The sequence below is a fragment of the Oncorhynchus tshawytscha genome, linkage group LG07 (assembly GCF_018296145.1).
Source record: "Oncorhynchus tshawytscha isolate Ot180627B linkage group LG07, Otsh_v2.0, whole genome shotgun sequence".
NCBI classification, from domain to species: Eukaryota; Metazoa; Chordata; class Actinopteri; order Salmoniformes; family Salmonidae; genus Oncorhynchus; species Oncorhynchus tshawytscha.
In genome coordinates, this window is record NC_056435.1 from 76,428,630 (window position 1) to 76,572,808 (window position 144,179).

The 144,179-nt window shown below is 45.1% G+C and overlaps 1 protein-coding gene across 1 annotated transcript; it reads right to left on the minus strand.

Moving 5' to 3' along the window:
- Positions 1-15,286: 15,286 nt before the first annotated feature.
- LOC112255109 (protein Wnt-7a) lies at positions 15,287-116,682 on the minus strand. The gene is made up of 4 exons (XM_024428169.2): positions 116,262-116,682; positions 115,498-115,724; positions 56,684-56,955; positions 15,287-16,728 (listed from the first exon to the last, which is right to left on the minus strand). Exons 1-4 carry the CDS (start codon positions 116,330-116,332, stop codon positions 16,249-16,251), a joined length of 1,050 nt encoding a protein of 349 aa, XP_024283937.1. The 5' UTR covers positions 116,333-116,682; the 3' UTR covers positions 15,287-16,248.
- Positions 116,683-144,179: the final 27,497 nt, after the last annotated feature.

Sequence of the window (144,179 nt, forward strand, 5' to 3'; positions counted from 1 at the left end):
TAAAAGAGGGAAACGAAGCGGTCTTCTGGTCAGACTCCGGAGACGGGCACATCGTGCACCACTCCCCAGTATACTTCTCGCCAATGTCCAGTCTCTTGACAACAAGGTTGATGAAGTCCGAGCAAGGGTAGCATTCCAGAGGGACATCAGAGACTGTAACGTTCTTTGCTTCACGGAAACATGGCTAACTGGAGAGACGCTATCGGAGTCGGTGCAGCCAGCTGGTTTCTCCACGCATCACGCCGAAAGAAACAAACATCTTTCTGGTAAGAAGAGGGGCGGGGGCGAATGCCTTATGGCTAACGAGACGTGGTGTGGCCACAACACTATACAGGAACTCAAGTCCTTCTGTTCACCTGATTTAGAATTCCTCACAATCAAATGTCGACCGCATTATCTACCAAGGGAATTCTCTTCGATTATAATCACAGCCGTATATATTCCCCCCCAAGCAGACACATTGATGGCTCTGAACGAACTTTATTTGACTCTTTGCAAACTGGAATCCACACATCCTGAGGCTGCATTCATTGTAGCTGGGGATTTCAACAAGGCTAATCTGAAAGCAAGACTCCCTAAATTGTATCAGCATATCGATTGCGCAACCAGGGCTGGCAAAACCTTGGATCATTGCTATACTTCCACTACGCATATAAGGCCCTGCCCCGCCCTCCTTTCGGAAAAGCTGACCACGACCATACGCTGATTCGGTGTGTGAGTTCATTAGAACGTGCGTTGAAGATGTCGTTCCCATAGCAACGATTAAAACATTCCCAAACCAGAAACCGTGGATTGATGGCAGCATTCGCGTGAAACTGAAAGCGCGAACCACTGCTTTTAATCAGGGCAAGGTGACCGGAAACATGACCGAATACAAACAGTGTAGCTATTCCCTCCGCAAGGCAATCAAACAAGCTAAGCATCAGTATAGAGACAAAGTAGAATCTCAATTCAATGGCTCAGACACAAGAGGTATGTGGCAGGGTCTACAGTCAATCACAGATTACAAAAAGAAAACCAGCCCCGTCACGGACCAGGATGTCTTGCTCCCAGGCAGACTAAATAACTTTTTTGCCCGCTTTGAGGACAATACAGTGCCACTGACACGGCCTGCAACCAAAACATGCGGCCTCTCCTTCACTGCACCTGAGGTGAGTAAAACATTTAAACGTGTTTACCCTCGCAAGGCTGCAGGCCCAGACGACATCCCCAGCCGCGCCCTCAGAGCATGCGCAGACCAGCTGGCTGGTGTGTTTACCGACATATTCAATCAATCCCTATCCCAGTCTGTTGTTCCCACATGCTTCAAGAGGGCCACCATTGTTCCTGTTCCCAAGAAAGCTAAGGTAACTGAGCTAAATGACTACCGCCCCGTAGCACTCACTTCCGTCATCATGAAGTGCTTTGAGAGACTAGTCAAGGACCATATCACCTCCACCCTACCTGACACCCTAGGCCCACTCCAATTTGCTTACCGCCCAAATAGGTCTACAGACGATGCAATCTCAACCACACTGCACACTGCCCTAACCCATCTGGACAAGAGGAATACCTATGTCAGAATACTGTTCATCGACTACAGCTCGGCATTTAACACCATAGTACCCTCCAAGCTCGTCATCAAGCTCGAGACCCTGGGTCTCGACCCCGCCCTGTGCAACTGGGTACTGGACTTCCTGACGGGCCGCCCCCAGGTGGTGAGGGTAGGCAACAACATCTCCACCCCGCTGATCCTCAACACTGGGGCCCCAGAAGGGTGCGTTCTGAGCCCTCTCCTGTACTCCCTGTTCACCCACGACTGCGTTGCCACGCACGCCTCCAACTCAATCATCAAGTTTGCAGACGACACAACAGTGGTAGGCTTGATTACCAACAACGACGAGACGGCCTACAGGGAGGATGTGAGGGCCCTCGGAGTGTGGTGTCAGGAAAATAACCTCACACTCAACGTCAACAAAACTAAGGAGATGATTGTGGACTTCAGGAAACAGCAGAGGGAACACCCCCCTATCCACATAGATGGAACAGTAGTGGAGAGGGTAGCAAGTTTTAAGTTCCTCGGCATACACATCACAGACAAACTGAATTGGTCCACCCACACAGACAGCATCGTGAAGAAGGCGCAGCAGTGCCTCTTCAACCTCAGGAGGCTGAAGAAATTCGGCTTGTCACCAAAAGCACTCACAAACTTCTACAGATGCACAATCGAGAGCATCCTGGCGGGCTGTATCACCGCCTGGTACGGCAACTGCTCCGCCCACAACCGTAAAGCTCTCCAGAGGGTAGTGAGGTCAGCACAACGCTTCACCGGGGGCAAACAGGACACCCTCCAGGACACCTACACCACCCGATGTTACAGGAAGGCCATAAAGATCATCAAGGACAACAACCACCCGAGCCACTGCCTGTTCACCCCGCTATCATCCAGAAGGCGAGGTCAGTACAGGTGCATCAAAGCTGCGACCGAGAGACTGAAAAACAGCTTCTATCTCAAGGCCATCAGACTGTTAAACAGCCACCACTAACATTGAGTGGCTGCTGCCAACACACTGACTCAACTCCAGCCACTTTAATAATGGGAATTGATGTAAAATGATGTAAAATATATCACTAGCCACTTTAAACAATGCTACCGAATATAATGTTTACATACCCCACATTATTCATCTCATATGCATACGTATATACTGTACTCTATATCATCTACTGCATCTTTATGTAATACATGTATCACTAGCCATTAACTATGCCACTTTGTTTACATACTCATCTCATATGTATATACTGTACTCGATACCATCTACTGTATCTTGCCTATGCCGCTCTGTACCGTCACTCATTCATATATCTTTATGTACATATTCTTTATCCCCCTACACTTGTGTGTATAAGACAGTAGTTTTGGAATCGTTAGTTAGATTACTTGTTGGTTATTACTGCATTGTCGGAACTAGAAGCACAAGCATTTCGCTACACTCGCATTAACATCTGCTAACCATGTGTATGTGACAAATAAAATTTGATTTGATAAAAAAAAAAAGTAAACCGTGACAGGACCAAAGAGTTAATCAGTGTGATAAGACCTTTAGTAAGTAAACTGTAATAGGACCAAAGAGTTAATCAATTTGATAAGACCATTAGTCAGTAACTGTGACAGGACCAAAGAGTTCATCAATGTGATAAGACCTTTAGTCAGTAAACTGTGATAGGACCAAAGAGTTAATCAATGTGATTTTTTCATAAATGGACAAGTAGTTCCATGGTTGCAGAATCGTATCTATTTTTTCAGATGTGAATACCAAGTATGTCTATTTCACCATCTGTACATTTTATTGGTAAACTACAAGGTAGTGTTAACACTATTTTTGTATGATCCAATACGTAATATGGTACACTTGTCATAATTATAACAGCCTAGAATGGTATGTTAGCAGAATGGAATGGTCTGTTTTGTGTGGTAGCAGAATGGAATGGTATGTCTTGTGTGGTAGCAGAATGGAATGGTATGTCTTGTGTGGTAGCAGCATAGAATGGTATGTCTTGTGTGGTAGCAGAATAGAATGGTCTGTTTTGTGTGGTAGCAGAATGGAATGGTATGTCTTGTGTGGTAGCAGAATAGAATGGTATGTCTTGTGTGGTAGCAGAATAGAATGGTATGTCTTGTGTGGTAGCAGAATAGAATGGTATGGGGCGGAGCTAGCATGTTGGAGTGAACGGCTGTGCGTGAGAGGCTCCTGCAACTTTTTTGCGAAATAATCTAATTTAACCTTTTTACTTTTTACAACAAACGTTTCTTTCTAATACAAGATTGTAACTTTTTATATGAAAATGCAGAGTAATAAGCGACCAAAGGACAATAAATCCACAGCGGAGGCCTACTCCCCACTAAACAACGAGACAGACATGGCGGGAGGCACATGCAACAACGTGACACTTACAGAACTTACCCGGGCTCTGGGGGAGCTACGTGTTGCTATAGCTGAGGATCTTAAGGCCACTATTGCTGAGCTGGACACCAAAATCGAGAGCGTCATTCGAACGGTCGCTTCGCATGGCCAGAGTATTGTGGACCTTGAGAAAGCTTCTGAATTCAACGCTGGTAGGATCGACGAGTTAGAGAAGCTATGCACGTCATTGCAGGATACTGTGCAGAGGCTTTCTGTGAAAGTGGTGGACCTGGAGGGCCGATCCAGACGTAATAACCTTCGCGTTGTTGGTCTGGCAGAGGGGATAGAGGCGGGCTCTCGCCCTACCGACTTCTTCGCCAAGCTATTGAAGGATGCAATGGGATCGGATGTTTTGGATTCGGATCCCCAGCTGGACCGCGCACATCGCTCCCTTGTCCCAGTGCCTGGACCGGGCCAACGTCCTCGCCCAGTAATAATCTGTTGTCACAGTTTCAAGACCAAGGATCTTATCCTGCGTGAAGCTCGAATGAGGGGCAACCTGTCACATAAAGGGCATCCATTCCGTGTCTATGAGGATTATGCGCCCGATGTGGCAAAGCATCGCGCCGACTACAGAGATGTCATGACCAAACTCTACAAACTCCATCTTCGCCCAGCCTTACTCTTCCCTGCAAGACTAAGAATTACCCCGCCTTCCGGTGAGACGCAGAGAAGTTTATCCGCGGATATACACCAATCCCCCGTACAGGTTAGAGTGCCTTGTTATTGCGTGTCAGGGTCTGCTCATGGACTCGAATCCATACTATATCATATTGGGTGAAAACGTATTAAACGGGCTCAACAAGGGCTACCGAGCATGTAAGACGCTGAGCAGACCAATGGATGGTGGTCAGAGCTCTCATTTAACGTTAAATTCACTTTCATCTCGGCTGTGCTCAGTGATGCATATTTTTTACTTCCAGGTTTGATCACTGACACCTTCGGACAGATATACTTATATTCCCCCACTTTTGTTTTGTTTCGTTATTTATTTTACAATCCTTACATCACTCTTACTACCATACCATTTATTTATTGCTTGCAGGGGACTGGGGGTGATGGTTGGGAGGGGGCAGACACCTGGTTAGCAAGTTGATGTTTTGTGCCGTTCTGCCTTTGTCTGGCCGTGGGCCTCCCTCCCGACTAGAGTCCCACCAGCCCTCTGTCGTGCTTATGTATGTGTAGGTGTGCGTAAATATAATTACTATTTGTACTTTATTACTATTTTCTCTTAGCATTTTAGTATTATGTATGTGTATATTTTAAATCAGTGTAGATTGTTATTCTGGGGTATGAATGTTTGTATGTGTATGTGTGCATATGGATGTATATACATATTCTTTAAATATATATTTTTATATATGATTTTTTTGTGTGGGTATGTATACATACATGTATATGTATGGATGTGTGTGTGTGTGTGTGTATGTATGTATATATATGTGTGTGTGTGTGTATATGTGTGTATGTATGTGTGTATGTATGTGTATATATATATATATATAAGGTATATATTTTTACTTATTTTTTATTAAACATATTTTTTTTATTTTTATGGGGGGAACGTTTAATTGAACAAATCCTTGTTCCGATCTCCTGACCCACAGTATGTAAAGGTACGGCTGACTAGGTCGGTTGCGGATGGTTTATTTTTTGACCGGCAGTGCTTAGCAGTATTATCTTGAGGCTATATCTTGCTTATCTCTGGGATTGACCCAGGATGACGCTTAAATGCGCAATATGTTTAAGTTGCAACTTATTCGGTTTAGGTTTATTAGATGCTAACTGAACACTTAACTCGCGGGAGCCTCCTCAGTTCATATGTTAGTAGAAGTTCTAGGATAGTGAGAGGTGAACGTATAGTTGGGATTTTATTTTTGTTTTACCTCTTGTTCGAGGTCGCGCCGTGCTTTTTTGGCATCGGCCAGACAATGTGTTTATTATTTTTATTTTTCCTTTTTTTTCTCTCCTGTTTGTACATGCCTGTTAAATGTGGGTTGATGGGGGGGGGGTAAGTGTTGGGGAAATTAGGGGAACAGGGTGGGAAGTAAAGGTGCTTGCAGGGGGAGGGGGGGGTTGGATACTGCTCGGGTGTAGGTGCTACATATGCTGATCGTGATGGTTTGGTGCGCTTTCTTACCTTTTTATCAAGTTACATGGTATGCAGGCCACCATAGGAACTACAAACGAGAGGAGGGCGGGGCTTACATTCACTTCCTGGAATGTCAAGGGTTTAAATGAACCAATTAAGAGGGGCAAGGTCCTAGCCCACTTGAAAGCACTCTCGTCTGATATTACATTTTTGCAAGAAACCCATCTGAAGAATAACTCTCATAGCAGACTTAAGTGTAGGTGGGTGGGGCAAGTGTATCACTCTAACTTCTCTGCCAAAACGAGAGGCACAGCGATTCTGGTACGGAAAGGAATTCCATTTCTACATAAAACCACTATTGCGGATAAAGAGGGTCGGTATGTGATCGCAATAGGAGAAATCCACTCTACCTCAGTAACTCTACTAAATATCTATGGGCCAAACATTGACAACCCCTCTTTTTTCAAAAGAGTCCTTGCCCTGATTCCAGATATCTCCCATACTAACCTGGTCATTGGAGGGGACCTTAACTGTGTGCTAGACCAATATTTGGATAGATCCTCTACCCGGCGAACCCCTACCTCCTATTCAAGCGAATTCTTGAATACCTACATAAAAAATTCTAACTTATTTGATATATGGAGGATCGCTAACCCTACGGGTAGGGAATACTCCTTTTACTCTCATGTTCACAAGGTTTACACTCGAATTAACTACTTTTTGTTGGATGCTAGACTACTCCCCTATACCTGTAATGTGAGGTATCATGATATTATAATCTCGGACCACAGTCCACTCACCTTCTCCCTGAGATTGGGTGACATTGTACCAAACGAGAAGGTCTGGAGGTTGAATCCTCAGCTCCTCACAGAACCAACATTCTGTGAATATCTTCAAGACCAAATTAAATTTTTCTTTGATACCAACGACAACACAGAGACCTCCCCAGCATTATTGTGGGAAACACTGAAGGCTTATCTGAGAGGCTGTATCATCTCCTTTCAGGCTGCCAGGAGTAGGCAAAACAGAGGAAAACTGGAAGAACTAGAGGGACAAATTCACTTACTGGATAGGGAGAATGCTAGCCACCCATCTATGGAGAAACATAAAAAAATTACCTCTTTAAAATGTGAATATAATCAGATTCTCTCAGCTAAAATTGCTAAATCTTTTCTCTATGCCAAGCAAAAATATTTTGAGTTTGGTGACAAACCACACAAATTACTCACCAGAAAACTTCGAAAAAATGTGAGTGACCGAATGATTCACAGGGTTAAATCTGCATCCGGGGAATTACTCTCTTCCCCCAAAGACATCAATGACAGATTCCGGCAGTTTTATGAGACTCTATATACATCTAAAGCGGATCCTAACCCCTTAATTATGCAAACATTTTTGGAGGACTGTAAATCTTCCTGCCCTGAACCAGGAAGATTCTAACTTCCTGAATAAGGAAATATCTCTTGATGAAATCCGAGAAACAATTAAATCTCTAAAGAGTGGCAAGACCCCGGGCCCAGATGGATACCCTGGTGAATTCTATAAAACATTCAGCAACATGCTCTCCACCTATCTGCACAAAATGTTGATTCAGGCCAATGAGGATGGAGCTCTCCCTTCTACTTTGGACGAAGCGTTCATTACAGTTATACATAAGAAGGGTAAAGATCCAGAAGAGGTAGGGTCATACAGACCAATATCTCTCCTTAATACAGACCAAAAGATTTTAGCAAAAACTCTGGCTAACAGGCTTAGCACTTTAATTGGCAAATTGGTCCATTCGGATCAGGCCGGCTTTATCCCTAACAGAAACTCATTCTTCAATCTCAGGCGCCTCTTCAATATTATGTATTCTCAGAGGTTACCCAACGTGGACCTTGCCGTCATATCTCTTGACGCCGAAAAGGCCTTTGACCAAGTTGAGTGGCCCTATCTATTCAAGGTCCTACAGAAATGTAATATTGGAGATAGGTTCATAAATTGGATCCAGCTTTTATATAGGAACCCCTGTGCCAGAATACTCACTAACCAATCATTGTCGCCCCGATTTAACCTCAACAGGGGGACAAGGCGGGGTTGTGCGCTATCGCCTATGCTCTTCGCCCTAATTATCGAACCGCTCGCTCAGACGATTAGATCTCATGCAGCAATACACGGCTATAATACTAAAGATACTGTAAATAAGATCTCCCTATACGCAGATGACATCCTCCTCTATGTAACAGAACCCCAGGCTAGTATCCCAGCTATTCTTGATGTGATCAATTTGTTTGGTACCTTCTCGGGATACAGAATAAATTGGAACAAGAGTGAATTAATGCCCATACGGTCGCAAAATACCTCCTGGCTAGAACTTCTCCCATTTAAGTTATCTTCAGAAAAGTTTACCTACCTAGGAATTGTAGTTACCAAACAATACTCCTTACTATTTAAAGAGAATTTCCCCTCTCTGATACAAAAACTCAAAGCAAACATACTATTTTGGAGAACTCTCCCAATTTCTCTGCTCGGAAGAATTAATGCCATTAAAATGGTCTTCCTCCCTCCCTCTACCTATATCAGAACATCCCAGTATTCATACCTAAATCCTTTCATAAACAACTGGACTCAATTATCAATCCTTTCATCTGGGATTATAAAACACACAGGATAGGTAAAAAACACCTCTGTAAATCCAAGATGGAAGGAGGATTGTCTCTCCCAAATTTTATATTTTATTACTGGGCCGCTAACCTCCGCATTGTTACGTTTCTGTTGGATGACGTACTCCCGGCATCCAGCTGGCTTAGTATGGAGCGTGAGGAGTGTCACCCCTTCTCTATTGGCGCTGTGATTTTGTCGCCTGTCAATCTGGAGATGTCACTTTATTGTAACAATCCTATAATACATAGCACAGTCCGAATCTGGAAGCAAATTAAAGTCCACTTTGAGCTCAGACCAATGTCATTCATGCTCCCTGTCGCCAGGAATCCCTCCTTTGCCCCTTCTAACCTTGATAACACCTTTGAGCGATGGGGAGAGTTGGGGATAAGTACCATAGGGTATTTATACATAGAAGGGACCTTTGCTTCCTTTGAGCTGCTGAGGGAAACATATAATCTTCTCAGAAGTAATTTTTTCAGATACCTACAAATTAGAGACTACGTTAGAAAACACCTCCCAACATTTGGGAATGCTAAACCTTCCATGTTTGACGGATGCATAAAGATATGCCCCACCTCAGATAAACTGATATCGCGTCTATATGATGTTTTCAATCTGTTAGCACACCTTCTACTGATGCCATCAAGGCAAAATGGGAGGAAGAACTAGGGACTGACATCTCAGTGGCAGACTGGGAAGAGAGCTTGGAGTATATCCACACATGCTCCATTAATTCCAGACATCGTCTCATACAATTCAAGGTATTACACAGATTACACTATTCCAAAACTAAACTGCATAGGATATTTCCTGACACATCCCCTACATGTGATAAATGTCAGGCTACGCAGGGTACACTACTCCACTGCTTTGCCCTATGCTCTAGCTTGCATGGTTATTGGTGTGGAATTTTTAGGATCCTCTCTGAAGTTTTGGAGACTTCAATAGATCCAGACCCGCTTCTGATAATCCTGGGAGTATCTGAGTCCCTAAACGGATTAACCAACCCCCCAAAACAACTAATCTCGTATGGTCTCATCTCGGCAAAAAAACGAATCTTGTTGTTTTGGAAAAGGAGGGAAGCGCCCTCTACCAAATTATGGCTCAGTGAATTGGCAAACACTGTACACTTAGATATATTCTGAACAATAAATTATCAACATTTGATAAAATCTGGCAGCCTTTCCTCTCCTACTTGGACGAGTCGGCGCTGTGAATTTGTACTTATTAACACACTCTCAATTGTAATATTTTAATCTACCTTTGGGCAGCGTGTGCTGGCCCTACCACCCGAGCAGTTGGGAGGGGGGGGGAATAGGGGATGGGGGGTAGGGGGACATCTTCCCTCTTTCTTTCTACATGTCCTTGTTTTGTATGTCGTGTTTTGTATTATTTGTTCTGCACCCAGAACTCTGGGTCTTGTTGTTCCTGTATGCTCTTTTATGTTTAGATAAGAATTGTATACCTGTCTTGTATACCTATACACCATTCTTGTGTGTGTTTAATAAAAATATTTGAAACAGAATAGAATGGTATGTCTTGTGTGGTAGCAGAATGGAATGGTATGTCTTGTGTGGTAGCAGAATGGAATGGTATGTCTTGTGTGGTAGCATAATGGAATGGTATGTCTTGTGTGGTAGCATAATGGAATGGTATGTCTTGTGTGGTAGCATAATGGAATGGTATGTCTTGTGTGTTAGCAGAATGGAATGGTATGTCTTGTGTGGTAGCAGAATGGAATGGTATGTCTTGTGTGGTAGCAGCATAGAATGGTATGTCTTGTGTGGTAGCTGGACGGAATACTTTAGTGTTTTTCTGAGGTCGTTGAGAATGTGAAGACATGAGAGGCTGAAGTAGGCTGAGACCTGTGACTGACTGCTGTTAGTTAGGAGTAGCCTAGTGAAAAACATCTGATTACACCCTTAGAAAAAAGGCTTCAAAAGGGTTCAGTGCGGCGTGATAGGGTTCTACCAACAACTGTTTTGATCAAAATAACTTTAGATGTCAAGGGTTTTTCGTAAGGCAAAGTGGTCGACCTAGAACTTTTAACATCCTAAGAACCAAAGGAAAGGTTATTTGATGATTCTTTGGAAGACAAGAAGGGTTCTTTGGAAGGCAGGAAGGGTTCTTTGGAAGGCAAGAAGGGTTCTACATAGGACCATATATAATATTTCCCAGCATGCTCTATTGCAGGGAGATTTTCATAATTGTTTGTTTTACTGTAATATCTATGTTTTTGCATTGGTTGATACATTTTATGCTACACAAAGATAAATAACAACGTTTTTTAAACTAATCCAATATGTTAATAGTTGGATGTATTGCACCTGTTACTGAGATGGTTGTTTCAGTTTAGATGATGGAGGTAGTCTCAGTATTCAATTTTCCCTTCCCTGACAGTTATCCTGAATGCAGGTTGCAGGTGATGAACAATTCCACTTGTTGGATGTCCAAACTCTGACTAGATTCCAATAGGAGATACACATCACTTTTCAAGCCAGCATAATGTGACTTGCAGGCCTGATGTGGCCTGTAAACCAGGAGATTCCTAACACCACTGTGTTGGGGAATAACTAAGCCCTCAAAGAAAGGCCTTATGACATATGTAATGTAAATAATTACATTGTAAAGGCTAATAAGGCTCGTGGGTTCTACCAGTTCTTAGAGGGTTCTAGGAAGAACCCTACAAAGATAAAGGGTTTGCATTAGAACCCTTCATAGGCGGTACTAGGAAGAAACATTAGATTATAAAATGATTCTTAGTAGAGTAGATAGAACCATAGTAGAGTAGGTAGAACCATACACAGGGGGTTCTATGAAGAACCCTGCATAGAGTGTTCTAGATCCCTCTGCAAAGGGTTCCACCCAGCACCAAGAATGGTTCCCCCATGTAGACAAACCGAAGAACCCTGTACGGTTCTACTAAACTCCTTTTTTTTCTAAGAGTGATGCAACATTCTGGTACTCCTGGTTGAACGCTTCCGGATTTCGTGCTAAATCTCTTCTGATTTCGGGGGGCTGATCCTATGTAGCAGTCCTACTCTGAGCCACATTATGAGTACAGGCCCAGATCTGTTAAATTACGTAGTATAGTGGTGACATCTCATTCACAGCTCCTCTTGGAAATATAATGTAATTCGTCTGAGAGACCAACAGAGACAGAGCCTGGGTGTTCCTGTGTTACTAGTCTAACCAGTCATGGTGTCTGTTAGTCTGTTTGGCCAGCTGTTTTCTCCAAGCGCTCATACCCTAACCCTAATGAAGAAGAGCTGATGATTATTCAGGAAGTTAAGATCCTCTCTTCTTCTACACATTATCTTTCACCATTGTAAAGATTTTTTTTCCTTTTTTTTTCTCCCCCTTTCTCTCTTCCTATCCTTCTTTCTCTCTCTCTACCCTCTTTCTCTCTTTCTACCCTCTTTCTCTTTCTTTCTCTTTCTTCCCCTCATTCCATCTCCCCCTCTCTTTGTCCCCCTCCCCCCTTTCTCCTTCTCCTCTTCTCTTTCTCCCCCCATGGTTTAACACAGTTAACATTTAGCATTTTTGTGGGTGATTAGCAGTTGTTGTGGCAACCAGGGTGAGCAGTGATGAAAGCAGATGTCAGAGTAATTCACACCGCAGCTTAGCAAAGCTCTTCTCCTCTCAGCTCTACACAATGCAGCTCAGCGCCCCAACCGCCTCAATCAACTACAGGAGTGAAACCCCACCGATCAGCTACTGCTTCTCCAGTCCTTCTGCCTCCCAGTGTTACAGCACCCAGCTCCATTAACCCAAAGCTCATGTCCCCACAAATCCCACCACTTACTGAATTAGTAACAGCCCCCACAGGATTGTCTCCTAATTCGTGAATATCACCCCACAGCACCATCTCCTAATGTGGGAATATCACCCGACATCATCCTCTCCTAAAGCGGGAATATCACCCCACAGCATCCTCTCCTAATAAGGTAATATCACCCCACGGCATCATATCCTAATGTGGGAATATCACCCCACAGCATCCTCTCCTAATGCGGGAATACCAACCATGACAACTCTCTCCTCCAGCCTGCCAGGTCAACTCTCTCCTCCAGCCAACCATGACAACTCTCTCCTCCAGCCAACCATGACAACTCTCTCCTCCAGCCTGCCATGACAACTCTCTCCTCAGGCCAACCATGACAACGCTCTCCTCCAGCCTGCCATGACAACTCTCCTCCAGCCTGCCATGACAGCTCTCCCTCCAGCCTGCCAGCCTCCAGCCAACCATTACAACACTCTCCTCAAGCCTGCCATGACAGCTCTCCCTCCAGCCTGCCATGACAACTCTCTCCAGCCTGCCATGACAGCCTCCAGCCTGCCATGACAACGCTCTCCTCCACCCAACCATGACAGTGCCCTCCTCCAGCCTGCCAGGACAACTCTCTCCTCCAGCCTGCCATGACAACTCTCTCCTCCAGCCTGCCATGACAGCTCTCTCCTCCAGCCTGCCATGACAGCTCTCTCCTCCAGCCTGCCATGACAGCTCTCTCCTCCAGCCTGCCATGACAACTCTCTCCTCTAGCCTGCCATGACAACTCTCTCCTCGAGCCTGCCATGACAGCGCTCTACTCCAGCCCGTCGTGGCAGGCTGGAGGAGAGAGTTGTCATGGCAGGCTGGAGTAGAGAGTTGTCATGGCAACTCTCTCCTCCAGCCTGCCATGTCAAGAACTCTTTTCCAGCCTATTTAAATATGTTTTCCAGCCTGCCATGGCACTTTCCTCCAGCCTACCATGACAACGCTCTCCTCCAGCCTGCCATGACAACTCTCTCCTCCAGCCTGCCATGGCAACTCTCTCCTCCAGCCTACCATGACAACTCTCTCCTCCAGCCTGCCATGACAACTCTCTCCTCCAGCCTGCCATGACAGCTCTCTCCTCCAGCCAACCATGACAACTCTCTCCTCCAGCCAGCCATGACAACTCTCTCCTCCAGCCTGCCATGACAACTCTACCACTTTCCTCATCTGCTTTCCGGCCCTCTAGTCATACATAGCTACTAAACTCTTGTTCTGAGATTATTCACATAGCCATTTAAACCTGTCGAACAAACAGACAACAATAACAAGGTATTTACAACTGTTTTGTTACAAATGACACCTTGCCTTCTAATTTAATAGTACATTGAGAATGATTATTTCCTAGATTTCTGTTGCTATCTACAGTCTAGATTCAATCCGTAGTGCTGAAGATCCACACTGTAGCATGATTGAAAGGCGAAGGCAATGTTCCTGCGTTTGGAGAGACTTGATTGAAGTAAGCGCTTCATTTGTCGGCTCAATAGGTCATCTCTAACAGTTTAACAACCTGGCTGTGAGAATGACAAACACAGGAAATAACCTTTATCTGTTGGTTTATTAACACTGAAACAGAACATCATGTCTGTTAGATCAGACATGACAATACAGACATCAACTATTATCAGTTTGGTAAAATATCAGTTCAGTATGAAGCTCCCTGTAATCAGGATGACGTCCTGGTTTCAGGTTCTTTAGAGTCAGACATGTTGTGTTTCATTTGGTCTTTGGTCAAACTTTGTCACCATCAGACATGATAAAACATTACCTAACCAAACTCTACCTACCTTATTGTCCTGTCTTTACTGAACTCCAACAGTTACAACAGGGGCTGAGAGGAGGGTATATTACACAAAGAAATAAATAAAATATTCATATAAAAATAGTCTCTTACAAAATATATTCTATTAAACAATGTCAACAACGGGAAAAACGTATTTTGGAATAAGAATGGTTTAGTCTTGGCAGGACAGGTAACAAACAGTAAGGCAACAGTCAGTAAAGCTGACCCTCAGTAAACAGTCAGTAAGATAAAAGTCAGTAAAGCTGACCCTCAGTAAACAGTCAGTAAGGCAACAGTCAGTAAAGCTGACCCTCAGTAAACAGTCAGTAAAGCTGTCCCTCAGTAAACAGTCAGTAAGGCAACAGTCAGTAAAGCTGTCCCTCAGTAAACAGTCAGTAATGCAACAGTCAGTAAAGCTGACCCTCAGTAAACAGTCAGTATGATCAGAGACACAGTCAGTAAGGCAACAGTCAGTAAAGCTGACCCTCAGTAAACAGTCAGTAAGATCAGAGACACAGTCAGTAAGGCAACAGTCAGTAAAGCTGACCCTCAGTAAACAGTCAGTAAGGTAAAAGTCAGTAAGGCAACAGTCAGTAAAGCTGACCCTCAGTAAACAGTCAGTAAGATAAAACTCAGTAAGATCAGAGACACAGCCAGTAAGGTTAGTCATCTAATCCCCAGGAAGAGTAGCTGCTGCCTTGGCAGGAACTAATGGGGATCCATAATAAACCCCAGGGAGAGTAGCTGCTGTCATGGCAGGAACTAATGGGGATCCATAATAAACCCCAGGAAGAGTAGGGCCATGGCCTAATGGGGATCCATAATAAACCCCAGGAAGAGTAGCTGCTGCCATGGAGGAACTAATGGGGATCCATAATAAACCCCAGGAAGAGTAGCTGCTGCCTTGGCAGGAACTAATGGGGATCCATAATAAACCCCAGGAAGAGTAGCTGCTGCCTTGGCAGGGGGATCCAGGAAGAGTAGCTGCTGCCTTGGCAGGAACTAATGGGGATCCATAATAAACCCCAGGAAGACTAGCTGCCGCCTTGGCAGGAACTAATGGGGATCCATAATAAATAGAAGTACACCCTGACCCTCCAGTTCAGCAGTTAACAATCTTGTAGCTCTTTTTGTCCCAAAACTACTTATTTTATGTGAATCGATCAGATTCACAGAACTCTCCTTCATCGAGAAGAAGCTGCATCTGATTGGCCGTGGTGTATTCTGTTAAATTAGTTTAAGAACGTTAGATTTTTCAAGTTTGAATGTGATGTAGCTAGTTGCATAAACGTTACAAATCATCTTCCACTCTTACAGTAAGTACAGGTCCAGTGTATAAACTTGAGTTCACATAGCTAGCTCCAGTAAATCACAGCGTGTATCATTTCGTTCTATTGTCCAGTTCCGGGCCATTAAAGCAGTGATGAGGGCAGTCTATCATCCGGCTCGAAGGAGCAGCTTGTGACTGAAGGAGCAGGGAGTTTGTACAATAGTAGTCCAGTGTTGTAGTAGTCCAGTAGCACATTTAGTACTGTCCTGCTCTGGGTCAAAAGAGTAAACAGTATGTCCATGAACAGACCAGAAGATACCATACATCTCTTACTCTCCACTCCTGTCATTGTAACATCCATGTCAGCCACAGACATCCCTATCACTGAAATATGCCTCTCTCTCTCTCTCAGACCTGGATTAGGTTGCTGGATTAGGTTCTGGGGAGAGATGTATGAGATAAAATACTAAGGAGAAGTCTCCATCCCCCTAAATGATAAGATACTAAAGAGACTAGTGAAGTCTCCACCCCCCTAAATGATAAGATACTAAAGAGAATAGTGAAGTCTCCACACCCCTAAATGATAAGATACTAAAGAGAATAGTGAAGTCTCCACACCCCTAAATGATAAGATACTAAAGAGAATAGTGAAGTCTCCACACCCCTAAATGATAAGACACTGTAACCCACATATAACTCTTATTTACAGGTGTATACCTCTGTCCTCTCTCTGCAGGTATTACACTTCACATAGCAGCACCAGAGAAAGTTGCAGTTGCACTGCCAGACTCTAGAGTACTGGTGAGTGTCGTAACCTCGTCCACAACACATCAGGTCACAGCCATTAGTCTGTTGGGCTGTCTTGTTACATGACCTCCCATGGGTACCCATGCTGCCCGTGACCAGGTCAGCCTCACAGTAGTTAGGGCTCCTCTCTACGTACACCAAGTCTGTGTCCATGGGCTTCCTGTAGGAGTGGGCCTTCTTGACCTTCAGGAAGGTGGGTCGTTTGTGTCGCGTGGCGCGTACTGGTTCTACGTGCACGGCCTGGTTGTACTTGTCCATCAGCATGTAGCCCAGCTGGCGGAGCATAGGCAGCGTGGTCCAACACGTCCTAGTGGTGCAGGATCCTGACACTCCGTGACAGTTACACTCCACACGCATACTCTTCTCCAGGATCTGGGACACACAGAGAGAGGAACACAGGGTCATATACATTCAATTCACTGTTACTGATACAAACACAAGCATTTCACTGCACCTCCGATGACATATGCAAATCTGTGTAAGAAACCAATAAGTTTTGATTTGATTTCAATTTAGACTATACTTTAGTAAGAGGGATATACAGGAAGAGAGAGAGAGAGAGAGAAACTACTAAACAAGACGGATGTGTTAGGACATCCTGATCGAGTGGGTCGACTTGTCAGGTTAGGAGGATCAAATTGAGATATACAGTAGGGTATTGCATTATTACTGTAATATTGAAATATAGGATACAGTATTAGTTGTAACTCTAATAATAACCTGAGGTTTGGAAACATTAAATAACTTATTTACTAAAAAGCAGGGTGCATGTTCCTGAGAAAGTATTCTAGCAGAATATTGTAAATAGTTAAGTATTAGTATACATTATTAGTATTAGCAGTATTGAGTGGCTTGGATGAAAAAAATCCAACCAGGACGTGGGAAATCTGAGGTTCGTAGTTTTTCAGGTCATTGCCTATCAAATATACAGTGTCTATGGGGTCATATTGTACTTCGTAAGGCTTACACTAGATGTCAACAGTCTTCAGAACCTTGTTTGATGCTTCTACTATGAAGGAGGGGGAAATGAGAGCTGAATGAGTCAGAGGTCTGGCAGAGTGCATGGCCTGATCACGCGCGTTCACGTGAGAGGTAGCTTGCGTTCCATTGCAATTCTACAGACAAAGGAATTCTCCGGTTGAAACATTATTGAAGATGTATGTTAAAAACATCCTAAAGATTGATTCTATACATCGTTTGACATGTTTCTACGGACTGTAACGTTACTTTTTGACTTTTCGTCTGCTCGCGCCTCATGAATTTGGATTGTGTACTAAATGCGCGAACAAAAAGGAGGTATTTGGACATAAATGATGGACTTTATCGAAGAAATCAAACATTTATTGTGGAACTGGGATTCCTGGGAGTGCATTCTGATGAAGATCATCAAAGGTAAGTCAATATTTATAATGCTATTTCTGACTTCTGTTGACTGCACAACATGGCGGATATCTGTTTGGCTTGTTTTGTTGTCTGAGCACTGTACTCAGATTATTGCATGTTGTACTTTTTCGGTAAAGTTTTTTTGAAATCTGACGCAGCGGTTGCATTAAGGAGAGGTATATCTATAATTCCATGTGCATGACTTGTATTTACATCTACATTTATGATGAGTATTTCTGTTGAATTGATGTGGCTATGCAAAATCACTGGATGTTTTTGGAACTAGTGAACGTAACGCGCCAATGTAAACTCAGATTTTTTTTATATAAATATGAACTTTATAAAACAAAACATACATGTATTGTGTAACATAAAGTCCTATGAGTGTAATCTGATGAAGATCATCAAAGGTTAGTGATTCATTTTCTCTCTATTTCTGCTTTTTGTGACTCCTCTCTTTGGCTGGACAAATGGCTGTGTTTTTCTGTGACTAGGTGCAGACCTAACATAATCGTTTGGTGTGCTTCGTCGTAAAGCCTTTTTGAAATCGGACTCTGTGGTGGGATTAACAACAAGTTTATCTTAAAATGGTGTAAAATACTTCTATGTTGAGGAATTTTAATCATGAGATTTCTGTTGTTTTGAATATGGCGCCCTACACTTTCACTGGCTGTTGTCATATCGATCCCGTTAGCGGGATTCAAGCCATAAGAAATAAAACATTCCAATTGATCTTAAACATTCCAAATGCCGTCAGCAGGATATGTAAGGAATTTCAGTGGCAGGCAATCACAACATGGTTCAGTCTATAGTATACAACAACATGGTTCAGTCTACAGTATACAACATGGTTCAGTCTACAGTATACAACATGGTTCAGTCTACAGTATAAAACTAGATGGTTCAGTCTACAGTATACAACATGGTCAGTCTACAGCATACAACAACATGGTTCAGTCTACAACATGGTTCAGTCTACAGTATACAACAACATGATTCAGTCTACAGTATACAACATGGTTCAGTCTACAGTATAAAACAACATGGTTCAGTCTACAGTATACAACATAGTTCAGTCTACAGTATACAACTAGATGGTTCAGTCTACAGTATACAACAACATGGTTCAGTCTACAGTATACAACAACATGGTTCAGCCTACAGTATTCAACATGGTTCAGTCTACAGTATACAACATAGTTCAGTCTACAGTATACAACTAGATGGTTCAGTCTACAGTATACAACAACATGGTACAACAACATGGTTCAGTCTACAGTATACAACAACATGGTTCAGTCTACAGTATACAACAACATGGTTCAGCCTACAGTATTCAACATGGTTCAGTCTACAGTATACAACATGGCTCAGTCTACAGTATACAACAACATGGTTCAGTCTACAGTATACGACATGGTTCAGTCTACAGTATACAACATGGTTCAGTCTACAGTATACAACATGGTTCAGTCTACAGTATACAACAACATGGTTCAGTCTACAGTATACAACATGGTTCAGTCTACAGTATACAACATGGTTCAGTCTACAGTATACAAAAACATGGTTCACTCTACAGTATACAACAACATGGTTCAGTCTACAGTATACGACATGGTTCAGTCTACAGTATACAACTTGGTTCAGTCTACAGTATACAACATGGTTCAGTCTACAGTATACAAAAACATGGTTCACTCTACAGTATACAACAACATGGTTCAGTCTACAGTATACAACATGGTTCAGTCTACAACAACATGGTTCAGTCTACAGTATACAACATGGTTCAGTCTACAGTATACAACATGGTTCAGTCTACAGTATACAACATGTTTCAGTCTACAATATACATCATGGTTCAGTCTACAGTATACAACAACATGGTTCAGTCTACAGTATACAACAACATGGTTCAGTCTACAGTATACGACATGGTTCAGTCTACAGTATACAACATGGTTCAGTCTACAGTATACCATGACATGGTTGAGTCTACAGTATACAACAACATGGTTCAGTCTACAGTATACAACATGGTTCAGTCTACAGTATACAACATGGTTCAGTCTACAGTATACAACAACATGTTTCAGTCTACACTATACAACATGGTTCAGTCTACAGTATACAACAACATGGTTCAGTCTACAACAACATGGTTCAGTCTACAGTATACAACAACATGGTTCAGTCTACAGTATACAACAACATGGTTCAGTCTACAGTATACAACATGGTTCAGTCTACAGTATACAACATGGTTCAGTCTACAGTATATAACAACATGGTTCAGTCTACAGTATATAACAACATGGTTCAGTCTACAGTATACAACATGGTTCAGTCTACAGTATACAACATAGTTCAGTCTACAGTATACAACTAGATGGTTCAGTCTACAGTATACAACAACATGGTTCAGTCTACAGTATACAACAACATGGTTCAGCCTACAGTATTCAACATGGTTCAGTCTACAGTATACAACATAGTTCAGTCTACAGTATACAACTAGATGGTTCAGTCTACAGTATACAACAACATGGTTCAGTCTACAGTATACAACAACATGGTTCAGTCTACAGTATACAACAAAATGGTTCAGCCTACAGTATTCAACATGGTTCAGTCTACAGTATACAACATGGTTCAGTCTACAGTATACAACATGGTTCAGTCTACAGTATACAACAACATGGTTCAGTCTACAGTATACAACATGGTTCAGTCTACAGTATACAACATGTTTCGGTCTACAGTATACAACATGGTTCAATCTACAGTATACAAAAACATGGTTCACTCTACAGTATACAACAACATGGTTCAGTCTACAGTATACAACATGGTTCAGTCTACAACAACATGGTTCAGTCTACAGTATACAACATGGTTCAGTCTACAGTATATAACATGTTTCAGTCTACAGTATACATCATGGTTCAGTCTACAGTATACAACAACATGGTTCGGTCTACAGTATACAACATGGTTCAGTCTACAGTATACAACAACATGGTTCAGTCTACAGTATACAACAACATGGTTCAGTCTACAGTATACAACAACATGGTTCAGTCTACAGTATACCACATGGTTCAGTCTACAGTATACAACATGGTTCAGTCTACAGTATACCATGACATGGTTGAGTCTACAGTATACAACAACATGGTTCAGTCTACAGTATACAACATGGTTCAGTCTACAGTATACAACATGGTTCAGTCTACAGTATACAACATGTTTCAGTCTACAGTATACATCATGGTTCAGTCTACAGTATAAAACAACATGGTTCGGTCTACAGTATACAACATGGTTCAGTCTACAGTATACAAAAACATGGTTCAGTCTACAGTATACAACAACATGGTTCCGTCTACAGTATACAACAACATGGTTCAGTCTACAGTATACAACAACATGGTTCAGTCTACAGTATACAACAACATGGTTCAGCCTACAGTATTCAACATGGTTCAGTCTACAGTATACAACATGGTTAAGTCTACAGTATACAACAACATGGTTCAGTCTACAGTATATGACATGGTTCAGTCTACAACATGGTTCAGTCTACAGTATACAACATGGTTCAGTCTACAGTATACAACAACATGGTTCAGTCTACAGTATACAACATGGTTCAGTCTACAGTATACAACATGGTTCGGTCTACAGTATACAACATGGTTCAGTCTACAGTATACAAAAACATGGTTCACTCTACAGTATACAACAACATGGTTCAGTCTACAGTATACAACATGGTTCAGTCTACAACAACATGGTTCAGTCTACAGTATACAACATGGTTCAGTCTACAGTATATAACATGTTTCAGTCTACAGTATACATCATGGTTCAGTCTACAGTATACAACAACATGGTTCGGTCCACAGTATACAACATGGTTCAGTCTACAGTATACAACAACATGGTTCAGTCTACAGTATACAACAACATGGTTCAGTCTACAGTATACAACATGGTTCAGTCTACAGTATACAACAACATGGTTCTGTCTACAGTATACAACATGGTTCAGTCTACAGTATACAACAACATGGTTCAGTCTACAGTATACAACATGGTTCAGTCTACAGTATACAACATGGTTCAGTCTACAGTATACAACAACATGGTTCAGTCTACAGTATACAACATGGTTCAGTCTACAGTATACAACAACATGGTTCAGTCTACAGTATACAACATGGTTCAGTCTACAGTATACAACATGGTTCAGTCTACAGTATACAACAACATGGTTCAGTCTACAGTAACATGGTTCAGTCTGCAGTATACAACAACATGGTTCAGCCTACAGTATTCAACATGGTTCAGTCTACAGTATACAACATAGTTTAGTCTACAGTATTCAACCAGATGGTTCAGTCTACAGCATACACCAACATGGTTCAGCCTACAGTATTCAACATGGTTCAGTCTACAGTATACAACATAGTTCAGTCTACAGTATACAACTAGATGGTTCAGTCTACAGTATACAACAACATGGTTCAGTCTACAGTATACAACATGGTTCAGTCTACAGTATACCATGACATGGTTCAGTCTACAGTATACAACAACATGGTTCGGTCTACAGTATACAACATGGTTCAGTCTACAGTATACAACAACATGGTTCAGTCTACAGTATACAACAACATGGTTCCGTCTACAGTATACAACAACATGGTTCAGTCTACAGTATACAACAACATGGTTCAGTCTACAGTATACAACAACATGGTTCAGTCTACAGTATACAACATGGTTCAGTCTACAGTATACAACAACATGGTTCTGTCTACAGTATACAACATGGTTCAGTCTACAGTATACAACAACATGGTTCAGTCTACAGTATACAACATGGTTCAGTCTACAGTAACATGGTTCAGTCTGCAGTATACAACAACATGGTTCAGTCTACAGTATACAACATAGTTCAGTCTACAGTATTCAACCAGATGGTTCAGTCTACAGTATACAACAACATGGTTCAGCCTACAGTATTCAACATGGTTCAGTCTACAGTATACAACATAGTTCAGTCTACAGTATACAACTAGATGGTTCAGTCTACAGTATACAACAACATGGTTCAGTCTACAGTATACAACAACATGGTTCAGTCCACAGTATACAACAACATGGTTCAGCCTACAGTATTCAACATGGTTCAGTCTACAGTATACAACATGGTTCAGTCTACAGTATACAACAACATGGTTCAGTCTACAGTATACAACATGGTTCAGTCTACAGTATACAACATGGTTCAGTCTACAGTATACAACAACATGGTTCAGTCTACAGTATACAACAACATGGTTCAGTCTACAGTATACAACATGGTTCAGTCTACAGTATACAACATGGTTCAGTCTACAGTATACAACATGGTTCGGTCTACAGTATACAACATGGTTCAGTCTACAGTATACAAAAACATGGTTCACTCTACAGTATACAACATGGTTCAGTCTACAACAATATGGTTCAGTCTACAGTATACAACATGGTTCAGTCTACAGTATACCATGACATGGTTCAGTCTACAGTATACAACATGGTTCAGTCTACAGTATACCATGACATGGTTGAGTCTACAGTATACAACATGGTTCAGTCTACAGTATACAACATGGTTCAGTCTACAGTATACAACATGGTTCAGTCTACAGTATACAACAACATGGTTCAGTCTACAGTATACAACATGGTTCAGTCTACAGTATACAACAACATGGTTCAGTCTACAGTATACAACATGGATCAGTCTACAGTATACAACAACATGGTTCAGTCTACAGTATACAACAACATGGTTCAGTCTACAGTATACAAAAACATGGTTCAGTCTACAGTATACAACATGGTTCAGTCTACAGTATACAACAACATGGTTCAGTCTACAGTATACAACATGGTTCAGTCTACAGTATACAACAACATGGTTCAGTCTACAGTATACAACAACATGGTTCAGTCTACAGTATACAACATGGTTCAGTCTACAGTATACCAACATGGTTCAGTCTACAGTATACAACAACATGGTTCAGTCTACAGTATACAACATGGTTCAGTCTACAGTATACAACATGGTTCAGTCTACAGTATACAACAACATGGTTCAGTCTACAGTATACAACATGGTTCAGTCTACAGTATACAACAACATGGTTCAGTCTACAGTATACACCAACATGGTTCAGTCTACAGTATAAAACATGGTTCAGTCTACAGTATACAACAACATGGTTCAGTCTACAGTATACACTACATGGTTCAGTCTACAGTATAAAACATGGTTCAGTCTACAGTATACAACATGGTTCAGTCTATAGTATACAACATGGTTCAGTCTACAGTATACAACAACATGGTTCAGTCTACAGTATACAACATGGTTCAGTCTACAGTATACAACATGGTTCAGTCTACAGTATACAACAACATGGTTCAGTCTACAGTAACATGGTTCAGTCTACAGTATACAACCAGATGGTTCAGTCTACAGTATACAACATGGTTCAGTCTACAGTATACAACATGGTTCAGTCTACAGTATACAACATAGTTCAGTCTACAGTATACAACTAGATGGTTCAGTCAACAGTATACAACAACATGGTTCAGTCTACAGTATACAACAACATGGTTCAGTCTACAGTATACAACAACATGGTTCAGTCTACAGTATACAACAACATGGTTCAGTCTACAGTATACAACATGGTTCAGTCTACAGTATACAACAACATGGTTCAGTCTACAGTATACAACAACATGGTTCAGTCTACAGTATACAACAACATGGTTCAGTCTACAGTATACAACAACATGGTTCAGTCTACAGTATACAACAACATGGTTCAGTCTACAGTATACAACAACATGGTTCAGTCTACAGTATACAACAACATGGTTCAGTCTACAGTATACAACATGGTTCAGTCTACAGTAACATGGTTCAGTCTGCAGTATACAACAACATGGTTCAGTCTACAGTATACAACATAGTTCAGTCTACTGTATACAACATAGTTCAGTCTACAGTATACAACTAGATGGTTCAGTCTACAGTATAAAACAACATGGTTCAGTCTACAGTATACAACAACATGGTTCAGTCCACAGTATACAACAACATGGTTCAGTCTACAGTATACAACAACATGGTTCAGTCTACAGTATACAACAACATGGTTCAGTCCACAGTATACAACAACATGGTTCAGCCTACAGTATTCAACATGGTTCAGTCTACAGTATACAACATGGTTCAGTCTACAGTATACAACAACATGGTTCAGTCTACAGTATACAACATGGTTCAGTCTACAGTATACAACATGGTTCAGTCTACAGTATACAACAACATGGTTCAGTCTACAGTATACAACAACATGGTTCAGTCTACAGTATACAACATGGTTCAGTCTACAGTATACAACATGGTTCAGTCTACAGTATACAACATGGTTCAGTCTACAGTATACAACATGGTTCAGTCTACAGTATACAACAACATGGTTCAGTCTACAGTATACAACAACATGGTTCAGTCTACAGTATACAACATGGTTCAGTCTACAGTATACCATGACATGGTTGAGTCTACAGTATACAACAACGTGGTTCAGTCTACAGTATACAACATGGTTCAGTCTACAGTATACAACATGGTTCAGTCTACAGTATACAACATGGTTCAGTCTACAGTATACAACATGGTTCAGTCTACAGTATACAACATGATTCAGTCTACAGTATACAACAACATGGTTCAGTCTACAGTATACAACAACATGGTTCAGTCTACAGTATACAACATGATTCAGTCTACAGTATACAACAACATGGTTCAGTCTACAGTATACAACATGGATCAGTCTACAGTATACAACAACATGGTTCAGTCTACAGTATACAACAACATGGCTCAGTCTACAGTATACAAAAACATGGTTCAGTCTACAGTATACAACATGTTTCAGTCTACAGTATACAACAACATGGTTCAGTCTACAGTATACAACATGGTTCAGTCTACAGTATACAACAACATGGTTCAGTCTACAACAACATGGTTCAGTCTACAGTATACAACATGGTTCAGTCTACAGTATACCATGACATGGTTGAGTCTACAGTATACAACAACATGGTTCAGTCTACAGTATACAACATGGTTCAGTCTACAGTATACAACATGGTTCAGTCTACAGTATACAACAACATGGTTCAGTCTACAGTATACAACATGGTTCAGTCTACAGTATACAACAACATGGTTCAGTCTACAGTATACACCAACATGGTTCAGTCTACAGTATAAAACATGGTTCAGTCTACAGTATACAACAACATGGTTCAGTCTACAGTATACACTACATGGTTCAGTCTACAGTATAAAACATGGTTCAGTCTACAGTATACAACATGGTTCAGTCTATAGTATACAACAACATGGTTCAGTCTACAGTATACAACATGGTTCAGTCTACAGTATACAACATGGTTCAGTCTACAGTATAAAACAACATGGTTCAGTCTACAGTATACAACATGGTTCAGTCTACAGCATACAACACTGTGGTTTAGTCTTCAGCATACAACAACATGGTTCAGTCTACAGTATACAACAACATGGTTCAGTCTACAGTATACAACAACATGGCTCAGTCTACAGTATACAACATGGTTCAGTCTACAGTATACAACAACATGGTTCAGTCTACAACATGGTTCAGTCTACAGTATACAACAACATGATTCAGTCTACAGTATACAACATGGTTCAGTCTACAGTATAAAACAACATGGTTCAGGCTACAGTATACAACATGGTTCAGTCTACAGTATACAACATAGTTCAGTCTACAGTATACAACTAGATGGTTCAGTCTACAGTATACAACAACATGATTCAGTCTACAGTATACAACAACATGGTTCAGTCTACAGTATACAACAACATGGTTCAGCCTACAGTATTCAACATGGTTCAGTCTACAGTATACAACATGGCTCAGTCTACAGTATACAACAACATGGTTCAGTCTACAGTATACGACATGGTTCAGTCTACAGTATACAACATGGTTCAGTCTACAGTATACAACATGGTTCAGTCTACAGTATACAACAACATGGTTCAGTCTACAGTATACAACATGGTTCAGTCTACAGTATACAACATGGTTCAGTCTACAGTATACAACATGGTTCAGTCTACAGTATACAAAAACATGGTTCACTCTACAGTATACAACAACATGGTTCAGTCTACAGTATACAACATGTTTCAGTCTACAACAACATGGTTCAGTCTACAGTATACAACATGGTTCAGTCTACAGTATACAACATGGTTCAGTCTACAGTATGGTTCAGTCTACAGTATACAACATGGTTCAGTCTACAGTATACAACATGGTTTGGTCTACAGTATACAACATGGTTCAGTCTACAGTATACAACATGGTTCAGTCTACAGTATACAACATGGTTCAGTCTACAGTATACAACATGTTTCAGTCTACAGTATACATCATGGTTCAGTCTACAGTATACAACAACATGGTTCAGTCTACAGTATACAACATGATTCAGTCTACAGTATACAACAACATGGTTCAGTCTACAGTATACAACATGGATCAGTCTACAGTATACAACAACATGGTTCAGTCTACAGTATACAACAACATGGCTCAGTCTACAGTATACAAAAACATGGTTCAGTCTACAGTATACAACATGTTTCAGTCTACAGTATACAACAACATGGTTCAGTCTACAGTATACAACATGGTTCAGTCTACAGTATACAACAACATGGTTCAGTCTACAGTATACAACATGGTTCAGTCTACAGTATACAACATGGTTCAGTCTACAGTATACAACAACATGGTTCAGTCTACAGTATACAACAACATGGTTCAGTCTACAGTATACAACATGGTTCAGTCTACAGTATACAACATGGTTCAGTCTACAGTATACAACAACATGGTTCAGTCTACAGTATACACCAACATGGTTCAGTCTACAGTATAAAACATGGTTCAGTCTACAGTATACAACAACATGGTTCAGTCTACAGTATACACTACATGGTTCAGTCTACAGTATAAAACATGGTTCAGTCTACAGTATACAACATGGTTCAGTCTATAGTATACAACAACATGGTTCAGTCTACAGTATACAACATGGTTCAGTCTACAGTATACAACATGGTTCAGTCTACAGTATAAAACTAGATGGTTCAGTCTACAGTATACAACATGGTTCAGTCTACAGCATACAACACTGTGGTTTAGTCTTCAGCATACAACAACATGGTTCAGTCTACAGTATACAACAACATGGTTCAGTCTACAGTATACAACATGGTTCAGTCTACAGTATACAACAACATGGTTCAGTCTACAACATGGTTCAGTCTACAGTATACAACAACATGGTTCAGTCTACAGTATACAACATGGTTCAGTCTACAGTATACAACAACATGGTTCAGTCTACAGTATACAACATGGTTCAGTCTACAGTATACAACATGGTTCAGTCTACAGTATACAACTAGATGGTTCAGTCTACAGTATACAACAACATGGTTCAGTCTACAGTATACAACAACATGGTTCAGTCTACAGTATACAACAACATGGTTCAGCCTACAGTATTCAACATGGTTCAGTCTACAGTATACAACATGGCTCAGTCTACAGTATACAACAACATGGTTCAGTCTACAGTATACGACATGGTTCAGTCTACAGTATACAACATGGTTCAGTCTACAGTATACAACATGGTTATGTCTACAGTATACAACAACATGGTTCAGTCTACAGTATACAACATGGTTCAGTCTACAGTATACAACATGGTTTGGTCTACAGTATACAACATGGTTCAGTCTACAGTATACAAAAACATGGTTCACTCTACAGTATACAACAACATGGTTCAGTCTACAGTATACAACATGTTTCAGTCTACAACAACATGGTTCAGTCTACAGTATACAACATGGTTCAGTCTACAGTATACAACATGGTTCAGTCAACAGTATACAACATGTTTCAGTCTACAGTATACATCATGGTTCAGTCTACAGTATACAACAACATGGTTCAGTCTACAGTATACAACAACATGGTTCAGTCTACAGTATACAACATGGTTCAGTCTACAGTATACAACATGGTTCAGTCTACAGTATATAACAACATGGTTCAGTCTACAGTATATAACAACATGGTTCAGTCTACAGTGTACACCAACATGGTTCAGTCTACAGTATACAACAACATGGTTCAGTCTACAGTATACAACAACATGGTTCAGTCTACAACAACATGGTTCAGTCTACAGTATACCATGACATGGTTCAGTCTACAGTATACAACAACATGGTTCAGTCTACAGTATATAACAACATGGTTCAGTCTACAGTATATAACAACATGGTTCAGTCTACAGTATACAACATGGTTCAGTCTACAGTATACAACATGGTTCAGTCTACAGTATATAACAACATGGTTCAGTCTACAGTATATAACAACATGGTTCAGTCTACAGTGTACACCAACATGGTTCAGTCTACAGTATACAACAACATGGTTCAGTCTACAGTATACAACAACATGGTTCAGTCTACAACAACATGGTTCAGTCTACAGTATATAACAACATGTTTCAGTCTACAGCAGTGGTCACCAACCAGTCGATCGTGATCAACTTGTCAATCTCCAAGGCATTTCTAGTTTATCACCAAGCCTTTCTGTAAAAAACCTAATGATAAAGCCTTGTGTTCCTTTTTCTTAGTCTTGGGCTGTTGGTTGTAGGTGCAGCCATTTCAGCTGCCCTTCACGCCAGGTGGGCAAACTGTTGCCATTTCATGTGTCTGAAGGTACAAACTCTGCCTTCCAGGTGGGCCTGGAGAGGAAATCAAGTGCACTATGCTTACCGCTGGCCAATCCGATTGCTCAGATGACCGAGTCTGCAGTAACGTAGCAGGCATTTGGAAAGCTACGGCAAAATTGATACTGTGAGATTTCAAAACGTTTTAAAACCAAATCAAATCAAATTTTATTTGTCACATACACATGGTTAGCAGATGTTAATGCGAGTGTAGCGAAATGCTTGTGCTTCTAGTTCCGACAATGCAGTAATAACGAACAAGTAATCTAACTAACAATTCCAAAAAACTACTGTCTTATACACAGTGTAAGGGGATAAAGAATATGTACATAAGGATATATGAATGAGTGATGGTACAGAGCAGCATAGGCAAGATACAGTAGATGATATCGAGTACAGTATATACATATGAGATGAGTATGTAAACCAAGTGGCATAGTTAAAGTGGCTAGTGATACATGTATTACATAAGGATGCAATCGATGATATAGAGTACAGTATCTACGTATACATATGAGATGAATAATGTAGGGTAAGTAACATTATATAAGGTAGCATTGTTTAAAGTGGCTAGTGATATATTTACATCATTTCCCATCAATTCCCATTATTAAAGTGGCTGGAGTAGAGTCAGTGTCATTGACAGTGTGTTGGCAGTAGCCACTCAATGTTAGTGGTGGCTGTTTAACAGTCTGATGGCCTTGAGATAGAAGCTGTTTTTCAGTCTCTCGGTCCCAGCTTTGATGCACCTGTACTGACCTCGCCTTCTGGATGACAGCGGGGTGAACAGGCAGTGGCTCGGGTGGTTGATGTCCTTGATGATCTTTATGGCCTTCCTGTAGCATCGGGTGGTGTAGGTGTCCTGGAGGGCAGGTAGTTTGCCCCCGGTGATGCGTTGTGCAGACCTCACTACCCTCTGGAGAGCCTTACGGTTGAGGGCGGTGCAGTTGCCATACCAGGCGGTGATACAGCCCGCCAGGATGCTCTCGATTGTGCATCTGTAGAAGTTTGTGAGTGCTTTTGGTGACAAGCCGAATTTCTTCAGCCTCCTGAGGTTGAAGAGACGCTGCTGCGCCTTCCTCACGATGCTGTCTGTGTGAGTGGACCAATTCAGTTTGTCTGTGATGTGTATGCCGAGGAACTTAAAACTTGCTACCCTCTCCACTACTGTTCCATCGATGTGGATGGGGGTGTTCCCTCTGCTGTTTCCTGAAGTCCACAATCATCTCCTTAGTTTTGTTGACGTTGAGTGTGAGGTTATTTTCCTGACACCACACTCCGAGGGCCCTCACCTCCTCCCTGTAGGCCGTCTCGTCGTTGTTGGTAATCAAGCCTACCACTGTTGTGTCGTCTGCAAACTTGATGATTGAGTTGGAGGCGTGCGTGGCCACGCAGTCGTGGGTGAACAGGGAGTACAGGAGAGGGCTCAGAACGCACCCTTGTGGGGCCCCAGTGTTGAGGATCAGCGGGGAGGAGATGTTGTTGCCTACCCTCACCACCTGGGGGCGGCCCGTCAGGAAGTCCAGTACCCAGTTGCACAGGGTGGGGTCGAGACCCAGGGTCTCGAGCTTGATGACGAGCTTGGAGGGTACTATGGTGTTGAATGCCGAGCTGTAGTCGATGAACAGCATTCTCACATAGGTATTCCTCTTGTCCAGATGGGTTAGGGCAGTGTGCAGTGTGGTTGAGATTGCATCGTCTGTGGACCTATTTGGGCGGTAAGCAAATTGGAGTGGGTCTAGGGTGTCAGGTAGGGTGGAGGTGATATGGTCCTTGACTAGTCTCTCAAAGCACTTCATGATGACGGATGTGAGTGCTACGGGGCGGTAGTCGTTTAGCTCAGTTACCTTAGCTTTCTTGGGAACAGGAACAATGGTGGCCCTCTTGAAGCATGTGGGAACAGCAGACTGGTATAGGGATTGATTGAATATGTCCGTAAACACACCGGCCAGCTGGTCTGCGCATGCTCTGAGGGCGCGGCTGGGGATACCGTCTGGGCCTGCATCCTTGCGAGGGTTAACACGTTTATATGTCTTACTCACTTCGGCTGCAGTGAAGGAGAGACTGCACGTTTTCGTTGCAGGCCGTGTCAGTGGCACTGTACTGTCCTCAAAGCGGGCAAAAAAGTTATTTAGTCTGCCTGGGAGCAAGACATCCTGGTCCGTGACTGGGCTGGGTTTCTTCCTGTAGTCCGTGATTGACTGTAGACCCTGCCACATGCCTCTTGTGTCTGAGCCGTTGAATTGAGATTCTACTTTGTCTCTGTACTGGCGCTTAGCTTGTTTGATAGCCTTGCGGAGGGAATAGCTGCACTGTTTGTATTCAGTCATGTTACCAGACACCTTGCCCTGATTAAAAGCAGTTGTTCGCTCCTTCAGTTTCACACGAATGCTGCCATCAATCCACGGTTTCTGGTTAGGGAATGTTTTAATCGTTGCTATGGGAACGACATCTTCAACGCACGTTCTAATGAACTCGCACACCGAATCAGCGTATTCGTCAATGTTGTTGTCTGACGCAATACGAAACATCTCCCAGTCCACGTGATGGAAGCAGTCTTGGAGTGTGGAGTCAGCTTGGTCAGACCAGCGTTAGACAGACCTCAGCGTGGGAGCTTCTTGTTTTAGTTTCTGTCTGTAGGCAGGGATCAACAAAATGGAGTCGTGGTCAGCTTTTCCGAAAGGGGGGCGGGGCAGGGCCTTATATGCGTCGCGGAAGTTAGAGTAACAATGATCCAGGGTCTTTCCACCCCTGGTTGCGCAATCGATATGCTGATAAAATTTAGGGAGTCTTGTTTTCAAGACAACCATGACTAGAGACTTAACGAATACAGCAAAGAGCTGCTGTTTTTATGAGTTTAAGTTCTAACTCAGCACTGTCAACACTTTGTATTCAACACTTTTATAAGCCATAAAATGCGCGTTCTTCCTATTTCCACTCAGCGCTACAACAAGCACTGCAGCAGTAATGAATGAGGAGGAAAGTGTATCTATAGGTGTTGTTGTTAATAGTAGCGGCTTGGGTCTTATTTAATATACTTTCTCTGTTCATAGGAGTAACAACATGAATTTGTGCATGAGGCAGAAATAATGCGGTGTGCCGTTTTTGGTCAGTGGAGGAAAGGGAGAGCGGAGGGATGTTGAGAGATGGACCTTCAGTCTGCTGCTCTCTCCCTCCGCTGAGACGGACCCTCAGTCTGCTGCTCTCTCCCTCCGCTGAGACTGACCATCAGATGCAGGCACCCAGTAACAAAAAGCCAACTATTTAAATGTATGCTCACTCAGCTGTGCCTCACAAGTAATACAACAATGGATCTATTACCGGTGGGATCATATACCCTACCTCAAATTTTGCAATATAATTTTACATTTGTCCCGAACTACAATGCATTGGCAGGTAAATTCAAGCAAAGCCAGTATGTGGTGATCATGTATTGGGCCTATAGCTTACTGTACATGGTACTGCAACACTTAACAAAGAGCTGCAGTTAGTTTCAGAATGGGTGGCAAGGAATCAGAAGGACTAAATATTTCTAAAACAAAAAGCACTGTATTTGGGACAAATCATTCACTAAACGCTAAACCTCAACTAAATCTTGTAATGAATAATGTGGAAATTGACCAAGTTGAGGTGACTAAACTGCTTGGAGTAACCCTGGATTGTAAACTGTCATGGTCAAAACATATTGATACAACAGTAGCTAAGATGGGAGAAATCTGTCTATAATAAAGCGCTGCTCTGCCTTCTTAACAGCACTATCAACAAGGCAGGTCCTACAGGTCCTAGTTTAGTCACACCTGGACTACTGTTCAATCTTGTGGTCAGGTGCCGCAAAGAGGAATTTAGGAACATTTAAATTTGCTTAGACAGGGAAACACGGCTTGCCCTTAAATGTACACAGAGATGTGCCTGCCAATCTCTCATGGCTCAAAGTAAAGGAGAGATTGACTTCCTCACTAATTGTTTTTTAAGAAGTGTTGACATGCTGAATGCACTGAGCTGTCTGTTTACACTACTGGCACACAGCTCGGGCACCCATGCATGCCCCACAAGACATGCCACAAGAGGTCTCTTCACAGTCCCCAAGTCCAGAACAGACTATGGAAGGCACACAGTACTACATAGAGCCATGACTACATGGAACTCTATTCCACTTCAAGTAACTGATGCAGCAGTAGAATTAGATTTAAAAAACAGATACAAATGCACCTTATGGAACAGCGGGGACTCTGAAGAGACACACACACAGGCACAGACACGCACTCTACACACACGTACACATTAATTTTGTATTGGTGATATGTCATTGTAGAGTAGTGGACTGAGGGAACAATTAATGTGTTGTGAAAAGTGTTATGAAATGTAATGTCATGTAATATTTTAAATTGTATATTACTGCCTTAATGTTGCTGGACAACAAGAAGAGTAGCTGCTGCCTTGGCAGGAACTAATGGGGATCCATAATAAACCCCAGGAAGAGTAGCTGCTGCCTTGGCAGGAACTAATGGGGATCCATAATAAACCCCAATAATGAATTAATGAATTAATGGGGAATAATGAACCCCAGGAAGAGTGAAACTAAATCCATAATAAACCCCAGGAAGAGTAGCTGCTGCCTTGAAGGAACTAATGGGGATCATAATTTCCAGGAAGAGTAGCAGCTGCTTCGGGTGGAACTAATGGGGATTCATAATAAACCCCAGGAAGAGTAGCAGCTGCTTGGCAGGAACTAATGGGGATCCACATCAGCTGCACACTGTAACTGGGGATCCATGAAACCCCAGGAAGAGTACTGAATTTAACACAACTAGGGGATTCAGTTGAAGAGTGCAGCTTTCTAATGGGGATCCTGTCCCCAGTAAGAGTATGGTCTTATGGGGATCATTAAACCCCAGGAAGAGTGTTCTTTCTATTTCATAATAAACCCCAGGAAGAGTCAGTCATATGGTCTAATGGGGATCCATTAAACCCCAGGAAGAGTCATATGCCTTGACAGAACTAATGAGGATCCATAATAAACCCCCTGTCCAGGAAGAGTGCAGCTGCTTGGCAGGAACTAATGGGGATCCATAATAAACCCCAGGAAGAGTGTTCTTTCTCCATTTCCCCAGGAAGAGTGCTGCCAGTAACTAATGGGGATCTTAAACCCCAGGAAGATGTTCTTTTGGCTAACTTTCCTGTAAACCCCAGTCATATGGTCTTAAACCCCAGGAAGATGTTCTTTCTCCATTTCCCCAGGAAGAGTCCAGTCATATGGGGATCTTAAACCCATTAAGATGTTCTTTCTATTTTAATGAATTAATGAATAATGAATTCCATAATGAATTAAAATACTTTCATTCATATATTTTCAGCAGGTAAGGGTGCTCTCGGGTGGCTAGATGTACTTTACCATTCGGCCATGCTCCTTATAGGACACATCACTGCACACTGTACTCCTGAGTCAACTGAATTTAACACATCTAGCATTCAGTTGATGCTTTCTATTTCCTGTCCAGTAATATGGTCTTATGCATTAGATGTTCTTTCTATTTCCTGTCCAGTCATATGGTCTTACGCATTAGATGTTCTTTCTATTTCCTGTCCAGTCATATGGTCTTACGCATTAGATGTTCTTTCTATTTCCTGTCCAGTAATATGGTCTTACGCATTAGATGTTCTTTCTATTTCCTGTCCAGTCATATGGTCTTACGCATTAGATGTTCTTTCTATTTCCTGTCCAGTCATATGGTCTTACGCATTAGATGTTCTTTCTATTTCCTGTCCAGTCATATGGTCTATCACATTAGATGTTCTGTCTATTTCCTGTCCAGTCATATGGTCTATCACATTAGATGTTCTGTCTATTTCCTGTCCAGTCATATGGTCTATCACATTAGATGTTCTGTCTATTTCCTGTCCAGTCATATGGTCTATCACATTAGATGTTCTGTCTATTTCCTGTCCAGTCATATGGTCTATCACATTAGATGTTCTGTCTATTTCCTGTCCAGTCACATGGTCTATCACACTAGATGTTCTTTCTATTTCCTGTCCAGTCACATGGTCTATCACATTAGATGTTCTTTCTATTTCCTGTCCAGTCACATGGTCTATCACATTAGATGTTCTTTCTATTTCCTGTCCAGTCATATGGTCTATCACATTAGATGTTCTTTCTATTTCCTGTCCAGTCACATGGTCTATCACATTAGATGTTCTTTCTATTTCCTGTCCAGTCACATGGTCTATCACATTAGATGTTCTGTCTATTTCCTGTCCAGTCATATGGTCTATCACATTAGATGTTCTTTCTATTTTCTGTCCAGTCACATGGTCTATCACATTAGATGTTATTTATATTTCCTGTCCAGTCACATGGTCTATCACATTAGATGTTCTGTCTATTTCCTGTCCAGTCACATGGTCTATCACATTAGATGTTCTTTCTATTTCCTGTCCAGTCACATGGTCTATCACATTAGATGTTCTTTCTATTTCCTGTCCAGTCACATGGTCTATCACTTTAGATGTTCTGTCTATTTCCTGTCCAGTCATATGGTCTATCACATTAGATGTTCTTTCTATTTCCTGTCCAGTCACATGGTCTATCACATTAGATGTTATTTCTATTTCCTGTCCAGTCATATGGTCTATCACATTAGATGTTCTTACATTTTTTTCTTGAAGGTAGATTTACTTTTTGCCTGTGAAATATGGATTGGTAAAGAGTTCCATTCAACTATGGCTCGATATAAAACTGTAGATTTAAGGCCATTTGTCCTTGGCTTGGATGCCTTGAATTTACCTGTCTGGTTTGGTGGTTATGCGTGTTGCTAGTATGTACTAACTGGCCTGACAAATACTGTTTAAAAAAAATCTAATACAACATTCCTAAAGAAAATCAGAAGATTAGATAGTAATTTGTTTTTAAAGTGAAACCATGAGAGATTCTGATGCTTTGGATAATATTCATACCTTGACCTGTTTTGAGCAATGAAGAGATAATCTGGCAGCCCTGTTTTGAGGCATTTGGAGCTTTTTTATATCTTTGGTGCAGATCATATAACTGGACAGTACTCTAAGTGTGATAGGACCAGGGACAATACTCTAAGTATGATAGGACCAGGGACAGTACTCTAAGTGTGATAGGACCAGGGACAGTACTCTAAGTGTGATAGGACCAGGGATTGGCCATATAACTGGACAGTACTCTAAGTGTGATAGGACCAGGGACAGTACTCTAAGTGTGATAGGACCAGGGACAGTACTCTAAGTGTGATAGGACCAGGGACAGTACTCTAAGTGTGATAGGACCAGGGACAGTACTCTAAGTGTGATAGGACCAGGGACAGTACTCTAAGTGTGATAGGACCAGGGACAGTACTCTAAGTGTGATAGGACCAGGGACAGTACTCTAAGTGTGATAGGACCACGGACAGTACTCTAAGTGTGATAGGACCAGGGACAGTACTCTAAGTGTGATAGGACCAGGGATTGACCATATAACTGGACAGTACTTTAAGTGTGATAGGACCAGGGATTGACCATATAACTGGACAGTACTTTAAGTGTGATAGGACCAGGGACAGTACTCTAAGTGTGATAGGACCAGGGACAGTGACCATATAGGACTGGGACAGTACTCTAAGTGTGATAGGACCAGGGACAATACTCTAAGTGTGATAGGACCAGGGATTGACCATATAACTGGACAGTACTTTAAGTGTGATAGGACCAGGGATTGACCAGATAACTGGACACTACTCTAAGTGTGATAGGATCAGGGATTGACAATATAACTGGACAGTTCTCTTTATGTGATAGGACCAGGAATTGACCAGATAACCGGACAGTACTCTAAGTGTGATAGGACCAGGGATTGAAAATATAACTGGGCAATCCCTTTTGGAGGTTGGTAGTCTAGTCTCTCTGCATTCTCTCTCTTTCTGACTCTGTCTCCATCTTTCTTTCAGTCTGATCCATCTCCAGTCTGTCTCCATCTGACCAGTCTGGACCATCTCTCTCTTTCAGTCTGTCTATCTCTCAGTCTGTCTTGACAATATAACTGGAGTCTGTCTCCATCTTTTCAGTCTGTCTCCATAGGACCAGGAAGTCTGTCTCAGATCTCTCTTTCAGTCTGTCTCCATCTCTCTTCAGTCTGTCTCCATCTCCAGTCTGTTTGAATCTATAACTTTCAGTCTGTCTCCATCTATCTTTTTCAGTCTGTCTCCAGTCTCTCTTTTAGTCTATCTCCATCTCTCTTCAGCCTGTCTCCATCTCTCTCTTTCAGTCTGTCTCCATCTCTCTCTTTCAGTCTGTCTCTATCTCTCTCTTTCAGTCTGTCTCCATCTCTCTTCAGTCTGTCTCCATATCTCTCTTTCAGTCTGTCTCCATATCTCTCTTTCAGTCTGTCTCCATCTCTCTTCAGTCTGTCTCCATCTCTCTTCAGTCTGTTTCCATCTCTCTCTTTCAGTCTGTCTCCATCTATCTTTTTCAGTCTGTCTCCATCTCTCTCTTTTAGTCTATCTCCATCTCTCTTCAGCCTGTCTCCATATCTCTCTTTCAGTCTGTCTCCATCTCTCTTCAGTCTGTTTCTATCTCTCTCTTTCAGTCTGTCTCCATCTCTCTCTTTCAGTCTGTCTCCATCTATCTCTTTCAGTCTGTCTCCATCTCTCTCTTTCAGTCTATCTCCATCTCTCTTCAGTCTGTCTCCATCTCTCTTCAGTCTGTCTCCATATCTCTCTTTCAGTCTGTCTCCATATCTCTCTTCAGTCTGTTTCCATCTCTCTCTTTCAGTCTGTCTCCATCTCTTTATCAGTCTGTCTCCATCTATCTCTTTCAGTCTGTCTCGAGCTCTCTTCAGTCTGTCTCCATCTATCTCTTTGTCTCTCTCCAACTCCCTCTTTCAGTCTGTCTCCATCTCCCTTTCTTCAGTTTGTCTCCATCTCTCTTCAGTCTGTCTCCATCTCTCTCTTTCAGTCTGTCTCCATCTCTTTTTCAGTCTGTCTCCATCTCTCTCTTTCAGTCTACCCCCCATCCACTGAATGACATCATCTCTCTCCTTCCCAGACAGAAGCCGCACCCTTTTTATTCATTACACTATTTCTCTCTCTCTCATTAACGATTCCATTCTCACATTTCTCATATCCCCCCTCCTCCCCCTGTCTCTCTCTACCCTCACACTGTTCTTAATTATTGCATTCCCCCTTCTCCCCCCCCATCTCTCTCTCTCTCCCCCATCTCCCTCTCTCCAACCATTTTGGGGCAGGTAGCCTAGTGGTTCGAGCGTTGGGCCAGTAATTGAAAAATCGCAAGATCAAATCCCCGAGCTGACAAGGTAAAAATCTGTTGTTCTGCCCCTGAACAAGACAGTTAACCCACTGTTCCGAGGCCCTCATTGAAAATAAGAATTTGTTCTTAACTGACTTGCCTAGTTAAATAAAGGTAAAATAAAAATATCCCCTTCTCTTGCTCACTCACCTCTCTCTCTGTTCTTAATGATTCCATTCCCCCTCCTCTCATATCCCCCTCACTGTCTATCTCTCGCTCTTCTACCCTCACCCTATTCTTAATGATTAAATTCCCCCTTCTCTCCCCTCCCTCACTCCCCCCACCCTCCTCCCCTCAGACAGGCTGGAGTCAGGTGGGTAATCATCAGAAGCCCTGGGAGCACAGCAGCTTAGTATGGTAATGCCTCAGACTCCTGAGAAACACTACATTCATGGAGCTGATTGAAGCTACATTGAAGCTACATGCCCATGAAGATATTGTTGTCAGTTTAACATTCAGACCCCCTGGAAGCTCAAGTAGGAAGACAGTCGCAGACACAAGCTCAAAGCCCTTTGATGTCTTCAAAGCTATGGCACTATGTCCCACTATGGCACTATGTCCCAGAGCAATGACTTGGCCAGTCTGGGCCCAGATGACAGACTACACTGGCCAAGCAGAGAAATACTGGGTATGCATGATGTAATGATGGCAGGGATTCTCAGATCATTAACCTAGCTTAGTGCCAGTCTTGATGTGTCACAAAAGCCCTGGTACCTGGTGGCAGCACCCAGCATAGCGCCAGTCTAGATGGGTCAAAAAAAGCCTGGTGCCAGTCTGGAGGGTACCTGGTGTCAGTCTGGAGGGTACCTGGTGTCAGTCTGGAGGGTACCTGGTGCCAGGACCCAGCATAGTGCCAGTCTGGAGGATACCTGGTGTCAGGACCCAGCATAGTGCCAGTCTGGAGGATACCTGGTGTCAGTCTGGAGGGTACCTGGTGTCAGTCTGGAGGGTACCTGGTGCCAGTCTGGAGGGTACCTGGTGCCAGTCTGTAGGGTACCTGGTGTCAGGACCCAGCATAGTGCCAGTCTGGAGGGTACCTGGGGCCAGCATAGTGCCAGTCAGGAGGGTGACAGGACCCAGCATAGTGCCAGTCTAGAGGGTACCTGGTGTCAAGACCCAGCATAGTGCCAGTCTGGAGGGTACCTGGTACCAGCAGCCAGCATAGTGCCAGTCTGGAGGGTACCTGGGGCCAGGACCCAGCATAGTGCAAGTCTGGAGGGTACCTGGTGCCAGCAGCCAGCATAGTGCCAGTCTGGAGGATACCTGGTGCCAGCATAGTGCCAGTCTGGAGGGTACCTGGTGTCAGGACCCAGCATAGTGCCAGTCTAGAGGGTGCCTGGTGCCAGCAGCCAGCATAGTGCCAGTCTGGAGGGTACCTGGTGCCAGCATAGTGCCAGTCTGGAGGGTACCTGGTGCCATCATAGTGCCAGTCTAGAGGATACCTGGTGTCAGAGCCCAGCATAGTGCCAGTCTAGAGGATACCTGGCGCCAGCAGGCAGCATAGTGCCAGTCTGGAGGTTACCTGGTGCCAGCAGCCAGCATAGTGCCAGTCTGGAGGGTACCTGGTATCAAGACCCAGCGCAGTGCCAGTTTGGAGGATACCTGGTGTCAGTCTGGAGTATACCTGGGACCAGCAGCCAGAATAGTGCCAGTCTGGAGGGTACCTGGTACCAGCATAGTGCCAGTCTGGAGGATACCTAGAGCCAGCATAGTGCCAGTCTGGAGGATACCTGGTGCCAGCAGCCAGCATAGTGCCAGTCTGGAGGGTACCTGGTGTCAGGACACAGCGTAGTGCCAGTCTGGAGGATACCTGGTGCCAGCATAGTGCCAGTCTGCAGGGTACCTGGGGCCAGCATAATGCCAGTCTAGAGGGTACCTGGGGCCAGGACCCAGCATAGTGCAAGTCTGGAGGGTACCTGGTGTCAAGGCCTAGCATACTGCCAGTCTGGAGGGTAGCTGGTGCCAGCAGCCAGCATAGTGCCAGTCTGGAGGGTACCTGGGGCCAGGACCCAGCATAGTGCAAGTCTGGAGGGTACCTGGTGTCAAGACCCAGCATAGTGCCAGTCTGGAGGGTACCTGGTGCCAGCCGCCAGCATAGTGCCAGTCTGGAGGGTACCTGGGGCCAGGACCCAGCATAGTGCAAGTCTGGAGGGTACCTGGTGCCAGCAGCACGCATAGAGCCAGTGTGGAGGGTACCTGGGGCCAGGACCCAGCATAGTGCCAGTCTGGAGGGCACCTGGTGCCAGCAGCCAGCATAGTGCCAGTCTGGAGGGTACTTGGGGCCAGGACCCAGCATAGTGCAAGTCTGGAGGGTCCCTGGTGCCAGCATCGTGCCAGTCTGGAGGGGACCTGGTGCCAGCAGCCAGTATAGTGCCAGTCTGGAGGGTACCTGGTGCCTGCATAGTGCCCATCTGGAGGATACCTGGGGCCAGCATAGTGCCAGTCTGGAGGATACCTGGTGCCAGCAGCCAGCATAGTGCCAGTCTGGAGGGTACATGGTGTCAGCATAGTGTCAGTCTGGAGGGTACCTGGTGTCAGGACCCAGCATAGTGCCAGTCTGGAGGATACCTGGGGCCAGCATAGTGCCAGTCTGGAGGATACCTGGTGCCAGCAGCCAGCATAGTGCCAGTCTGGAGGGTACATGGTGTCAGCATAGTGCCAGTCTGGAGGGTACCTGGTGTCAGGACCCAGCATAGTGCCAGTCTGGAGGGTACCTGGTGTCAGGACCCAGCATAGTGCCAGTCTGGAGGATACCTGGTGTCAGTCTGGAGGGTACCTGGTGCCAGCATAGTGCCAGTCTGGAGGATACCTGGTGTCAGGACCCAGCATAGTGCCAGTCTGGAGGGTGCCTGGTGCCAGCAGCCAGCATAGTGCCAGTCTGGAGGGTACCTGGTGCCAGGATAGTGCCAGTCTGGAGGTTACCTGGTGCCAGCAGCCAGCATGGTGCCAGTCTGGAGGGTGCCTGGTGCCAGCAGCCAGCATAGTGCCAGTCTGGAGGGTACCTGGTGCCAGCATAGTGCCAGTCTGGAGTATACCTGGGGCCAGCAGCCAGCATAGTGCCAGTCTGGAGGGTACCTGGTACCAGCATAGTGCCAGTCTGGAGGATACCTGGAGCCAGCATAGTGCCAGTCTGGAGGATACCTGGTGCCAGCAGCCAGCATAGTGCCAGTCTGGAGGGTACCTGGTGTCAGGACACAGCGTAGTGCCAGTCTGGAGGATACCTGATGTCAGTCTGGAGGATACCTGGTGCCAGCATAGTGCCAGTCTGGAGGGTACCTGGGGCCAGCATAATGCCAGTTTGGAGGGTATCTGGTGTCAGCATAGTGCCAGTCTGGAGGATACCTGGTGTCAGGACCCAGCATAGTGCCAGTCTGGAGGGTACCTGGTGCCAGCATAGTGCCAGTCCAGAGGATACCTGGGGCCAGCAGCCAGCATAGTGCCAGTCTGGAGGATACCTAGTGCCAGGACCCAGCATAGTGCCAGTCTGGAGGGCAGGTACGGGGAGACTCGACATGATTGAGTGAAAGATGAATGGAGCAAAGTATAGAACGATCCTTGATGAAAACCTGCTCCAGAGTACCCAGGACCTCAGACTTGGGTGAAGGTTCAACTTCAAACAGGACAACGACCCTAAGCACACAGTCAAGACAATGCAGGAGTGGCTTCGGGACAAGTCTCTGAATGTTGTTTAGTGGGCCAGCCAGAGCCCGGACTTGGAGAGACCTCAAAATAGCTGTGTAGCAACGCTCCCCATCCAACCTGACAGAGCTTGAGAGGATCTGCAGAGAAGACTGAGAGAAACTCCCCAAATACAGGTGTGCAAAGATTGTAGCGTCATATCCAAGAAGACTCGAGGCTGTAATTGCTGCCAAAGGTGCTTCAACAAATTACTGAGTAAAAGGTCTGAATTACTTATGTAAATGTGATATTTCTGTTTTTTATTTTTATAAATTAGCAAACATTTCTAAAAACCTGTTTTTTGCTTTGTCATTATGGTGTGTAGATTGATGAAAAACAATTATTGAATCAATTGTAGAATAAGGCTAACATAACAAAATGTGGAAAAAGTCAAGGGGTCTGAATACTTTGGGAAGGCACCGGAGTTACCGAACCCTTTCACAGGATGTGTTCACTTCTGAGAATCCGAGGGTGGAATCCGAGGGTGGAGGAATACCTATGTGAGAGTGCTGTTCATCGACTACAGCTCGGCATTCAACACCATAGTACCCTTCAGGCTCGTCATCAAGCTCGAGACCCTGGGTCTCGACCCGGACCTATGCAACTGGGTACTGGACTTCCTGACGGGCCGCCCCCAGGTGGTGAGGGTAGGCAACAACATCTCCTCCCCGCTGATCCTCAACACTGGGGCCCCACAAGGGTGTGTTCTGAGCCCTCTCCTGTACTCCCTGTTCACCCACGACTGCGTGGCCACGCACGCCTCCAACTCAATCATCAAGTTTGCGGACGACACAACAGTGGTAGGCTTGATTACCAACAACGACGAGACGGCCTACAGGGAGGAGGTGAGGGCCCTCGGAGTGTGGTGTCAGGAAAATAACCTCACACTCAATGTCAACAAAACGAAGGAGATGATTGTGGACTTCAGGAAACAGCAGAGGGAACACCCCCCTATCCACATCGATGGAACAGTAGTGGAGAGGGTAGCAAGTTTTAAGTTCCTCGGCATACACATCACAGACAAACTGAATTGGTCCACTCACACAGACAGCATCGTGAAGAAGGCGCAGCAGCGCCTCTTCAACCTCTGGAGGCTGAAGAAATTCGGCTTGTCACCAAAAGCACTCACAAACTTCTACAGATGCACAATCGAGAGCATCCTGGCGGGCTGTTTCACCGCCTGGTACGGCAACTGCTCCTCCCTCAACCGTAAGGCTCTCCAGAGGGTAGTGAGGTCTGCACAACGCATCACCGGGGGCAAACTACCTGCCCTCCAGGACACCTACACCACCCGATGTTACAGGAAGGCCATAAAGATCATCAAGGACATCAACCACCCGAGCCACTGCCTGTTCACCCCGCTATCATCCAGAAGGCGAGGTCAGTACAGGTGCATCAAAGCTGGGACCGAGAGACTGAAAAACAGCTTCTATTTCAAGGCCATCAGACTGTTAAACAGCCACCACTAACATTGAGTGGCTGCTGCCAACACACTGACACTGACACTGACTCAACTCCAGCCACTTTAATAATGGGAATTGATGGGAAATGTAAATATGTCACTAGCCACTTTAAACAATGCTACCTTATATAATGTTACTTACCCTACATTATTCATCTCATATGCATACGTATATACTGTACTCTATATCATCGACTGCATCCTTATGTAATACATGTATCACTAGCCACTTTAACTATGCCACTTTGTTTACATACTCATCTCATATGTATATACTGTACTCGATATCAGCTACTGTATCTTGCCTATGCTGCTCTGTACCTCACTCATTCATATATCCTTATGTACATATTCTTTATCCCCTTACACTATGTATAAGACAGTAGTTTTGGAATTGTTAGTTAGATTACTTGTTGGTTATTACTGCATTGTCGGAACTAGAAGCACAAGCATTTCGCTACACTCGCATTAACATCTGCTAACCATGTGTATGTGACAAATAAAATTTGTTTTGATTTGATTTGATTTGGTCATATCATATTATATCATATCCCCAACCAGCTCTGTAGGGTCATATCATATCATATCCCCAACCAGTACTGTAGGGTTATATAATATCATATCCCCAACCAGCCCTGTAGGGTCATATCATATCATATCATATCCCCACCAGCTCTGTGGGGTCATATCATATCATATCCCCAACCAGCTTTATAAGGTCATATAATATCCCCACCAGCTCTGTGGGGTCATATCATATCATATCCCCAACCAGCTTTATAAGGTCATATAATATCCCCACCAGCTTTGTGGGTCATATCATATTATATCATATCCCCAACCAGCCCTGTTGGGTCATATCATATCCCCAACAACTACTGTACGGTCATATCATATCATATCATATCCCCAATCAGCTCTGTAGGGTCATATCATATCCCCAATCAGCTCTGTAGGGTCATATCATATCCCCAACAAGTACTGTAGGGTCAAATCATATCATACCCCCAACCAGCTCTGTAAGGTCATATCATATCCCGAGCAGCTCTGTAGCGTCATATCATATCATATCCCCAACCAGCTCTGTAAGGTCATATCATATCCCAACTAGCTCTGTAGGGTCATATCATATCATAACCCAACCAGCTCTGTAGGGTCATATCATATCCCAACTAGCTCTGTAGGGTCATATCATATCATAACCCAACCAGCTCTGTAGGGTCATTTCATATCATATCACATCCCCAACCAGTACTGTAGGGTCATATCTTATCACATCCCCAATCAGTACTGTAAGGTCATATCATATCATATCCCCAACCAGCTCTGTAGGGCCATTTCATATCATATCACATCCCCAATCAGTACTGTAGGGTCATATCATATCCCCAACCAGCTCTGTAGGGTCATATCATATTATATCATATCCCCAACCAGCTCTGTAGGGTTATATAATACCATATCCCCGACCAGCCCTGTAGGGTCATATCATATAATATCCCCAAACAGCTCTGTAGGGTCATATCATATCATATCCCCACCAGCTCTGTGGGGTCATATCATATCATATCCCCAACCAGCTCTATAAGGTCATATCATATCATATCCCCAACCAGCCCTGTAGGGTCATATCATATCATATCATATCATATCCCCAACCAGTAATTGTAGGGTCATATCATATTATATCATATCCCCAAAAAGCTCTGTAGGGTCATATCATATTACATCATATCCCCAACCAGCTCTGTAGGGTCATATCATATCATATCCCCAACCAGCCCTGTAGGGTCATATCATATCATATCCCCACCAGCTCTGTGGGGTCATATCATATCATATCCCCAACCAGTTTTATAAGGTCATATCATATCCCCACCAGCTCTGTGGGTCATATCATATTATATCATATCCCCAACCAGCCCTTTTGGGTCATATCATATCCCCAACAACTACTGTACGGTCATATCATATCATATCCCCAATCAGCTCTGTACGGTCATATCATATCCCCAATCAGCTCTGTAGGGTCATATCATATCATATCATATCCCCAACCAGCCCCGTAGGGTCATATCATATCCCCAACAAGTACTGTAGGGTCAAATCATATCATACCCCCAACCAGCTCTGTATGGTCATATCATATCATATCCCCAACCAGCCCCGTAGGGTCATATCATATCATATCCCCAACAAGTACTGTAGGGTCAAATCATATCATACCCCCAACCAGCTCTGTATGGTCATATCATATCATATCCCCAACCAGCTCTGTAGGGTCATATCATATCATATCCCCAACTAGCTCTGTAGGTTCATATCATATCCCAAACCAGCTCTGTAGGGTCATGTCATATCATATCCCCAACCAGTACTGAAGGGTCACATCATATCCCCAACCGCCCTCCTTTCGGAAAAGCTGACCACGACTCCATTTTGTTGATCCCTGCCTACAGACAGAAACTAAAACAAGAAGCTCCCACGCTGAGGTCTGTTCAACGCTGGTCCGACCAATCTGATTCCACACTCCAAGACTGCTTCCATCACGTGGACTGGGATATGTTTCGTATTGCGTCAGACAACAACATTGACGAATACGCTGATTCGGTGTGCGAGTTCATTAGAACGTGCGTTGAAGATGTCGTTCCCATAGCAACGATTAAAACATTCCCAAACCAGAAACCGTGGATTGATGGCAGCATTCGCGTGAAACTGAAAGTGCGAACCACTGCTTTTAATCAGGGCAAGGTGACCAAAAACATGACCGAATACAAACAGTGTAGCTATTCCCTCCGCAAGGCAATCAAACAAGCTAAGCGTCAGTATAGAGACAAAGTAGAATCTCAATTCAACAGCTCAGACACAAGAGGTATGTGGCAGGGTCTACAGTCAATCACGAATTACAAAAAGAAAACCAGCCCCGTCACAGACCAGGATGTCTTGCTCCCAGGCAGACTAAATAACTTTTTGCCCGCTTTGAGGACAATACAGTGCCACTGACACGGCCTGCAACCAAAACATGCGGCCTCTCCTTCACTGCAGCCGAGGTGAGTAAAACATTTAAACGTGTTAACCCTCGCAAGGCTGCAGGCCCAGCGGCGCCCTCAGAGCATGCGCAGACCAGCTGGCTGGTGTGTTTACGGACATATTCAATCAATCCCTATCCCAGTCTGCTGTTCCCACATGCTTCAAGAGGGCCACCATTGTTCCTGTTCCCAAGAAAGCTAAGGTAACTGAGCTAAACGACTACCGCCCCGTAGCACTCACATCCGTCATCATGAAGTGCTTTGAGAGACTAGTCAAGGACCATATCACCTCCACCCTACCTGACACCCTAGACCCACTCCAATTTGCTTACCGCCCAAATAGGTCTACAGACGATGCAATCTCAACCATACTGCACACTGCCCTAACCCATCTGGACAAGAGGAATACCTATGTGAGAATGCTGTTCATCGACTACAGCTCGGCATTCAACACCATAGTACCCTCCAAGCTCGTCATCAAGCTCGAGACCCTGGGTCTCGACCCCGCCCTGTGCAACTGGGTACTGGACTTCCTGACGGGCCACCCCCAGGTGATGAGGGTAGGCAACAACATCTCCACCCCGCTGATCCTCAACACTGGGGCCCCACAAGGGTGCATTCTGAGCCCTTTCCTGTACTCCCTGTTCACCCACGACTGCGTGGCCACGCACGCCTCCAACTCAATCATCAAGTTTGCGGACGACACAACAGTGGTAGGCTTGATTACCAACAACCACGAGACGGCCTACAGGGAGGAGGTGAGGGCCCTCGGAGTGTGGTGTCAGGAAAATAACCTCACACTCAACGTCAACAAAACTAAGGAGATGATTGTGGACTTCAGGAAACAGCAGAGGGAACACCCCCCTATCCACATCGATGGAACAGTAGTGGAGAGGTTAGCAAGTTTTAAGTTCCTCGGCATACACATCACAGACAAACTGAATTGGTCCACCCACACAGACAGCATCGTGAAGAAGGCGCAGCAGCGCCTCTTCAACCTCAGGAGGCTGAAGAAATTCGGCTTGTCACCAAAAGCACTCACAAACTTCTACAGATGCACAATCAAGAGCATCCTGGCGGGCTGTATCACCGCCTGGTACGGCAACTGCTCCGCCCACAACCGTAAGGCTCTCTAGAGGGTAGTGAGGTCTGCACAACGCATCACCGGGGGCAAACTACCTGCCAACACACTGACTCAACTCCAGCCACTTTAATAATGGGAATTGATGGGATATGATGGAAAATATATCACTTGCCACTTTAAACAATGCTACCTAATATAATGTTTACATACCCTACATTATTCATCTCATATGTACACGTATATACTGTACTCTATATCATCTACTGCATCTTTATGTAATACATGTATCACTAGCCACTTTAACTATGCCACTTTGTTTACATACTCATCTCATATGTATATACTGTCCTCGATACCATCTACTGTATCTTGCCTATGCCGCTCTGTACCATCACTCATTCATTTATCTTTTTGTACATATTCTTTATCCCCTTACACTTGTGTGTATAAGACAGTAGTTTTGGAATTGTTAGTTAGATTACCTGTTGGTTATTACTGCATTGTCGGAACTAGAAGCACAAGCATTTCGCTACACTCGCATTAACATCTGCTAACCATGTGTATCTGACAAATAACATTTGATTTGATTTGATTACTGTAGGGTCGTATCATATCAGATCATATACCCAACCAGCCCTGTAGGGTCATATCATATCATATGCCAACCAGCTCTGTAGGGTCATATCATATCCCCAACCTGCCCTGTCAGGTCATATCATATCCCCAACTTGCTCTGTAGGGTCATATCATATCCCCAACCAGCTCTGTAGGGTCATATCATATCCCCAAACTGCTCTGTAGGGTCACATCATATCCCAAATCAGCTTTGTAGGGTCATATCATATCCCAACAAGCTCTGCGGGGTCATATCATATCCCCAACCAGCTCTGTAGGGTCATATCATATCATATCCCCAACCTGCTCTGTAGGGTCATATCATATCATATGCCAACCAGCTCTGTAGGGTCATATCATATCCCCAACCTGCCCTGTCGGGTCATATCATATCCCCAACAAGTACTGTAGGGTCATATCATATCCCCAACCAGCTCTGTAGGGTCATATCTTATCATATCCCCAAACTGCTCTGTAGGATCATATCATATCATATACCCAACAAGTACTGTAGGGTCATATCATATCCCCAACCAGCTCTGTAGGGTCATAACATATCATATCCCCAACCAGCCCTGTCGGGTCATATCATATCATATCCCCAACAAGTACTGTAGGGTCATATCATATCCCCAACCAGCTCTGTAGGGTCATATCATATCCCCAAACTGCTCTGTAGGGTCATATCATATCCCCAATCAGCTTTGTAGGGTCATATCATATCCCCAAACTGCTCTCTAGGGTCATATCATATCATATCCCAACAAGCTTTGTAGGGTCAAATCATATCATATCCCCAAACTGCTCTGTAGTGTCAAATCATATCATATCCCAAACAGCTCTGTAGGGTCATATCATATCCCCACCCAGTACTGTAGGGTCAGATCATATCATATCCCCAATCAGCTCTGTAGGGTCATATCATATCCCCAAACTGCTCTGTAGGGTCATATCATATCCTATCCCCAACCAGCTCTGTAGGGTCATATCATATCCCCAAACTGCTCTGTAGGGTCAAATCATGTCATATTATATACCCAATCAGCTCTGTAGGGTCATATCATATTATATCCCAAATCAGGTCTGTAGGGTCATATTATATAATTTCATATCCCCAGCCTGCTCTGTAGGGTCATATCATATCATATCCCCAATCAGCCCTGTAGGGTCAAATCATATCATATCATATTCCCAACCATATCTGTAGGGTCATAGCATATCCCCATTCAGCCTTGTAGGGTCATATCATATCCCCAATCAGCTCTGTAGGGTCATATCATATCCCCAATCAGCTCTGTAGGGTCATATCATATCCCCAATCAGCTCTGTAGGGTCATATCATATCCCCAATCAGCCCTGTAGGGTCATATCAAATCCCCAATCAGCTCTTTAGGGTCATATCATATCATATCCCCAACCAGCTCTGTAGGGTCATATCATATCCCCAACCAGCTCTGTAGGGTCATATCATATCATATCCCCACCAGCTCTGTAGGGTCATATCATATCATATCCCCAACCAGCTCTGTAGGGTCAAATCATATCATATCCCCAACCAGCTCTGTAGGGTCATATCATATCATATCCCCAACCCGCTCTGTAGGGTCATATCATATCATATCCCCAACCAGCTCTGTAGGGTCATATCATATCATATCCCCAACCCGCTCTGTAGGGTCATATCATATCATATCCCCAACCAGCTCTGTAGGGTCATATCATATCATATCCCCAACCAGCTCTGTAGGGTCATATCATATCATATCATATCCCCAACCCGCTCTGTAGGGTCATATCATATCATATCCCCAACCCGCTCTGTAGGGTCATATCATATCATATCCCCAACCAGCTCTGTAGGGTCATATCATATCATATCCCCAACCAGCTCTGTAGGGTCATATCATATCATATCCCACGTTTAAGTTCAGCTCTGGGCATACACATCACAGACAAACTGAATTGCTCTGTAGGGTCATATCATATCATATCCCCAACCAGCTCTGTAGGGTCATATCATATCATATCCCCAACCAGCTCTGTAGGGTCATATCATATCATATCATATCCCCAACCAGCTCTGTAGGGTCATATCATATCCTATCCCCAACCAGCTCTGTAGGGTCATATCATATCATATCATATCCCCAACCAGCTCTGTAGGGTCATATCATATCCTATCCCCAACCAGCTCTGTAGGGTCATATCATATCCTATCCCCAACCAGCTCTGTAGGGTCATATCATATCATATCCCCAACCAGCTCTGTAGGGTCATATCATATCATATCCCCAACCAGCTCTGTAGGGTCATATCATATCATATCCCCAACCAGCTCTGTAGGGTCATATCATATCATATCCCCAACCAGCTCTGTAGGGTCATATCATATCATATCATATCCCCAACCCGCTCTGTAGGGTCATATCATATCATATCATATCCCCAACCAGCTCTGTAGGGTCATATCATATCCTATCCCCAACCAGCTCTGTAGGGTCATATCATATCATATCCCCAACCAGCTCTGTATGGTCATATCATATCATATCCCCAACCAGCTCTGTAGGGTCATATCATATCATATCCCCAACCAGCTCTGTAGGGTCATATCATATCATAATCCCAACCAGCTCTGTAGGGTCATATCATATCCTATCCCCAACCAGCTCTGTAGGGTCATATCATATCCTATCCCCAACCAGCTCTGTAGGGTCATATCATATCCTATCCCCAACCAGCTCTGTAGGGTCATATCATATCCTATCCCCAACCAGCTCTGTAGGGTCATATCATATCCTATCCCCAACCAGCTCTGTAGGGTCATATCATATCATATCCCCAACCAGCTCTGTAGGGTCATATCATATCATATCCCCAACCAGCTCTGTAGGGTCAAATCATATCATATCCCCAACCAGCTCTGTAGGGTCATATCATATCATATCCCCAACCCGCTCTGTAGGGTCATATCATATCATATCCCCTCTTTACAACCAGCTCTGTAGTGTCAAATCATATCATATCCCAAACAGCTCTGTAGGGTCATATCATATCCCCACCCAGTACTGTAGGGTCAGATCATATCATATCCCCAATCAGCTCTGTAGGGTCATATCATATCCCCAACCAGCTCTGTAGGGTCATATCATATCCTATCCCCAACCAGCTCTGTAGGGTCATATCATATCCCCAAACTGCTCTGTAGGGTCAAATCATGTCATATTATATACCCAATCAGCTCTGTAGGGTCATATCATATTATATCCCAAATCAGGTCTGTAGGGTCATATTATATAATTTCATATCCCCAGCCTGCTCTGTAGGGTCATATCATATCATATCCCCAATCAGCCCTGTAGGGTCAAATCATATCATATCATATTCCCAACCATATCTGTAGGGTCATAGCATATCCCCATTCAGCCTTGTAGGGTCATATCATATCCCCAATCAGCTCTGTAGGGTCATATCATATCCCCAATCAGCTCTGTAGGGTCATATCATATCCCCAATCAGCCCTGTAGGGTCATATCAAATCCCCAATCAGCTCTTTAGGGTCATATCAAATCCCCAATCAGCTCTTTAGGGTCATATCATATCATATCCCCAACCAGCTCTGTAGGGTCATATCATATCCCCAACCAGCTCTGTAGGGTCATATCATATCATATCCCCACCAGCTCTGTAGGGTCATATCATATCATATCCCCAACCAGCTCTGTAGGGTCAAATCATATCATATCCCCAACCAGCTCTGTAGGGTCATATCATATCATATCCCCAACCCGCTCTGTAGGGTCATATCATATCATATCCCCAACCAGCTCTGTAGGGTCATATCATATCATATCCCCAACCCGCTCTGTAGGGTCATATCATATCATATCCCCAACCAGCTCTGTAGGGTCATATCATATCATATCCCCAACCAGCTCTGTAGGGTCATATCATATCATATCATATCCCCAACCCGCTCTGTAGGGTCATATCATATCATATCCCCAACCCGCTCTGTAGGGTCATATCATATCATATCCCCAACCAGCTCTGTAGGGTCATATCATATCATATCCCCAACCAGCTCTGTAGGGTCATATCATATCATATCCCCAACCAGCTCTGTAGGGTCATATCATATCATATCCCCAACCAGCTCTGTAGGGTCATATCATATCATATCCCCAACCAGCTCTGTAGGGTCATATCATATCATATCATATCCCCAACCAGCTCTGTAGGGTCATATCATATCCTATCCCCAACCAGCTCTGTAGGGTCATATCATATCATATCATATCCCCAACCAGCTCTGTAGGGTCATATCATATCCTATCCCCAACCAGCTCTGTAGGGTCATATCATATCCTATCCCCAACCAGCTCTGTAGGGTCATATCATATCATATCCCCAACCAGCTCTGTAGGGTCATATCATATCATATCCCCAACCAGCTCTGTAGGGTCATATCATATCATATCCCCAACCAGTTCTGTAGGGTCATATCATATCATATCCCCAACCAGCTCTGTAGGGTCATATCATATCATATCATATCCCCAACCCGCTCTGTAGGGTCATATCATATCATATCATATCCCCAACCAGCTCTGTAGGGTCATATCATATCCTATCCCCAACCAGCTCTGTAGGGTCATATCATATCATATCCCCAACCAGCTCTGTATGGTCATATCATATCATATCCCCAACCAGCTCTGTAGGGTCATATCATATCATATCCCCAACCAGCTCTGTAGGGTCATATCATATCATATCCCCAACCAGCTCTGTAGGGTCATATCATATCCTATCCCCAACCAGCTCTGTAGGGTCATATCATATCCTATCCCCAACCAGCTCTGTAGGGTCATATCATATCCTATCCCCAACCAGCTCTGTAGGGTCATATCATATCCTATCCCCAACCAGCTCTGTAGGGTCATATCATATCCTATCCCCAACCAGCTCTGTAGGGTCATATCATATCATATCCCCAACCAGCTCTGTAGGGTCATATCATATCATATCCCCAACCAGCTCTGTAGGGTCATATCATATCATATCCCCAACCAGCTCTGTAGGGTCATATCATATCATATCCTATCCCCAACCAGCTCTGTAGGGTCATATCATATCATATCCCCAACCAGCTCTGTAGGGTCATATCATATCATATCCCCAACCAGCTCTGTAGGGTCATATCATATCATATCCTATCCCCAACCAGCTCTGTAGGGTCATATCATATCATATCCCCAACCAGCTCTGTAGGGTCATATCATATCATATCCCCAACCAGCCCTGTAGGGTCATATCATATCATATCCCCAACCAGCTCTGTAGGGTCATATCATATCATATCATATCCCCAACCAGCTCTGTAGGGTCATATCATATCATATCCCCAACCAGCCCTGTAGGGTCATATCATATCATATCCCCAACCAGCTCTGTAGGGTCATATCATATCATATCCCCAACCAGCTCTGTAGGGTCATATCATATCATATCCCCAACCAGCTCTGTAGGGTCATATCATATCATATCCCCAACCAGCTCTGTAGGGTCATATCATATCATATCATATCCCCAACCAGCTCTGTAGGGTCATATCATATCATATCCCCAACCCGCTCTGTAGGGTCATATCATATCATATCCCCAACCAGCTCTGTAGGGTCATATCATATCATATCCCCAACCAGCTCTGTAGGGTCATATCATATCATATCCCCAACCAGCTCTGTAGGGTCATATCATATCATATCCCCAACCAGCTCTGTAGGGTCATATCATATCATATCCCCAACCAGCTCTGTAGGGTCATATCATATCATATCCCCAACCAGCTCTGTAGGGTCATATCATATCATATCCCCAACCAGCTCTGTAGGGTCATATCATATCATATCTCCAACCAGCTCTGTCCAGAGTGCTGAAACACTTTCTACATCTGTGAAAAGTGAGGGCATGATATCAACATGTAGCAAGAAAGACATGTCATTATAAACCAAGAAAATATTGAACCTTAATCAATGTAAAGGTCCTATCAGCCAGGGGTGCATCTCCAGACAGAGGGCTCTGTGAAGTGGAAACATCATCACAACATGTAGAGGTTGTTTTCTTAATTGATCTCATCATGTCATCAAAACAGTTACTACATCTAACTGTTCATAGAGGAAGTACTTAGTATAGCGATGGAGCTGAGAGAGAACAGAGTCTGAACCAGGGTGATGGAGCTGAGAGAGAACAGAGTCTGAACCAGGATGATGGAGCTGAGAGAGAACAGAGTCTGAACCAGGGTGATAGAGCTGAGAGAGAACAGAGAGAACAGAGTCTGAACCAGGGTGATGGAGCTGAGAGAGAACAGAGTCTGAACCAGGGTGATAGAGCTGAGAGAGAACAGAGAGAACAGAGTCTGAACCAGGATGATGGAGCTGAGAGAGAACAGAGTCTGAACCAGGGTGATAGAGCTGAGAGAGAACAGAGAGAACAGAGTCTGAACCAGGATGATGGAGCTGAGAGAGAACAGAGTCTGAACCAGGGTGATAGAGCTGAGAGAGAACAGAGAGAACAGAGTCTGAACCAGGATGATGGAGCTGAGAGAGAACAGAGTCTGAACCAGGGTGATAGAGCTGAGAGAGAACAGAGAGAACAGTGTCTGAACCAGGGTGATGGAGCTGAGGGAGAACAGTGTCTGAACCAGGGTGATGGAGCTGAGAGAGAACAGAGAGAGAACAGTGTCTGAACCAGGGTGATGGAGCTGAGGGAGAACAGAGAGAGAACAGTGTCTGAACCAGGGTGATGGAGCTGAGGAGAACAGTGTCTGAACCAGGGTGATGGAGCTGAGAGAGAACAGAGAGAGAACAGTGTCTGAACCAGGGTGATGGAGCTGAGGGAGAACAGAGAGAGAACAGTGTCTGAACCAGGGTGATGGAGCTGAGGGAGAACAGAGAGAGAACAGTGTCTGAACCAGGGTGATGGAGCTGAGGGAGAACAGAGAGAGAACAGTGTCTGAACCAGGGTGATGGAGCTGAGGGAGAACAGTGTCTGAACCAGGGTGATGGAGCTGAGAGAGAACAGAGAGAGAACAGTGTCTGAACCAGGGTGATGGAGCTGAGGGAGAACAGTGTCTGAACCAGGGTGATGGAGCTGAGGGAGAACAGTGTCTGAACCAGGGTGATGGAGCTGAGGGAGAACAGAGAGAGAACAGTGTCTGAACCAGGGTGATGGAGCTGAGAGAGAACAGAGAGAGGACAGTATCTGAACCAGGGTGTTCCAGTTCCAGGTCCACACCAGGTCCAGATTTAAGATGTGATCACACCTTTCTGTGTTTTCCCTCCTCTGTAACGCCTGCCATGGTTCCATTACAGGTTACTTCCTCTCTGGTGCGTCTGACTACTTCCTGTGTGTTTCCCTCCTCTGTAACACCTGCCATGGTTCCATTACAGGTTACTTCCTCTCTGATGCGTCTGACTACTTCCTGTGGTTTATTCTCCAGAGCATACAGACAGGGGATTAGACATCACAACACCAAGCTTACAGCACCGTCCACTGCTTCCAGCTCTTCTTGCGACCGGAGTCTTCCAGGTTATAATGATTACCTGAGAGGAGGGTCTGTTTGTTGCTCTACCTCATGGTGGTCTATCAGACTACAATAAAGGTGTTTTATACCATGTCTCAATATGATAAAATGATATTCCTATTAGACATTGTTAGTGAGGGGAAACATTGACATGACTTCCTACAGGATGTCATTGAGGTGGAATGTCCACTTTCGTATCTACATACCTTGCGTCCCACCTCGTTGTTGTGGAGGTTCATTAAGGTCCTGGCGTTCTGTTTGATCTCTCTCGCGTCTACGAAGACCTTAGAGAACCCCAGGCCATAGCTCACGTCAGCCGAGCAGCCTCCCCACTTCCAGCCCTCGTCCTGGCTGTAGGTCCCCTGCTTGTCCTTATCACAGCCACAGTCGGACAGGTTCCCCTGGGTACATGCTGCTGTGATGGCATGGGCCACACCTGCGGCGATGATGGCGTAGGTAAACGCTGCCTCCTTACTACCTGGGAGAGAGGAGAGAGGATTTGATGGGTTGATAGGTTGATTGATTGAAACAATTTCCCCGAAGGGAATTTCCCCGAAGGGAATTTGTTTTGCACAGCAATGAAATACATAAAGAAAGAACATTTTTGAATCAGAATCGCTGACAACATGACCCTCTGTTAGGGCGGTATCAAGCCTCCTCACATACCTGACATAGCTTGTTCAAACCAAATCATAAAATGTGCGAGGCAAGCCAAGTTTAGTTCATTTATCACGGCTGCTTTAAACAGATTAATGACGGTAGGGGGGTGAGGGGCAGGGGGAGGGCTGCAGGGGGAAGGAGAGCAGAGAAGGGGGAGAGGAGAAGGAGGAGGAGGAGGAGGGCAGGGAAAGGGGGAGAGGAGAAGAGGAGGAGGAGGGCAGGGAAAGGGGGAGAGGAGAAGAGGAGAGGAGGAGGGGGCAGGGAAAGGGGGAGAGAGGAGAAGAGGAGGAGGAGGGCAGGGAAAGGGGGAGGGAGAAGAGGAGGAGGAGGGCAGGGAAAGGGGGAGAGGAGAAGAGGAGGAGGAGGGCAGGGAAAGGGGGAGAGGAGAAGAGGAGGAGGAGGGCAGGGAAAGGGGGAGAGGAGGGAATGGGGGAGACAAATGCACCTGAAGGGCTCTGAGTATTGTGCGCTCACAGATATCTGTAGGAGATAGAATCCAAACTTAGTTTACTATGCCGAAGAGAAAGTGTCAATCTCAGAGGGCACACTAGATGTACTATAAACACTGGCCTTTATTCTGCGTGTCAGACAGAGGAATCATTAGTCCAGCCAGGCAGGCTGCTGCAGGTTGACCTGCTGAGATACAGTGTTGACCTGCTGAGAGACAGTGTTGACCTGCTGAGAGACAGTGTTGACCTGCTGAGAGGCAGTGTTGACCTGCTGAGAGACAGTGTTGACCTGCTGAGAGACAGTGTTGACCTGGAGGTTGACCTGCTGAGAGGCAGTGTTGACCTGCTGAGAGACAGTGTTGACCTGCTGAGAGACAGTGTTGACCTGTTGAGTGACAGTGTTGACCTGCTGAGAGATAGTGTTGACCTGTTGAGAGACAGTGTTGACCTGCTGAGAGACAGTGTTGACCTGTTGAGAGACAGTGTTGACCTGCTGAGAGGCAGTGTTGACCTGCTGAGAGACAGTGTTGACCTGCTGAGAGATAGTGTTGACCTGCTGAGAGGCAGTGTTGACCTGCTGAGAGACAGTGTTGACCTGCTGAGAGGCAGTGTTGACCTGCTGAGAGACAGTGTTGACCTGCTGAGAGACAGTGTTGACCTGCTGAGAGACAGTGTTGACCTGCTGAGAGACAGTGTTGACCTGGAGGTTGACCTGCTGAGAGACAGTGTTGACCTGGAGGTTGACCTGCTGAGAGGCAGTGTAGACCTGGAGGTTGACCTGCTGAGAGACAGTGTTGACCTGGAGGTTGACCTGCTGAGAGACAGTGTTGACCTGCTGAGAGGCAGTGTTGACCTGCTGAGAGGCAGTGTTGACCTGGAGGTTGACCTGCTGAGAGGCAGTGTTGACCTGGATGTTGACCTGCTGAGGGACAGTGTTGACCTGGAGGTTGACCTGCTGAGAGACAGTGTTGACCTGGAGGTTGACCTGCTGAGAGGCAGTGTTGACATTTGTATTTTTATTTTTTATTTAACCAGGTAGGCTAGTTGAGAACAAGTTCTAATTTACAACTGCGACCTGGCCAAGATAAAGCATAGCAGTGTGAACAGACAACAACACAGAGTTACACATGGAGTAAACAATTAACAAGTCAATAACACAGTAGAAAAAAGAGTCTATACATTGTGTGCAAAAGGCATGAGGAGGTAGGCGAATAATTACAATTTAGCAGATTAACACTGGAGTGATAAATGATCAGATGGTCATGTGCAGAGCAGAAAAGTAAAGTAAATCAATAAAAACAGTATGGGGATGAGGTAGGTAAATTGGGTGGGCTATTTACCGATGGACTATGTACAGCTGCAGCGATCGGTTAGCTGCTCAGATAGCAGATGTTTAAAGTTGGTGAGGGAGATAAAAGTCTCCAACTTCAGCGATTTTTACAATTGGTTCCAGTCACAGGCAGCAGAGAACTGGAAGGAAAGGCGGCCAAATGATGTGTTGGCTTTAGGGATGACCAGTGAGATACACCTGCTGGAGCGCGTTACGGTTGTGTGTTGCCATCGTGACCAGTGAACTGAGATAAGGCGGAGCTTTACCTAGCATGGACTTGTAGATTACCTGGAGCCAGTGGGTCTGGCAACGAATATGTAGCGAGGGCCAGCCGACTAGAGCATACAGGTCGCAGTAGTGGGTGGTATACGGTGCTTTAGTAACAAAACGGATGGCACTGTGATAAACTGCATCCAGTTTGCTGAGTAGAGCATTGGAAGCTATTTTGTCGATGTCATCGCCGAAGTCGAGGATCGGTAGGATAGTCAGTTTTACTAGGGTAAGTTTGGCGGCGTGAGTGAAGGAGGCTTTGTTGCGGAAAAGAAAGCCGACTAGATTTGATTTTAGATTGGAGATGTTTGATATGAGTTTGGAAGGAGAGTTTACACTCTAGCCAGACACCTAGGTACTTATAGACGTCCTCATATTCTAGGTCGGAACCATCCAGGGTGGGGATGCGAGTCGGGCGTGCGGGTACAGGCAGCGAACGGTTGAAAAGCATGCATTTGGTTTTACTAGCGTTTAAGAGCAGTTCGAGGCCACGGAAGGAGTGTTGTATGGCATTGAAGCTCGTTTGGAGATTAGATAGCACAGTGCCCAAGGAAGGGCCAGAAGTATACAGAATGGTGTCGTCTGCGTAGAGGTGGATCAGGGAATCGCCCGCAGCAAGAGCAACATCATATGATGTATACAGAAAAAGAGTCGGCCCGAGAATTGAACCCTGTGGCACCCCCATAGAGACTGCCAGAGGACCGGACAACATGCCCTCCGATTTGACACACTGAACTCTGTCTGCAAAGTAGTTGGTGAACCAGGCAAGGCAGTCATTAGAAAAACCGAGGCTACTGAGTCTGCCGATAAGAATATGGTGATTGACAGAGTCGAAAGCCTTGGCCAGGTCGATGAAGACGGCTGCACAGTACTGTCTTTTATCGATGGCGGTTATGATATATTTTTGTACCTTGAACGTGGCTGAGGTGCACCTGTGACCGGCTCGGAAACCAGATTGCACAGCAGAGAAGGTACGGTGGGATTCGAGATGGTCAGTGATCTGTTTGTTGACTTGGCTTCCGAAGACCTTAGATAGGCAGGGCAGGATGGAAATAGGTCTGTAACAGTTTGGGTCCAGGGTGTCTCCCCCTTTGAAGAGGGGGATGACTGCGGCAGCTTTCCAATCCTTGGGGATCTCAGACGATATGAAAGAGAGGTTGAACAGGCTGGTAATAGGGGTTGCGACAATGGCGGCGGATAGTTTCAGAAATAGAGGATCCAGATTGTTAAGCCCAGCTGATTTGTACGGGTCCAGGTTTCCCAGCTCTTTCAGAACATCTGCTATCTGGATTTGAGTAAAGGAGAAGCTGGGGAGGCTTGGGCGAGTAGCTGCGGGGGGGCTGAGCTGTTGGCCGAGGTTGGAGTAGCCAGGAGGAAGGCATGGCCAGCCGTTGAGAAATGCTTGTTGAAGTTTTCGATTATCATGGATTTATCGGTAGTGACCGTGTTAGTGCAGTGGGCAGCTGGGAGGAGGTGCTCTTGTTCTCCATGGACTTTACAGTGTCCCAGGACTTTTTGGAGTTAGAGCTACAGAATGAAAATTTCTGCTTGAAGAAGCTGGCCTTTGCTTTCCTGACTGACTGCGTGTATTGGTTCCTGACTTCCCTGAACAGTTGCATATCGCGGGGACTATTTGATGCTATTGCAGTCCGCCACAGGATGTTTTTGTGCTGAGAGACAGTGTTGACCTGTGTAGGTTGACCTGCTGAGAGACAGTGTTGACCTGCAGAGAGACAGTGTTGACCTGCTGAGAGACAGTGTAAAAATATCCCAATGCCCCAGGGCAGTGATTGGGGACACTGCCCTGTGTAGGGTGCCGTCTCTCGGATGGGACGTTAAACGGGTGTCCTGACTCTCTGAGGTCATTATAGATCCCATGGCATGGTGTTAACCCCGGTGTCCTGGCTAAATTCCCAATCTGGCCCTCAAACCATCACGGTTACCTAATAATCCCCAGTTTACAATTGGCTCATTCATCCCCCTCCTCTCCCCTGTAACTATTCCCCAGGTCGTTGCTGTAAATGAGAATGTGTTCTCAGTCAACTTACCTGGTAAAATAACGGATAAATATATTTTTTTTTTTTTTTTTAAAGTGTTGACCGGAGGATGACCTACTGAGAGACAGAGTTGATCTGCTGAGAGGCAGTGTTGACCTGCTGAGACAGTGTTGACCTGCTGAGAGACAGTGTTGACTGGAGGGTGACCTGCTTAGAGACAATGTTGACCTGCTGAGAGGCAATGTTGACCTGCTGAGAGACAGTGTTGACCTACACTGCCGAGAGACAGTGTTGACCTGCTGAGAGACAGTGTTGACCTGCTGAGAGACAGTGTTGAACTGAGAGACATTGTTGATCTCAGCGGTGTTGACCTGCTGAGAGACAGTGTTGACCTGGAGGTTGACCTGCTGAGAGACAGTGTTGACCTGCTGAGAGACAGTATTGACCTGCTGAGAGACAGTGTTGACCTGGAGGTTGACCTGCTGAGAGACAGTGTTGACCTGCTGAGAGACAGTGTTGACCTATTGACCTGCTGAGAGACAGTGTTGACCTGCTGAGAGACCGTCTTGACCTGCTGAGAGACAGTGTTGACCTGCTGAGAGACAGTATTGACCTGCTGAGAGAGTGTGTTGACCTGCTGAGAGACAGTGTTGACCTGCTGAGAGACAGTGTTGACCTGCTGTGAGACAATGTTGACCTGGTACCTGTCTGTCTGTCTGTCTGTCTGTCCAGAGACAGGATGTGGCTGCATGGCTGGACTAATGCTCCGTCCTTCCGTCCGTCCTTCCTTCCTTCCTTTCTTCCTTCCAGAGACTGGTGGTGTGTTGACCTGCTGAGAGGCAGTGTTGACCTGCTGAGAGACAGTGTTGCCCTGCTGAGAGCCAGGTCAACACACTCTCTCAGCAGGTCTACACTATCTCTCAACAGGTCAACACACTCTCTCAGCAGGTAAACCTCCAGGTAAACACTATCTCTCAACAGGTCAATACACTCTCTCAGCAGGTCATCACTGTCACTAAGCAGGTCAACCTCAAAGTCAACACACTCTCTCAGCAGGTCAACCTCCAGGTCAACACTATCTCTCAACAGGTCAACACTGCCTCTCAGCAGGTCAACACTGTCTCTCAGCAGATCAACCCCCAGGTCAACACTGTCTCTCAGCAGGTCAACACTGTCTCTCAGCAGGTCAACACTGTCTCTCAGCAGGTCAACATTGTCTGTCAGCAGATCAACCCCCAGGTCAACACTGTCTCTCAGCAGGTCAACACTGTCTGTCAGCAGATCAACCCCAGGTCAATAACTTTTTTGCCCGCTTTGAGGACAATACAGTGCCACTGACACGGCCTGCAACGGAAACATGCGGTCTCTCCTTCACTGCAGCCGAAGTGAGTAAGACATTTAAATGTGTTAACCCTCGCAAGGCTGCAGGCCCAGACGGCATCCCCAGCCGCGCCTCAGAGCATGCGCAGACCAGCTGGCCGGTGTGTTTACGGACATATTCAATCAATCCCTATACCAGTCTGCTGTTCCCACATGCTTCAAGAGGGCCACCATTGTTCCTGTTCCCAAGAAAGCTAAGGTAACTGAGCTAAACGACTACCGCCCCGTAGCACTCACATCCGTCATCATGAAGTGCTTTGAGAGACTAGTCAAGGACCATATCACCTCCACCCTACCTGACACCCTTGACCTACTCCAATTTGCTTACCGCCCAAATAGGTCCACAGACGATGCAATCTCAACCACACTGCACACTGCCCTAACCCATCTGGACAAGAGGAATACCTATGTGAGAATGCTGTTCATCGACTACAGCTCGGCATTCAACACCATAGTACCCTCCAAGCTCGTCATCAAGCTCGAGACCCTGGGTCTCGACCCCCCCCTGTGCAACTGGGTACTGGACTTCCTGACGGGCCGCCCCCAGGTGGTGAGGGTAGGCAACAACATCTCCTCCCCGCTGATCCTCAACACTGGGGCCCCACAAGGGTGCGTTCTGAGCCCTCTCCTGTACTCCCTGTTCACCCACGACTGCGTGGCCATGCACGCCTCCAACTCACGACACAACAGTGGTAGGCTTGATTACCAACAACGGCGAGACGGCCTACAGGGAGGAGGTGAGGGCCCTCGGAGTGTGGTGTCAGGAAAATAACCTCACACTCAACATCAACAAAACTAAGGAGATGATTGTGGACTTCAGGAAACAGCAGAGGGAACACCCCCATCCACATCGATGGAACAGTAGTGGAGAGGGTAGCAAGTTTTAAGTTCCTCGGCATACACATCACAGACAAACTGAATTGGTCCACTCACACAGACAGCATCGTGAGGAAGGCGCAGCAGCGCCTCTTCAACCTCAGGAGGCTGAAGAAATTCGGCTTGTCACCAAAAGCACTCACAAACTTCTACAGATGCACAATCGAGAGCATCCTGGCGGGCTGTATCACCGCCTGGTATGGCAACTGCACCGCCCTCAACCGTAAGGCTCTCCAGAGGGTAGTGAGGTCTGCACAACGCATCACCGGGGGCAAACTACCTGCCCTCCAGGACACCTACACCACCCGATGCTACAGGAAGGCCATAAAGATCATCAAGGACATCAACCACCCGAGCCACTGCCTGTTCACCCCGCTGTCATCCAGAAGGCGAGGTCAGTACAGGTGCATCAAAGCTGGGACCGAGAGACTGAAAAACAGCTTCTATCTCAAGGCCATCAGACTGTTAAACAGCCACCACTAACATTGAGTGGCTACTGCCAACACACTGTCAATGACACTGACTCTACTCCAGCCACTTTAATCATGGGAATTGATGGGAAATGATGTAAATATATCACTAGCCACTTTAAACAATGCTACCTTATATAATGTTACTTACCCTACATTGTTCATCTCATATGCATACGTTGATACTGTACTCTATATCATCGACTGCATCCTTATGTAATACATGTATCACTAGCCACTTTAACTATGCCACTTGGTTTACATACTTATCTCATATGTATATACTGTACTCGATATCATCTACTGTATCTTGCCTATGCTGCTCTGTACCATCACTCATTCATATATCCTTATGTACATATTCTTTATCCCCTTACACTGTGTATAAGACAGTAGTTTTTTTGGAATTGTTAGTTAGATTACTTGCTCGTTATTACTGCATTGTCGGAACTAGAAGCACAAGCATTTCGCTACACTCGCATTAACATCTGCTAACCATGTGTATCTGACAAATAACATTTGATTTGATTTTTTTGAACACTGTCTCTCAGCAGGTCAACACTGTCTCTCAGCAGGTCAACACTGTCTCTCAGCAGGTCAACACTGTCTGTCAGCAGATCAACCTCCAAGTCAACACTGTCTCTCAGCAGGTCAACACTGTCTCTCAGCAGGTCAACACTGTCACTAAGCAGGTCAACCTCCAAGTCAACACTGTCTCTCAGCAGTTCAACACTGTCTCTCAGCAGGTCAACCCTCCAGGTCAACACTGTCTCTCAACAGGTCAACACTGTCTCAGCAGATCAACCAGGTCAACCCAGGAAAGTATAGTCCATGTATTGCAGCAATACAATGGTCAGAGATGTATTTAACGGTACACCCAGACGGAGAGATAGTGTTGTGATGTTTAGAATCTGGCCCGCAGCCCAGCTCCTGTCACACAGCTGGCAGCTCCTTGAGGTGAGCCTGAGGGCTGAGAGGCATGCAGACCCTCCCTAGATGGACCGCCTGATACCACACCATTACACCCCACAATAATACAGTACCACAAGGTTCTGATCAGACCGGGGTTCTGTTCTGATACCACAGAGTTCTGTTCTGATACCACAGAGTTCTGATACCACAGAGTTCTGATACCACAGGGTTCTGTTCTGACACCACAGGGTTCTGACACCACAGAGTTCTGATACCACAGGGTTCTGTTCTGACACCACAGGGTTCTGATACCACAGGTTTTGATACAACGGGGTTCTGTTCTGACACCATGGGGTTCTGATACCATAGAGTTCTGATAACACAGAGTTCTGTTCTGATATCAGAGTTCTGATACCACAGGTTTTGATACCACAGGGTTCTGTTCTGACACCATGGGGTTCTGATAGCACAGAGTTCTGATACCACAACACAGGATAAAGTTATGTTCCGATACAACAGAGTTCTGTTCTGATACCACAAGGTTCTGATACCACAACACAGGATAAACCATGCCAAACGTGTATAATTCTAGGAAACTAGCTTTAAACTCAACAAAAAAATTCCGCCCCATGACAAAATGTGTAGAATTGCATGAAACAAACTTCAAAAGAGCAACATTCTGTCTCTGCAGCCATCTTTTCTGATACCACAGGGTTCTGATACAAGATTGTTCTAATACCACAGGGATCTATTTTGATGTCACAGGGTTCTGATAAAATACCACGGGGTACTGTTCTGATACCACAGGGTTCTGTTCTGATACCACAAGGTTCTGTTCTGATGTGACAGGGTTCTGATCTGATACCACAGGGTTCTGATACAACAGGGTTATGTTCTGATATGACATGGTTCTGATCTGATACCACAGGGTTCTGATACCACAGGGTTCTGTTCTGATATCACAGGGTTCTGATACCACAAGGTTATGTTCTGATACCAAAGGGTTCTGATAAAATACCACAGAGTACTGTTCTGATACCACAGTGTTCTGTTCTGATACCGCAGGGTTCTGTTCTGATACCACAGGTTTCTGATACCACAGGGTTCTGATACCACAGGGCTCTGTTCTGATACCACAGGGTTCTGTTCTGATACCACAGGGTTCTGATACCACATGGCTCTGTTCTGATACCACAGGTTTCTGATACCACAGGGTTCTGATACCACAGGGCTCTGTTCTGATACCACAGGGTTCTGATACCACAGGGTTCAGTTCTGATACCGCAGGGTTCTGTTCTGATACCACAGGGTTCTGATACCACAGGGCTCTGTTCTGATACCACAGGGTTCTGATACCGCAGGGCTCTGTTCTGATACCACAGGGTTCTGATACCACAGGGCTCTGTTCTGATACCACGGGGTTCTGGTACCACAGAGCTATCTTCTGATACCACAGGGTTCAGTTCTGATACCGCAGGGTTCTGTTCTGATACCACAGGGTTCTGATACCACAGGGCTCTGTTCTGATACCACGGGGTTCTGGTACCACAGAGCTATGTTCTGATACCACAGGGTTCTGATACCACAGGGTTATATTCCGATACCACAGCGTATTGATATTACAGGGTTCCGATACCACAGGGTTCTGTTCAGATGCCACATGGTTATGATACCACAGAGTTCTGTTCAGTTACCACAGGGTTCTGATACCACAGGGCTCGGTTCTGTTACCACAGGGTTCTAATACCACAAGATTATGTTCTGATTCCACAGGGTTCTGATACCACAGGGGTATATTCTGATACCACAGGGTTCTGTTCTGATACCACAGTGGTATATTTCGATACCACAGGGTTCTGTTCTGATACCACAGGGGTATATTCTGATACCACAGGTTTCTGTTCTTATACCACAGGGTTATGATACCACAGGGTTCTGTTCAGATACCACAGGGTTCTGATACCATAGAGTTCTGTTCTGATACCACAGGGCTCTGTTCTGATACCGCTGGGTTCTGTTCTTATACCACAGGGTTATGATACCACAAGGTTATGTTCTGATTCCACAGGGTTCTGATACCACAGGGGTATATTCTGATACCACAAGGTTCTGTTCTGATACCACAGGGGTATATTCCGATACCACAGGGTTCTGTTCTGATACCACAGGGGTATATTCTGATACCACAGGGTTCTGATACCACAGAGTTGTATTCAGATACAACTAGGTTCTGATACCACAGGGTTGTGATTGCACAGAGTGCTGATACAACAAGGTTCTGAAATGACAGAGTTCTGTTCTGATACCACGGGGTTCTGGTACAACAGGGTTATGTTCTGATACCACAGCGTGCTGATACCACAGGCTTATATTCCGATTCCACAGGGTACTGATATTACAGGGTTCCGATACCACAGGGTTCTGTTCTGATACCACAGGTTTCTGTTCTTATACCACAGGGTTATGATACCACAGGGTTCTGTTCAGATACCACAGGGTTCTGATACCATAGAGTTCTGTTCTGATACCACAGGGCTCTGTTCTGATACCACAGGGTTCTGTTCTTATACCACAGGGTTATGATACCACAGGGTTCTGTTCAGATACCACAGGGTTCTGATACCATAGAGTTCTGTTCTGATACCACAGGGTTCTGATACCATAGAGTTCTGTTCTGATACCACAGGGTTATATTCAGATACCACAGTGTTCTGTTCAGATACCACAGGGTTATATTCTGATACCACCGTGTTCTCTTCAGATACAACTAGGTTCTGATACCACAGTGTTCTGTTCAGATACCACTAGGTTCTGATACCACAGGGTTCTGTTCAGATACCACAGGGTTATATTATGATACCACAATGTTCTGTTCAGATACAACTAGGTTCTGAAACCACAGGGTTATATTCTGATACCACAGTGTTCTGTTCATATACCACTAGGTTCTGATACCACAGGGTTCTGTTCAGATACCACAGGGTTATATTCTGAAACCACCGTGTTCTGTTCAGATACAACTAGGTTCTGATACCACAGAGTTATATTCTGATACCACCGTGTTCTGTTCAGATACCACTAGGTTCTGATACCACAGGGTTCTAATAAAACAGGGTTGTGATAACTCAGGGTTGTGATACCACAGGGTTCTGTTCAGGTACCACAGGGTTATATTCTGATACCACAGTGTTCTGTTCAGATACCATTAGGTTCTGATACCACAGGGTTCTAATAAAACAGGGTTGTGATAACTCAGGGTTGTGATACCACAGGGTTCTGTTCTGATACCACAGGGTTATATTCTGATACCACCGTGTTCTGTTCAGATACAACTAGGTTCTGATACCACCGTGTTCTGTTCAGATACAACTAGGTTCTGATACCACCGTGTTCTGTTCAGATACCACAAGGTTCTGATACCATAGGGTTCTGTTCAGATACCACAGGGTTATATTCTGATACCACAGTGTTCTGTTCAGATACAACTACGTTCTGATACCACCGTGTTCTGTTCAGATACAACTAGGTTCTGATACCACCGTGTTCTGTTCAGATACAACTACGATACAACTAGGTTCTGATACCACAGGGTTCTGTTCAGATACCACAGGGTTATATTCTGATACCACAGTGTTCTGTTCAGATACCACTAGGTTCTGATACCACCATGTTCTGTTCAGATACAACTAGGTTCTGATACCACCGTGTTCTGTTCAGATACAACTAGGTTCTGATACCACAGGGTTCTGTTCAGATACCACAGGGTTATATTCTGATACCACAGTGTTCTGTTCAGATACCACTAGGTTCTGATACCACCGTGTTCTGTTCAGATACAACTAGGTTCTGATACCACCGTGTTCTGTTCAGATACAACTAGGTTCTGATACCACCGTGTTCTGTTCAGATACAACTAGGTTCTGATACCACCGTGTTCTGTTCAGATACCACAGGGTTATATTCTGATACCACTGTGTTCTGTTCAGATAATACTAGGTTCTGATACCACAGGGTTATATTCTGATACCACAGTGTTCTGTTCATATACCACTAGGTTCTGATACCACCGTGTTCTGTTCAGATACCACAGGGTTATATTCTGATACCACTGTGTTCTGTTCAGATACAACTAGGTTCTGATACCACAGGGTTATATTCTGATACCACAGTGTTCTGTTCAGATACAACTAGGTTCTGATACCAAAGGGTTATATTCTGATACCACAGTGTTCTGTTCAGATACAACTAGGTTCTGATACCACAGGGTTATATTCTGATACCACCGTGTTCTGTTCAGATACCACTAGGTTCTGATACCACATGGTTCTAATAAAACAGGGTTGTGATAACTCAGGGTTGTGATACCACAGGGTTCTGTTCAGATACCACAGGGTTATATTCTGATACCACAGTGTTCTGTTCAGATACCATTAGTTTCTGATACCACAGGGTTCTAATAAAACAGGGTTGTGATAACTCAGGGTTGTGATACCACAGGGTTCTGTTCTGATACCACAGGGTTATATTCTGATACCACCGTGTTCTGTTCAGATACAACTAGGTTCTGATACCACCATGTTCTGTTCAGATACAACTAGGTTCTGATACCACCGTGTTCTGTTCAGATACCACAGGGTTCTGATACCATAGGGTTCTGTTCAGATACCACAGGGTTATATTCTGATACCACCGTGTTCTGTTCAGATACAACTAGGTTCTGATACCACCGTGTTCTGTTCAGATACAACTAGGTTCTGATACCACCGTGTTCTGTTCAGATACAACTAGGTTCTGATACCACCGTGTTCTGTTCAGATACAACTAGGTTCTGATTCCACCGTGTTCTGTTCAGATACAACTAGGTTCTGATACCAACGTGTTCTGTTCAGATACAACTAGGTTCTGATACCACAGGGTTCTGTTCAGATACCACAGGGTTATATTCTGATACCACAGTGTTCTGTTCAGATACCACTAGGTTCTGATACCACCATGTTCTGTTCAGATACAACTAGGTTCTGATACCACCGTGTTCTGTTCAGATACAACGGTTCTGATACCACAGGGTTCTGTTCAGATACCACAGGGTTATATTCTGATACCACAGTGTTCTGTTCAGATACAACTAGGTTCTGATACCACAGGGTTATATTCTGATACCACAGTGTTCTGTTCAGATACCACTAGGTTCTGATACCACAGGGTTCTGTTCAGATACCACTAGGTTCTGATACCACAGGGTTATATTCTGATACCACAGTGTTCTGTTCAGATACCACTAGGTTCTGATACCACAGGGTTCTAATAAAACAGGGTTGTGATAACTCAGGGTTGTGATACCACAGGGTTCTGCTCTGATACCACAGGGTTATATTCTGATACCATCGTGTTCTGTTCAGATACAACTAGGTTCTGATACCACCGTGTTCTGTTCAGATACAACTAGGTTCTGATACCACCGTGTTCTGTTCAGATACCACAGGGTTCTGATACCATAGGGTTCTGTTCAGATACCACAGGGTTATATTCTGATACCACAGTGTTCTGTTCAGATACAACTAGGTTCTGATACCACCATGTTCTGTTCAGATACAACTAGGTTCTGATACCACCGTGTTCTGTTCAGATACCACTAGGTTCTGATACCACAGGGTTCTAATAAAACAGGGTTGTGATAACTCAGGGTTGTGATACCACAGGGTTCTGTTCAGATACCACAGGGTTATATTCTGATACCACAGTGTTCTGTTCAGATACCACTAGGTTCTGATACCACAGGGTTCTAATAAAATAGGGTTGTGATAACTCAGGGTTGTGATACCACAGGGTTCTGCTCTGATACCACAGGGTTATATTCTAATACCACAGTGTTCTGTTCAGATACAACTAGGTTCTGATACCACCGTGTTCTGTTCAGATACCACAGGGTTATATTCTGATACCACTGTGTTCTGTTCAGATACAACTAGGTTCTGATACCACAGGGTTATATTCTGATACCACCGTGTTCTGTTCAGATACCACTAGGTTCTGATACCACAGGGTTCTAATAAAACAGGGTTGTGATAACTCAGGGTTGTGATACCACAGGGTTCTGTTCAGATACCACAGGGTTATATTCTGATACCACAGGGTTCTAATAAAACAGGGTTGTGATAACTCAGGGTTGTGATACCACAGGGTTCTGCTCTGATACCACAGGGTTATATTCTGATACCATCGTGTTCTGTTCAGATACAACTAGGTTCTGATACCACCGTGTTCTGTTCAGATACAACTAGGTTCTGATACCACCGTGTTCTGTTCAGATACAACTAGGTTCTGATACCACCGTGTTCTGTTCAGATACCACAGGGTTATATTCTAATACCACAGTGTTCTGTTCATATACCACTAGTTTCTGATACCACAGGGTTCTGTTCAGATACCACAGGGTTATATTCTGAAACCACTGTGTTCTGTTCAGATACAACTAGGTTCTGATACCAAAGGGTTATATTCTGATACCACAGTGTTCTGTTCAGATACAACTAGGTTCTGATACCACAGGGTTATATTCTGATACCACCGTGTTCTGTTCAGATACCACTAGGTTCTGATACCACAGGGTTCTAATAAAACAGGGTTGTGATAACTCAGGGTTGTGATACCACAGGTTTCTGTTCTGATACCACAGGGTTATATTCTGATACCACCGTGTTCTGTTCAGATACAACTAGGTTCTGATACCACCGTGTTCTGTTCAGATACAACTAGGTTCTGATACCACCGTGTTCTGTTCAGATACAACTAGGTTCTGATACCACCGTGTTCTGTTCAGATACCACAGGGTTATATTCTGATACCACAGTGTTCTGTTCAGATACCACTAGGTTCTGATACCACCGTGTTCTGTTCAGATACAACTAGGTTCTGATACCACCGTGTTCTGTTCAGATACAACTAGGTTCTGATACCACCGTGTTCTGTTCAGATACAACTAGGTTCTGATACCACCGTGTTCTGTTCAGATACAACTAGGTTCTGATACCACCGTGTTCTGTTCAGATACAACTAGGTTCTGATACCACCGTGTTCTGTTCAGATACAACTAGGTTCTGATACCACCGTGTTCTGTTCAGATACAACTAGGTTCTGATTCCACCGTGTTCTGTTCAGATACCACAGGTTTATATTCTGATACCACTGTGTTCTGTTCAGATACAACTAGGTTCAGACACCACCGTTTTCTGTTCAGATACAACTAGGTTCTGATACCACAGTGTTCTGTTCAGATACAACTAGGTTCTGATACCACAGGGTTCTGTTCAGATACAACTAGGTTCTGATACCACAGGGTTCTGTTCAGATACCACAGGGTTCTGATACCATAGAGTTCTGTTCTGATACCACAGGGCTCTGTTCTGATACCGCAGGGTTCTGTTCTTATACCACAGGGTTATGATACCACAGGGTTCTGTTCAGATATCACAGGGTTCTGATACCATAGTTCTGTTCTGATACCACAGGGTTATATTCTGATACCACAGTGTTCTGTTCAGATACCACAGGGTTATATTCTGATACCACCGTGTTCTGTTCAGATACAACTAGGTTCTGATACCACAGTGTTCTGTTCAGATACCACTAGGTTCTGATACCACAGGGTTCTGTTCAGATACCACAGGGTTATATTCTGATACCACAGTGTTCTGTTCAGATACAACTAGGTTCTGATACCACAGGGTTATATTCTGATACCACCGTGTTCTGTTCAGATACCACTAGGTTCTGATACCACAGGGTTCTAATAAAACAGGGTTGTGATAACTCAGGGTTGTGATACCACAGTGTTCTGTTCAGATACCACAGGGTTATATTCTGATACCACAGTGTTCGGTTCAGATACCACTAGGTTCTGATACCACAGGGTTCTAATAAAACAGGGTTGTGATAACTCAGGGTTGTGATACCACAGGGTTCTGTTCTGATACCACAGGGTTATATTCTGATATCACCGTGTTCTGTTCAGATACAACTAGGTTCTGATACCACCGTGTTCTGTTCAGATACAACTAGGTTCTGATACCACAGGGTTATAATCTGATACCACAGTGTTCTGTTCAGATAGAACTAGGTTCTGATACCACAGGGTTATATTCTGATACCACCGTGTTCTGTTCAGATACCCCTAGGTTCTGATACCACAGGGTTCTAATAAAACAGGGTTGTGATAACTCAGGGTTGTGATACCACAGGGTTCTGTTCAGATACCACAGGGTTATATTCTGATGCCACACTGTTCATTTCAGATACCACTAGGTTCTGATACCACAGGGTTCTAATAAAACAGGGTTGTGATAACTCAGGGTTGTGATACCACAGGGTTCTGTTCTGATACCACAGGGTTATATTCTGATACCACCGTGTTCTGTTCAGATACAACTAGGTTTTGATACCACCGTGTTCTGTTCAGATACAACTAGGTTCTGATACCACCGTGTTCTGTTCAGATACAACTAGGTTCTGATACCACCGTGTTCTGTTCAGATACAACTAGGTTCTGATACCAACGTGTTCTGTTCAGATACAACTAGGTTCTGATTCCACCGTGTTCTGTTCAGATACCACAGGTTTATATTCTGATACCACTGTGTTCTGTTCAGATACAACTAGGTTCAGACACCACCGTTTTCTGTTCAGATACAACTAGGTTCTGATACCACCGTGTTCTGTTCAGATACAACTAGGTTCTGATACCACAGTGTTCTGTTCAGATACCACAGGGTTATATTCTGATACCACAGTGTTCTGTTCAGATACAACTAGGTTCTGATACCACAGGGTTCTGTTCAGATACAACTAGGTTCTGATACCACAGGGTTCTGTTCAGATACAACTAGGTTCTGATCACAGGGTTCTGTTCAGATACCATAGGGTTCTGATACCATAGAGTTCTGTTCTGATACCACAGGGCTCTGTTCTGATACTGCAGTGTTCTGTTCTTATACCACAGGGTTATGATACCACAGGGTTCTGTTCAGATATCACAGGGTTCTGATACCATAGAGTTCTGTTCTGATACCACAGGGTTCTGATACCATAGAGTTCTGTTCTGATACCACAGGGTTATATTCTGATACCACAGTGTTCTGTTCAGATACCACAGGGTTATATTCTGATACCAACGTGTTCTGTTCAGATACAACTAGGTTCTGATACCACAGTGTTCTGTTCAGATACCACTAGGTTCTGATACCACAGGGTTCTGTTCAGATACCACAGGGTTATATTCTGATACCACAGTGTTCTGTTCAGATACAACTAGGTTCTGATACCACAGTGTTCTGTTCAGATACAACTAGGTTCTGATACCACAGGGTTCTGTTCAGATACAACTAGGTTCTGATACCACAGGGTTCTGTTCAGATACCATAGGGTTCTGATACCATAGAGTTCTGTTCTGATACCACAGGGCTCTGTTCTGATACTGCAGTGTTCTGTTCTTATACCACAGGGTTATGATACCACAGGGTTCTGTTCAGATATCACAGGGTTCTGATACCATAGAGTTCTGTTCTGATACCACAGGGTTCTGATACCATAGAGTTCTGTTCTGATACCACAGGGTTATATTCTGATACCACAGTGTTCTGTTCAGATACCACAGGGTTATATTCTGATACCAACGTGTTCTGTTCAGATACAACTAGGTTCTGATACCACAGTGTTCTGTTCAGATACCACTAGGTTCTGATACCACAGGGTTCTGTTCAGATACCACAGGGTTATATTCTGATACCACAGTGTTCTGTTCAGATACAACTAGGTTCTGATACCACAGGGTTATATTCTGATACCACAGTGTTCTGTTCAGATACCACTAGGTTCTGATACCACAGGGTTCTGTTCAGATACCACAGGGTTATAATCTGATACCACAGTGTTCTGTTCAGATAGAACTAGGTTCTGATACCACAGGGTTATATTCTGATACCACCGTGTTCTGTTCAGATACCACTAGGTTCTGATACCACAGGGTTATATTCTGATACCACAGTGTTCTGTTCAGATACCACTAGGTTCTGATACCACAGGGTTCTAATAAAACAGGGTTGTGATAACTCAGGGTTGTGATACCACAGGGTTCTGTTCAGATACCACAGGGTTATATTCTGATACCACAGTGTTCTGTTCAGATACCACTAGGTTCTGATACCACAGGGTTCTGTTCAGATACCACAGGGTTATATTCTGATACCACAGTGTTCTGTTCAGATACAACTAGGTTCTGATACCACAGGGTTCTGTTCAGATATCACAGAGTTCTGATACCATAGAGTTATGTTCTGATACCACAGGGTTCTGATACCATAGAGTTCTGTTCTGATACCACAGGGTTATATTCTGATACCTCTGATGTCTCAGCCTCCAGTATTTATGCTGCAGTAGTTTATGTGTCGGGGGCTGGGGTCAGTTTGTTATATCTGGATACTTCTCCTGTCCTATTCGGTGTCCTGTGTGAATCTAAGTGTGCGTTCTCTAATTCTCTCCTTCTTCTTTCTTTCTCTCTCTCGGAGGACCTGAGCCCTAGGACCATGCCCCAGGACTACCTGACATGATGACTCCTTGCTGTCCCCAGTCCACCTGGCCATGCTGCTGCTCAGTTTCAACTTCCACCTGACTGTGCTGCTGCTCCAGTTTCAACTGTTCTGCCTTATTATTATTCACCATGCTGGTCATTTATGAACATTTGAACATCTTGGCCATGTTCTGTTATAATCTCCACCCGGCACAGCCAGAAGAGGACTGGCCACCCCACATAGCCTGGTTCCTCTCTAGGTTTCTTCCTAGGTTTTGGCCTTTCTAGGGAGTTTTTCCTAGCCACCGTGCTTCTACACCTGCATTGCTTGCTGTTTGGGGTTTTAGGCTGGGTTTCTGATACAGCACTTTGAGATATCAGCTGATGTCGAAGGGCTATATAAATAAATTTGATTTGATTTGATTTGATACCACAGTGTTCTGTTCAGATACCACAGGGTTATATTCTGATACCACCGTGTTCTGTTCAGATACAACTAGGTTCTGATACCACCGTGTTCTGTTCAGATACAACCAGGTTCTTATACCACCGTGTTCTGTTCAGATACCACAGGGTTCTGATACCATAGGGTTCTGTTCAGATACCACAGGGTTATATTCTGATACCACAGTGTTCTGTTCAGATACAACTACGTTCTGATACCACCGTGTTCTGTTCAGATACAACTAGGTTCTGATACCACCGTGTTCTGTTCAGATACAACTAGGTTCTGATACCACCGTGTTCTGTTCAGATACAACTAGGTTCTGATACCACCGTGTTCTGTTCAGATACAACTAGGTTCTGATACCACAGGGTTCTGTTCAGATACCACAGGGTTATATTCTGATACCACAGTGTTCTGTTCAGATACAACTAGGTTCTGATACCACCGTGTTCTGTTCAGATACAACTAGGTTCTGATACCACCGTGTTCTTTCAGATACAACTAGGTTCTGATACCACCGTGTTCTGTTCAGATACAACTAGGTTCTGATACCACCGTGTTCTGTTCAGATACCACAGGGTTATATTCTGATACCACCGTGTTCTGTTCAGATACAACTAGGTTCTGATACCACCGTTTTCTGTTCAGATACAACTAGGTTCTGATACCACCGTGTTCTGTTCAGATACAACTAGGTTCTGATACCACAGGGTTCTGTTCAAATACCACAGGGTTATATTCTGATACCACAGTGTTCTGTTCAGATACAACTAGGTTCTGATACCACCGTGTTCTGTTCAGATACAACTAGGTTCTGATACCACCGTGTTCTGTTCAGATACAACTAGGTTCTGATACCACAGGGTTCTGTTCAGATACCACAGGGTTCTGATACCATAGATTTCTGTTCTGATACCACAGGGCTCTGTTCTGATACCGCAGGGTTCTGTTCTTATACCACAGGGTTATGAAACCACAGGGTTCTGTTCAGATATCACAGGGTTCTGATACCATAGAGTTCTGTTCTGATACAACTAGGTTCTGATACCACAGGGTTATATTCTGATACCACAGTGTTCTGTTCAGATACAACTAGGTTCTGATACCACAGGGTTATATTCTGATACCACCGTGTTCTGTTCAGATACAACTAGGTTCTGATACCACCGTGTTCTGTTCAGATACAACTAGGTTCTTATACCACCGTGTTCTGTTCAGATACCACTAGGTTCTGATACCACAGGGTTCTGTTCAGATACCACAGGGTTATATTCTGATACCACAGTGTTCTGTCCAGATACCACTAGGTTCTGATACCACAGGGTTCTAATAAAACAGGGTTGTGATAACTCAGGGTTGTGATACCACAGGGTTCTGTTCTGATACCACAGGGTTATATTCTGATACCACCGTGTTCTGTTCAGATACAACTAGGTTCTGATACCACCGTGTTCTGTTCAGATACAACTAGGTTCTTATACCACCGTGTTCTGTTCAGATACCACAGGGTTCTGATACCACAGGGTTCTGTTCAGATACCACAGGGTTATATTCTGATACCACAGTGTTCTGTTCAGATACAACTAGGTTCTGATACCACCGTGTTCTGTTCAGATACAACTAGGTTCTGATACCACCGTGTTCTTTTCAGATACAACTAGGTTCTGATACCACCGTGTTCTGTTCAGATACAACTAGGTTCTGATGCCACCGTGTTCTGTTCAGATACAACTAGGTTCTGATACCACAGGGTTCTGTTCAGATACCACAGGGTTATATTCTGATACCACAGTGTTCTGTTCAGATACCACTAGGTTCTGATACCACCATGTTCTGTTCAGATACAACTAGGTTCTGATACCACCGTGTTCTGTTCAGATACAACTAGGTTCTGATACCACCGTGTTCTGTTCAGATACCACAGGGTTATATTCTGATACCACTGTGTTCTGTTCAGATACAACTAGGTTCTGATACCACCGTTTTCTGTTCAGATACAACTAGGTTCTGATACCACCGTGTTCTGTTCAGATACAACTAGGTTCTGATACCACAGGGTTCTGTTCAGATACCACAGGTTTATATTCTGATACCACTGTGTTCTGTTCAGATACAACTAGGTTCAGACACCACCGTGTTCTGTTCAGATACAACTAGGTTCTGATACCACAGTGTTCTGTTCAGATACAACTAGGTTCTGATACCACAGTGTTCTGTTCAGATACAACTAGGTTCTGATACCACAGGGTTCTGTTCAGATACAACTAGGTTCTGATACCACAGGGTTCTGTTCAGATACCATAGGGTTCTGATACCATAGAGTTCTGTTCTGATACCACAGGGCTCTGTTCTGATACTGCAGTGTTCTGTTCTTATACCACAGGGTTATGATACCACAGGGTTCTGTTCTGATACCACAGTGTTCTGTTCAGATACCACGGGGTTATATTCTGATACCACCGTGTTCTATTCAGATACAACTAGGTTCTGATACCACAGTGTTCTGTTCAGATACCACTAGGTTCTGATACCACAGGGTTCTGTTCAGATACCACAGGGTTATATTCTGATACCACAGTGTTCTGTTCAGATACAACTAGGTTCTTATACCACCGTGTTCTGTTCAGATACCACTAGGTTCTGATACCACAGGGTTCTGTTCAGATACCACAGGGTTATATTCTGATACCACAGTGTTCTGTTCCAGATACCACTAGGTACTGATACCACAGGGTTCTAATAAAACAGGGTTGTGATAACTCAGGGTTGTGATACCACAGGGTTCTGTTCTGATACCACAGGGATATATTCTGATACCACCGTGTTCTGTTCAGATACAACTAGGTTCTGATACCACCGTGTTCTGTTCAGATACAACTAGGTTCTTATACCACCGTGTTCTGTTCAGATACCACAGGGTTCTGATACCATAGGGTTCTGTTCAGATACCACAGGGTTATATTCTGATACCACAGTGTTCTGTTCAGATACAACTAGGTTCTGATACCACCGTGTTCTGTTCAGATACAACTAGGTTCTGATACCACCGTGTTCTTTTCAGATACAACTAGGTTCTGATACCACCGTGTTCTGTTCAGATACAACTAGGTTCTGATACCACCGTGTTCTGTTCAGATACAACTAGGTTCTGATACCACTGGGTTCTGTTCAGATACCACAGGGTTATATTCTGATACCACAGTGTTCCGTTCAGATACAACGAGGTTCTGATACCACCGTGTTCTGTTCAGATACCACAGGGTTATATTCTGATACCACAGTGTTCTGTTCAGATACCACTAGGTTCTGATACCACCGTGTTCTGTTCAGATACAACTAGGTTCTGATACCACCGTGTTCTGTTCAGATACAACTAGGTTCTGATACCACCGTGTTCTGTTCAGATACCACAGGGTTATATTCTGATACCACCGTGTTCTGTTCAGATACAACTAGGTTCTGATACCACCGTTTTCTGTTCAGATACAACTAGGTTCTGATACCACCGTGTTCTGTTCAGATACAACTAGGTTCTGATACCACAGGGTTCTGTTCAGATACCACAGGTTTATATTCTGATACCACTGTGTTCTGTTCAGATACAACTAGGTTCAGACACCACCGTTTTCTGTTCAGATACAACTAGGTTCTGATACCACCGTGTTCTGTTCAGATACAACTAGGTTCTGATACCACAGTGTTCTGTTCAGATACAACTAGGTTCTGATACCACAGGGTTCTGTTCAGATACAACTAGGTTCTGATACCACAGGGTTCTGTTCAGATACCATAGGGTTCTGATACCATAGAGTTCTGTTCTGATACCACAGGGCTCTGTTCTGATACTGCAGTGTTCTGTTCTTATACCACAGGGTTATGATACCACAGGGTTCTGTTCTGATACCACAGTGTTCTGTTCAGATACCACAGGGTTATATTCTGATACCACCGTGTTCTATTCAGATACAACTAGGTTCTGATACCACAGTGTTCTGTTCAGATACCACTAGGTTCTGATACCACAGGGTTCTGTTCAGATACCACAGGGTTATATTCTGATACCACAGTGTTCTGTTCAGATACAACTAGGTTCTGATACCACAGGGTTATATTCTGATACCACAGTGTTCTGTTCAGATACCACTAGGTTCTGATACCACAGGGTTCTGTTCAGATACCACAGGGTTATATTCTGATACCACAGTGTTCTGTTCAGATACAACTAGGTTCTGATACCACAGGGTTATATTCTGATACCACCGTGTTCTGTTCAGATACCACTAGGTTCTGATACCACAGGGTTATATTCTGATACCACCGTGTTCTGTTCAGATACCACTAGGTTCTGATACCACAGGGTTCTAATAAAACAGGGTTGTGATACTCAGGTTGTGATACCACAGGGTTCTGTTCAGATACAACTAGGTTCTGATACCACCGTGTTCTGTTCAGATACAACTAGGTTCTGATACCACAGGGTTCTGTTCAGATACCACAGGGCTATATTCTGATACCACAGTGTTCTGTTCAGATACCACTAGGTTCTGATACCACAGGGTTCTAATAAAACAGGGTTGTGATAACTCAGGGTTGTGATACCACAGGGTTCTGTTCAGATACCTCAGGTTCTGATACCACCGTGTTCTGTTCAGATACCACTAGGTTCTGACACCACAGGGTTCTAATAAAACAGGGTTGTGATAACTCAGGGTTGTGATACCACAGGGTTGTGATACCACAGGGTTGTGATAACTCAGGGCTGTGATACCACAGGGTTGTGATACCACAGGGTTCTGTTCAGATACCTCTAGGTTCTGATACCACCGTGTTCTGTTCAGATACTACTAGGTTCTGACACCACAGGGTTCTAATAAAACAGGGTTGTGATTACTCAGGGTTGTGATACCACAGGGTTGTGATACCACAGGGTTGTGATAACTCAGGGTTGTGATACCACAGGGTTGTGATAACTCAGGGTTGTGATACCACAGGGTTGTGATACCACAGGGTTGTGATTCCACAGGGTTGTGATAACTCAGGGTTCTGATACCACAGGGTTCTGATACCACAGTGTTCCGTTCAGATACCACTAGGTTCTGATACCACAGGGTTCTAATAAAACAGGGTTGTGATAATACAACAGGGTTGTGATACAAGGTTTGTGATAACTCAGGGCTGTGATACCACAGGGTGATACCACAGGTTTGGGTTGATACCATGTGATACCATGGGGTTCCACCTCATACACCACTACCGGGTTAGCCTCATTCTTAATTAAAATGCAGATAACAACTTACAGGTCTATATACTATTGAAAATGAAATACACAGGAAATGAAAACACCCATGAGCTGGTCAGTGATAGTACCATACTGTAATCTAATCACATCCTATCAGGACAAATCTCAGTAGATTTGAAGTCAGTATTTATGCTGCAATAGTTTACGTGTCGGGGGGCTAGGGTCAGTCTGTTATATCTGGAGTATTTCTCCTGTCTTAACCCGATGTCCTGTGTGAATTTAAGTATGCTCTCTCTAATTCTCTCTCTCTCTCTCTCTCTCTCTCTCTCTCTCTCTCTCTCTTTCTTTCTTTCTTTCTTTCTTTCTTTCTTTCTTTCTCTCTCTCTCAGAGGACCTGAGCCCTAGGACCATGCCTCAGGACTACCTGGCTTGATGACTCCTTGCTGGCCCCAGTCCACCTGGTCGTGCTGCTACTCCAGTTTCACCTGTTCTGCATGTGGCTTTGGAACCCTGACCTGTTCACCGGACGTGCTACCTGTCCCAGACCTGCTGTTTTCAACTCTCTAGAGACAGCAGGAGCAGTAGAGCTACTCTGAATGATCGGCTATGAAAAGCCAACATTTACTCCTGAGGTGCTGACCTGTTGCACCCTCGACAACCACTGTGATTATTATTATCTGACCCTGCTGGTCATTTATGAACATTTGAACATCTTGGCCATTTTCTGTTATAATCTCCACCCGGCACAGCCAGAAGAGGATTGGCCACCCCTCATAGCCTGGTTCCTCTCTAGGTTTCTTCCTAGGTTCCTGCTTATCTAGGGAGTTTTTCCTAGCCACCGTGCTTCTACACCTGCATTGCTTGCTGTTTAGGGGTTTAGGCTGGGTTTCTGTACAGAACTTTGTGACATCAGCTGATGTAAGAAGGGCTTTAAAAAAATATTGATTGAATGCCTCAGCAGTTTCAGAGTCCTATCATCATCATCATCATCATGGGCGGAAGGGTAGGCTAGTGGTTAGAGAGTTGGACTAGGAACCGGAAGGTTGCAAGTTCAAACCCCCGTTCTGACAAGGTACTAATCTGTCATTCTGCCCCTAAACAGGCAGTTAACCCACTGTTCCTAGGCCGTCATTGAAAATAAGAATTTGTTCTTAACTGACTTGCCTGGTTAAATAAAGGTCAAATTAAAAATATATATATTTTTTAAATCATCATTACAGTGTTGATAAGCAGTGTTACTGACTTGCCTGGTCAACTCTCCCCCGATCAATCATTTACACCTTAACCCGACAACACTCTGATCCCTACAACCAAGGAAACAGACCCTGTATTCCAAATCAACCCCTAGCCCCCTAAACACTAAGAAAAGAGTGTTCCTCAAGGGTTCTTTGGGAAGGTTGATGGTTCTATGTGGAGCTATAATGACTCAAAGAACCATTAGAGCCCTTCAATGGTTCTTTGCAGTTCACAAAAGGGTTCTTTGCTCGTTTAGTGATAATGAATTATGTGACTACGGCCCGTGACGGTGTCTAGTGAAAGACTCACGTATTTTCTTGAGTTAACTGATGTTTAAACCAGTGGTTCTCCCCAGCCATTGTAGATCTAGAACACCTGATTCAACTTAGTTAACACAATAATAAAACCAATGAAATTTAACAATATAAAATGGCTAACCAGTAAAATAGCACTGTTTGGTTCTTCAAAAGGTTCTTTCTATAACCTTAAGAAATAGCCCTGTTTGGTTCTTCAAAAGGTTCTTTCTAGAACTGAAAAAAAAAAACTGAAAGCGCAAACAACTGCTTTTAATCGGGGCAAGGCGACTGGAAATATGACCGAATACAAACAGTGTAGCTATTCCCTCCGCAAGGCGATCAAACAAGCTAAGCGTCAGTATAGAGACAAAGTAGAGTCTCAATTCAACGGCTCAGACATGAGAGGTATGTGGCAGGGTCTACCGTCAATCACGAATTACAAAAAGAAAACCAGCCCCGTCGCGAACCACGATGTCTTGCTCCCAGACAAACTAAACAACTTCTTTGCTCGAGGACAATACAGTGCCACCGACACGGCCCGCTACCAAACCCTGCAGGATCTCCTTCACTGCAGCCAACGTGAATAAAACATTTAAACGTGTTAACCTTCGCAAGGCTGCCGGCCCAGACGGCATCCCTAGCTGCGACCTCAGAGCATGCGCAGACCAGCTGACTGGTCTGGTTACGGACATATTCAATCAATCCTTATCCCAGTCTGCTGTTCCCACATGCTTTAAGAGGGCCACTATTGTGAGGGCCACAAGAAAGCTAAGGTAACTGAGCTAAATGACTATCGCACTCACTTCCGTCACCATGAAGTGCTAGGGGGCACTATTTTTATTTTTGAAAAAATAACGTTCCCAAAGTAAACGGCCTATTTCTCAGGACCAGATGCTAGAATCTGCATATAATTGACAGCGTAGGATAGAAAACACTCTAAAGTTTCCAAAACTGTAAAAATATGGTCTGTGAGTATAACAGAACTGATATTGCAGGCGAAAGCCTGAGAAAAATCCAATCAGGAAGTGACTTATTTTGAAAGCTCAGTGTTCATATGCATCCCTATTGCCCATTGAAAGGGATATCAACCATATTTATTTTTCTGTGGCTTCCCTAAGGTGTCTACAGCCTTTAGACGTAGTTTCAGGCCTTTATTTTGAAGAATGAGCGTAAACGTCCACATTGCGTAAGTGGTCAGTTGTTGGCTCTCAGTGTGATTTTTGCGCAAAACAGAGAGGTAGCCATTTTCCCTCCCGGTCCTAGTGAAAATCCAACTGTCCCGGTTGATATATTGTCGAAAAGATATTTGAAAAACACCTTGAGGCTTGATTATAAAAAACGTTTGCCATGTTTCTGTCGATATTATGGATATAATTTGGAATTTTTGTCTGCATTGTCTTGACCGCTATTTCCGGTGGATTCCTGGGTATAACGCATCAAACTAACGGAGGTATTTGGATATAAAAAATATCTTTATGGAACAAAAGGAACATTTGCTGTCTAATTGGGAGTCTCGTGAGTGAAAACATCCGAAGATCGTCAAAGGTAAACGATTCATTTGATTGCTTTTCTGATTTTCGTGACCAAGTTACCTGCTGCTAGGTGTACATAATGTTTTGTCAGTATATCGATAAACTTACACAAACGCTTGTATTGTTTTCGCTGTAAAGCATCATTTCAAAATCTGAGACGACAGGGTGATTAACAAAAGGCTAAGCTGTGTTTCGCTATATTTCACTTGTGATTTCATGAATATGGATATTTTCTAGTAAGATGATTTGACCGTTGCGCTATGCTATTTAGCGTAGTTGATGACAATTATCCCGGATCCGGGATGGATGGTTCCAAGATTAACCTCTAGTCAAGGACCATATAACACTACCTGACCCACTCCAATTTGCTTTCCGCCCCAATAGGTCCACAGACGACGCAATTGCAATCACACTGCACACTGCCCTAACCCATCTGGACAAGAGGAATACCCATGTGAGAATGCTGTTCATCGACTACAGCTCAGCATTTAACAACATAGTACCCTCCAAACTCAAGACCATAGGTCTCGACCCCGCCCTGTGCAACTGGGTCCTGGACTTCCTGACAGGCCACACCCAGGTGGTGAGGGTAGGAAACACTATCTCCACCCCGCTGATCCTCAAAACTGGGGCCCCACGAGGGTGCGTACTCAGCCCTCTCCTGTACTTCCTGTTCACCCATGACTGCGTGGCCATGCACGCCTCCAACTCAATCATCAAGTTTGCAGACAACACTACAGTGGTAGGCTTGATTACCAACAACGACGAGATGACCTATAGGGAGGAGGTGAGGGCCCTTGGAGTGTGGTGTCAGGAACATAACCTCACACAACCTCAGGAGGCTGAAGAAATTCGGCTTGTCACCAAAAAAACTCAAACTTTTACAGATGCACAATCGAGAGTATCCTGTCGGGCTATATTACCGCCTGGTACGGCAACTGCTCCGCCCACAACCGTAAGGCTCTCCAGAGGGTAGTGAGGTCTGCACAACGCATCACCGGGGGCAAACTACCTGCCCTCCAGGACACCTACACCACCCGATGTCACAGGAAGGCCAAAAAGATCATCAAGGACAACAACCACCCGAGCCACTGCCTGTTCACCCCGCTATCATCCAGAAGGCGAGGTCAGTACAGGTGCATCAAAGCTGGGACCGAGAGACTTTTTACATTTTAATTTTTTTAAATTTTACCTTTATTTAACTAGGCAAGTCAGTTAAGAACAAATTCTTATTTTCAATGACGGCCTAGGAACAGTGGGTTAACTGCCTGTTCAGGGGCAGAATGACAGATTTGTACCTTGTCAGCTCGGGGATTTGAACTTGCAACCTTTCAGTTACTAGTCCAACGCTCGAACCACTAAGCTACCCTGCCTAAAACAGCTTCTATCTCAAGGCCACCAGACCGTTAAACAGCCATCATTAACATTGAGTGGCTGCTGCCAACATACTGACTCAAATCTCTAGCCACTTTAATAATTAAAAATTGGATGTAATAAATGTATCACTAGTCACTTTAAACAGTGCCACTTTTATATAATGTTTACATACCCTACATTACTCATCTCATATGTACAGTATATACTGTACTCTATACCATCTATTGCATCTTGCCTATGCCGTTCGGCCATCGCTCATCCATATATTTATATGTACATATTTTTATTCATTCCTTTACACTTGTGTGTATAAGGTAGTTGTTGTGAAATTGTTAGATTACTTGTTAGATGTTACTGCACGGTCGGAACTAGAAGCACAAGCATTTCGCTACACTCACATTAACATCTGCTAACCATGTGTATGTGACAAATAAAATTAGATTTTATATAGCCCCCAAAAAAGTGTTTTAATCACAGCAGAACCCTTCTTTGGTGCGATATAGAACATTCTTTATAGAACCATCAAAACAAGTTTCTATATACAGTAGCACTAAAAATGGTTCCCCTTTGCTCACAAGCCAAATAACTCATATTTGGAACTATATCGTTTTATGTTGTGTTTTAGTGTGTATAACTTCCTAACCTTTGTTACCCAGAGCAGAGTCAGTGAAAATGGTTCACTAGTTGTAACGGTTTTCATGTGGTGAAGGAGAGTCGGACCAAAATGCAGCGTGTAGATTGCGATCCATGTTTAATGAACGAACGTAAACACGAATAAATACAAACACTACAAAACAAAGAACGTAAATGAACGAAACGAAAACCGAAACAGCCTATACTTGTGAAAACTAACAAAGACAGGAACAAGGACACTAAGGACAATCACACATGACAAACTCAAAGAATATGGCTGCCTAAATATGGTTCCCAATCAGAGACAACGATAAACACCTGCCTCTGATTGAGAACCACTCCAGACAGCCATATACTTTGCTAGATCACCCCACTAGCTACAATCCCAATATATACACACCACATACAAAAACCCATGCCACACCCTGGCCTGACCCAATACATGAAGATAAACACAAAATACTTCGACCAGGGCGTGACACTAGTTTACTCTGGTAAATTTTGACCAATCATGTCTGAGCACCTGCATGTCAGAGGAAGTACTCTTTGTCCGAAAATGTAATTGTAGGAAATGAACACCATGTTCCTGTGTCTACATCTGTGGATTATATATGTTCTCTCTGCCAGCGTTATGAGTTTCACAGTTCTGGACCGATAGCTGCAGGTATGCAGCACATTGTACACTGAATAACTGACAGGGCAATTGAAATGTTTTAAATATCATGTGGAGTGAAGTGAGGCCTGTCTCTCCTCAGGAACTCTTCATATAAAACAACTAGATAGATCTAGTTAACTTTAGATCCTAAACAGCTAGATAGATCTAGTTAACTTTAGATCCTAAACAGCTAGATAGATCTAGTTAACTTTTACTTAACAGTTTCCAGTGTGTATCAAAATGGTCCACCACCCAAAGGACATCAAGCCAACAGCAGGCCAGTGGTGGAAAATGGGTCATTGATGAAAGAGGACAAAGGAGGCAGACACAAATTATGCAGACCATCAGGTGGGCTCAGTAAGTCAACTGACAGTCCAGTACAACATTAGTTCCCAAAGACCCATACAAGAATACACAACTCGTCGTACCTTGACACGAATGGGATATGGCAGCTGACAACCAAACAAGAAACTGCTATTGCAGTGGGCTATTGAACAAAAACACTGGACACAGGAGAATTGGAAAAACACTGCCTGGTTTGATGAATCCCGGTTCCTGTAGTTTCACGCTGTTGGGAGGACTAGGGTATGGAGAAAACCATGAGTACATGCATCCACTATTCAGCGTGTCAACATTTCAGGCTGGTGCTGGTGTTGTGTTTTCAGGGCACACATTGGGCCCCTTGATAAAAGTGGAGCAACGTTTGATTGGATATCTAAACATTATTGCCAATCTGATGCCTTCATGGCAACAGTGTATACATCTGCAAATTGATTTTTTTTCAGCAGGATAATGCCCCATGCCACAAGGCGAGGATTGTTGTGGAATCTGCTTACAGCAGTGGCCTGCCCACCAGACCTCAATCCAACAAAGCATCTGTGGGTTGAGATGAAATTAGCTATTTGAGGTAGAGCTCCACTACGAGCCAATAGGTAGCATTGGAGTCAACATGGGCCAGCATCCCTGTGGAACGCTTTGACACGTTGTAGAGTCCATGACCCGGCAAATTGATGCTGTTCTGAGGGCAAAAGGGGGTGCAACTCAATATTAGGAATCTGTTCCTAATGTTTTGTACACTCAGTGTATCAAGTTCACTTTAGATCTTAAACTACCATAAACCACCTCCATTGGCGATTTAGAGAGCAACCGCAGACCACGTGTATGGCGTCGTGTTTCCAGACCACGTATATGACGTCGTGTTTCCAGACCGCGTGTATGACGGCGTGTTTCCAGACCACGTGTATGGGGTCGTGTTTCCATAGCACGTGTATGGCTTCGTGTTCCCAGACCACGTGTATGGGGTCGTGGTTCCAGACCACGTGTATGGCGCCGTGTTCCCAGACTACGTGTATGGGGTCGTGTTTCCAGACCACGTGTATGGGGTCGTGTTTCCAGAGCACGTGTATGGCGTCGTGTTCCCAGACCACGTGTATGGGCTCGTATTTCCAGACCACGTGTATGGGGTCGTGTTTCCAGACCACGTGTATGGCGTCGTGTTCCCAGACCACGTGTATGACATCGTGTTTCCAGACCACGTGTATGATGTCGTGTTTCCAGACCACGTGTATGGGGTCGTGTTTCCAGACCACGTGTATGACATCGTGTTTCCAGACCACGTGTATGACATCGTGTTTCCAGACCACGTGTATGACATCGTGTTTCCAGACCACGTGTATGACATCGTGTTTCCAGACCACGTGTATGGGGTTGTGTTTCCAGACCACGTGTATGACGTCGTGTTTCCAGACCACGTGTATGGGGTCGTGTTTCCAGACCACGTGTATGGGGTCGTGTTTCCAGACCACATGTATTACGTCGTGTTTCCAGACCACGTGTATGGGGTCGTGTTTCCAGACCACATGTATGACGTCGTGTTTCCAGACCACATGTATGACGTCGTGTTTCCAGACCACGTGAATGACGTCGTGTTTCCAGACCATGTGTATGGCGTCGTGTTTCCAGACCACGTGTATGGGGTCGTGTTTCCAGACCACGTGTATGGTGTCGTGTTTCCAGACCACGTGTATGGCGTGTGTCTCCAGATCATGTGTATGGGGTCGTGTTTCCAGACCACGTGTATGGCATCGTGTTTCCAGACTACGTGTATGACGTCGTGTTTCCAGACCACGTGTATGACATCGTGTTTCCAGACCACGTGTATGGCGTCGTGTTTCCAGACCACATGTATGACGTCGTGTTTCCAGACCACGTGTATGGGGTCGTGGTGCCAGACCACGTGTATGGCGTCGTGTTCGCAGACCACGTGTATGACGTCGTGTTTCCAGACCACGTGTATGACGTCGTGTTTCCAGACCACGTGTATGACATCATGTTTCCAGACCACGTGTATGGGGGCGTGTTTCCAGACCACGTGTATGGGGTCGTGGTTCCAGACCACGTGTATGGGGTCGTGTTTCCAGAGCACGTGTATGGCATCGTGTTCCCAGACCACGTGTATGGGGTCGTGTTTCCAGACCACGTGTATGGGGTCGTGTTTCCAGACCACGTGTATGGCGTCGTGTTCCCAGACCACGTGTATGACATCGTGTTTCCAGACCACGTGTATGATGTCGTGTTCCCAGACCACGTGTATGGGGTCGTGTTTCCAGACCACGTGTATGACATCGTGTTTCCAGACCACGTGTATGACATCGTGTTTCCAGACCACGTATATGACATCGTGTTTCCAGACCACGTGTATGACGTCGTGTTTCCAGACCACGTGTATGGCGTCGTGTTTCCAGACCACGTGTATGGGGTTGTGTTTCCAGACCACGTGTATGGGGTCGTGTTTCCAGAGCACGTGTATGGCATCGTGTTCCCAGACCACGTGTATGGGGTCATGTTTCCAGACCACGTGTATGGGGTCGTGTTTCCAGACCACGTGTATGGCGTCGTGTTCCCAGACCACGTGTATGACATCGTGTTTCCAGACCACGTGTATGATGTCGTGTTCCCAGATCACGTGTATGGGGTCGTGTTTCCAGACCACGTGTATGACATCGTGTTTCCAGACCACGTGTATGACATCGTGTTTCCAGACCACGTATATGACATCGTGTTTCCAGACCACGTGTATGACTTCGTGTTTCCAGACCACGTGTATGGCGTCGTGTTTCCAGACCACGTGTATGGGGTCGTGTTCTCAGACCACGTGTATGACGTCGTGTTTCCAGACCACGTGTATGGGGTCGTGTTCCCAGACCACGTGTATGACGTCATGTTTCCAGACCACGTGTATGGGGTCGTGTTTCCAGACCACGTGTATGGGGTCGTGTTTCCAGAGCACGTGTATGGCATCGTGTTCCCAGACCACGTGTATGGGGTCATGTTTCCAGACCACGTGTATGGGGTCGTGTTTCCAGACCACGTGTATGGCGTCGTGTTCCCAGACCACGTGTATGACATCGTGTTTCCAGACCACGTGTATGATGTCGTGTTCCCAGATCACGTGTATGGGGTCGTGTTTCCAGACCACGTGTATGACATCGTGTTTCCAGACCACGTGTATGACATCGTGTTTCCAGACCACGTATATGACATCGTGTTTCCAGACCACGTGTATGACTTCGTGTTTCCAGACCACGTGTATGGCGTCGTGTTTCCAGACCACGTGTATGGGGTCGTGTTCTCAGACCACGTGTATGACGTCGTGTTTCCAGACCACGTGTATGGGGTCGTGTTCCCAGACCACGTGTATGACGTCATGTTTCCAGACCACGTGTATGGGGTCGTGTTTCCAGACCACGTGTATAGGGTCGTGTTCCCAGACCACGTGTATGACGTCGTGTTTCCAGACCACATGTATTACGTCGTGTTTCCAGACCACGTGTATGGGGTCGTGTTTCCAGACCACGTGTATGGGGTCGTGTTTCCAGACCACGTGTATGGCGTTGTGTCTCCAGATCATGTGTATGGGGTCGTGTTTCCAGACCACGTGTATGGGGAGTCTTTCCAGACCACGTGTATGGGGTCGTGTTTCCAGACCACGTGTATGGCGTCGTGTTTCCAGACCACATGTATGACATCGTGTTTCCAGACCACGTGTATGGGGTCGTGTTTCCAGACCACATGTATGACGTCGTGTTTCCAGACTACGTGTATGACGTCGTGTTTCCAGACCACGTGTATGGGGTCGTGTTTCCAGACCACATGTATGACGTCGTGTTTCCAGAGCACGTGTATGGCATCGTGTTCCCAGACCACGTGTATGGGGTCGTGTTTCCAGACCACGTGTATGGGGTCGTGTTTCCAGACCACGTGTATGGCGTCGTGTTCCCAGACCACGTGTATGACATCGTGTTTCCAGACCACGTGTATGATGTCGTGTTCCCAGACCACGTGTATGGGGTCGTGTTTCCAGACCACGTGTGACATCGTGTTTCCAGACCACGTGTATGACATCGTGTTTCCAGACCACGTATATGACATCGTGTTTCCAGACCACGTGTATGACGTCGTGTTTCCAGACCACGTGTATGGCGTCGTGTTTCCAGACCACGTGTATGGGGTTGTGTTTCCAGACCACGTGTATGGGGTCGTGTTCTCAGACCACGTGTATGACGTCGTGTTTCCAGACCACGTGTATGGGGTCGTGTTCCCAGACCACGTGTATGACGTCATGTTTCCAGACCACGTGTATGGGGTCGTGTTTCCAGACCACGTGTATAGGGTCGTGTTCCCAGACCACGTGTATGACGTCGTGTTTCCAGACCACATGTATTACGTCGTGTTTCCAGACCACGTGTATGGGGTCGTGTTTCCAGACCACGTGTATGGGGTCGTGTTTCCAGACCACGTGTATGGCGTTGTGTCTCCAGATCATGTGTATGGGGTCGTGTTTCCAGACCACGTGTATGGGGAGTCTTTCCAGACCACGTGTATGGGGTCGTGTTTCCAGACCACGTGTATGGCGTCGTGTTTCCAGACCACATGTATGACATCGTGTTTCCAGACCACGTGTATGGGGTCGTGTTTCCAGACCACATGTATGACGTCGTGTTTCCAGACTACGTGTATGACGTCGTGTTTCCAGACCACGTGTATGACATCGTGTTTCCAGACCACGTGTATGACGTCGTGTTTCCAGACCACGTGTATGGGGTCGTGTTTCCAGACCACATGTATGACGTCGTGTTTCCAGACCACGTGTATGGCATCGTGTTTCCAGACTACGTGTATGACGTCGTGTTTCCAGACCACGTGTATGACATCGTGTTTCCAGACCACGTGTATGACGTCGTGTTTCCAGACCACGTGTATGACATCATGTTTCCAGACCACGTGTATGGGGGTGTGTTTCCAGACCACGTGTATGGGGTCGTGTTTCCAGACCACGTGTATGACGTCGTGTTTCCAGACCACGTGTATGGCGTCGTGTTTCCAGACCACGTGTATGACGTCGTGTTTCCAGACCACGTGTATGACGTCGTGTTTCCAGACCACGTGTATGACGTCGTTTTTCCAGACCACGTGTATGGCGTCGTGTTTCCAGACCACGTGTATGACGTCGTGTTTCCAGACCACGTGTATGGGTCGTGTTTCCAGACCACGTGTATGACGTCGTGTTCCCAGACCACGTGTATGACGTCGTGTATCCAGACCACGTGTATGACATCATGTTTCCAGACCACGTGTATGGGGCCAGACGTGTTTCCAGACCACGTGAATGACGTCGTGTTTCCAGACCATGTGTATGGCGTCGTGTTTCCAGACCACGTGTATGGGGTCGTGTTTCCAGACCACGTGTATGGTGTCGTGTTTCCAGACCACGTGTATGGCGTGTGTCTCCAGATCATGTGTATGGGGTCGTGTTTCCAGACCACGTGTATGGCATCGTGTTTCCAGACCACGTGTATGACATCGTGTTTCCAGACCACGTGTATGACATCGTGTTTCCAGACCACGTGTATGACATCGTGTTTCCAGACCACGTGTATGGGGTTGTGTTTCCAGACCACGTGTATGACGTCGTGTTTCCAGACCACGTGTATGGGGTCGTGTTTCCAGACCACGTGTATGGGGTCGTGTTTCCAGACCACATGTATTACGTCGTGTTTCCAGACCACGTGTATGGGGTCGTGTTTCCAGACCACATGTATGACGTCAGTTTCCAGACCACATGTATGACGTCGTGTTTCCAGACCACGTGAATGACGTCGTGTTTCCAGACCATGTGTATGGCGTCGTGTTTCCAGACCACGTGTATGGGGTCGTGTTTCCAGACCACGTGTATGGTGTCGTGTTTCCAGACCACGTGTATGGCGTGTCTCCAGATCATGTGTATGGGGTCGTGTTTCCAGACCACGTGTATGGCATCGTGTTTCCAGACCACGTGTATGACATCGTGTTTCCAGACCACGTGTATGGCGTCGTGTTTCCAGACCACATGTATGACGTCGTGTTTCCAGACCACGTGTATGGGGTCCAGACCACGTGTATGGCGTGTTCCAGACCACGTGTATGGCGTCGTGTTCGCAGACCACGTGTATGACAGACCACGTGTATGACGTCGTGTTTATGACCAGACCACGTGTATGGGGGCGTGTTTCCAGACCACGTGTATGGGGTCGTGGTTCCAGACCACGTGTGTGTTTCCAGACCACGTGTATGGCATCGTGTTCCCAGACCACGTGTATGGGGTCGTGTTTCCAGACCACGTGTGGGGTAGACCACGTGTATGGCGTCGTGTTTCCCAGACCACGTGTATGACAGACCACGTGTATGATGCATGTTCCCAGACCACGTGTATGGGGTCGTGTTTCCAGACCACGTGTATGACATCGTGTTTCCAGACCACGTGTATGACATCGTGTTTCCAGACCACGTGTTGACCAGACCACGTGTATGACGTCGTGTTTCCAGACCACGTGTATGGCGTCGTCGTGTTTTCCAGACCACGTGTATGGGGTCGTGTTTCCAGACCACGTGTATGGCATCGTGTTCCCAGACCACGTGTATGGGTCATGTTTCCAGACCACGTGTATGGGGTCGTGTTTCCAGACCACGTGTATGGCGTCGTGTTCCCAGACCACGTGTATGGCATCGTGTTTCCAGACCACGTGTATGATGTCGTGTTCCCAGACCACGTTCCAGACCACGTGTATGACATCGTGTTTCCAGACCACGTGTATGACATCGTGTTTCCAGACCACGTGTTTCCAGACCACGTGTCGTGCATCGTGTTCCCACTTCGTGTTTCCAGACCACGTGTATGGCGTCGTGTTTCCAGACCACGTGTATGACGTGTGTTCTCAGACCACGTGTATGACGTCGTGTTTCCAGACCACGTGTATGGCGTCGTGTTCCCAGACCACGTGTATGACGTCATGTTTCCAGACCACGTGTATGGGGTCGTGTTTCCAGACCACGTGTATAGGGTCGTGTTCCCAGACCACGTGTATGACGTCGTGTTTCCAGACCACATGTATGACGTCGTGTTTCCAGACCACGTGTATGGGGTCGTGTTTCCAGACCACGTGTATGGGGTCGTGTTTCCAGACCACGTGTATGGCGTTGTGTCTCCAGATCATGTGTATGGGGTCGTGTTTCCAGACCACGTGTATGGGGGTCTCAGTCTTTCCAGACCACGTGTATGGGGTCGTGTTTCCAGACCACGTGTATGGGGGTCGTGTTTCCAGACCACATGTATGACATCGTGTTTCCAGACCACGTGTATGGGGACCACGTCGTGTTTCCAGACCACATGTATGACGTCGTGTTTCCAGACTACGTGTATGACGTCGTGTTTCCAGACCACGTGTATGGGGTCGTGTTTCCAGACCACATGTATGACGTCGTGTTTCCAGAGCACGTGTATGGCATCGTGTTCCCAGACCACGTGTATGGGGTCGTGTTTCCAGACCACGTGTATGGGGTCGTGTTTCCAGACCACGTGTATGGCGTCGTGTTCCCAGACCACGTGTATGACATCGTGTTTCCAGACCACGTGTATGATGTCGTGTTCCCAGACCACGTGTATGGGGTCGTGTTTCCAGACCACGTGTATGACATCGTGTTTCCAGACCACGTGTATGACGTCGTGTTTCCAGACCACATGTATTACGTCGTGTTTCCAGACCACGTGTATGGGGTCGTGTTTCCAGACCACGTGTATGGGGTCGTGTTTCCAGACCACGTGTATGGCGTTGTGTCTCCAGATCATGTGTATGGGGGCGTGTTTCCAGACCACGTGTATGGGGAGTCTTTCCAGACCACGTGTATGGGGTCGTGTTTCCAGACCACGTGTATGGCGTCGTGTTTCCAGACCACATGTATGACATCGTGTTTCCAGACCACGTGTATGGGGTCGTGTTTCCAGACCACATGTATGACGTCGTGTTTCCAGACTACGTGTATGACGTCGTGTTTCCAGACCACGTGTATGACATCGTGTTTCCAGACCACGTGTATGACGTCGTGTTTCCAGACCACGTGTATGGGGTCGTGTTTCCAGACCACATGTATGACGTCGTGTTTCCAGACCACGTGTATGGCATCGTGTTTCCAGACTACGTGTATGACGTCGTGTTTCCAGACCACGTGTATGACATCGTGTTTCCAGACCACGTGTATGACGTCGTGTTTCCAGACCACGTGTATGACATCATGTTTCCAGACCACGTGTATGGGGTGTGTTTCCAGACCACGTGTATGGGGTCGTGTTTCCAGACCACGTGTATGACGTCGTGTTTCCAGACCACGTGTATGGCGTCGTGTTTCCAGACCACGTGTATGACGTCGTGTTTCCAGACCACGTGTATGACGTCGTGTTTCCAGACCACGTGTATGACGTCGTGTTTCCAGACCACGTGTATGGCGTCGTGTTTCCAGACCACGTGTATGGCGTCGTGTTTCCAGACCACGTGTATGGCGTCGTGTTTCCAGACCACGTGTATGGCGTCGTGTTCCCAGACCACGTGTATGACGTCGTGTATCCAGACCACGTGTATGACATCATGTTTCCAGACCACGTGTATGGGGTCGTGTTTCCAGACCACGTGTATGGGGTCGTATTTCCAGACCACGTGTATGGGGTCATGTTTCCAGACCACATGTATGGGGGTCATGTTTCCAGACCACATTTATGGGGTTGTGTTTCCAGACCACGTGTATGGGGTTGTGTTTCCAGACCACGTGTATGGCATCGTGTGGCCGGACCACGAGTATGGCGTCGTGTTTCCAGACCACGAGTCGTGCCATTCGTCCGCCACCCTCACCTCATGTTTCAGCATGATAATGTCGCAAGGATCTGTACACAATTGCTGTAAGTTAAAAAAAATCCCGGTTCTTCCATGGCCTGCATACTCATCAAACATGCTTGCTATCTAGCAAGTAGCTAAGGGGGATAACTAGTCAGTTGTCCAACTGAATATATTCAACTGAAATGTGTCTTCCACATTTAACTCAACACCTTTGAGTGGTGCAGGGGGCTGCCTTAACAACATGCCCGGGGGAACAGTGGGTTAACTGCCTTGCTCAGGGGCAGAACAACAGATTTTTACCTAGTCAGCTCGGAAATCAATCCAGCAACCTTTTGGGTTACTGGCCCAACGCTCTAACCACTAGGCTACCTAGCTAGCTGATTAATTTGATTATAAAGGCAACAATATCAACACTGACTTGAACAGGAGAACGTTGGCCATTTATTTGTGACTTTGTCACTTGTCAGTATGTGTAGGCTGTGTTTCAGTCTGGTGGCAGCAGTAACAAGCTGGAGAGGCTTCCTGTCACTCCACTGGCTCCCAGAGCGAGGCACAATGAAGGTCCTTTAAGTGGATGGCATTTACGCAAAGACACACCTTTCCCCAAGGCCAGCTCAGCACATATAGCTAGGCCAGCCCAGCAGATATGGCTAGGCCAGCCCAGCAGATATGGCTAGGCCAGCCCAGCAGATATGGCTAGCCCGGCCCAGCAGATATGGCTAGGCCGGCCCAGCAGATATGGCTAGGCCGGCCCAGCAGATATGGCTAGGCCGGCCCAGCAGATATGGCTAGGTCGGCCCAGCAGATATGGCTTGGCCGGCTCAGTAGATATGTCTAGACCAGCTAGGTAGATATGGCTAGGCCAGCCAGGCAGACATGGCTAGGCCAGTCCAGCATATATGGCTAGGCCAGCCCAGCAGATATGGCTAGGCCAGCCCAGCAGATATGGCTAGCCCAGCAGATATGGCTAGCCCAGCAGATATGGCCAGACAAGCCCAGCAGATATGGCCAGACAAGCCCAGCAGATATGGCTAGGCCAACCCAGCAGATAGGGACCAGACAAGCCCAGCAGATATGGCCAGACAAGCCCAGCAGATATGGCTAGCCCAGCAGATATGGCTAAGCCAACCCAGCAGATATGGCAAGACAAGCCCAGCAGATATGGCTAGGCCGGCTCAGCAGATATGGCTTGGCCAGCTCAGTAGATATGGCTAGGCCAGCTCAGTAGATATAGCTAGTCCAGCCAGGCAGATATGGCTAGATAAGCAGATATGGCTAGCCCAGCATATATGGCTAAGCCAGCCCAGCAGATATGGCTAGCCCAGCAGATATGGCCAGACAAGCCCATCAGATATGGCCAGACAAGCCCAGCAGATATGGCCAGTCAAGCGCAGCAGATATGGCCAGACAAGCCCAGCAAATATGGCTAGCCAGGCAGATATGGCTAAGCCAGTACAGCAGATATGGCTAAGCCAGCCCAGAAGATATGGCCAGACAAGCCCAGCAGATATGTCCAGACAAGCTTAGCAGATATGGCTAGGCCAAACCAGCAGATATGGCCAGACAAGCCCAGCAGATATGGCCAGACAAGCCCAGATATAGCAGACCAGCCCAGCAGATATAGCAGGACCAGCAAGCCCAGCAGATATGGCTAAGATATAGCAGGACCAGCCCAGCAGATATGGCTAAGCCATATGGCCAGACAAGCCCAGCAGATATGGCCAGGCCAGTCCAGCAGATATGGCCAGACAGGCCCAGCAGATATAGGGACCAGCCAAGCCCAGCAGATATGGCTTGCCAGGCAGATATGGCTAGGCCAGCCCAGCAAATATGGCTAGAGCAGCCCAGCAGATATGGCTAGGCCGGCACAGCAGATATGGCTCGGCCAGCTCAGGAGATATGGCTCGGCCAGCTCAGTAGATATGGCTAGGCCAGCCAGGCAGATATGGCTAGATAAGCAGATATGGCGATCCCAGCATATATGGCTAAGCCAGCACAGCAGATATGGCTAGGCCAACCCAGCAGATATGGCTAGCCCAGCAGATATGGCCAGACAAGCCACTCAGATATGGCCAGACAATCCCAGCAGATATGGCCAGTCAAGCCCAGCAGATATGGCTAGGCCAAACCAGCAGATATGGCTAGGCCAGCCAGGCAGATATGGCTAGATAAGCAGATATGGCTCGGCCAGCCCAGCAGAAATGGCTAGGCCAGCCCAAAGATATGGCTCGGCCAGCCCAGCAGAAATGGCTAGGCCAGCCCAGAAGATATGGCTAGGCCAGCCCAGCAGATATGGCTAGGCCAGCACAGCAGATATGGCCAGACAAGCCCAGCAGATATGGCTAGGCCAGCCCAGCAGATATGGCCAGACAAGCCCAGCAGATATGGCCAGGCCAGCCCAGCAGATATGGCTAGGCCAGCCCAGCAGATATGGCTAGGCCAGCCCAGCAGATATGGCCAGACAAGCCCAGCAGATATGGCCAGGCCAGCCCAGCAGATATGGCTAGGCCAGCCCAGCAGATATGGCTAGGCCAGCCCAGCAGATATGGCTAGGCCGGCACAGCAGATATGGCTCGGCCAGCTCAGTAGATATGGCTCGGCCAGCCCAGCAGATATGGCTAGGCCAGCCCAGCAGATATGGCTAGCCCAGCAGATATGGCCAGACAAGCCACTCAGATATGGCCAGACAATCCCAGCAGATATGGCCAGTCAAGCCCAGCAGATATGGCTAGGCCAAACCAGCAGATATGGCTAGGCCAGCCAGGCAGATATGGCTAGATAAGCAGATATGGCTCGGCCAGCCCAGCAGAAATGGCTAGGCCAGCCCAGAAGATATGGCTAGGCCAGCCCAGCAGATATGGCTAGGCCAGCACAGCAGATATGGCCAGACAAGCCCAGCAGATATGGCTAGGCCAGCCCAGCAGATATGGCCAGACAAGCCCAGCAGATATGGCCAGGCCAGCCCAGCAGATATGGCTAGGCCAGCCCAGCAGATATGGCTAGGCCAGCCCAGCAGATATGGCTAGGCCGGCACAGCAGATATGGCTCGGCCAGCTCAGTAGATATGGCTCGGCCAGCTCAGTAGATATGGCTAGGCCAGCCAGGCAGATATGGCTAGATAAGAAGATATGGCGATCCCAGCATATATGGCTAAGCCAGCCCAGCAGATATGGCTAGGCCAGCCCAGCAGATATGGCTAGGCCAGCCCAGCAGATATGGCTAGGCCGGCCCAGCAGATATGGCTAGGCCGGCCCAGCAGATATGGCTAGGCCGGCCCAGCAGATATGGCTAGGTCGGCCCAGCAGATATGGCTTGGCCGGCTCAGTAGATATGTCTAGACCAGCTAGGTAGATATGGCTAGGCCAGCCAGGCAGACATGGCTAGGCCAGTCCAGCATATATGGCTAGGCCAGCCCAGCAGATATGGCTAGGCCAGCCCAGCAGATATGGCTAGCCCAGCAGATATGGCTAGCCCAGCAGATATGGCCAGACAAGCCCAGCAGATATGGCCAGACAAGCCCAGCAGATATGGCTAGGCCAACCCAGCAGATAGGGCCAGACAAGCCCAGCAGATATGGCCAGACAAGCCCAGCAGATATGGCTAGCCCAGCAGATATGGCTAGGCCAACCCAGCAGATATGGCAAGACAAGCCCAGCAGATATGGCTAGGCCGGCTCAGCAGATATGGCTTGGCCAGCTCAGTAGATATGGCTAGGCCAGCTCAGTAGATATAGCTAGTCCAGCCAGGCAGATATGGCTAGATAAGCAGATATGGCTAGCCCAGCATATATGGCTAAGCCAGCCCAGCAGATATGGCTAGCCCAGCAGATATGGCCAGACAAGCCCATCAGATATGGCCAGACAAGCCCAGCAGATATGGCCAGTCAAGCGCAGCAGATATGGCCAGACAAGCCCAGCAAATATGGCTAGCCAGGCAGATATGGCTAAGCCAGTACAGCAGATATGGCTAAGCCAGCCCAGAAGATATGGCCAGACAAGCCCAGCAGATATGTCCAGACAAGCTTAGCAGATATGGCTAGGCCAAACCAGCAGATATGGCCAGACAAGCCCAGCAGATATGGCCAGACAAGCCCAGCAGATATAGCAGGACCAGCCCAGCAGATATGGCTAAGCCAGCCCAGCAGATATGGCCAGACAAGCCCAGCAGATATGGCCAGGCCAGTCCAGCAGATATGGCCAGACAGGCCCAGCAGATATGGCCAGCCAAGCCCAGCAGATATGGCTTGCCAGGCAGATATGGCTAGGCCAGCCCAGCAAATATGGCTAGAGCAGCCCAGCAGATATGGCTAGGCCGGCACAGCAGATATGGCTCGGCCAGCTCAGGAGATATGGCTCGGCCAGCTCAGTAGATATGGCTAGGCCAGCCAGGCAGATATGGCTAGATAAGCAGATATGGCGATCCCAGCATATATGGCTAAGCCAGCACAGCAGATATGGCTAGGCCAGCCCAGCAGATATGGCTAGCCCAGCAGATATGGCCAGACAAGCCACTCAGATATGGCCAGACAATCCCAGCAGATATGGCCAGTCAAGCCCAGCAGATATGGCTAGGCCAAACCAGCAGATATGGCTAGGCCAGCCAGGCAGATATGGCTAGATAAGCAGATATGGCTCGGCCAGCCCAGCAGAAATGGCTAGGCCAGCCCAGAAGATATGGCTAGGCCAGCCCAGCAGATATGGCTAGGCCAGCACAGCAGATATGGCCAGACAAGCCCAGCAGATATGGCTAGGCCAGCCCAGCAGATATGGCCAGACAAGCCCAGCAGATATGGCCAGGCCAGCCCAGCAGATATGGCTAGGCCAGCCCAGCAGATATGGCTAGGCCAGCCCAGCAGATATGGCCAGACAAGCCCAGCAGATATGGCCAGGCCAGCCCAGCAGATATGGCTAGGCCAGCCCAGCAGATATGGCTAGGCCAGCCCAGCAGATATGGCTAGGCCGGCACAGCAGATATGGCTCGGCCAGCTCAGTAGATATGGCTCGGCCAGCCCAGCAGATATGGCTAGGCCAGCCCAGCAGATATGGCTAGCCCAGCAGATATGGCCAGACAAGCCACTCAGATATGGCCAGACAATCCCAGCAGATATGGCCAGTCAAGCCCAGCAGATATGGCTAGGCCAAACCAGCAGATATGGCTAGGCCAGCCAGGCAGATATGGCTAGATAAGCAGATATGGCTCGGCCAGCCCAGCAGAAATGGCTAGGCCAGCCCAGAAGATATGGCTAGGCCAGCCCAGCAGATATGGCTAGGCCAGCACAGCAGATATGGCCAGACAAGCCCAGCAGATATGGCTAGGCCAGCCCAGCAGATATGGCCAGACAAGCCCAGCAGATATGGCCAGGCCAGCCCAGCAGATATGGCTAGGCCAGCCCAGCAGATATGGCTAGGCCAGCCCAGCAGATATGGCTAGGCCGGCACAGCAGATATGGCTCGGCCAGCTCAGTAGATATGGCTCGGCCAGCTCAGTAGATATGGCTAGGCCAGCCAGGCAGATATGGCTAGATAAGAAGATATGGCGATCCCAGCATATATGGCTAAGCCAGCCCAGCAGATATGGCTAGGCCAGCCCAGCAGATATGGCTAGGCCGGCCCAGCAGATATGGCTAGGCCGGCCCAGCAGATATGGCTAGGCCGGCCCAGCAGATATGGCTAGGCCGGCCCAGCAGATATGGCTAGGTCGGCCCAGCAGATATGGCTTGGCCGGCTCAGTAGATATGTCTAGACCAGCTAGGTAGATATGGCTAGGCCAGCCAGGCAGACATGGCTAGGCCAGTCCAGCATATATGGCTAGGCCAGCCCAGCAGATATGGCTAGGCCAGCCCAGCAGATATGGCTAGCCCAGCAGATATGGCTAGCCCAGCAGATATGGCCAGACAAGCCCAGCAGATATGGCCAGACAAGCCCAGCAGATATGGCTAGGCCAACCCAGCAGATAGGGCCAGACAAGCCCAGCAGATATGGCCAGACAAGCCCAGCAGATATGGCTAGCCCAGCAGATATGGCTAGGCCAACCCAGCAGATATGGCAAGACAAGCCCAGCAGATATGGCTAGGCCGGCTCAGCAGATATGGCTTGGCCAGCTCAGTAGATATGGCTAGGCCAGCTCAGTAGATATAGCTAGTCCAGCCAGGCAGATATGGCTAGATAAGCAGATATGGCTAGCCCAGCATATGGCTAAGCCAGCCCAGCAGATATGGCTAGCCCAGCAGATATGGCCAGACAAGCCCATCAGATATGGCCAGACAAGCCCAGCAGATATGGCCAGTCAAGCGCAGCAGATATGGCCAGACAAGCCCAGCAAATATGGCTAGCCAGGCAGATATGGCTAAGCCAGTACAGCAGATATGGCTAAGCCAGCCCAGAAGATATGGCCAGACAAGCCCAGCAGATATGGCCAGTCAAGCGCAGCAGATATGGCCAGACAAGCCCAGCAAATATGGCTAGCCAGGCAGATATGGCTAAGCCAGTACAGCAGATATGGCTAAGCCAGCCCAGAAGATATGGCCAGACAAGCCCAGCAGATATGTCCAGACAAGCTTAGCAGATATGGCTAGGCCAAACCAGCAGATATGGCCAGACAAGCCCAGCAGATATGGCCAGACAAGCCCAGCAGATATAGCAGGACCAGCCCAGCAGATATGGCTAAGCCAGCCCAGCAGATATGGCCAGACAAGCCCAGCAGATATGGCCAGGCCAGTCCAGCAGATATGGCCAGACAGGCCCAGCAGATATGGCCAGCCAAGCCCAGCAGATATGGCTTGCCAGGCAGATATGGCTAGGCCAGCCCAGCAAATATGGCTAGAGCAGCCCAGCAGATATGGCTAGGCCGGCACAGCAGATATGGCTCGGCCAGCTCAGGAGATATGGCTCGGCCAGCTCAGTAGATATGGCTAGGCCAGCCAGGCAGATATGGCTAGATAAGCAGATATGGCGATCCCAGCATATATGGCTAAGCCAGCCCAGCAGATATGGCTAGGCCAGCCCAGCAGATATGGCTAGCCCAGCAGATATGGCCAGACAAGCCACTCAGATATGGCCAGACAATCCCAGCAGATATGGCCAGTCAAGCCCAGCAGATATGGCTAGGCCAAACCAGCAGATATGGCTAGGCCAGCCAGGCAGATATGGCTAGATAAGCAGATATGGCTCGGCCAGCCCAGCAGAAATGGCTAGGCCAGCCCAGAAGATATGGCTAGGCCAGCCCAGCAGATATGGCTAGGCCAGCACAGCAGATATGGCCAGACAAGCCCAGCAGATATGGCTAGGCCAGCCCAGCAGATATGGCCAGACAAGCCCAGCAGATATGGCCAGGCCAGCCCAGCAGATATGGCTAGGCCAGCCCAGCAGATATGGCTAGGCCAGCCCAGCAGATATGGCTAGGCCGGCACAGCAGATATGGCTCGGCCAGCTCAGTAGATATGGCTCGGCCAGCCCAGCAGATATGGCTAGGCCAGCCCAGCAGATATGGCTAGCCCAGCAGATATGGCCAGACAAGCCACTCAGATATGGCCAGACAATCCCAGCAGATATGGCCAGTCAAGCCCAGCAGATATGGCTAGGCCAAACCAGCAGATATGGCTAGGCCAGCCAGGCAGATACGGCTAGATAAGCAGATATGGCTCGGCCAGCCCAGCAGAAATGGCTAGGCCAGCCCAGAAGATATGGCTAGGCCAGCCCAGCAGATATGGCTAGGCCAGCACAGCAGATATGGCCAGACAAGCCCAGCAGATATGGCTAGGCCAGCCCAGCAGATATGGCCAGACAAGCCCAGCAGATATGGCCAGGCCAGCCCAGCAGATATGGCTAGGCCAGCCCAGCAGATATGGCTAGGCCAGCCCAGCAGATATGGCTAGGCCGGCACAGCAGATATGGCTCGGCCAGCTCAGTAGATATGGCTCGGCCAGCTCAGTAGATATGGCTAGGCCAGCCAGGCAGATATGGCTAGATAAGCAGATATGGCGATCCCAGCATATATGGCTAAGCCAGCCCAGCAGATATGGCTAGGCCAGCCCAGCAGATATGGCTAGCCCAGCAGATATGGCCAGACAAGCCACTCAGATATGGCCAGACAATCCCAGCAGATATGGCCAGTCAAGCCCAGCAGATATGGCTAGGCCAAACCAGCAGATATGGCTAGGCCAGCCAGGCAGATATGGCTAGATAAGCAGATATGGCTTGGCCAGCCCAGCAGAAATGGCTAGGCCAGCCCAGAAGATATGGCTAGGCCAGCCCAGCAGATATGGCTAGGCCAGCCCAGCAGATATGGCCAGACAAGCCCAGCAGATATGGCTAGGCCAGCCCAGCAGATATGGCCAGACAAGCCCAGCAGATATGGCCAGGCCAGCCCAGCAGATATGGCTAGGCCAGCCCAGCAGATATGGCTAGGCCAGCCCAGCAGATATGTTTAGACAAGCCCAGCAGATATGGCCAGGCCAGCCCAGCAGATATGGCTAGGCCAGCCCAGCAGATATGGCTAGGCCAGCCCAGCAGATATGGCTAGGCCAGCCCAGCAGATATGTTTAGACAAGCCCAGCAGATATGGCCAGGCCAGCCCAGCAGATATGGCTAGGCCAGCCCAGCAGATATGTTTAGACAAGCCCAGCAGATATGGCCAGGCCAGCCCAGCAGATATGGCTAGGCCAGCTCAGCAGATATGGCTAGGCCAGCCCAGCAGATATGGCTAGGCCAGCTCAGCAGATATGGCTAGGCCAGCCCAGCAGATATGGCTAGGCAAAAGCCCCCATGTTTTCCTTCAAACTCTCTATTTTTATTTTTATTTTTTTGCTCCATCTGTTGGGAAAAACAACAGCGGATCCGGGCTTTAAAATCTGCTTTAGACAAACCAGTTCAAGATGTATTTTAACAAATGAGAAGACAGTCAGTAATTTGGACATTGTATTGTGAAAAGCAAACGCTCTATATGAATATGCATTGCAATGTGTATTACAAAACACTGTTTAAGTTGAGTGAAAAAGTGACTGTATGATGTTGTGTGTTGTACTAAACCAAAATGTCCTTAGAGATTTGTAACTGTATTTTTCATGATCTGTTTTGAGTTTTGTAACTAAGAGTTTATGCTGCAGTAGTTTATGTGTTGGGGGCTAGGGTCAGTCTGTTATATCTGGAGTACTTCTCCTGTCCTATTCGGTGTCCTGTGTGAATCTAAGTGTGCTCTCTAATTCTCTCCTTCTCTCTTTCTTTCTCTCTCTCGGAGGACCTGAGCCCTAGGACCATGCCTCAGGACTACCTGACATGATGACTCCTTGCTGTCCCCAGTCCACCTGGCCGTGCTGCTGCTCCAGTTTCAACTGTTCTGCCTTATTATTATTCAACCATGCTGGTCATTTATGAACATTTGAACATCTTGGCCATGTTCTGTTATAATCTCCACCCGGCACAGCCAGAAGAGGACTGGCCACCCCACATAGCCTGGTTCCTCTCTAGGTTTCTTCCTAGGTTTTGGCCTTTCTAGGGAGTTTTTCCTAGCCACTGTGCTTCTACACCTGCATTGCTTGTCTTCCGGCGCCGACAGAGATGGCCGCATCAGCTTCGCGTTCCTAGGAAACTATGCAGTTTTTGTTTTTTTACGTGTTATTTCTTACACTAGTACCCCAGGTCATCTTAGGTTTCTTTACATACAGCCGAGAAGAACTACTGAATATAAGATCAGCGTCAACTCACCATCAGTACGACCAAGAATATGTTTTTCGCGATGCGGATCCTGTGTTCTGCCTTACAACCAGTGTAACCGAGTGGATCACATGCAGCGACCAAAAAAAAAAAACGACTCAGAAAAAGAGGGAAACGAAGCGGTCTTCTGGTCAGACTCCGGAGACGGGCACATCGTGCACCACTCCCTAGCATTCTTCTTGCCAATGTCCAGTCTCTTGACAACAAGGTTGATGAAATCCGAGCAAGGGTAGCATTCCAGAGGGACATCAGAGACTGTAACGTTCTTTGCTTCACGGAAACATGGCTAACTGGAGAGACGCAATCCGAAGCGGTGCAGCCAGCGGGTTTCTCCACGCATCGCGCCGACAGAAACAAACATCTTTCTGGTAAGAAGACGGGCGGGGGCGTATGTCTTATGGCCAACGTGACATGGTGTGATGAAAGAAACATACAGGAACTCAAATCCTTCTGTTCACCTGATTTAGAATTCCTCACAATCAAATGTAGACCGCATTATCTACCAAGAGAATTCTCTTCGATTATAATCACAGCCGTATATATCCCCCAAGCAGACACATCGATGGCTCTGAACAAACTTTATTTAACTCTCTGCAAACTGGAAACGATTTATCCGGAGGCTGCATTCATTGTAGCTGGGGATTTTAACAAGGCTAATCTGAAAACAAGACTCCCTAAATTTTATCAGCATATCGATTGCGCAACCAGGGGTGGAAAGACCCTGGATCATTGTTACTCTAACTTCCGCTGGGCATATAAGGCCCTGCCCCGCCCCCTTTCGGAAAAGCTGACCACGACTCCATTTTGTTGATCCCTGCCTACAGACAGAAACTAAAACAAGAAGCTCCCACGCTGAGGTCTGTCCAACGCTGGTCCGACCAAGCTGACTCCACACTCCAAGACTGCTTCCATCACGTGGACTGGGAGATGTTTCTATTGCGTCAGACAACAACATTGACAATACGCTGATACGGTGTGCGAGTTCATTAGAACGTGCGTTGAAGATGTCGTTCCCATAGCAACGATTAAAACATTCCCTAACCAGAAACCGTGGATTGATGGCAGCATTCGTGTGAAACTGAAGGCACGAACCACTGCTTTTAATCAGGGCAAGGTGTCTGGTAACATGACTGAATACAAACAGTGCAGCTATTCCCTCCGCAAGGCTATCAAACAAGCTAAGCGCCAGTACAGAGACAAAGTAGAATCTCAATTCAACGGCTCAGACACAAGAGGTATGTGGCAGGGTCTACAGTCAATCACGGACTACAGGAAGAAACCCAGCCCAGTCACGGACCAGGATGTCTTGCTCCCAGGCAGACTAAATAACTTTTTTGCCCGCTTTGAGGACAATACAGTGCCACTGACACGGCCTGCAACGGAAACATGCGGTCTCTCCTTCACTGCAGCCGAAGTGAGTAAGACATTTAAACGTGTTAACCCTCGCAAGGCTGCAGGCCCAGACGGCATCCCAGCCGCGCCCTCAGAGCATGCGCAGACCAGCTGGCCGGTGTGTTTACGGACATATTCAATCAATCCCTATACCAGTCTGCTGTTCCCACATGCTTCAAGAGGGCCACCATTGTTCCTGTTCCCAAGAAAGCTAAGGTAACTGAGCTAAACGACTACCGCCCGTAGCACTCACATCCGTCATCATGAAGTGCTTTGAGAGACTAGTCAAGGACCATATCACCTCCACCCTACCTGACACCCTTGACCCACTCCAATTTGCTTACCGCCCAAATAGGTCCACAGACGATGCAATCTCAACCACACTGCACACTGCCCTAACCCATCTGGACAAGAGGAATACCTATGTGAGAATGCTGTTCATCGACTACAGCTCGGCATTCAACACCATAGTACCCTCCAAGCTCGTCATCAAGCTCGAGACCCTGGGTCTCGACCCCGCCCTGTGCAACTGGGTACTGGACTTCCTGACGGGCCGCCCCCAGGTGGTGAGGGTAGGCAACAACATCTCCTCCCCGCTGATCCTCAACACTGGGGCCCCACAAGGGTGCGTTCTGAGCCCTCTCCTGTACTCCCTGTTCACCCACGACTGCGTGGCCATGCACGCCTCCAACTCAATCATCAAGTTTGCGGACGACACAACAGTGGTAGGCTTGATTACCAACAACGACGAGACGGCCTACAGGGAGGAGGTGAGGGCCCTCGGAGTGTGGTGTCAGGAAAATAACCTCACACTCAACGTCAACAAAACTAAGGAGATGATTGTGGACTTCAGGAAACAGCAGAGGGAACACCCCCATCCACATCGATGGAACAGTAGTGGAGAGGGTAGCAAGTTTTAAGTTCCTCGGCATACACATCACAGACAAACTGAATTGGTCCACTCACACAGAGAGCATCGTGAGGAAGGCGCAGCAGCGCCTCTTCAACCTCAGGAGGCTGAAGAAATTCGGCTTGTCACCAAAAGCACTCACAAACTTCTACAGATGCACAATCGAGAGCATCCTGGCGGGCTGTATCACCGCCTGGTATGGCAACTGCACCGCCCTCAACCGTAAGGCTCTCCAGAGGGTAGTGAGGTCTGCACAACGCATCACCGGGGGCAAACTACCTGCCCTCCAGGACACCTACACCACCCGATGCTACAGGAAGGCCATAAAGATCATCAAGGACATCAACCACCCGAGCCACTGCCTGTTCACCCCGCTGCCATCCAGAAGGCGAGGTCAGTACAGGTGCATCAAAGCTGGGACCGAGAGACTGAAAAACAGCTTCTATCTCAAGGCCATCAGACTGTTAAACAGCCACCACTAACATTGAGTGGCTACTGCCAACACACTGTCAATGACACTGACTCTACTCCAGCCACTTTAATCATGGGAATTGATGGGAAATGATGTAAATATATCACTAGCCACTTTAAACAATGCTACCTTATATAATGTTACTTACCCTACATTGTTCATCTCATATGCATACGTTGATACTGTACTCTATATCATCGACTGCATCCTTATGTAATACATGTATCACTAGCCACTTTAACTATGCCACTTGGTTTACATACTTATCTCATATGTATATACTGTACTCGATATCATCTACTGTATCTTGCCTATGCTGCTCTGTACCATCACTCATTCATATATCCTTATGTACATATTCTTTATCCCCTTACACTGTGTATGACAGTAGTTTTTTTTGGAATTGTTAGTTAGATTACTTGCTCGTTATCACTGCATTGTCGGAACTAGAAGCACAAGCATTTCGCTACACTCGCATTAACATCTGCTAACCATGTGTATGTGACAAATAAAATTTGATTTGATTTGATTTTGATTTGTTTGGGGTTTTAGGCTGGGTTTCTGTACAGCACTTTGAGATATCAGCTGATGTACGAAGGGCTATATAAATAAATTTGATTTGATTTGAACATTTACCACAGACTTGCACCAATGCCATTTAAATTTTTTTGTCTGAAAACAATTTAACTTGAACACATTACTTAAATATTAATCCAACCATTACTCCATATAACAAGATCATACTATAGAAGGAATAGCCTACATTTGATTTTAAATTATAGTATATTTATGGCTATTTGTGTAAAAATCCATAAACAGCCCAATCAAAGGGGAAATCTGCAGTTACAACATCCATTTGTGGACTTATAACGTTTGTAAACAAAGTAAATATAAACACACACAGTATAGCTTCAAAACATGGTTCAAACTATGATTGTATATCATTGATGGTAAGTCTGTCTATGAATCAGAGTGGTCACATTCAGTCTATGAATCTGAGAGTGGTCACGTACAGTCTATGAATCTGAGAGTGGTTGCATACAGTCTAGCAGTCTATGAATCTGAGAGTGGTCACATACAGTCTATGAATCTGAGAGTGGTTGCATACAGTCTACCAGTCTATGAATCTGAGAGTGGTCACATACAGTCTATGAATCTGAGAGTGGTTGCATACAGTCTACCAGTCTATGAATCTGAGAGTGGTTACATACAGTCTATGAATCAGAGAGTGGTCACATACAGTCTATGAATCTGAGAGTGGTCACATACAGTCTATGAATCTGAGAGTGGTCACATACAGTCTATGAATCAGAGAGTGGTCACATACAGTCTATGAATCAGAGAGTGGTTACATACAGTCTATGAATCAGAGAGTGGTCACATACAGTCTATGAATCAGAGAGTGGTTACATACAGTCTACCAGTCTATGAATCTGAGAGTGGTCACATACAGTCTACCAGTCTATGAATCTGAGAGTGGTTACATACAGTCTACCAGTCTATGAATCTGAGAGTGGTTACATACAGTCTATGAATCTGAGAGTGGTTACATACAGTCTACCAGTCTATGAATCTGAGAGTGGTTACATACAGTCTATGAATCTGAGAGTGGTTGCATACAGTCTACCAGTCTATGAATCTGAGAGTGGTTACATACAGTCTATGAATCTGAGAGTGGTTACATACAGTCTACCAGTCTATGAATTTGAGAGTGGTTACATACAGTCTATGAATCTGAGAGTGGTTACATACAGTCTACCAGTCTATGAATCTGAGAGTGGTTACATACAGTCTATGAATCTGAGAGGGGTTACATACAGTCTACCAGTCTATGAATCTGAGAGTGGTTACATACAGTCTACCAGTCTATGAATCTGAGAGTGGTTACATACAGTCTACCAGTCTATGAATCTGAGAGTGGTTACATACAGTCTATGAATCTGAGAGTGGTCACATACAGTCTACCAGTCTATGAATCTGAGAAGTGGTTACATACAGTCTACCAGTCTATGAATCTGAGAGTGGTTACATACAGTCTACCAGTCTATGAATTTGAGAGTGGTTACATACAGTCTATGAATCTGAGAGTGGTTACATCCAGTCTATGAATAAGAGAGTGGTTACATACAGTCTATGAATCTGAGAGTGGTCACATACAGTCTATGAATCTGAGAGTGGTTTACATACAGTCTATGAATCTGAGAGTGGTCAAATACAGTCTATGAATCTGAGAGTGGTTACATACAGTCTATGAATCTGAGAGTGGTTACATACAGTCTACCAGTCTATGAATCTGAGAGTGGTCACATACAGTCTATGAATTTGAGAGTGGTTACATACAGTCTAAAAGTCTATGAATCTGAGAGTGGTCACATACAGTCTATGAATCTAAGCTAGATGCCCTCAATCTCACACAAATCATCAAGGAACCCACCAGGTACAACCCTAAATCTGTAAACAAGGGCACCCTCATAGACGTCATCCTGACCAACTGGCCCTCCAAATACACCTCCGCTGTCTTCAACCAGGATCTCAGCGATCACTGCCTCATTGCCTGCATCCGCTACGGATCCGCAGTCAAACGACCACCCCTCATCACTGTCAAACGCTCCCTAAAACAGTTCTGTGAGCAGGCCTTCCTAATCGACATGGCCCGGGTATCCTGGAAGGACATTGACCTCATCCCGTCAGTTGAGGATGCCTGGTCATTCTTTAAAAGTAACTTCCTTACCATTTTAGATAAGCATGCTCCGTTCAAAAAATGCAGAACTAAGAACAGATATAGCTCTTGGTTCACTCCAGACCTGACTGCCCTCGACCAGCACAAAAACATCCTGTGGCGGACTGCAATAGCATCGAATAGTCCCCGCGATATGCAACTGTTCAGGGAAGTCAGGAACCAGTACACGCAGTCAGTCAGGAAAGCAAAGGCCAGCTTCTTCAGGCAGAAATTTGCATCCTGTAGCTCTAACTCCAAAAAGTTCTGGGACACTGTGAAGTCCATGGAGAACAAGAGCACCTCCTCCCAGCTGCCCACTGCACTGAGGCTCGGTAACACGGTCACCACCGATAAATCCATGATTATCAAAAACTTCAACAAGCATTTCTCAACGGCTGGCCATGCCTTCCTCCTGGCTACTCCAACCTCGGCCAACAGCTCCGCCCCCCCGCAGCTACTCGCCCAAGCCTCTCAAGGTTCTCCATTACCCAAATCGAGATAGCAGATGTTCTGAAAGAGCTGCAAAACCTGGACCCGTACAAATCAGCTGGGCTTGACAATCTGGACCCTCTATTTCTGAAACTATCCGCCGCCATTGTCGCAACTCCTATTACCAGCCTGTTCAACCTCTCTTTCATATCGTCTGAGATCCCCAAGGATTGGAAAGCTGCCGCAGTCATCCCCCTCTTCAAAGGGGGAAGACACCCTGGACCCTAACTGTTACAGACCTATATCCATCCTGCCCTGCCTATCTAAGGTCTTCGAAAGCCAAGTCAACAAACAGGTCACTGACCATCTCGAATCCCACCGTACCTTCTCCGCTGTGCAATCTGGTTTCCGAGCCGGTCACGGGTGCACCTCAGCCACGCTCAAGGTACTAAACGATATCATAACCGCCATCGATAAAAGACAGTACTGTGCAGCCGTCTTCATCGACCTTGCCAAGGCTTTCGACTCTGTCAATCACCATATTCTTATCGGCAGACTCAGTAGCCTCGGTTTTTCTGATGAATGCCTTGCCTGGTTCACCAACTACTTTGCAGACAGAGTTCAGTGTGTCCAATTGGAGGGCATGCTGTCCGGTCCTCTGGCAGTCTCTATGGGGGTGCCACAGGGTTCAATTCTCGGGCCGACTCTTTTCTTTGTATATATCAATGATGTTGCTCTTGCTGCGGGCGAATCCCTGACGACACCATTCTGTATACTTCTGGCCCGTCCTTGGACACTGTGGTATCTAACCTCCAAACGAGCTTCAATGCCATACAACACTCCGTCCGTGGCCTCCAACTGCTCTTAAACGCTAGTAAAACCAAATGCATGCTTTTCAACCGTTCGCTGCCTGCACCCGCACGCCCGACTAGCATCACCACCCTAGATGGTTCCGACCTAGAATATGTGGACATCTATAAGTACCTAGGTGTCTGGCTAGACTGTAAACTCTCCTTCCAGACTCATATCAAACATCTCCAATCTAAAATCAAATCTAGAGTCGGCTTTCTATTACGCAACAAAGCCTCCTTCACTCACGCCGCCAAACTTACCCTAATAAAACTGACTATCCTACCGATCCTCGACTTCGGCGATGTCATCTACAAAATAGCTTCCAACACTCTACTCAGCAAACTGGATGCAGTTTATCACAGTGCCATCCGTTTTGTTACTAAAGCACCTTATACCACCCACCACTGTGACCTGTATGCTCTAGTCGGCTGACCCTCGCTACATATTCTGAGACCCACTGGCTCCAGGTCATCTACAAGTCCATGCTAGGTAAAGCTCCGCCTTATCTCAGTTCACTGGTCACGATGGCAACACCCACCCATAGCACGCGCTCCAGCAGGTGTATCTCACTGATCATCCCTGAAGCCAACACCTCATTTGGCCGCCTTTCGTTCCAGTTCTCTGCTGCCTGTGACTGGAACGAATTGCAAAAATCGCTGAAGTTTTTTATCTCCCTCACCAACTTCAAACATCTGCTATCTGAGCAGCTAACCGATCGCTTCAGCTGTACACAGTCTATCGGTAAATAGCCCACCCAATTTTACCTACCTCTTCCCCATACTGTTTATATTTAATTACTTTTCTGCTCTTTTGCACACCAATATCTCTACCTGTACATGACCATCTGATCATGTATCACTCCAGTGTTAATCTGCTAAATTGTAATTATTCGCCTACCTCCTCATGCCTTTTGCACACAATGTATAGAGACTCCCCTTTTTTTTCTTTTTTTTCTACTGTGTTATTGACTTGTTAATTGTTTACTCCATGTGTAACTCTGTGTTGTTGTCTGTTCACACTGCTATGCTTTATCTTGGCCAGGTCGCAGTTGCAAATGAGAACTTGTTCTCAACTAGCCTACCTGGTTAAATAAAGGTGAAAAAAAAAATATTAAAAAATAAAATAAAAATCTGAGAGTGGTTACATACAGTCTACCAGTCTATGAATCTGAGAGTGGTTACATACAGTCTACCAGTCTATGAATCTGAGAGTGGTTACATACAGTCTATGAATCTGAGAGGGGTTACATACAGTCTACCAGTCTATGAATCTGAGAGTGGTTACATACAGTCTACCAGTCTATGAATCTGAGAGGTTACATACAGGTCTATGAATCTGATTACAGTCTACCAGTCTATGAATCTGAGAGTGGTTACATACAGTCTATGAATCTGAGAGGGGTTACATACAGTCTACCAGTCTATGAATCTGAGAGTGGTTACATACAGTCTATGAATCTGAGAGGGGTTACATACAGTCTACCAGTCTATGAATCTGAGAGTGGTTACATACAGTCTACTGAGAGTGGTTACATAGTCTATGAATCTGAGAGTGGTTACATACAGTCTATGAATCTGGTTACATACAGTCTACCAGTCTATGAATCTGAGAGGGGTTACATACAGTCTACCAGTCTATGAATCTGAGAGGGGTTACATACAGTCTACCAGTCTATGAATCTGAGAGGGGTTACATACAGTCTACCAGTCTATGAATCTGAGAGGGGTTACATACAGTCTACCAGTCTATGAATCTGAGAGGGTCTACAGTCTACCAGTCTATGAATCTGAGAGTGGTTACATACAGTCTACCAGTCTATGAATCTGAGAGTGGTCACAGTACAGTCTACCAGTCTATGAATCTGAGAGGGGTTACATACAGTCTACCAGTCTATGAATCTGAGAGGGGTTACATACAGTCTACCAGTCTATGAATCTGAGAGGGGTTACATACAGTCTACCAGTCTATGAATCTGAGAGGGGTTACATACAGTCTACCAGTCTATGAATCTGAGAGTGGTCACATACAGTCTACCAGTCTATGAATCTGAGAGGGGTTACATACAGTCTACCAGTCTATGAATCTGAGAGTGGTTACATACAGTCTACCAGTCTATGAATCTGAGAGTGGTTACATACAGTCTATGAATCTGAGAGTGGTTACATACAGTCTATGAATCAGAGAGTGGTTACATACAGTCTACCAGTGTATGAATCTGAGAGTGGTTACATACAGTATCTCCAGCCCCATCATCCATCAGCTTGTTATTGTGATTAAGTTATTATTTAGTTTTGTGGGGGAATACAGGTACAAAAAAAATAAATCAATCAAAGAAATGCATACAACGATAACCCCAACCCATTTCCCCTTATTCCCCATCCACCCATTTCCCCTTATTCCCCATCCACTCATTTCCCCTTATTCCCCATCCACCCCCCAGCATCCTTCTACCCACCCGGAAACCATGCCACACACCTCGCCTAGCCCACCCCTCAGCTTTGAAGTGAAACTGATCGCCTCTTTAAGCTGTCTGAGTTTTTGAAGCATCTCATACCTCTGTGTTCTAGAAATGGTTGAATTAATTCAAGTATGATGACCATAATATAGGACACCATACATGATTAAAGTCTGTCACTGCTCAGCTATCTGATGTCCATAATATAGGACACCATACATGATTAAAGTCTGTCACTGCTCAGCTATCTGATGTCCATAATATAGGACACCATACATGATTAAAGTCTGTCACTGCTCAGCTATCTGATGTCCATAATATAGGACACCATACATGATGAGTGTAAACAACGTATTCATTGGACTGATGCCACATGATGGACAAACTGAACTAAAGTGAGAGGGGTGATACACGTGTTATAACATTCAAAAAAGGAAGAACATTTCTGAGCACTTGGCAAATACATTGGGAACGGAGTGCTGTCAATTTGGCAGGTGTATCCTACTAATATCGATTTAATCACTGTAAGAGGTGAAACTGAAATGATTGTTACATACCCACGTTCAGCTCTTTTCCAAATACGGTCCTCTCTCCCAGGGCAGAACAGTTCCACCGTCCGTTTTTAAACTGAAACTGGCACTCATTGATGCCCATCTGAGCTCCTTCTCCGATCACTATGATGGCGTCGGGTCGGCTCTGACAGATCGTCCGCTGTCGTGGAGCTAAACCCGGGATCTTGTTACAGATGATACCCGCGCCTAATGCCACCACGGACGAAAAAACCCTGTGAATTGTATTAGTTACATAAAATTATGGCAAATAACGAATAATGCGTTGGATACTTGTCGTCAACATGGTTTCAAAATATTTGGACATAGTGTTGAATGATAATCATGCAAGTATATTCACATTTTACAGGGACTATAAATCATAAATACATTACAATACAAAACCATTCAACATACTGTAGCGACCCGCACAATATTTTAAATCCGAGATATTCTTGGTCATGTTTAATTCTCTGTTTGATGTTAAAACTCTATTTAAACTATAATATAAATCCCACTGTGCAGGACAGTAGGCTAATACATGTCTATTAGGGCTAATAGCTCATTTACGCAGGTATCACAATTAATGGAACGATGAATTAAACAAACTAGTCTACCTAATATTATTTCGTTAACAATACATTATGAAGGTATTATTTCCTGCCCACATGTCTCATATGATCTGTGTTCATAGCTATCCACTGACAACATTCCCCAGCTCTCATCCCTAATTCCACGCTATCAGGTCTCAACATGCACAATGTGCTACTCACCCTATTTTCAAATACACTATTCCCAAGCAGAGAAACATGTGGAAAATCCAGCCGCGCGTTTTCATGCTCATGATCACCAGCCAGTTGGTTTGATATGACCGCTACAATCAGACCGTGTTCTCTTCTGTCTGCACCCAGCCCGGACCGGCAGGCAGGCAGACAGGCGGGAATTCCAGGTAAACTTATTGGCGACAGAAAGAAAAGACTCCGGGGGACAAATGAAAGTTCCTCTGCAAACGAGTCGGAAATATCCTGGGGTATATGTGGAGTTGTTTCGGTCGCATTGGTCAGCCTGTCTCCGGTACCTTAAGAGAAAGAGATATCTAACAGATCCTAGTGCTCGCCTGCAGGGCCGATGGTATCTATGTCTGATATCTATCAGGGCGTGCTGCTAACACACGCACCAGCAGCAGCTCGCTGACTCCAGCACTGAGACACACTGCTGCTGCCTCCGAAACAAAGTCACCGATACTCGCTAGGATCCTCTGGAGCAGTGACTGACCGCATTTGTATAAAATGAGATTGACATGTGCTTCCATATTATTACATTTTGGATACAAAATATCGATTTGAAGAATTCATATAATAAACGGCATTCAAAGTTTATAATGATCATGTTCCTGTTGCAGAGTTTGCATGACAGAGTGAATGAATGTAGCGTGGTGTATTACTTTAAAGCCATGTAGACAGTCTGCTAACTACACTACATGACCAACGGTATATAGACAGTCTGCTATCTAAGGTATATAGACAGTCTGCTATCTACACTACATGACCAACGGTATGTAGACAGTCTGCTATCTACGGTATGTAGACAGTCTGCTATCTACACTACATGACCAACTGTATGTAGACAGTCTGCTATCTAAGGTATGTAGACAGTCTGCAGTCTACACTACATGACCAACAGTATGTAGACAGTCTGCTATCTACACTACATGACCAACAGTATGTAGACAGTCTACTATCTACACTACATGACCAACGGTATGTAGACAGTCTGCTATCTACACTACATGACCAATGGTATGTAGACAATCTGCTATCTAAAGGTATGTAGACAGTCTGCTATCTACACTACATGACCAACGGTATGTAGACAGTCTGCTATCTACACTACATGACCAATGGTATGTAGACAGTCTGCTATCTTCACTGCATGACCAACAGTATGTAGACAGTCTGCTATCTAAAGGTATGTAGACAGTCTGCTATCTACACTACATGACCAACGGTATGTAGACAGTCTGCTATCTACACTACATGACCAATGGTATGTAGACAGTCTGCTATCTAAAGGTATGTAGACAGTCTGCTATCTAAAGGTATGTATACAGTCTGCTATCTAAAGGTATGTAGACAGTCTGCTAACTACACTACATGACCAACGGTATGTAGACAGTCTGCTATCTAAACTACATGACCAACGGTATGTAGACAGTCTGCTATCTAAAGGTATGTAGACAGTCTGCTATCTACACTACATGACCAACAGTATATAGACAATCTGCTATCTAAGGTATGTAGACAGTCTGCTATCTAAAGGTATGTAGACAGTCTGCTATCTACACTACATGACCAACGGTATGTAGACAGTCTGCTATCTAAAGGTATGTAGACAGTCTGCTATCTACACTACATGACCAACAGTATATAGACAATCTGCTATCTAAGGTATGTAGACAGTCTGCTATCTACACTACATGACCAACAGTATGTAGACAGTCTGCTATCTTCACTGCATGACCAACAGTATGTAGACAGTCTGCTATCTAAAGGTATGTAGACAGTCTGCTATCTACACTACATGACCAATGGTATGTAGACAGTCTGCTATCTAAAGGTATGTAGACAGTCTGCCATCTACACTACATGACCAACAGTATATAGACAGTCTGCTATCTCAGGTATGTAGACAGTCTGCTATCTTCACTATATGACCAACAGTATGTAGACAGTCTGCTATCTAAAGGTATGTAGACAGTCTGCTAACTACACTACATGACCAACAGTATGTAGACAGTCTGCTATCTACACTACATGACCAACGGTATGTAGACAGTCTGCTATCTAAAGGTATGTAGACAGTCTGCTAACTACACTACATGACCAACTGTATGTAGACAGTCTGCTATCTAAAGGTATGTAGACAGTCTGCTATCTACACTACATGACCAACAGTATATAGACAATCTGCTATCTAAGGTATGTAGACAGTCTGCTATCTAAAGGTATGTACACAGTCTGCTATCTACATTACATGACCAACGGTATGTAGACAGTCTGCTATCTAAAGGTATGTAGACAGTCTGCTATCTACACTACATGACCAACGGTATATAGACAGTCTACTATCTACACTACATGACCAACAGTATGTAGACAGTCTGCTATCTACACTACATGACCAACGGTATGTAGACAGTCTGCTATCTACACTACATGACCAACTGTATGTAGACAGTCTGCTATCTAAAGGTATGTAGACAGTCTGCTATCTACACTACATGACCAACGGTATGTAGACAGTCTGCTATCTAAAGGTATGTAGACAGTCTGCTATCTACACTACATGACCAACAGTATATAGACAATCTGCTATCTAAGGTATGTAGACAGTCTGCTATCTAAAGGTATGTACACAGTCTGCTATCTACATTACATGACCAACGGTATGTAGACAGTCTGCTATCTAAAGGTATGTAGACAGTCTGCTATCTTCACTATATGACCAACAGTATGTAGACAGTCTGCTATCAAAAGGTATGTAGACAGTCTGCTATCTAAAGGTATGTAGACAGTCTGCTAACTACACTACATGACCAACAGTATGTAGACAGTCTGCTATCTACACTACATGACCAACGGTATGTAGACAGTCTGCTATCTACACTACAGTACCAACTGTATGTAGACAGTCTGCTATCTAAAGGTATGTAGACAGTCTGCTATCTACACTACATGACCAACAGTATATAGACAATCTGCTATCTAAGGTATGTAGACAGTCTGCTATCTAAAGGTATGTACACAGTCTGCTATCTACATTACATGACCAACGGTATGTAGACAGTCTGCTATCTAAAGGTATGTAGACAGTCTGCTATCTTCACTATATGACCAACAGTATGTAGACAGTCTGCTATCTAAAGGTATGTATACAGTGTGCTATCTAAAGGTATGTAGACAGTCTGCTATCTACACTACATGACCAACTGTATGTAGACAGTCTGCTATCTAAAGGTATGTAGACAGTTTGCTATCTAAAGGTATGTACACAGTCTGCTATCTACATTACATGACCAACGGTATGTAGACAGTCTGCTATCTAAAGGTATGTAGACAGTCTGCTATCTACACTACATGACCAACGGTATATAGACAGTCTACTATCTACACTACATGACCAACTGTATGTAGACAGTCTGATATCTACACTACATGACCAACAGTATATAGACAATATGCTATCTAAGGTATGTAGACAGTCTGCTATCTAAAGGTATGTACACAGTCTGCTATCTACATTACATGACCAACGGTATGTAGACAGTCTGCTATCTAAAGGTATGTAGACAGTCTGCTATCTACACTACATGACCAACGGTATGTAGACAGTCTGCTATCTACACTACATGACCAACGGTATGTAGACAGTCTGCTATCTACACTACATGACCAACTGTATATAGACAGTCTGCTATCTAAACGTATGTAGACAGTCTGCTCTTCCGGCGCCGACAGAGATGGCCGCCTCGCTTCGCGTTCCTAGGAAACTATGCAGTTTTTTGTTTTTTTACGTGTTATTTCTTACACTAGTACCCCAGGTCATCTTAGGTTTCTTTACATACAGCCGAGAAGAACTACTGAATATAAGATCAGCGTCAACTCACCATCAGTACGACCAAGAATATGTTTTTTTTCGATGCAGTCCTGTGTTCTGCCTACACTACAACCAGTGTAACCAGTGGATCACATGCAGCGACCCAAAAAAAAAACGACTCAGAAAAAGAGGGAAACGAAGCAGTCTTCTGGTCAGACTACATGACGGAGACGGCTATCACATCGTATGCACCACTCCCTAGCATTCTTCTTGCCAATGTCCAGTCTCTAGACAACAAGGTTGATGAAAGTCTGCTAGCAAGGGTAGCATTCCAGAGGGACATCAGAGACTGTAACGTTCTTTGCTTCACGGAAACATGGCTAACTGGAGAGACGCAATCCGAAGCGGTGCAGCCAGCGGGTTTCTCCACGCATGACCGACAGAAACAAACATCTTTCTGGTAAGAAGACAGGCTGGGGCGTATGTCTTATGGCCAACGTGACATGGTGTGATGAAAGAAACATACAGGAACTCAAATCCTTGTGTTCACCTGATTTAGAATTCCTCACAATCAAATGTAGACCGCATTATCTACCAAGAGAATTCTCTTCGATTATAATCACAGCCGTATATATCCCCCCCAAGCAGACACAGATGGCTCTGAACGAACTTTATTTAACTCTCTGCAAACTGGAAACGATTTATCCGGAGGCTGCATTCATTGTAGCTGGGGATTTTAACAAGGCTAATCTGAAAACAAGACTCCCTAAATTTTATCAGCATATCGATTGCGCAACCAGGGGTGGAAAGACCCTGGATCATTGTTACTCTAACTTCCGCGACGCATATAAGGCCCTGCCCCGCCCCCTATGGAAAGTCTGACCACGACTCCATTTTGTTGATCCCTATGTAGCCTACAGACAGAAACTAAAACAAGAAGCTCCCACGCTGAGGTCTGTCCAACGCTGGTCTGACCAAGCTGACTCCACACTCCAAGACTGCTTCCATCACGTGGACTGGGAGATGTTTCTATCGCGTCAGACAACAACATTGACGAATACGCTGATACGGTGTGCGAGTTCATTAGAACGTGCGTTGAAGATGTCGTTCCCATAGCAACGATTAAAACATTCCCTAACCAGAAACCGTGGTTGATGGCAGCATTCGTGTGAAACTGAAGGCACGAACCACTGCTTTTAATCAGGGCAAGGTGTCTGGTAACATGACTGAATACAAACAGTGCAGCTATTCCCATCCAACAAGGCTATCAAACAAGCTAAGCGCCAGTACAGAGACAAAGTAGAATCTCAATTCAACGGCTCAGACACAAGAGGTATGTGGCAGGGTCTACAGTCAATCACGGACTACAGGAAGAAACCCAGCCCAGTCACGGACCAGGATGTCTTGCTCCCAGGCAGACTAAATAACTTTTTTGCCCGCTTTGAGGACAATACAGTGCCACTGACACGGCCTGCAACGGAAACATGCGGTCTCTCTCTCTCCTTCACTGCAGCCGAAGTGAGTAGCCGAAGTGAGTAAGACATTTAAACGTCTGCTATCTACATTCCATGACCCACGGTATGTAGACAGTCTGCTATCTAAAGGTATGAGTAAGACATTTAAACGTGTTAACCCTCGCAAGGCTGCAGGCCCAGACGGCATCCCCAGCCGCGCCCTCAGAGCATGCGCAGACCAGCTGGCCGGTGTGTTTACGGACATATTCAATCAATCCCTATACCAGTCTGCTGTTCCCACATGCTTCAAGAGGGCCACCATTGTTCCTGTTCCCAAGAAAGCTAAGGTAACTGAGCTAAACGACTACCGCCCAACGGTATGTAGCACTCACATCCGTCATCATGAAGTGCTTTGAGAGACTAGTCAAGGACCATATCACCTCCACCCTACCTGACACCCTTGACCCACTCCAATTTGCTTACCGCCCAAATAGGTCCACAGACGATGCAATCTCAACCACACTGCACACTGCCCTAACCCATCTGGACAAGAGGAATACCTATGTGAGAATGCTGTTCATCGACTACAGCTCGGCATTCAACACCATAGTACCCTCCAAGCTCGTCATCAAGCTCGAGACCCTGGGTCTCGACCCCGCCCTGTGCAACTGGGTACTGGACTTCCTGACGGGCCGACCCAGGTGGTGAGGGTAGGCAACAACATCTCCTCCCCGCTGATCCTCAACACTGGGGCCCCACAAGGGTGCGTTCTGAGCCCTCTCCTGTACTCCCTGTTCACCCACGACTGCGTGGCCATGCACGCCTCCAACTCAATCATCAAGTTTAGACAGGACTACACAACAGTGGTAGGCTTGATTACCAACAACGACGAGACGGCCTACAGGGAGGAGGTGAGGGCCCTCGGAGTGTGGTGTCAGGAAAATAACCTCACACTCAACGTCAACAAAACTAAGGAGATGATTGTGGACTTCAGGAAACAGCAGAGGGAACACCCCCATCCACATCGATGGAACAGTAGTGGAGAGGGTAGCAAGTTTTAAGTTCCTCGGCATACACATCACAGACAAACTGAATTGGTCCACTCACACAGACAGCATCGTGAGGAAGGCGCAGCAGCGCCTCTTCAACCATGACAGGAGGCTGAAGAAATTCGGCTTGTCACCAAAAGCACTCACAAACTTCTACAGATGCACAATCGAGAGCATCCTCTGGGCTGTATCACCGCCTGGTATGGCAACACTGCCCTCAACCGTAAGGCTCTCCAGAGGGTAGTGAGGTCTGCACAGTCTGCATCACCGGGGGCAAACTACCTGCCCTCCAGGACACCTACACCACCCGATGCTACAGGAAGGCCATAAAGATCATCAAGGACATCAACCACTACATGAGCCACTGCCTGTTCACCCACTACTGCCATCCAGAAGGCGAGGTCAGTACAGGTGCATCAAAGCTGGGACCAGAGACTGAAAACAGCTTCTATCTCAAGGCCATCAGACTGTTAAACAGCCACCACTAACATTGAGTGGCTACTGCCAACACACTGTCAATGACACTGACTCTACTCCAGCCACTTTAATCATGGGAATTGATGGGAAATGATGTAAATATATCACTAGCCACTTTAAACAATGCTACCTTATATAATGTTACTTACCCTACATTGTTCATCTCATATGCATACGTTGATACTGTACTCTATATCATCGACTGCATCCTGCTATCTACACTATACATGTATCACTAGCCACTTTAACTATGCCACTTGGTTTACATACTTATCTCATATGTATATACTGTACTCGATATCAGTCTACTGTATCTTGCCTATGCTGCTCTGTACCATCACTCATTCATATATCCTTATGTACATATTCTTTATCCCCTTACACTGTGTATGACAGTAGTTTTTTTTGGAATTGTTAGTTAGATTACTTGCTCGTTATTACTGCATTGTCGGAACTAGAAGCACAAGCATTTCGCTACACTCGCATTAACATCTGCTAACCATGTGTATGTGACAAATAAAATTTGAACCACACTGCACACTGCCCAACAGTAACCAGTCTGGACAAGAGGAAGTCCTATGTGAGAATGTAGACAGTCTGCTATCTACACTACATGACCAACACCATAGTAGACAGTCTGCTATCTATCAAGGTATGTAGACCTGCTATCTACACTGGGTATGTAGACAGTCTGCTATCTGGGTACTGGACTTCCTGACGGGCAACGGTATGTAGACAGTCTGCTATCTACCCTACTGACCTCAACATGTAGACAGTCTGCTATCTACATGAGCCCTAGACAGTGCTACTCCCTGTATGTAGACAGTCTGCTATCTACACTACATGACTCAATCATATTTAGACAGTCTGCTATCAACAGTGGTAGGTCTGCTATCTACCAACATGACCAACGGTATGTAGACAGTCTGCTATCTACACTACATGACCAACGGTATGTAGACAGTCTGCTGCTATCTACACTACACTCAACCAAATATAGACAGTCTGCTATGGTAGGAGATGATTCTGGACTACATGACCAGCAGAGGTAACAGTCTGCTATCTACACTACATGGAACAGTATGTAGACAGTCTGCTATCAAGTTTTAGACAGTTCCTCAGTCTGCTATCTTCACAGACAAACTGAATTGGTCCACTCACACAGACAGCATCGTGAGGAAGACGCAGTCTGCTATCTTCAACCTCAGGAGGCTGAAGACAGTCTCTGTATCTACACAAATGTAGACAGTCTGCTATCTACACTACAGATGCACAGTATCGAGACATCCTGGCGGGCTAAGTATGTACAGTCTGCTATCTACACTACATGACCAACAGTATAGGCTCTGCTATCAGAGGGTAGTGAGGTCTGCACAACGCATCACCGGGGTCTGCAAACTACATGACCTCCAGGACACCTACACCACCCGATGCTATCTAAGGCCATAAAGATCAGTCTGCATCAACACTACATGACCACTGTGTTCAGACAGTCTGCCATCCAGAAGGTAGGTCAGACAGTCTGCATCAAAGCTGACCAAGAGTATGAAAACAGCTGCTATCTCAAGGCCATGTAGACAGTCTAAACAGCCACCACAGTAACATTGAGTGGACTAGTCTGCTAACTACACTACATGACACTGACTCTACTCCAGCCACTTTAATCATGGGAGACAAATGATGTAAATATCTCACTAGACCACTTTAAACAATGCTACCTTATATAATGTTACAGTTGCTACCCTACATTGTTCATCTCATATGCATACGTTGAGACTGTACTATCTATATCATCGACTGACATCCTTATGTAATATGTAGACAGTCTGCCACTCTAACTATGCCACTTGGTATGTACAGTCTGCTATCTCACTATGACCAACAGTATATAGACAGTCTGTATCTTGCCTATGCTGCTCTGTACCATCACTCATTCATATATCCTTATGTACACATTCTGCTATCTACACTACATGACCACTGTGTATGACAGTCTGTTTTTTAAAGGAATTGTAGTTAGATTACTTGCTCGTTATTACTGCATTGTCTAACTAGAAGCACAAGCATTATCGCTAGACTCTGCATCTAACACTACATGACCATGTGTATGTGACAAATAAAATTTATTTGACAGTTTGATTTGATTTGATTTGACAGTTGCTATCTACACTACATGACCAACAGTATATAGACAATCTGCTATCTAAGGTATGTAGACAGTCTGCTATCTAAAGGTATGTAGACAGTCTGCTATCTACACTACATGACCAATGGTATGTAGACAGTCTGCTATCTACACTACATGACCAACGGTATGTAGACAGTCTGCTATTTTCACTGCATGACCAATGGTATGTAGACAGTCTGCTATCTACACTACATGACCAACAGTATGTAGACAGTCTGCTATCTACACTACATGACCAACAGTATATAGACAGTCTGCTAGCTAAGGTATGTAGACAGTCTGCTATCTACACTACATGACCAACAGTATGTAGACAGTCTGCTATCTACACTACATGAGCAACAGTATATAGACAGTCTGCTATCTAAGGTATGTAGACAGTCTGCTATCTACACTACATGACCAACAGTATATAGACAATCTGCTATCTAAGGTATGTAGACAGTCTGCTATCTACACTACATGACCAACAGTATATAGACAGTCTGCTATCTAAGGTATGTAGACAGTCTGCTATCTACACTACATGACCAACGGTATGTAGACAGTCTGCTATCTACACTACATGACCAACGGTATGTAGACAGTCTGCTATCTTCACTGCATGACCAACAGTATGTAGACAGTCTGCTATCTAAAGGTATGTAGACAGTCTGCTATCTACACTACATGACCAACAGTATGTAGACAGTCTGCTATCTACACTACAAGACCAACAGTATGTAGACAGTCTGCTATCTACACTACATGACCAACAGTATATAGACAGTCTGCTATCTAAGGTATGTAGACAGTCTGCTATCTACACTACATGACCAACAGTATATAGACAGTCTGCTATCTACACTACATGACCAATGGTATGTAGACAGTCTGCTATCTACACTACATGACCAACAGTATATAGACAGTCTGCTATCTAAGGTATGTAGACAGTCTGCTATCTACACTACATGACCAACAGTATGTAGACAGTCTGCTATCTACACTACATGACCAATGGTATGTAGACAGTCTGCTATCTACACTACATGACCAACAGTATGTAGACAGTCTGCTATCTTCACTGCATGACCAACAGTATGTAGACAGTCTGCTATCTAAGGTATGTAGACAGTCTGCTATCTACACTACATGACCAACAGTATGTAGACAGTCTGCTATCTACACTACATGACCAACAGTATGTAGACAGTCTGCTATCTACACTACATGACCAACAGTATATAGACAGCTATCTAAGGTATGTAGACAGTATCTAAAGGTATGTAGACAGTCTGCTATCTACACTACATGACCAACGGTATGTAGACAGTCTGCTATCTAAGGTATGTAGACAGTCTGCTATCTAAAGGTATGTAGACAGTCTGCTATCTACACTACATGACCAACAGTTTGTAGACAGTCTGCTATCTACACTACATGACCAACAGTATGTAGACAGTCTGCTATCTTCACTACATGACCAACAGTATGTAGACAGTCTGCTATCTAAGGTATGTAGACAGTCTGCTATCTACACTACATGACCAACGGTATGTAGACAGTCTGCTATCTACACTACATGACCAACGGTATGTAGACAGTCTGCTATCTACACTACATGACCAACAGTATGTAGACAGTCTGCTATCTACACTACATGACCAACGGTATGTAGACAGTCTGCTATCTACACTACATGACCAACTGTATATAGACAGTCTGCTATCTAAAGGTATGTAGACAGTCTGCTATCTAAAGGTATGTAGACAGTCTGCTATCTACACTACATGACCAACGGTATGTAGACAGTCTGCTATCTAAAGGTATGTAGACAGTCTGCTATCTACACTACATGACCAACAGTATATAGACAGTCTGCTATCTCAGGTATGTAGACAGTCTGCTATCTAAAGGTATGTAGACAGTCTGCCATCTACACTACATGACCAACAGTATACAGACAGTCTGCTATCTCAGGTATGTAGACAGTCTGCTATCTAAAGGTATGTAGACAGTCTGCCATCTACACTACATGACCAACAGTATATAGACAGTCTGCTATCTCAGGTATGTAGACAGTCTGCTATCTACACTACATGACCAACAGTATATAGACAGTCTGCTATCTAAGGTATGTAGACAGTCTGCTATCTAAAGGTATGTAGACAGTCTGCTATCTACACTACATGACCAACAGTATATAGACAGTCTGCTATCTAAGGTATGTAGATAGTCTGCTATCTACAATACATGACCATCGGTATGTAGACAGTCTGCTATCTACACTACATGACCAATGGTATGTAGACAGTCTGCTATCTACACTACATGACCAACAGTATGTAGGCAGTCTGCTATCTAACTACATGACCAACTAGTATGTAGACAGTCTGCTATCTAAGGTATGTAGACAGTCTGCTATCTAAAGGTATGTAGACAGTCTGCTATCTACAAGGTATGTAGACAGTCTGCTATCTAAAGGTATGTAGACAGTCTGCTATCTACACTGACCAACGGTATGTAGACAGTCTGCTATCTACACTACATGACCAACAGTATGTAGACAGTCTGCTATCTACACTACATGACCAACAGTATATAGACAGTCTGCTATCTAAGGTATGTAGACAGTCTGCTATCTACACTACATGACCAACAGTATGTAGACAGTCTGCTATCTACACTCATGACCAATGGTATGTAGACAGTCTGCTATCTACACTACATGACCAACAGACAGTCTGCTATCTACACTAGAGACAGTCTGCTATCTTCACTGCATGACCAACAGTATGTAGACAGTCTGCTATCTAAAGGTATGTAGACAGTCTGCTATCTACACTACATGACCAACAGTATGTAGACAGTCTGCTATCTACACTACATGACCAACAGTATGTAGACAGTCTGCTATCTACACTGACACATGACCAACAGTATGTAGACAGTCTGCTATCTACACTACATGACCAACAGTATGTAGACAGTCTGCTATCTAAACTACATGACCAGTCTGTATCTAGACAGTCTGCTATCAGTCTATATGACCAACAGTATGTAGACAGTCTGCTATCTACACTACATGACCAACGGTATGTAGACAGTCTGCTATCTAAAGGTATGTAGACAGTCTGCTATCTACACTACATGACCAACAGTATATAGACAGTCTGCTATCTAAAGGTATGTAGACAGTCTGCTATCTATGTAGACAGTCTGCTATCTAACCAACGTATGTAGACAGTCTGCTATCTACACTACATGACCAACAGTATGTAGACAGTCTGCTATCTAAAGGTATGTAGACAGTCTGTATCTAACTACAGGTATGTAGACAGTCTGCTATCTACACTACATGACCAACAGGTATGTAGACAGTCTGCTATCTAAGGTATGTAGACAGTCTGCTATCTAAAGGTATGTAGACAGTCTGCTATCTACACTACAACAGTATGTAGACAGTCTGCTATCTACACTACATGACCAACAGTATGTAGACAGTCTGCTATCTACACTACATGACCAACAGTATATAGACAGTCTGCTATCTAAGGTATGTAGACAGTCTGCTATCTACAGGTATGTAGACAGTCTGCTATCTACACTACATGACCAACAGTTTGTAGACAGTCTGCTATCTACACTACATGACCAACAGTATGTAGACAGTCTGCTATCTTCACTACATGACCAACAGTATGTAGACAGTCTGCTATCTAAGGTATGTAGACAGTCTGCTATCTACACTACATGACCAACGGTATGTAGACAGTCTGCTATCTACACTACATGACCAACAGTATGTAGACAGTCTGCTATCTTCACTGCATGACCAACAGTATGTAGACAGTCTGCTATCTAAAGGTATGTAGACAGTCTGCTATCTACACTACATGACCAACGGTATGTAGACAGTCTGCTATCTACACTACATGACCAACGGTATGTAGACAGTCTGCTATCTACACTACATGACCAACAGTATGTAGACAGTCTGCTATCTACACTACATGACCAACAGTATATAGACAGTCTGCTATCTAATGACCAACAGTATGTAGACAGTCTGCTATCTAAAGGTATGTAGACAGTCTGCTATCTACACTACATGACCAACGTATCTATATACAGTCTGCTATCTACACTACATGACCAACAGGTATGTAGACAGTCTGCTATCTACACTACATGACCAACAGTATATAGACAGTCTGCTATCTAAAGGTATGTAGACAGTCTGCTATCTACACTACATGACAACTCTGCTATCTACACTACATGACCAACAGTATGTAGACAGTCTGCTATCTAAGGTATGTAGACAGTCTGCTATCTAAGGTATGTAGACAGTCTGCTATCTACACTACATGACCAACGGTATATAGACAGTCTGCTATCTAAGGTATGTAGACAGTCTGCTATCTACACTACATGACCAACAGTATATAGACAATCTGCTATCTAAGGTATGTAGACAGTCTGCTATCTACACTACATGACCAACGGTATGTAGACAGTCTGCTATCTACACTACATGACCAATGGTATGTAGACAGTCTGCTATCTACACTACATGACCAACAGTATGTAGACAGTCTGCTATCTTCACTGCATGACCAACAGTATGTAGACAGTCTGCTATCTAAGGTATGTAGACAGTCTGCTATCTACACTACATGACCAACGGTATGTAGACAGTCTGCTATCTACACTACATGACCAACAGTATGTAGACAGTCTGCTATCTAAGGTATGTAGACAGTCTGCTATCTACACTACATGACCAACGGTATGTAGACAGTCTGCTATCTACACTACATGACCAACAGTATGTAGACAGTCTGCTATCTACACTACATGACCAACAGTATGTAGACAGTCTGCTATCTACACTACATGACCAACGGTATGTAGACAGTCTGCTATCTACACTACATGACCAACAGTATGTAGACAGTCTGCTATCTACACTACATGACCAACAGTATATAGACAGTCTGCTATCTAAGGTATGTAGACAGTCTGCTATCTACACTACATGACCAACAGTATGTAGACAGTCTGCTATCTACACTACATGACCAACAGTATATAGACAGTCTGCTATCTAAGGTATGTAGACAGTCTGCTATCTACACTACATGACCAACAGTATATAGACAGTCTGCTATCTAAGGTATGTAGACAGTCTGCTATCTACACTACATGACCAACAGTATATAGACAGTCTGCTATCTAAGGTATGTAGACAGTCTGCTATCTACACTACATGACCAACAGTATATAGACAGTCTGCTATCTAAGGTATGTAGACAGTCTGCTATCTACACTACATGACCAACAGTATGTAGACAGTCTGCTGTATGTAGACAGTCTGCTATCTACACTACATGACCAACAGTATGTAGACAGTCTGCTATCTACACTACATGACCAGTCTGTATGTAGACAGTCTGCTATCTAGACACTGCTATCTAAGGTATGTAGACAGTCTGCTATCTCTGCTATCACTACATGACCAACAGTATATAGACAGTCTGCTATCTAAAGGTATGTAGACAGTCTGCTATCTACACTACATGACCAACAGTATGTAGACAGTCTGCTATCTACACTACATGACCAACAGTATGTAGACAGTCTGCTATCTTCACTACATGACCAACAGTATGTAGACAGTCTGCTATCTAAAGCTATGTAGACAGTCTGCTATCTACACTACATGACCAACAGTATGTAGACAGTCTGCTATCTAAAGCTATGTAGACAGTCTGCTATCTACACTACATGACCAACGGTATGTAGACAGTCTACTATCTACACTACATGACCAACAGTATGTAGACAGTCTGCTATCTACACTACATGACCAACAGTATATAGACAATCTGCTATCTAAGGTATGTAGACAGTCTGCTATCTACACTACATGACCAACGGTATATAGACAGTCTGCTATCTAAGGTATGTAGACAGTCTGCTATCTAAAGGTATGTAGACAGTCTGCTATCTACACTACATGACCAACGGTATGTAGACAGTCTGCTATCTACACTACATGACCAACAGTATATAGACAGTCTGCTATCTAAGGTATGTAGATAGTCTGCTATCTACAATACATGACCAACGGTATGTAGACAGTCTGCTATCTCTACTGACCAATCAGTCTGCTATCTACACTACATGACCAACAGTATGTAGACAGTCTGCTATCTTCACTACATGACCAACAGTATGTAGACAGTCTGCTATCTAACTATGACCAACAGTCTGCAGTCTGCTATCTAAGGTATCTACACTACATGACCAATGGTATGTAGACAGTCTGCTATCTACACTACATGACCAACAGTATGTAGACAGTCTGCTATCTTCACTGCATGACCAACAGTATGTAGACAGTCTGCTATCTAAGGTATGTAGACAGTCTGCTATCTACACTACATGACCAACGGTATGTAGACAGTCTGCTATCTACACTACATGACCAACGGTATGTAGACAGTCTGCTATCTACACTACATGACCAACAGTATGTAGACAGTCTGCTATCTACACTGCATGACCAACGGTATGTAGACAGTCTGCTATCTTCACTGCATGACCAACAGTATGTAGACAGTCTGCTATCTAAAGGTATGTAGACAGTCTGCTATCTACACTACATGACCAACGGTATGTAGACAGTCTGCTATACACTACATGACCAACGGTATGTAGACAGTCTATATCTACACTACATGACCAACGGTATGTAGACAGTCTGCTATCTAAAGGTATGTAGACAGTCTGCTATCTACACTACATGACCAACGGTATATAGACAGTCTGCTATCTAAGGTATGTAGACAGTCTGCTATCTAAAGGTATGTAGACAGTCTGCTATCTACACTACATGACCAACAGTATGTAGACAGTCTGCTATCTACACTACATGACCAACAGTATATAGACAGTCTGCTATCTAAGGTATGTAGACAGTCTGCTATCTACACTACATGACCAACGGTATGTAGACAGTCTGCTATCTACACTACATGACCAATGGTATGTAGACAGTCTGCTATCTACACTACATGACCAACAGTATGTAGACAGTCTGCTATCTTCACTGCATGACCAACAGTATGTAGACAGTCTGCTATCTACACTACATGACCAACAGTATGTAGACAGTCTGCTATCTACACTACAGTCTGCTACCAACGGTATGTAGACAGTCTGCTATCTAAAGGTATGTAGACAGTCTGCTATCTACACTACATGACCAACAGTATATAGACAATCTGCTATCTAAGGTATGTAGACAGTCTGCTATCTAAAGGTATGTAGACAGTCTGCTATCTACACTACATGACCAACGGTATATAGACAGTCTGCTATCTAAGGTATGTAGACAGTCTGCTATCTAAAGGTATGTAGACAGTCTGCTATCTACACTACATGACCAACAGTATGTAGACAGTCTGCTATCTACACTACATGACCAACAGTATGTAGACAGTCTGCTATCTACACTGCATGACCAACAGTATGTAGACAGTCTGCTATCTTCACTGCATGACCAACAGTATGTAGACAGTCTGCTATCTAAGGTATGTAGACAGTCTGCTATCTACACTACATGACCAACGGTATGTAGACAGTCTGCTATCTAGACACATGACCACCAACGGTATGTAGACAGTCTGCTATCTACACTACATGACCAACAGTATGTAGACAGTCTGCTATCTACACTACATGACCAACAGTATATAGACAGTCTGCTATCTCAGTATGTAGACAGTCTGCTATCTAAAGGTATGTAGACAGTCTGCTATCTACACTACATGACCAACAGTATGTAGACAGTCTACTATCTACACTACATGACCAACGGTATGTAGACAGTCTGCTATCTACACTACATGACCAATGGTATGTAGACAGTCTGCTATCTAAAGGTATGTAGACAGTCTGCCATCTACACTACATGACCAACAGTATATAGACAGTCTGCTATCTCAGGTATGTAGACAGTCTGCTATCTAAAGGTATGTAGACAGTCTGCTATCTACACTACATGACCAACAGTTTGTAGACAGTCTACTATCTACACTACATGACCAACGGTATGTAGACAGTCTGCTATCTAAGGTATGTAGACAGTCTGCTATCTACACTACATGACCAATGGTATGTAGACAGTCTGCTATCTACACTACATGACCAATGGTATGTAGACAGTCTGCTATCTACACTACATGACCAACAGTATGTAGACAGTCTGCTATCTTATGTAGACAGTCTGCTATCTACCAACAGTATGTAGACAGTCTGCTATCTAAGGTATGTAGACAGTCTGCTATCTACACTACATGACCAACGTATGTAGACAGTCTGCTATCTACACTACATGACCAACAGTATGTAGACAGTCTGACAGTCTATCTACCTACACTACATGACCAACAGTATGTAGACAGTCTGCTATCTACACTACATGACCAACAGTATATAGACAGTCTGCTATCTAAGGTATGTAGACAGTCTGCTATCTACACTACATGACCAACAGTATGTAGACAGTCTGCTATCTAAAGGTATGTAGACAGTCTGCTATCTACACTACATGACCAACGGTATGTAGACAGTCTGCTATCTACACTACATGACCAACAGTATGTAGACAGTCTGCTATCTACACTACATGACCAACAGTATGTAGACAGTCTGCTATCTACACTACATGACCAACAGTATATAGACAGTCTGCTATCTAAGGTATGTAGACAGTCTGCTATCTACACTACATGACCAACAGTATATAGACAGTCTGCTATCTAAGGTATGTAGACAGTCTGCTATCTACACTACATGACCAACAGTATGTAGACAGTCTGCTATCTTCACTGCATGACCAACAGTATGTAGACAGTCTGCTATCTAAAGGTATGTAGACAGTCTGCTATCTACACTACATGACCAACAGTATGTAGACAGTCTGCTATCTAAAGGTGTGTAGACAGTCTGCTATCTACACTACATGACCAACGGTATGTAGACAGTCTACTATCTACACTACATGACCAACGGTATGTAGACAGTCTACTATCTACACTACATGACCAACGGTATGTAGACAGTCTACTATCTACACTACATGACCAACAGTATGTAGACAGTCTGCTATCTACACTACATGACCAACAGTATGTAGACAGTCTGCTATCTAAAGGTATGTAGACAGTCTGCTATCTAAAGGTATGTAGACAGTCTGCTAACTACACTACATGACCAACAGTATGTAGACAGTCTGCTATCTACACTACATGACCAACAGTATGTAGACAGTCTGCTATCTACACTACATGACCAACAGTATGTAGACAGTCTGCTATCTAAGGTATGTAGACAGTCTGCTATCTACACTACATGACCAACGGTATGTAGACAGTCTGCTATCTACACTACATGACCAAAGGTATGTAGACAACTGCTCATAGAACATCTAATTTCAAAATCATGACATTAATATGGAGGTTGAGGGGTTGAGGTCAGGGCTCAGTGCAGGCCAGTCAAGTTCTTCAACACTGATGTCAACAAACCATTTCTGTATAGACCCCCCTTTGAGCAAAGGGGCATTGTCATGCTGAAACAGCAGCGGGCCATCCCCAAACGGTTACCACAAAGCTGGAAGCACAGAATCGTGTAGATTCTTTTTTGCGGACGACACTACAGACGGCCTACAGGGAGGAGGTAAGGGCCCTCGGATTGTGATGTCAGGAAAATAACCTCACACTCAACATCAACAAAACTAAGGAGATGATTGTGGACTTCAGGAAACAGCAGATTGAGCACCCCCCTATCCACATCGATGGGACAGTAGTGGAGAGGGTAGTAAGTTTTCAGTTCCTCGGCGTACACATCGCGGACAAACTGAATTGGTCCACCCACACAGACAGCATTGTGAAGAAGGCTCAGCAGCGCCTCTTCAACCTCAGGAAGCGGAAGAAATTCGGCTTGTTACCGAAAGCACTCACAAACTTCTACAGATGCACAATCGACAGCATCCTGTCGGGCTGCATCACCGCCTGGTACGGCAACTGCTCCGCCCATAACCGTAAGGCTCTCCAGAGGGTAGTGAGGTCTGCACAACGCATCACCGGGTGAAAACTACCTGCCCTCCAGGACACCTACACCACCCGATGTCACATGAAGGCCATAAAGATCATCAAGGACAACAACCACCCGAGCCACTGCCTGTTCACCCCGCTATCATCCAGAAGGCGAGGTCAGTACAGGTGCATCAAAGCTGGGACCGAGAGACTGAAAAACAGCTTCTATCTCAAGGCCATCAGACTGTTAAACAGCCACCACTAAAATTGAGTGGCTGCTGCCAACATACTGACTCAACTCCAGCCACTTTAATAATGAGAATTGATGGGAATTGATGTCAAATATATCACTAGCCACTTTAAACAATGCTACTTAATATGTGTACATACCCTACATTATTCATCTCATATGTATACGTATATACTGTACTCTATATCATCTACTGCATCTTTATGTAATACATGTATCAGTAGCCACTTTAAACTATGCCACTTTGTTTACATACCCTACATTACTCATCTCATATGTATATACTGTACTCGATAACATCTACTACATCTTGCCTATGCCGCTCTGTACCATCACTCATTCATATATCTTTATGTACATATTCTTTATCCCTTTATACTTGTGTGTATAAGGTAGTAGTTTTGGAATTGTTAGGTTAGATTACTCGTTGGTTATTACTGCATTGTCGGAACTAGAAGCACAAGCATTTTGCTACACTCGCATTAGCATCTGCTAACCATGTGTATGTGACAAATAAATTTGATTTGATTTTTGATTTGATTTGATTATCATTGTGTGCTGTAGCATTAAGCTTTCCCTTCATTGGAACTAAGGGGCCTAGCGTGAACCATGAAAAACAGCCCTAGACCATTATTCCTCCTCCGCCAAACTTTACAGTTGTCACTATGCATTGGGACAGGTAACGTTTTCCTGGCATCCACCAAACCCAGATTTGTCCATCGGACTGCCAGGTGGTGAAGTGTGATTCATCACTCCAGAGAACGTGTTTCCACTGCTCCAGAGTCCAATTACGATGAGCTTTACACCACTCTAGCCGACGCTTGGCATTGCGCATGATGATCTGAGGCTTGTGTGCGGCTGCTCGGCCATGGAAACCCATTTCATGACGCTCCCGATGAACAGTTCTTGTGCTGATGTTGCTTCTAGAGGCAGTTTGGAACTCGGTAGTGAGTGTTGCAACTGAGGACAGACAATTTTTACACGCTACGCGCTTCAGCATTCGGCGGTCCCATTCTGTGAGCTTGTGTGGCCTACCACTTCACGGCTGTGCCGTTGTTGCTCCTAGACGTTTCCACTTCACAATAACAGCACCTACAGTTGACTGGGGACAGCTCTAACAGGGCAGAAATTTTACAAACAGGCTTTTTGGAATGGTTTCATCCTGTGACTGTGCCACCTTGAAAGTCACTGAGCTCTTCAGTAAGGCCATTCTACTGACAATGTTTGTCTATGGAGATTGCATGGCTGTGTGCTCGATGTTATACACCTGTCAGCAATGGTTGTGGCTGAAATAGAATCCACACATTTGAAGGTGTGTCCACATACAACTGCATAAATAGTGTATGAAGGGGTGTCCACATACTGCTGTATATATAGTGTCTGAAGGTGTGTCCACATACTGCTGTATATATAGTGGATGAAGGGGTGTCCTCATACTGCTGTATATACTGTATAGTTTAAGAAGGGGTGTCCACATACTGCTGTATATATAGTGTATGAAGGGGTGTCCACATACTGCTGTATATATAGTGGATGAAGGGTTGTCCTCATACTGCTGTATATATAGTGGATGAAGAGGTGTCCTGATACTGCTGTATATATAGTGGATGAAGGGGTGTCCTCATACTGCTGTATATATAGTGTATGAAGGAGTGTCCACATACTGCTGTATATATAGTGGATGAAGGGGTGTCCACATACTGCTGTATATACTGCTATATATATAGTGGATGAAGGGGTGTCCACATACTGCTGTATATACTGTATAGTGGATGAAGGGGTGTCCACATACTGCTGTATATACTGTATAGTGGATGAAGGGGTGTCCACATACTGCTGTATATATAGCGTATGAAAGGGTGTCCTCATACTGCTGTGTGTATAGTGGATGAAGGGGTGTCCACATACTGCTGTATATATAGCGTATGAAGGGGTGTCCACATACTGCTGTATATATAGTGGATGAAGGGGTGTCCTCATACTGCTGTATATATAGTGGATGAAGGGGTTTCCTCATACTGCTGTATATATAGTGGATGAAGGGGTGTCCTCATACTGCTGTATATACTGTATAGTGTATGAAGGGGTTTCCACATACTGCTGTATATACTGTATAGTGGATGAAGGGGTGTCCACACACTGCTGTATATACTGTATAGTGGATGAAGGGGTGTCCACATACTGCTGTATATATAGTGGATGAAGGGGTGTCCATACTGCTGTATATATAGTGGATGAAGGGGTGTCCACATACTGCTGTATATATAGTGTATGAAGGGGTGTCCACACACTGCTGTATATACTGTATAGTGGATGAAGGGGTGTCCACATACTGCTGTATATATAGTGGATGAAGGGGTGTCCACATACTGCTGTATATATAGTGGATGAAGTAGTGTCCACATACTGCTGTATATATAGTGGATGAAGGGGTGTCCACATACTGCTGTATATATAGTGGATGAAGGGGTGTCCACATCGTGGAGGGGTGTCCTCATACTGCTGTATATATAGTGGATGAAGGAGTGTCCACATCGTGGAGGGGTGTCCACATACTGCTGTATATATAGTGTATGAAGGGGTGTCCTCATACTGCTGTATATATAGTGGATGAAGGGGTGTCCTCATACTGCTGTATGTATAGTGGATGAAGGGGTGTCCACATACTGCTGTATATATAGTGGATGAAGGGGTGTCCTCATACTGCTGTATATATAGTGGATGAAGGGGTGTCCACATCGTGGAGGGGTGTCCTCATACTGCTGTATATATAGTGGATGAAGGGGTGTCCTCATACTGCTGTATGTATAGTGGATGAAGGGGTGTCCACATACTGCTGTATATATAGTGGATGAAGGGGTGTCCATACTGCTGTATATATAGTGGATGAAGGGGTGTCCACATCGTGGAGGGGTGTCCTCATACTGCTGTATATATAGTGGATGAAGGGGTGTCCTCATACTGCTGTATATATAGAGGATGAAGGGGTGTCCACATACTGCTGTATATATAGCGTATGAAGGGGTGTCCACATACTGCTGTATATATAGCGTATGAAGGGGTGTCCTCATACTGCTGTATATATAGTATACGAAGGGGTGTCCTCTATCTATAGTGTATGAAGGGGTGTCCACATACTGCTGTACATATAGTGTCTCTCAGGACGGTTTGACTTATCGTTGAAAACAGGAAGGCTCCTCCCATTTCCAGACTATTTTTTCGTTGTTTTGCTACGTTAACAGTCTTCCTTGAGGATGCAAGCGTCATAGCATCACATAATTAGGCAGCCTGGAGTTTGATGAACTTCTAACACCAAGTAAATGAACTAATGGGCATTTTTATTAAGCTACCGCTTGTTCATTGCCAAATGTTATGGATTTAATACTACAATAGTTCTCTCTGTTTCAGAAAATATACCCTTTTGTTTTTGTTGATTGTGTCATTTGTCATTCATATAACTGTTCTCCTAGTCTTTAGTAACTATAACCTGAAGGACAGTGTGTTGTTGTGTTGTGGTTAACATCAGTACAGCCCCCCCTAGTGGTCAACTTTTGTATCAACCATCCAATGGGAAAATGTTGTGAAGCGGACCCACTGACAGATAAGTGGTTGTATCATTACCTAGAGAGGACCCACTCTGACTGATTAGTGGTTGTATCATTACCTAGAGAGGACCCACTCTGACAGATTAGTGGTTGTATCATTACCTTGAGAGGACCCACTCTGACAGATTAGTGGTTGTATCATTACCTAGAGAGGACCCACTCTGACTGATTAGTGGTTGTATCATTACCTAGAGAGGACCCACTCTGACAGATTAGTGGTTGTATCATTACCTAGAGAGGACCCACTCTGACAGATTAGTGGTTGTATCATTATCTAGTGCAGGATCTGGTGGCAAACACTTTTATCACGTGGAGACTTCCAGTCCAACTACAGTCAGAGTGATGACCTCATGTCCTATTGTACAGACCATTCACAGAGGATGGTCACAACTGAGTCAGTCTGCTCATGGCAAGAGACACATGCAGTCATTCAGGGAGTCAGCCAGCCAGCCATTCAGTCAGACAGTGAGGCAGACAGTCAAATCAAATCAAATCAAATTTTATTTGTCACATACACATGGTTAGCAGATGTTAATGCGAGTGTAGCGAAATGCTTGTGCTTCTAGTTCCGACAATGCAGTAATAACCAACAAGTAATCTAACTAACAATTCCAAAACTACTGTCTTATACACAGTGTAAGGGGATAAAGAATATGTACATAAGGATATATGAATGAGTGATGGTACAGAGCAGCATAGGCAAGATACAGTAGCTGATATAGAGTACAGTATATACATATGAGATGAGTATGTAAACAAAGTGGCATAGTTAAATTGGCTAGTGATACATGTATTACATAAGGATGCAGTCGATGATATAGAGTACAGTATATACGTATGCATATGAGATGAATAATGTAGGGTATGTAAACATTATATAAGGTAGCATTGTTTAAAGTGGCTAGTGATATATTTACATCATTTCCCATCAATTCCCATTATTAAAGTGGCTGGAGTTGAGTCAGTGTCAGTGTCAGTGTGTTGGCAGCAGCCACTCAATGTTAGTGGTGGCTGTTTAACAGTCTGATGGCCTTGAGATAGAAGCTGTTTTTCAGTCTCTCGGTCCCAGCTTTGATGCACCTGTACTGACCTCGCCTTCTGGATGATAGCGGGGTGAACAGGCAGTGGCTCGGGTGTTTGTTGTCCTTGTTGATCTTTATGGCCTTCCTGTAACATCGGGTGGTGTAGGTGTCCTGGAGGGCAGGTAGTTTGCCCCCGGAGGGCAGGTAGTCAGTCAGTCAGCCAGCCATTCACTCAGTCAGTCAGCCAGCCATTCACTCAGTCAGTCAGTCAGCCATTAACTCAGTCAGGCAGTCAGTCAGTCAGTCAGTCAGTCAGTATACAAGTGATTAATTCAGGCAGACAGTCAGATGGGCAGTCAGCCAGTCAGTCAGTCACATGAAGCTCTGATGGGACAGAATCATAACCTGAGACCCCAAAGTTGGACTTTTGATCCATATCTCCCAATTCCATCAGTCCATACATGATTTATTACACTTTCTGCCATTTGGAAGCATTCTTTCAGCTAGATGTTTCCACTGGCTATAACATCAAGGCAGGGACAGTGCATTCGGAAAATATTCAAACCTGTTCTCTTTTTCCACATTTTGTTTTGTTACAGCCTTATTCTACAATGGATTGCATTTTTTTTAAACAACACCCCATAATGACAAAGTGAAAGTTATACACTACCGTTCAAAAGTTATGAGTCACTTAGAAATGTCCTTTTTTAAAAGAAAAGCACAAGGCCAGTTGTATTGATGCTATAATCAGGACAACAGTTGTCTGCTGTGCTAACATAATTGCAAAAGGGTTTTCTAATGATCAATTAGCCTTTTAAAATTATAAACTTGGATTAGCTAACACAATGTGCCATTGGAACACAGGACTGATGGTTGCTGATAATGGGCCTATGTAGATATTCCAGCTACAATAGTCAATTACAACATTAACAATGTCTACACTGTATTTCTGATCAATTTGATGTTATTTTAATGGACATAAAATGTGCTTTTCTTTCAAGAACAAAGACATTTCTAAGTGACCCCAAGCTTTTGAATGGTAGTGTACCTTATTTAGATAAGTATTCAGACCCTTGGCTATGAGACTCTGAATAAAGCTCAGGTGCATCCTGTTTCCATTTATCATCCTTGAGATGTTTCTACAACTTGATTGGAGTCCACCGGTGGTAAATTCAATTGATTGGACATGATTTGGAAAAGCACACACCTGTCTATATATGCTCCCACAGTACTTCTACATCTGCATTGCTTGCCATTTGGGGTGTTAGGCATAGGTGTAAAAAGGGCTTTAAAAATACATTTTATTGATTGATTGATTGACAGTGCATGTCAGAGCGAAAACCAAGCCATGAGGTCAAAGGAATTGTCTGTAGACCTCCGAGACAGGATTGTGTCCAGGCACAGATCTGGGGAAGGGCACCAAAACATGTCCGCAGCATTGAAGGTTCTGAAGAACACAGTGGCCTCCATCATTCTTAAATGGAAGAAGTTTGTAACCACCTAGACACTTCCTAGAGCTGGCCGCCCGGTCGAACTGAGCAATTGGGGGAGAAGGGCCGTGGTCAGAAAGGTAAGCAAGAACCCAATGGTCACTCTGGGCTCCCGAGAACCTTTCAGAAGGACAACCATCTCTGCAGCACTCCACCAATCAGACCTTTATGGTGGCCAGACGAAAGTACCTCCTCAGTAAATACTGCAGAAAATAGTAAAATACCTACTCATTCAAGGGTTGTCCTTTATTATTATAATTTTTACTATTTTCTACATTGTAGAAAAATAGTGAAGACACCAAAACTATGTAATAACACATATGGAATCATGTAGTAACCAAGTGTTAAACAAATCAAAATATATTTGACAAATCAACTGTAAATTTCGGTATTCCTCGAGGTTCAGTATTAGGACCACTATTGTTTTCACTATATATTTCACCTCTTAGGGATGGTAAAACACATAATGTTAACTTTCACTGCTACGTGGATGACACACCGCTGTACATTTCAATGAAACATGGTGAAGCCCCAAAATGGCCCTCGCTAGAAAACTGTGTTTCAGACATAAGGAAGTGGATGGCTGCAAACTTTTTACTTTTAAACTCGGACAAAACAGAGATGCTTGTTTTAGGTCCCAAGAAACAAAGAGATCTTCTGTTGAATCTGACAATTCATCTAGATGGTTGTACAGTCGTCTCAAATAAAACTGTGAAGGACCTCGGCGTTACTCTGAACCCTAATCTCTCTTTTGACGAACATATCAAGACTGTTTCAAGGACAGTTTTTTTTACATCTACGTAACATTGCAAAAATCAGAAACTTTCTGTCCAAAAATGATGCAGAAAAATTAATCCATGCTTTTGTTACTTCTAGGTTAGACTACTGCAATGCTCTACTTTCCAGCTACCTGGATAAAGCACTAAATAAACTTCAGTTAGTGCTAGATACGAGAATCCTGACTAGAATCCAAAAATGTGATGATATTACTCCAGTGCTAGCCTCCCTACACTGGCTTCCTGTTAAGGCAAGGGCTGATTTCAAGGTTTTACTGCTAAACTACAAAGCATTACATGGGCTTGCTCCTACCTATCTTTCTGATGTGGTTCTGCCTTACATACCTACACGTACGCTATGGTCACAAGACACAGGCCTCCTAATTATCCCTAGAATTTCTAAGCAAACAGCTGGAGGCAGGGCTTTCTCCTATAGAGCTCCATTTTTATGGAATGGTCTGCCTACCCATGTGAGAGATGCAAACTCGGTCTCAACCTTTAAGTCTTTACTGAAGACTCATCTCTTGAGTGGGTCATATGATTGAGTGTAGTCTGGCCCAGGAGTGGGAAGGTGAACGGAAAGGCTCTGGAGCAACGAACCGCCCTTGCTGTCTCTGCCTGGCCAGTTCCCCTCTTTCCACTGGGATTCTCTGCCTCTAAACCTATTACAGGGGCTGAGTCACTGGCTTACTGTTGCTCTTTCATGCCGTCCCTAGGAGGGGTGCGTCACTTGAGTGGGTTGAGTCACTGATGTGATCTTCCTGTCTGGGTTGGCGTCCCCCCTTGGGTTGTGCCGTGGCGGAGATCTTTGTGGGCTATACTCGGCCTTGTCTCAGAATGTTAAGTTGGTGGAAGACATCCCTCTAGTGGTGTGGGGGCTGTGCTTTGGCAAAGTGGGTGGGGTTATATCCTTCCTGTTTGGCCCTGTCCGGGGGTATCATCGGATGGGGCCACAGTGTCTCCTGACCCCTCCTGTCTCAGCCTCCAGTATTTATGCTGCAGTAGTTTATGTGTCGGGGGGCTAGGGTCAGTTTGTTATATCTGGAGTACTTCTCCTGTCCTATTCGGTGTCCTGTGTGAATTTAAGTATGCTCTCTCTAATTCTCTCTCTCGGAGGACCTGAGCCCTCGGACCATGCCTCTGGACTACCTGGCATGATGACTCCTTGCTGTCCCCAGTCCACCTGGCTGTGCTGCTGCTCCAGTTTAAACTGTTCTGCCTGTGGCCATGGAACCCTGACCTGTTCACCAGATGTGCTACCTGTCACAGACCTGCTGTTTTCAACTCTCTAGAGACAGCAGGAGTGGTAGAGATACTCTTATTAATGATTGGCTATGAAAAGCCAACTGACATTTACTCCTGAGGTGCTGACTTGCTGCACCCTCGACAACTACTGTGATTATTATTATTTGACCATGCTGGTCATTTATGAATCAAATCAAATCAAATGTATTTATATAGCCCTTCGTACATCAGCTGATATCTCAAAGTGCTGTACAGAAACCCAGCCTAAAACCCCAAACAGCAAGCAATGCAGGTGTAGAAGCACGGTGGCTAGGAAAAACTCCCTAGAAAGGCCAAAACCTAGGAAGAAACCTAGAGAGGAACCAGGCTATGTGGGGTGGCCAGTCCTCTTCTGGCTGTGCCGGGTGGAGATTATAACAGAACATGGCCAAGATGTTCAAATGTTCATAAA

What these genes read in the sequence shown, in the direction of transcription:
- LOC112255109 (XM_024428169.2), bottom strand. Translation starts at nt 116,332, where the DNA reads ATGAGCATGAAAACGCGCGGCTGGATTTTCCACATGTTTCTCTGCTTG. An exon ending in ATAGTGTATTTGAAAATAGG is followed by an intron (nt 115,725 to 116,261) that starts GTGAGTAGCACA and finishes TACAATTCACAG; the next exon opens with GGTTTTTTCGTCCGTGGTGG. An exon ending in ACAACGAGGTGGGACGCAAG is followed by an intron (nt 16,729 to 56,683) that starts GTATGTAGATAC and finishes TGTGTGTCCCAG; the next exon opens with ATCCTGGAGAAGAGTATGCG.